Source organism: Canis lupus, chromosome 29 (assembly GCF_011100685.1).
Source record: "Canis lupus familiaris isolate Mischka breed German Shepherd chromosome 29, alternate assembly UU_Cfam_GSD_1.0, whole genome shotgun sequence".
Classification (NCBI taxonomy): Eukaryota; Metazoa; Chordata; class Mammalia; order Carnivora; family Canidae; genus Canis; species Canis lupus.
The window spans coordinates 11,151,089-11,276,985 of NC_049250.1; the positions used below are offsets into that span (position 1 = coordinate 11,151,089).

Here is a 125,897-nt window from a genome sequence, read left to right on the forward strand (position 1 = left end):
AATGCAAGCACCATGGGATTCACATATCCCTACCGCTATATCCCCAGCACCAGCATGTGGAACAGTGCCTGAGACACAGAGGCACTCAAATATTTGTTAAATAAATGGATACTAGTAGCTGTGGGGATTTTATTCCTGTCTTGTTAGTATAAATTATAAACATAATTCACTTGTAATAATGATAATACCTCTGAGCAGAAGACCAAGATCCATCTTAAGAACTGCTAATCTCACTAGAGTATCTGAGAGCTTCAGGATTAGCGGTCACTCCCTTACCTTTTCCATCTCAAGGCCGAGGCCTTTCCGAGTCCTTCACCTATGGTCAGTGATGCATACCATAGGTAATGTATATGTTTTGCTTTCACCTACCTTACCTCATTCAATTATCACAATGAATCTTTAAGAAGAAAAGCATCACTCCAATTTTACCAATGCAGAACCAAAATGTTCTTGTCAGGACTCAAACTAGTCTAATCAAAATGAAACACAAAAAGGTTAAAAGAAAATTGATTCCAAATAACTGAAACATCCAGAACTGGATCCAAGTGAAGTTTAGAGTCTGTGACTCAAAACATATCAGGGATCTCTCAGGTAAGCTCTCTCCAGCTCTGTGGGCTTCCTTCTCTGTGGGTTAAAGTTTATTCTTGGGTAAATTCATATCTGGAAACTAAGTTAATACCATCCATTATAGCTTATGATCCTGGGGAAGAATAACTCACTTATTCCTCTTTCCAGGAAACTCCAGGAACGTTCCCAGGTGGCCCACTTTGAGCCACGTGTCCTTCCATCCTATGCTAATCACTGTGGCAAGTAAATTGAGTGTTTAGATTGCCCCATCCCACATCATATTATGGAGGAGGTCAGATATTGGCAACCTCGTTAGGCATGCTACTTACGAGCTCATAATTAACTTGCATAGGTAGAACAGAGTTCCTACAGAAAACTGCTGGGAAGACTAAATGTGATAGACTATCCAACATACCAAAGCTTAAAAAATTGAGTTCCATACACAAAATTCCATAGCCACTATGAGGCTGAGCGCCTGAGTGCTTAACATGTATTTCCTGAGTAACGAAAATAAATATGAGCCTGTGTTCTAACCCCTAAACCCATAACCTTCCACTAACTACACAGGGAGTCTCCTGTATTTTTTTAATATTTTATTTAAATTCATTTTGCCAACATACAGTGGAACATCCAGTGCTTATCCCATCAAGTGCCCTCCTTAGTGTCCATGTCTCCTGTATTTTAAGCAAAATACAGAACTATCCCCAAATTCTCAAAGTGAATAGGATTCACCTTGTGGATTGACATAGAAAATCGAATTACTGTCATTCTTAGAAGAACAATGTTACATAATATTGCCCTATGGTCCAATGTTTTCTATTACTCTTGGTTTGTAAGGATTTGCTAATTGATCTAACACTTTGAAAATGTTTCATTTTCTGTGAACCTAGTCAGCCAACATCAGAGGTAGTTTAGCTCGATAGGAATGATAGACAGCCCTCCTTTAAGAGAGGAGGAACAGGACCATCGTGTCACTACTATTTCTTTCATCCATTATGTCTTATCTCTTCTCCTTTTCTGATTGATAAGACACTTGATTTGAATTAGTGAGAAAATGAGTGGCTGGTGTCTGTAAAATGTCTTTAAACCTCCCCTTTATCTTGCAAAAATCAAAATTATTTTTATTTTCACTTCAAGGAGAAAAAGAGAGACAAACTAAAAAGCATCAGGCACAGGTGGGAGACATTTGCATTTCTGTTCTGACACTAAAGTATTTTTCTAGTGTCAACAAATGGAGAGCTCTATTTTAAATATTGCTGAAATTCTTCCTAAACTCCATTATTCCATTCCACTCCACTACAAAAAGGACAGATCTTCTTTCTTTATACTCTAGGATTCCTGGGGAAAGATTGAGGCATCCTTTCTGGCTTTGAGGTAAATGTGTGACTTTTCATTAACATTAACGGGAGTGCTTCACGCTGAAAAGAACAGACTCCATGTTTTTAAATGCTTGAGTGATGATTCACACAAAGCTGGGAAAAGCCTTTTTGTCTTATGCAGCTATGCCCACTGTTGCAGGACCAGGATTACGAATCACGGTAGGCTGTCCTTTTAAGACAGTTCATCCATCCAGGGTCATTGCAGAATGCCCCTGCAGAGAAAGATGTCATGGCAAAGCAATGCAATGTGCCAGGCATGGCTCTTCACTGCAACATTTAGGTGACAAAGCTTTCAGGTAACAACACTCTTGTTAGACAATTGTGAAAACAAAAAACCTAAGTTAATTGAAAAACTGCTTAGGGCTCTATATTTTCTCTGGTAGGTTTAAAGTAAAAGAAAAATAATAGCATTGCTCCTGTAATTGCAAAGGCTGAAGAAAATCCACTGAAGGACACATGGACACAACAAGCTAATCCTGGTAATTTTTTTTTTATCCTGTATTTACCACATAAACAGAATGACGCTGTTTTTTTATGTTTCACTTCTAAATGAGGAAAGAAGCATAACTTTATAACCTTCTAAGTAAAATAATTATGGAAGAGGAAGAGATATTAATGGTTTTTTAAAGATCCAATAAATCATATAAACTAGTCTTTCCAGGGAATGTTTGCAAGTTGCTAAAGATATGAAGAGACGAAGAAATGACTGAAATTAATTCTGAAGACAAATCCCCATCAAAATGAGAAATAGTGCACTAGCTTACATTAAATGAAAAATCACTCGTGTGGCATAAAGTAGATAGAATAAATCTATTTTTAAAGGAATACAAATATGCAAAGGAGCCCTGTTCAAAAACAAGCAGAAAAGAGAGTAGAAGATCGGATGTTGACCAGGTAAAGGATGGGCCTATGAGACCACCACAGTGAGTTTACCCATCCTTTGGGTTTGCTTTCATCTCCCTATCCAGTACCCCTCAGCTTGGCACCACTCGGTTCAAGCAACCTGCCCATGGACCAGCAGAGGAACGCCCAGCACCCACCTCCTCTGCTTTGTCTGGTGGATGCCCACCTAAAGTCTTTTTGGATTTGTCCTCTATAGCAGGGATAAGTCTGCTGGGTCTGGAGAAAATGGGGAACCTACGGGGTTACAGGATGCTGAGGAGGAGCCAAGGGGGCCGGGCCTGTGCATCCTCTTAGAGAACACTTTTAGAAAATAGAAACAAGGTCAGAAGCTGATAGAACAACCACATGTCCATTAGCTTTTATCAAGAAGACACGCCCATCCTGAGTGTACGACCCTGAACAACTGTGTTGCCAGCAAGGCAAAAAGAAGAAGGGTGATGTGGTTTTAGGATAATGTGAAAGGCCAGGAAGCTGCTGGGTGTTTTCCAGATGGCAAATATTTTTACCATGAAATCATGGATTCAGCAAGGATTGCAGGGAAGAGATGGGGGGCGGGGAGGAACACACACACACACACAGAGGTTATGCTTTACATTTCCGAAAAGATAAGTAAGTTAAATAAGTTTGTATTTAGTTGTTACTGAGGTTTGTTTGCATCTGGTAGTAAGTTCAGAATCTTTACCTCATTGGAGAATCTGTCAGGAATCAAAGTGTCTGGTACAAAACACGCTGTGGGAACCCATCAAAGAGGTTGAAATAGTCCTTATTTTTGAGGACACGCTGCCTGAGAGGAGCAGACATAGACCCAATACAATGTTTTGGAGGGCAATTTACAAGTAAGACATTGAAAGCACATGAGAGAGCTAGGTTCTATTTCTCGGAGTCTAAGGAGTAATGTAAAATGTTTGCATGACTCGCCCCACAAAGTCAGCTGAGGGGTAGCAGCTCACTTACATCTGGACTCATCCGCTTGTTAGATGAGTGACTCATAAGGACATAAGCTTGTACATGTGAGGAGGCAGCCTCAGACCTCAGCTCGCAGGCCAGGAGGTGGAGCAGGCACCTGTCCTACCTCATCTGCTTCTCCATCTTGCCTCTTGGCTCTGATCTGTCTTGGCCTGCCCCCATCTCTAGGGCAGAGGCCTGCCAGTCCCCAGTTTCCCCCATTCCAGACCACCACGAATAATGTGGGGTCTAATCTCCAGAAACATCAAGCCAGTATTCGAAATTCTTCTGGGCCTTGTTGCTGGCTCTGGATCATTTATCCTCCATTGTCTCCAGTGCCTATTATAGTGCACGCTACTTACGAGCTCATAATTAACTTGCATAATGAGTCCATTATCTCCAGTAGATAGATAAAGGTCAAATTTCATAATCTAGCTCTCAAAGTACTCAGTGTGATTCCTTCACCTGCCTTTTATTGTAAAATTTCTCCACATTCTTGAATATATTTAGATACAGCCAAAATGGCCCATCACCAACTCTGCACCCGGCCACCTGTTCCACCCTCCTCACCCCTCTCTTCCTGCTGGTCTACGTCCCTGGATGCCTTCCCACCTGCCTCTCTAACCTTCCTCTCCAGCTTTCAAGTCCTGTGCCACCTTCCCCATGAAGCAGTCCCTGCTCACCTCAGAATGTTCTTTTTTTCTTTTTTGAACATACTCTTTGCATCATCCATCTAGCTTTAGAAGATGCTCCGAATTATATTTAGATTTGTTTTGGGCAAGAATTGAATTTCCCTTAGCACAGCACTCTAATTGACACAAGTAAGAACTCAGTAAGTATTCATTGAATAAATAAATGATATACTTGCATGCTGTCACTCTCAGTGCCAAGGGAGAAATGTCAGATGTTACCAATCATGTTTAATTACAACAATAGAAGAGGAGAAAGAAACAGAAGGAGGAGCCTAACCACTGCACTTGATGTTGCCCACGTTTCCATGCCATCCACAACCATCTTGTCTATTCCCTTCCTACCGTGCAACAGCCCTTGCCTTTGTGCATAGAGATGCCAGCTCACCAAAACACAAAATCTGCATCAGGACATGCATTATATTAAAGATAACTATAGACTATATGATAAGCATTAAATTAATCATCATTAATTAATCATCACCTCTCTGACCCCAACAACATGTAAACCTTATTTTATTCTACCTTCAGCTTCAAAGTGAGTCTGGCCCTCATCCCAGGAGGCATCTCAGTGAGCAGTACCACTTACCCCAATCAGTTAGGGGCCCCTCTCTAGAAAGCTCTACATCTCCAAAAGAGATAATGCATCATCTAAATGCCTCCACAAAAAATAACTTCCTTTAGGAATAGTTTTCACAGTATTACACAAGGCATTTGTTAAATATTTCTGATGAGTGAAAGTTGAGAAGAATATAATAATGTACTGTTACATAAATTTCACCAGTCCTGACTACAGAGTGGGCATGGAAAAAAATGGAATATGTACCTCAAGAAAACTTAACCAATGGTGATATCATAAATTGGGGTTTTGTGGTACAAATTTATAAAGGAATACAATAAGGTAGTGTTCTAATAGAGTGGGATAATTAGAAATATGGAAGAATGGAATTAAAAGGACTACTGTTAACTCACACTTATATTCTGGATCACCTCCCACAAACTGACATCCTGTCCAAGAAGGGACTTGTCTATTGTGTAAGTGAATGAGACTTTTAGTCCCAGGGTGACCCTCAAGTCTCCTTGTCACTTAATTCTGTACTCAATGTGCTACTGCAAGAGCCCTGCCCATTTCCTAACTGTGCAATTCAATAATTCAGTAATTGCTGATTTTTTTTAGAACCTTGTCTAAAACTGAGTTAAAACAAAGCTATTAAAATTGTAATGTACTAGAACTAGATCAAATTCAGTAGCTTCAAGTTCACAGGTATCAAATGACCATCTATTTTTATCTGCTTCAGATTCTCTTGCTAGACTGTTTTCAGGCAGAAACTTAAGAAAGTTCTGTTCGCATTTTACATTTCCTTGGTGGATGAAGAGCAACTGAAAATCTACGTCTGTGCAGGTTTGTTCACTTTTTTGCACACACAAAGATGAAGCAAACAGTCCAAGCATTGCAGCTGTTTGCCTTTGGTGCTCTATCATTATGAAGAAGTCTGATTTATCAATGTAGATGGGCAATCGAGGAGTTTACTTTCATTCAGGTATTTGGCCCCAAGAGAGGCCTCGTTTATGTGGGCAATGAACAGACCACAGACAAGACAAATGTTGACTCACCACTGGAAGGAAAAGCAATGAGTGTTGATATTTAGTGAATACAGGAAGTTCTTCAAATAACTATTTCACTTACCTTCACAGAATTTTCAATTCTCTCATGTAAGTGGCTCTTGGATATTAAAATTCTACTTCCATTTGAGATAAGACAAGCTAAAAATTCTTAACCTAACCTTTACCTAGCACACACCAACCTGCGAATTAAGGGATTAAAAAAATCCCCATGCTACCCAGACTTCATGTTACTGCATAGGAAGTCTGGTGTGCTGTGATGGAATGTGGGAGATGATTCCAGTCATATTCCAAGCAGAAAGTCACTTTTTCCAACCAGACTGGTGCTAGGTATGATATCTATCACGACATAGTGGAGAAAGATATCAAGAGAGAAAGAAGCTGCCATAGAGGACACGAAGAGCAACTGTGAGATGGGAGGAGCAGAGAGCTGTGGCTTCTAGTGGCCACATTCATTAACAAGTCTGGGTAGCAGCCATCATCTCACAGAACATTATGGCGGGAAGACAGCCTTCAAAAGAATCTGCTGAAAAAGACTCAGAACTTAACAACCGCACTTTGAGCAACTACATAAGCAAAACTCTAAGAATTGTCAGTGCTGAGGAAAAAATTATAATGAGGGAAAAGGGAGTTGGCTTGGAAGAGAACAATCTGCAACACAAGGGCAAGATCCAGAGAGGATGATGTCTGTTCTTTTTGCTACCCAGCTTAAGGACTAATAACACTTCCTTCACGAGGAGGAACTGCAGATTTGCATCTGAGTCCTCAGTATCTTTCTTTATAGTTTGTTGTGTATAAATACTGAGTAGGACTTCCTTTACCAGCGTGGGCATCAAAACTCATCACATAACTCGTTTTGTAATGTGGCACTTTCATCTCCATATATCCTAAGTACCCCCTTGAGGAACGCTGTCCCAGCAGCCAGCATTTGCATTCCAAGAGAACCAGTCTGGACACTTCATGTTTCTCCCATAGCCTTCAGGGTCACTCACATTCCGCATTGTTATCCAAGGCTGTGGAGAGTGGAGGGGTCCTGAGAAGATTCCAGCCTCAGCCCCCAAAATACTGCAACCAGTCCTAACCTCCAACCCTTAGGCTTTAGCTTTCATCCAGTGTCCGCAGATCAGCCTGGTCCTCCCCATGTGCTGCATTGCTCTGCTGGGCCTCGGGGTGCCCTTCCCAAACAGTGAACTCCCATAGGTTTCGCTAACTTTCACACTCACTTGAGACACTTAGCTTCTTCCCTTCCCAGAAGGACCGTAACTCTATGGAAATAGTGTCAACTCTACCCCTAAGCTCTCCTTACAGAAAGGAGCCTCCCCCTTGTCACACTTCCCCTGTGCCCTTCTGCCAAGTGATGGATGCCTAGGTGTCTATGTTTGCATCTCTGAGAGGGGGTTCCTCAGCAACTCTAAAACACAAAGAAGCTACCCTTGGGAGACTGAATCTCTACCTAACTATACAAGAAGAAGGCATGGCCAGCTCTTTAAATTATGTGTCTGTGTCAACAGACAAGGACCAACCGACCAAATTACACTTTTTAAACATATTCACTCTTCATTCCAGAGTATGGCTTCCCTCCACAAATTATTTCATCATCTCCCTTCAAGTATTTTGATATTCAGGCACCTATTTGAGGTTGATCCTTCCTAAGGACTATAGCTACTTTTAGTGCCCAGGATGTGTGAAGGTGAAAAATGATGAGAGGAACCTCAGGAGATTTTGCCTTAGGAAGTAAGAGGTCCATGACTGTCTGTGCGGAAGCCCAGGTAGAGCCAGCCGCCATGAAACTGGTGATCCTTCCAAAAAGGCAGAAGTGAGTGATAAAGAAGAGAAGGAAGGGGACTGCATTGGGCAGTCCTGTTCCAGTGTCCCAGGGTTCTTGGCCACTGGTGGTAGAGTGCCTCTTTCATCCATGGACACACAGACCTGCCAACCATCACTAGGAGAGCAGAACCATAAGGATGGTCCATTCCAATCTCATGACAGAGTTAATATATATCATAACAAGACAAGACAATGAAAACACTAGTTTCTTTAGCCTTTATATTGTACTCAGTGTCATGAAAAGTTTTTATTTGCTAGTTTGTCACAGGAATATTAAAGGTTAGAGAAAACCCACCTCTTCGTGTTCTGACTGAGAAATGAAAACCTGGAACTGGTTATCAATCATCTTGGATATGAAATGGGATCTGGAGAGATCTATGTAGTCTTGGTATGCAGAGAGGCTGAACACAGAGGTGTATACTCTGCAAAGTCTCCAGAAAGACTGAAGAATGGATTGGCAAGCTGAGGTTGCCAGGCAGCCTTTGCACTTAATGCCTGTCATTCTACAAACACAAGGATTGTTCTGACCCATTCATCACTATATCCCTATCACCTAGCACAATGCCTGGAACTTGTAAAATGGCATAATAAACAGTTATTGGACAAGTAGATACATCTTTTATATACTATCAAAACAACTATAGTGTAAAAGGGATTCTCTAATGTCTTAGACATTCCTGTAAGTGATGCGTAAGAACACCAAACGCCCATTCATATATTCCCAGGAGCACCGAAGTCTTAAAAACGAACAATTTAAGATTTAAATCTTGAGACCCAAAGACAAAGAAACTGATACCCAATGAGATTAAGTACATTGCCCAAGGTCACACATCACTGGCAGGCTCAGACTCAGAATTCAAATCAAGGAGCCTGGCTTTCGTCTATGCCTTGAACCTCTTGAATGCCTGACCATCTGACCACACGATATGATGTGAGCACATAACTTGGAGTCATTCCAAAACCCTGCCCGGAGAATGGTGTTATGAATACCACCTTGAATTATCTAAGGTACTGACCCGTATCTACTACAGCCATTACTGTGGGTCTAGCTTCACTGAAATTCTTTGTTCTTCTTGTGAAGTCTTCACAGCTCCTCTCATTCATGTACCTGCCCCAGGTGTGTTATCTTGTGAAATGTCACTTTCTACTTGAAGGCCCTGTTTTCCCTCCCTTTGGCTATGCTGGGGCTTCCTTTCCACTCATCAGCTGGAAGACATGTGCCACAGCTTCCTATTCCTGACTTTCCCATCTCATAGAGTAATGGTGGGAAATAATGCTGTTGAGGCAAGTCTGTCTTGTTAAGAGTATCGTGCAACACATTGGAAATATTCTAAAGGAAATCAAAAATACAAAAAAAAAAATCTGCATTAGATGCAGAGGTCTGACCATAGGTACTTGACATATTTTTTTTTCTTTCTGGTCAAAAACAGGAAAGAAAGTTTCTCTTGGCTAAATCAAAGGATAGAATCAAGAAACTCCAGAAATCAATTATGTCATCCTCTCTAAACAGTTTTTAAAAGGTGATTTATAAAGAGAGAAAAAAAAAGTTTCTTCTGGCTTCAACACTGTCTGCCTACTTTGAACTAACTCCTATAATAGAGGGATTACAATGTAAGATACATTTAATACAAATGTATGAGAATATAAAAATACAGACCAATTGTCAATAACCCAGAAGAAAGAAAACTTCTCCAAAAATAGTACTGAAAATATGTATCATCCTGCCAAAGATGTATAAGTTAGCAACTATGTATCCTATAGTCTCAAGGAGGCTCTGAGAACAGAGGGACGCAAGACTGGAACCCAAGGGTCAGACCTGCAGTGAGAAATATAATAGGAGTAATCAATTTCATAAAATACTCTCAAATATGTGGTTTTGTTCAAGGACTAGTAGTAATAATGGTCCTAACCTATGTGTGATGTACCATTCCTGGAGCTAACTGCTCACCTGCTACTTGTCTCACACAAGACAGTACCACTTAGGACATTTTCTCACACTTCCATAAATGAGAAAATCACCTCCTTGGTGCTCTGAAGTATTAATTTCTCTTCCTGGGAAGACCAATCTACTCACAAGAAGAACTATAGTTACATTTCCTTTGCGGGGACTTAGAAAATAAAAACCTCTGGAATTATAGGTTTCTTTGACCTGGTCTCTGCTTTTTCCAGACTGCCTTACATTTCTGGTTATGGGTGAAGGCTGAGCTTGGTCATCTTGACTATTGAGCCTAAGACCAGAGGCCACAAAGCCATCATAAAACCCTTCAGTAGACTTGCATATGAATTATTTTAAGTGCTTCAAATGTATTTATTGAATATTTGTAACTATTTCATATGAAAATAATTTCTAAGTATGAATAGAAAAAAGCAGAAGAAATCACGTATATTATAGGAGTTTTTTTGTACTAAGACCATTTCATTCAAATGAGATTCATTCAAAAAAGTATTCATAAGGAAATTTATTTAATATGACTAAAATTTGAAGGGATCAATTTTCATCTCTGTCTTGTGCTACAATAATACTGTAGTTCTCCTTTATGCCATAAAGAAGCATCTTTATGTTATAAAAGATAACATGTTTTTCATGCAATGTATAGACTTTAATCTGCATTTTAAGAAAATCCCTTTGGGCCAGATTCTAATACAATTTCACAGGAAAATTCCTATTGAGGCTGACTGAATTCCAATATAATTTGAAAGCAATTAAAGTTTATCAAAGGAATTATGCAGTAGAGTTATTCTGGAAATGAATCAGGCCCAAAGGCAGTAAAACAAGCATATTAGGTCTTTGGAGTAGCTGAGAAATTTCTTAAGTTCTATTCACTTACTAAAACTATAGTGTTCCAGTGGAAGGAGGGAGGACAAAGGCTTATAAGGCAGTTTTATACAGATTCATTTAGTTTCAGAAACTGAAAAGTTTCTTAAAACTCGATAATGTCATTTCCAAATGGGCATTCCTGTACAACATGAAGTAGAAAACTTCTAGTATGCTTTAATAAAACACAATCTAAGCCTGATACAACACAAAATTTCCAATTAAAATCCTTTATTCTGCGTTGTTTTTATCTTTCTCAAAAATGTCTGAAGGGTCATGTTTCACCACCTCACTACCTCAGTGAGTGCCAGTTAAGACTTTCACACACAAGTAACACCGGAAACAACTCTAAACAAAGGAAGGGAACATAGAAAAGAAGGAAAGAATGTTTCCGAGTGCATATCCTTAGGGGTCGCATTACATCATTGGTGTACAATACCTCATCTTTTCATAACGTTCTATATACTATTAATTAAATTTAATTAATTATAGGCTGCTTTTTATCATAGAAGTATTTGCTATATTAGTTATGTTCTAAAAGAAGAATAGATTCTAAGGAAAATGAGATTTATCAGGAATCTATGCACATCCACCCTAGGATTAAGTTTGTAGAGTTAAAACTTGAAAATCATCAGCACATGCTAGTTACCTGCTTTTAATTAGTCGGATAAATGGAGAAAGAAAATCTCAGAGTAATTAACTCAATAAGTTAATGACCAATATTATGTCCATCATTTCATTTTAAGAAATTTTACCAAAAACCACAAGTCGACCCTCAATCACAATGATGATATTTGACACAAAATTCTGAAAAATATGCTCCCTCAAGTGAAAATTCCAAAAGGGAACTGATAGCCAGACATTTCAAGCAATACACTATCTTAAGTGAGAGAAAATTATATACAGAATGACAACATGAGGAGCTCCACAGACCTGCTCTCCAGCAAAACAACCATAACTGATAGAATTGGGGGGAAAAAAAGAAAAGAAAAAAAAAGAGAAAGAAATTAAAAGTCTCAAAAATTTTCTAAGGACATACAGCAAAAAAAGAAGCATTTAATCAAGAAAATCTACATCTCAGTAAGAACAGTAAGAATATTTGGAATTTGAGCCATAAACCCATTCCTTCCCTTCCCTTACACCAGGCTTAGCATGATTAAATTTCCACTCATGGTGGAGATGAGCAGGAAGATGGGGCTCCCTCTCAATTCCCAATCAAGGAACACCAAAAAAGTTGCAGAGGCTAAGCCCTTGAAGACTCCAGCCAAGGGCTCACAGGCCCCTTTCTTCTACAGCCCCCACTAACAGAGCAGAGGTTCTACGCCAAGTAGAGCAAAGTGAGAATCCTGCAGCCTTTGTCATCTTTGTCCCAGCTCACACATACACTGGCAGTTCCATTCTGGGAGAGGCAAGCCACAAAGATCAGAGGCTACTGCCCCTACCCAGAGCCCTATTTGCAAAGCAGGAGTGTCACTCCAGAAGCAAGCCACTGACCCACCCACAGCTCAAGAGCTGAAACTTAAAGATTTTGCCTAGGGCAAGAGGCAGTTGGTAAGAGCAAAGAGCACCAAAACTTTCTCTCAAAGAACTAACTTGATTAGTAACAGAGTCTGGGGAAGTTCAAGCCTAAAGCTGTCTAGAAAACAATGGAGATTCTGATGGCAAGTAATTAAGAGGAGACTATTAATTGTATGAGGATTACAAGTTCAATCACTAGCTAGTTTATCAGAGAGAACCATGGAAAGTGACAGCCAAGAACCCTCCTAGGATGGGAACAAATCTCAAAGCTGACTCAAAACCATTCCAAATTTAATTGAACCAGATGTAAAGAAACTTATATCCCAGGGCATTGTCAAAAACAATGAAGTCAACTAGGAATTAGTGGACCTAACAGCTAGGTGTGTTTGTGAGGCAAAGAGCTTACTGGAGAGATCAAGGAAAGAGACCACCAGAGAGAGTCCTGTTACATCACTGTCATCCCAGGATCACTGTACATATGCCCAGAGTTGCGGTTCTCTGAGGAGCCACATCATAGGCTTCACAGTGCATGGAGTAATAGATGTGATAAAAAAAAAAAAATAGTCCAGTCAAGTCATTAAACAAATAAACAAAGCAAACAACAAAAACAAACAGGGGATGGAATGGATGGAAAGGGGAGAAAGTGAACATAGGATCAGAGAAATATGGGACACTATCAAGTGCACTAACATTTATAGAATGGGAGTATTAGAGAAAGAGAAGGGAGAGACACAGAAAAAAAAATTAAAGAAGCAATGAACAAAAACATCCAAATGTGATTAAATACTAATCTACATACCTAAGAAGCACAACAAACTCTAAGTAAGATAAACACAGACAGATCTACACTCAGACACATCATAGTAAGAATAATACGTAGGGGTACATGGTTGGGATCCTGGGGTCCGGAGATCAAGTCCCGCATTGGGTTCCCCACAGGGAGTCTGCTTCTCCCTCTGCCTATGTCTCTGCCTCTCTCTGTGTGTCTCACGAAGAAAGAAAGAAAAAAAAAAGAATAAAGAAAGAAAAGAAGAAAGAAGAAAGAAAGAAGAAAGAAAGAAAGAAAAAAAGAAAGAAAGAAAGAATGAAAGAAAGAAAGAAAGAAAGAAGAAAGAAGGAAGGAAGAGAAAGAAGAAAGAAAGAAGAAAGAAAAAGGAAAGAAAGAAAGAAAGAAAGAAAGAGAAAGAAAGAAAGAAAGAAAGAAAGAAAGAAAGAAAAAAAGAAAGAAAAAAAGAAAGAAAGATAGATGGGTAGGAGGAGAGGGCAGGTAACAGGAAAGGCAAAAAAAAGAATAATTTGACAGTAGCAACATAAAAATGACTTTTCATATAGAAGGGAACCCCATTAAATTTAATGGCTGACATCTCATGAGAAACAATGGAAACAGTGGAGGCCAAAAGGCAGAGATATCATATTCAAAGTTCTAAAGGAAAAAAAAATTGTCAATCAAGAATCTTATTTACAGCAAACTATATTTTACACAAAGGTAAAATAAATACATTCCTACATAAGCAAAAAGAATTTGTTGCTAGTAGGCTTGCCTTACATAAAATTCTTCAGTGTGAAACACAGTGACCCCAGACAGTAATATGAATCCACACCAAAAACCAAAGACCACTGGTAAAAGTAATTAGGTAACTATAAAAGACAGTGTAAGTGCATATTTCTTGTGTCTCTTATTTGAAAAGCAATTGTATAAAACCGTATTACATTTGACAATAACATAGCTGAAGACAAAGTAAGAAAATGACACATGGGGTCCCTGGGTGGCTCAGGGATTGAGCGTCTGCCTTTGGCTCAGATCATGATCCTGGGGTCCTGGGATCAAGTCCCATATCAGGCTTTCTGCGTGGAGCCTGCTTCTCCTTCTGCCTGTATCTCTGCCTCTCTCTGTGTGACTCTCATGAATAAATAAAAATTAAAAAAAAAAGAAAGAAAATGACACAGATGGAAATATGAACGCACAAGGCCAAATTAAAAGAACCAGAAATGATAAATAAGAAAGCTAATATAAGAAATTGTATGAATAAGAAATTCTACTTGTCCTTCCTTTGCCTAACTGCTTTAATAGACAATTCTATAAAATGATGATCATAACAATGTGTTGTTCGGCTTGTAGCATATATGTATGTAATATATAAAACAATAGTAGCACAAAAGGAAAGGAGAGAGAATAGAGAAATATAGAGGTGATATTTCTGACCTCACTGTAATCAAGTTAGTATAAATCTAAAGCAGATTCTGATGAATTACATGTATATGGTAAGCTCTATGGGGTGCCTCAGTGGCTCAGTTGGTTAAGTATGAGACTCTTGACTTTGGCTCAGTTTGTGATCACAGGGTCGTAGGATTGAGTTCTGCTTCAGGCTCTGAGTTCAGCATGTAGTCTGCTTGGGATTCTTACCTCCCTCTTCTTCTGCCCCTCCCTCTGCTCACACTCTTTAACAAACAAACAAACAAGCAAACCTTAAAAATATGTATATGGTAAGCTCTAGAGGAAGCACTAAGAAAATAAAATCCAAAGAAAGTAAAAGAAAAAAAAATCATTAAGGCAATTGAAATAGTACAATGGAAAATATTCACTTAATGCAAAAAAAAAAAAAAAAAAGAAAGAAAAGAGAAAAAAGACCATTAAGGAGGGCTAGAACAACAACACAGACATGAGACCTACAGGAAACAAAAAGTAAAATGGCATGGTGGGCACATATCTAACTATATCAACAATAACACTAAACGTAAATGGGTTAAACAATCCAATCAAATATCAGAGCTTGTTAGGCTGCGTGAAAAAAACAAGATCCAACTTTAAATGTCTACAGGAGACACACTTTAAATTCAAAAATACAAATAGACTGAAAGTATGAGAATGGAAAATACAAATCATGCAAATAGCAACCATAAGAAAACTGCAATGGCTATACTAATATCTTACAAGGTACTTTTTAAAGGAAAAAAAATGTTTTTAGAGATAAAGAAGAACATTTTATAATAATAAAAGGATAAGTCCTTCAGAAAGATATAAAAATTACAAACATGTATGCACCTAACAACAGAGTCCAAAATGCCTAAAGAAAAAGTTGACAAATGAAAGGAGAAGTAGATAATTCAATAATAATAGCTGGAGCCATCAATATCCTATTTTCAATAATAGAAATAGGAAGATCAACAAAATATAATACTTGAACATCACACACCAACTAGACTTGACAGACATCTATAGAACACACCAACAGCAGTATATTACACATTCTTGCCAAGTGCACATAGAACACATTCCAGGATAAACCATATGCTAGCCCATAAGACAAGCCTCAACAGATTTAAAAGAATTGAAAACATGCAGAGTAAGTTCTCTGACCACAATGGAGAGAAATTACAGATCAATAACAGCAATTTGGGAATTCATAAATATATGAGAATTAACCAACACAAACCTAAATAATCATTAAATCAAGAAATCACAAGGCAAATTAGGAAATACTTTGAGATAAAAGAAAGCAAAAACATAGCTAACAAAACTTATAAGATGCAACAGAAAGCAATGCTTAAAGAAAATTTTACAACTGTAACTGGCTTTATTAAAAAAAAAATCTCCAACCAATAACTTAATTTTCTACCTTAACATACTAGAAAAATCACAAACCAAACCCAAAGCAAGCAGGAAGGAAATTAAAGATTAAAGAAGAACTTATTGAAATAGAGAATAGAAACACAGTAGAGACAACCAAGAAAATCAAACGCTGGTCAGTCTTTGAAAGGATTGAAATTATTGGCAAGCCTTTCACTCAAATGACCAACAAGTGGAAAAAAAAGTCTCAAATCCTCTTTTTTTTTTTTTTTTTTTTTTTAAGATCAAATCATCTAAATTGACAAACCTTCTGAGGACAGTATTACTTTACACAGCATCAGGTACATTAATTACCATGAATTAGAGGCGCTTTTAGATGTGTAAGCTATGTGGAAAAGCACTTCAGTTTGTTGCTTTTTTTCCTGTTAGGTAAACAATTCCACCCTAAATTACATTTCAAGATTCGTGAAATGTGTCATTTATCCCTAGTTAACTCTTTCCCCCAACACAGACACACACACACACACACACACACACACACACACACTTTGGCCTCGGGAGGCTCCCTCCTCAATTTCAGGACCCATGACATACCTTTCACTATTCTTTCGCATGACACCATCAAAACAGAATAGATTGGAGACCAGTTATTTGCACTTGTGTTGATTTACAAATTACGCTTTCAGATTTATTCCTACATAAGCATCACTCTCACCAGCATTCATATTCTGAGCCTGAGGTACGTGTTTCCTAGATTAAAGCTTAGTAAATCTCCACACACACAACCTCACCAATAGACGCCACAAGCTGGATCAAGTAGTTCATTTCAGTCTTTTGACTCAAAAAATACATGGTAAATAAAATTGATTGCTTCAATTAAAAGACAATGGAAGGGAGAATATGGGCAACTAGGTATCTCCCTAACGGTCACTTTGAGTTGTTATGTTTATTCTGTGTTTTTCAGGGACAGCTGGTTGGAGACTCTAAGAAGCACCAGAAATCAAGTCCAAGAAGATCCCTTGGATGCTCAGTACCAACTGTATCAGAGCAGAGGCGGGGGTGCATACTGCTTTCAAGGACCGAATACAGGCTCTCCCAAAAGAATGCCAGGGCATCTTTTGACTGGCTTCTCATCCACAAGAAAATTAAATCTTCAGAGGTCATCTTTGGAGGTCAGCTACAACTGAGGCTAAAGCTACAACCCATGTTTGCATGTGTGTGGCATGCTTTAGTTTGGGAGATAGAAGTTTTTAAATATGCTTCAGTTTTTGCAACCATGCTTTGCCATTTCTTCATTTTTGTATACAAGAAACTATGGAAAGGATGAATCCAGGGCTTCTCTCCGCTTCTCAGGGGCTCTGCCCAATGCTGCCCTCGTGATCCAGGGCTAAGGGCAGACCCCAAACCTTTGCAAGCCCCTGCTTTTCCTCACTCTGCTACCATGCCAGTCCTTTCTCTCCCTGCTCAAGGCTCTACCAGGATCTTCCTTTGCTGCTATTTTCAGGGATACTTGGTGTCCTTTTTATTTGTGTTTAATGCTTTCATTATTACAGCCTCTACCCAACACATGTAAAATCTCACAACACATACTTATTGTACCTGTGTTATCTCTAACTTAAAACATTTTGCATCACAAAATCCCTCCAAATTAGGACTACGAAGTCTTTAGTTTTAGAACAATAAGTATAACAACAAATAACATTTATTAAGTACTTGCTTTGTGCCACTCTACTGCTTTACATAAATTATCTCATTCTGTCACATCTAACTGCTTCTAAGCATATGCTTACATTTGCCAGTAGCACTTAAAATTAATTAAACTAAAGATATTGTTATCTTAGAAAGCAAGGTCTCAATATACTAAAGTAAACTCCATAGAATAAAATATTTTAAGGTCTTACAAAATGTACAGCACTAAATTATTATAGGTTACTATTCAATTTATGTTACTATCATGGAAAATAAAGCATTTCTGGTATGTTGTACCCACATATTTTTTTTTCCAATTTTTATGCCTTTCTCAAACTCCTAGAAACCAGAGCTTCTAATATGTCAAATAAATACAATTAGATTCATACATTCAGTTTGATCCTTTGAGAAATATATAAAGTGATTTTGTTCTTGCATTAACTCCCAAATTCTTTTGCATAATAACCAGCCTGACATTAATTGTGGTATGAGGGCTGAAAAACAACATGAGATACGATTTTTACTAATCTTTCACATTCCATTTTCAAGTCATATGCTGTTCCTGATCAAAACTCTTATTTATTATCAAGAATTACATTATTCTCCAAATGAGTGAATTTTTCTCTTGGAGACAGGAAATGAAGGATCGCTAACACTGGGAATGTATTTTTCCTGTCTCAGTATTAATACATGATATATATTCATATTAATAACAACTCTGAAAACCAGTTTCTTTTCTTCTACACATAAGCAATAAACAGTATGTGCAAAATCTGAATCCTAGCAGTAGTGGTGTGGATATAGAATATTGGGTTTCCTTTGAATGTACAGCCATTTCTAATATTTCATTAGAGCAAGTGTACAGGCAACTGTCACAGATGTCCATCAAAGCTGGATTAGATGAAGACAAACAATGCAGGCTTTGAGGATAAACTGAAGCTGCAGCTCAAAAGTTTCCGTTTCTCATCGAAGGGCACTGTGGAATCATTGTCTTCCTCCTTGAGGCAAAGAGAATGAATCAATTATGTTACTGACATCCCTTCATAGCCAACTGAAAAGGCTTTCTTGCAGTCCAACAAGAGACAGTGAAAACCAAAGATTTCATAAGACAATGTGGAAATTTCAAAAATATCTTCACACTCAAGTTTGTAATCTCTGCGTTTTTTCCATAAACTCTGCCATCATTTTATTTCTGTGGCAGAAGCTACTAGGGCAAAATTTCACAGAACTGAGTGTTTTCAACTGAAGGCAATGCTTAAGCTGAACAAAAAATGTATGGAACATGTTTAAGGATAAAATTAAGTTTTAAATTATTGTCATTAATTTCATGTGTATTAATCACAGATGGTAACTGCTTGCACACAGACTTCTTCTTGCCCCCCCCCCAAATAACTTTGCAGTCCTACTAAATACATGGATAAATAATAAATACAAAATAATACATGAAACAATGAGCTTTTTTGAGATAGTGCATTTCCCATTTAGGAAAACAAAATCTGCTAAGATTTTAGTTCAAGAACATCTATTCATGTTGCCAACGATGGGAGTGGCAAATCCAACTTTCATACAGTTGCTGCATGGGAACTGTCCAATCCTTTGGACAATAAATACCTATTAAAATTCAGATGCATATATTCTCTGACCTGAAATTATATTCCTAGAAGCTTATCATACAGATAGAACCATCCATCATACAAAGATTTTATATGTAAGGATATTCACTGAAGCAATTAAATGACTTTTCCTGAATAAAGAGGGACATAACAGAGTACTTGAAAAATGGCCACATGTGGTGTGTGTGTGGATATATTTCACATACACATACATGTGTCTGCCCATGTATGCATGTGTACATATAGATACAGGCAACTTCTGGAACAATTTATTAGAAAGTATTTGTAATGCTGGGGTATATTTTTCCAAACTACATTTCAAAGATAGTTGAGTCATAATCAAATCTTTACAATCTCAGAACTTTAACGGTAAAAATAGGACTTTGTGTGTATATTTGACAATTACAACCAAGCAAATTGTAACTCAAGGTGACTCACATGAAACTGATGACCAAAATTGTGAGGCCACAGCATTTTGAAGCTAAAATAAACCTAAAGGTCATGATGTAAGCATTTTCTGCAAAAGAAAAATAACCTGGAGTCCCCCATTTTGTAAATGTGTTCTGCATAACTAAAAATCAGTTGGAAAAAAATGAAAGTATGTTAAAAAATCTGTGGAAACCGTGGTCAAATACAGTAATATATGGTTCTTCCATACAAGACCATCTCCGAGTCTTGACATGCTTATGTGCACTGTAAATCTCCAAGAGGAGACTAATAAATCTATGAATCCCCAACTCTGTTGACAATCAGCTCTTGACTTAACAGACACCTTAATGGCTATCTTATTGGCTCTGCAGAACACATTTGGAAAAGGCTAGTCTACAGGCACATATATTCCCAGTTTATGAAAGTAATGAAATTTCATTTTAAGAGTATATGAAATCATTCTAAAAATTTAACTACCGTGGTTCCAAACATCAATTAAACAAAAGATAGTTAATATGCAGTCTCCCTAATCATACAAATGCAAGTCTTAGCCCAATGCATTTTAACACTGTACATCCAAAATGCAACAGATGCACATGCTCATTGGTGTCTCATTCATTCTGAGGTTCTAAGGGTCTGATGTAAATGGTTCTCAACAGGTGCCAAGTGAATTCTAATCTATCAGAGTGTGGACTCTCCTGGTGAATTTAGTACTCACTCTGCTAAAATCTCCCTTAAGAAGAAAGTAAAGATAATAATGTCCCATGCTTACTGGACTTTTTCTCCTCTATAAGGCACTGTGAGGATGATCTTTCTATTAGCTCCCCCCAAAAATGGATGTTTGACCTTGTTCACTGCAGAGACTGAGTTACTTGGGGAAATATTTCAATCAATCACAACCTGGAATATGGATTTGGAATCAGAGAAATGGATGTTCAAATCCCAGCTGCCACAAACTTTCTGTCAGATTTTAGGTAACCTACTTGCCCCTTCTGAGCTTCAGATGATAGCTGAACCAGATACAATCTTCATAGGGTTCATATAGAGATTGTAGTGAGACAACAAATAAAACATGACAACAGTGAGTCCCAGGCACATAACTGAGCTACTAATGAGGATTTCAGCTGATTTACAACATTTTACTAGCTGAAAATTGAACTACACCATGGCCTATTATTTTCCATAGCATGTGTTCAAAATTTACTTTTCAGAATTTCAGAGAAAGTTTTTATGGGATGAAATTATATTTGATCTCATTTGCACTCTGTTCCCAAAGTCCAAAGCAGTATCTGACCATAGCAAACATTGCAAAAAATGTGTGTGTATGCACTTGCATGTAAATACATTAAAAAATATAACAAAAGGACAGTGGCAACTTTATTATATAATTTTATTTAATTTTTAAAATCCGTATCAAAATTACACATTCATATAATAGGTTAAAGAGCTCTAAAAGGTTTCTTATGAAAACTAGCAGGCCCCTGTCTCTTATGCCACCTATTTCCTCAACTCTTTTAAATGATCATTTTATTAACACCATAGAGCTAAATAATGTGATTCAATTTTTAGGATTGTTGACTTTCCCTATGGAGAATGAGGAGGAGTCCCTTCTTCCTTCTGTCAGACACCCTACACACATACACACACCACCTACATGCATATAAACCCTTCCTTCATTCTAACTTTCCAATATGGTTATATAGAATTTTGGCTGGATCAGTTTCTATTATTTCTATTATTGTGATAATGTAAATATTATTCAGAGATGAATTGTGTGTACTAATGTATCATTTTTTCTCTGTACTTTTTTTTTCTCTGGAGTGAATAATTATCTTGGGTTTTTTCCACTATAGTTTTCTATGTATTCAATCCAAAACTACTTCCCAACCATCTGACTCTCAAGACATTAAAGGCATATCATGCAGTCTATAAATTTCATCTTTCTGGAGGAAGTTCTAGAACCTTCTCATTGCTCACATCTGGACTCACAACCTCTATTCCTACAACTCTACTTCTCAGTCATTTCAGGCATCTCCTTTGCTGGATCTCAGTTTCTTGAATCCTCCACCCGTTCTCTCTACTTTGGTGAGGTATATTTTCTAGTACTCCCTAGGAAATAATTTTCAATGACCTTGATTTTAGAAATGACTACTTGAAGTTTGGGTAAAAAACTCTAGGTGAGGTATAATTTTCCCTCAGAATTCATGTTTGACATTCAGCTTCCAGTGTTGATGTTTATTTAGAAGTTCAAATTCCAGGTTCTTTGATTTTGATTTTTTTTTTTCTCCCTGTAATTCCTCCCTCAGTGTCTAGAAATTTCACAGTGACACCGGGTGTATTTTGATTAACCGTGCTGGAAATTCAACAGGTCTTTTCAAACTGTAAATGTATGTCCATGAGTCCTGAGAAAATGTTTACATGATTTTGTTGCTGCTACCTCTCCTCCATTGTCTCTGTTCTCTATACTGAGTTTTCCTATTATTCAGATAATGGACCTCTGGACTGCTTCTTTAATTTTCTTAATCTCTGTTTTTGTTTTTTTTTTTTTTTTTTGCTCTACTTTGAGATTTAAGTTCTGCCTTCTGATCCTACCATAAAAGTTTTCATTTTTGCTATCATGTTTTCGATTTCCAAAAGCTTTTTAGAATATTCCTTTTCTTCATAACATCCAATTCTCATTTCATGGTTGCTGTTTCTTCCTTTACCTCTCTAAAGATATTAATGATCACTTTTTTTAATGTTTTTCTTTTCCTAAATATTTATTTCTTATATCTTGTCTTCTTCAGTTTGTTTTGGGCTCTTACATGTTATCCACCTTCTTCAAATGTCCTTAACTGACTGTACCTAAGAATGGGAATGACCACATCAGTATCCTTGGGTAAATACCCAGTAGTGCAATTGCTTAGGAGGGCACTTGATGGGATTAGCACTGGGTGTTATACTATATGCTGGAAAATTGAATTTAAATTTTAAAAAGTAATAAAAAAAAAGAATGGGAATGGCCGCTATTAAAGCAACAACAAACAAAACCAGAGTGGAGGCTCTAAGCACAGAGCAGGCACTTATTCATCTGTCCTGCCTTCACCATAGAATGCACCAGCTGGGCCATTTCATTAAAGAAGTCCCTGGAGTTGCTCAGATTCTCCAGAAAGACCCTTCCATGCCCCTGTCTAAAGAGTAGAGGCCTTTCTGCCAGGGTCCTGAAGGCCAAGTGGGGGAGGAGAGAACATAAGATATAAGGATGTTATTTAATTACCTTATTTTTCAGTGAGGTATCTTGATATTCCATTGCTCCTATGTCCCCTAATAGGGAGACTCTCTCCTCATCAGCTTTTAGCCACTACATATGATTTCAGCCTCCTCTCATTCCAACTTCTAGAGATTATCCATTGCCACCAATTCCTGAGACTTTGACTTTGTCACGTAAACAGGCTTATTCCTCACATCTGCTAAATCTGTTACCTCACAACCATCTGCTTCCAGCTTCCAAAATGTTTTTGCTACTGTCTCTTTTGTTTCTTCTCTCCTTGTAAGTCTGTGCACTTAAAAAAAAAAACTTTCCTGTTATTTCAATGCAATTTGTGGTAGAAACAAAATTAATTGCCCATGTTCAATGGATTATCATTATTTGATACAAAAGTTCCTTTTTATACATTTGTGGACTTTCTCAAGCTTCTACCATAAACTGCATTACTTGATAATCAGAATATAAACTTAATCAGAAAAGAAATAAGACTTGCAATATACCAAGGTAATCAGGCTGACTCACTCCCCTTTGGGACTTCCTCCAAATACCCATTTATGTGTGTGTGTGTGTGTGTGTGTGTGTATACACAATAAGAAAGCTTAACTCTAAAAAAGAATGTTCTATTATACAATAATCACTGTTAATAATGAGAACCTGAAGTATGGCCATGTCCTACGCAGTCCTCTAAATCATCTGCTATTTCATTATAATTGTAACAGATGCTATCTTTCACATGTGACTTTTTCTGAACCTTAAATTACTTTCTGTGAAGAGACCCTTGGGAATGGGAATGAGTGCAAATCAAATCACTACTGGGAGAATTTCCTGAAAAGCTATCAAAAATAAACAAACATTTAAAATTAAAAGAAATGATAACAAATAATAAAATAATAAAAAGATACGTATGCACACATGCTCTACTTCTCAGAGGCCACAGCAGGTCCCAGGGCTGACCTAAGTTCTAGTGAGTCTGGCTCAGCTCACTGACAACCCATTAAAGTTTCCCTCTCTAACTAAGATAACTCAGGATAAAATGTCCAAAATAAGAATCTTGTAAGAGGTGATCTCTGGGTGGCTCAGTGGTTGAGCATCTGCCTTTAGCTGAGGGTGTGATCCCAGAGTCCTGGGATCGAGTCCTGCATCAGGCTCCCTACAGGGAGCCTGCTTCTCCCTCTGCCTGCGTCTCTGCCTCTCTCTCTCTCTCTCATGAATAAATAAATAAAATATTTAAAAAAAGAATCCTGTAAGAAATAGGGATATGGGGGTTCCTGGGTGGCTTAGTTGGTTGGGTGTCTGCCTTCAACTCCGGTCATGATCCCAGATCCTGGGATCCAGCCCTGCATCAGTCTCCCTGTTCAGTGGGTAGCCTGCTGCTCCTTCTTCTTCTGCTTCCCCTCCCTTGTGCTCTCCTTCCCTCTCTCAAATAATAAATAAATAAATAAATAAATAAATAAATCTTTAAAAAAAAAAGAAAGAAAGAAAGAAAGAGAAAGAAAGAAAGAAAAAAGAAAGAAAGAAAGAAAGAAAGAAAGAAAGAAGAAAGAAAGAAAGAAAGAAAGAAAGAAAGAAAGAAAAAGAAAGAAAGAAGGAAGGAAGGAAGGAAGGAAGGAAGGAAGGAAGGAAGGAAGGAAGGAAGGAAGGAAGGAAGGAAGAAAGAAAGAAAGAAACAGGGACATGTCAGACATGAGGATTCTCTTTCAGAATGGTCTCTTTGTCCTGTACATTAGAGGAACACCTTCTTGGGAAAGTTTTCACATGCTGCTTTAATTTGGAGTTAGCCATGTACCTGATTTACTCCCAACTCTAGGCTGGGAGAGTCTGTGTCTGATTATGTTTATATTTTCACACAGCCCCTAGAATAACACCATACACAGAACAGAAGGTTAAAAATAAATGTCCTTCTATGACAAGAAAGGGTGCATGGCCACCTTTTCTTCCCCCCCCCAACATACCCATTGATAACAACATCAGGTCATGAGGAAGGAAAGTAAAGGGAGAAAAGATGAAGAGAAAGGAAGAGGTCAGGAATGTCCAATGCATCTGAAGATTCAAAGAAAAGAGAGTGAGGAAAATGCCACTGTATTTGGAAAGAGAAGTCAAAGCATATCAGAAATAAGAAAAGGGTGCCAGATTCTTCGACATTATTCTGAAATTACTCTATGGTGCAATAAGTACTGAAATTAGAAAGGAGAAGATTGTCATTATTTACATATGTGATCATGGTCTGCTTAGGAAATTCAAAATAATCAGCTAAAATGTTACTGGAAACTATGTGAAAGGTTAGATAAGAAAGCCAAGGACAAGGGCAGCCTGGGTGGCTCAGCGGTTTGGCGCCACCTTCAGCCCAGGGTGTGATCCTGGAGACCTGGGATCGAGTCCCACGTCGGGCTCCCCTCGTGGAGCCTGCTTCTCCCTCTGCCTGTGTCTCTGCCTCTCTCTCTCTCTCTCTCTCTCTCTCATAATAAATAAATAAATAAATAAATAAATAAAGTCTTTAAAAAAAAAAGCCAAAGACAAACCTAAGCAATTATTTGATCAATGAAGGAATATTAACCCATAGAAAAATATAATGGAAAATAGCACTAGTCAATATTGATAATGACAGTAGTAGCAATAATAATAGTAAAAAAAAAGAAAAAATAATAATAGTAATAGTTCACATTTGTTGAACGCTAACCCTCTGCTAAGCACATGCTGCCCATCTACCTTATTTCATTTCACCTGCACATTTCTAGGAGGTATTACTCTTAGTATCTTTACTTCATAGATGAGGACACTGAGGCTGATAGAGTATCATAAATTTGCCCAAGTCGTGGAACAGGTGGCGCTGCTGTGCTCCCCACCCAAGGCTGATTCTAGAGCCCAAATGCACATCCCGTAGTAAGTCTAGTGATAAGAGAGAGCCATCCAATGAAAGAAGAACATAAAAATTTTAATAAATACTGACCTATGCATTGGTCCGTGATAGAAATATTCAATACTAAATACTGAATACTATATATTCAATGCAATCCAAATGAAATATTCTGGCAGGGTTTTTTTCTTTTCTTGAACTCTCTTTTTTGCACCCCCTCTTTCTTTTACTCTTTATTTCCATCCTTTTGATAGAATGATCCTCCAGTTTATCTGGAAGAATTAATTGTGTGCATAGCGAGAAAAATTCTGCTGAAGGGACTAGTAAGGGATATTGACCCACCAAATGCTGAAACATACACTAATGTCACCAACACTGTGGGTCATGAATAGGTGGACCCATGGAACAGGAAAGGGACTTCAGGAATAGAACCAAGTAGTCAAGGGATTTAATGCTGCAACATATTTTTTTCCTTTTAGTCAGACGGGTATGGATGAAAAATGTGAAAAGAGGTTATGTTGGTGAAGGTGAGGAGAACTATGGTTAGTGGAAGCATAAATGGACATAACTCCTGTGAAGAGCAATTTGCATATATACATATACATACTATATACTATATATATATACACACACACACGTACACTATAATTGAAACTCTCTGACGCAGTAATCTCATTACTAAGAATTTTAAGGAAATAGATTCATAAATCAACCACAGTAGCATTGATGATATCAAATACTGTAAGTAACCTAAATGTATAATAATAGAGGAACAGCTCAGTAAAATTTTGGTACATTCTTAAAGGTAACTTATTTAAAAGGTAATCATTTATAAGTATGGCATAGATCTACTCAATGGCATAAAAAGATACATTAGTAAGCAGATACAAAAACAGCCTGGGGCACCTGCCTGGCTCAATTGGTAGGGCATGCAACTCTTGATCTCAGGGTTGTGAGTTCAAACCCCGCACTGGATGTAGGCCTACTTAGGAACAACAACAACGATGACGATGACCAGATTCTCCAGGCTGCCTGCCTGGCTCAGTCGATAGAACATGTGACTCTTGATCTCAGGGTTCTAAGTTCAAGCCCCATGCTGGGTATAGAGATTACATAAAAATAAAATAAAATCTCTAAGAAAAAATAAAAGAAAAAGAAAAATAGCCTTAGTTCCTTATGGGAACTTTATATGTCTACATATCCATAGGAGATAAATGTATAAAGAGAGACCGAAAAGACAAAAAAAAAAAAAAGACTAAGTCTTCACTGAATACTTACAATGTAGACCAAAAACATGTTAAGCACATTATATCCTCTCATTTTACCTTCACAATCACACTATGAGGTACTTATGGACATCTTTTAATTGATGAAAAAAAATAACTTAGAGAAATTAGTAACTTTTCCAAGATCACACACTAATTTGGTGGAGTCAAAATGGAACCTGAAACATCCCCACTATGCAATGGGGCCTCCACATGCACCCCAGAGCTCGTGACAGCTGTCACTGACAGGAGGGTTTGAGAAATCGCTGCTGCTTCTTTATTTTGTTCTATATTGTTTGAAGTTTCTGTCATGAACGTGTATCATTAAGAAACATGGGAACAATGAACAGAAAAAGAAAGAAATCAAAGGTGAGTCTTGCCACAGCAATTTCAAGAGGTAGATGGAGATGAACACATTTCAAGAAATTGAGGAAGAAAAAGATGAGGAGGAGGTAGAAAGTATATGAGTGATTTAAAAAAAAATGGCAGAAAGACCTTCTATAAAATATTTAATCAGTGGTGCAAGCATACATACAGATATACATAAAGGGACCAAAAAAAACCTGCATTTTTTTTCTCTTGTCCTGCTTTTATTCTTACTAAGCCCTATACTTCCCCCTGCCCACTACACAGTTAATGTATGCTACCCTTGCAGAGGTCAAGGAGTTAGGGATTTCTTTGGAGTCTTCCAGCACAATAGATAACATCTTAGGAGTGACCAAGCAGGGTCATCATGAACGTTTTCCAAGACCACTGATTCACCAAGAGCCCTGGTTCCAGGGCATTCAGGACTAAAGGGGGACACCTGAACACTCATCTTTGTTCCTGGATGCCGGGGAAGACATGTGCACTGGACCACAATCCCCAGTAAAAACCCCAGGCCCCAAGCAAAGATGAGATTCACTCTCCTCTCTTCTCCTTTTCCAGTTTCCCAGATACTCCGTGTGAATCTGCACTTAATCTTTCTCCAATATACTCTGCTCTCACTTCTTCTTGGCTCGAGTTTGATTTCTATCCTGCGCTAAGCCAAAAACTAGGTTGGCTGGTCCTGCAGGAGCCACTCTGGGTCCTCAGGGATCCAGCCAGCCTCCATCATTAGCATAACCCTTATTATCATAACCCTGTATTTAGCAATATGTTGCCAAATATGAAAACATATGTGTCCTTTCTTCCCAGAAATCTCATTTCCAGGAAATTATCTGAAAAAGATAAGGAGGCAAATATATACAAGGACTACATGACTTTCTGCCCTTTGTTATTTGAAATGTGGTTGTAGTGACAAGAGCTCCGGGTTTGCAGTGAAACCTACCTGGGTCTGAATCCCTGCTCTGCACTTTACTATGACCTTGAGTATGTTACTCAACTTCTCTCAGCCTCAGTTTATCTCTAACATGTCAATCAAAACACAGGCCTCACAGGATCCTTGTGGGGATTAAATGACATAAAATACAGCATCGTGTCCAAACTATAACAAAGCACTCACTCTTTTTCTTCCCACTACTCACTATTATGTGTAACTTAGAATGAATACATAAACTTTAATCAGAACTCTAAGATAAATCATACAGCTTGGTAATTTCTACATTATTCTGCATCAGAGTATCATAAAATATTAAACTTAGCTTTTAAGGTTGTTCAGTAGTAAACCTATGTTATGATACTTTGACACTTTCTCAATCTCAATTAGCAGTAAACCAATTAACAAAACTTTTATACACTACAGTGAGTCACATTTTTCTTTCTTCTTCTCTAATCCCTGGTGTGTTGTAAGGGTGATTGAGTATCTAATTACTTCTTAATTGAATGCACATATTATACATTTTTCACTAGTTCAAGCTTAATGCTTTTAGTCTAGAAATCAAAGTCAATGAAATTAAGTTGAATTGGGATTTGGGCAACTATTATAATGAGAGAAGGTTTGTATTATGTCTAATTATAAGTAAATGTGGATTTTAGCATTATTTCCTATGGAAATATTTCAGGTACAGGAATGTGCCATAACTGACTAATTTAGATGATTAATAACATTGTTATTCTTATTTACAATCTTTTATTCCTCATTACAGTGATTTTATTGTTGGAACCCACTAAATATAATCATTCTTTAAAGAAAAGATACCATTAGAGAATCATTAGTTGTACCAAAATCAGAATGAACATTCACATCTGTAAAAAACGAGATGAGTTTCTCTGCAGCATAAAAGTTATAGGAATTCTCACACGCTGCCAAAAGAAGAGAAATACAAATCTTGGAATATAATTAGTTACATTAACAAAAAAATACTTATTTATGGCAAGCCATAAAAATTTTAGTATCAAAATGGCATTCCAAATTCAGTTAATACGTTATAGAGAGACTATTTCATAAGGAGTTTTTTTTCCCTTTTTGCATTATACAGAAGTAAAAAAAAAATCTGAAGTAGATATTCTCCAACAACAAAGGTTTGCTTGCTTCTTTATATAGATGAGGAGACCAACTATCTGAAATAACTGAGTTGAAGACTTCTTCCGGCAGTTGACTGACTGGATTAAGCAATTTATTAAGGTTCAGTTCAACTCCGTGTTTCCAAGATGTCCTAAAAAGATTTTCTGTAGACAAGCCCTAAAGACCTTTAGGAGTGTCTAACCACTGAAAGTACAAAAATGCAGAAATTTTGAAGGGGGTTAAAGAAACATTGTAATAGAAAATGGACTTATACAAAACCAATGTGGTTTTCTTGTTTTAACAACTAATTTATTTTGAGAATGTGTTACCAACCTAGTGGCAAATTTCTTGACTGGAGAAACTTCCCCATCACCTAAGAAAGACATCAGGTTCTGCCCAAGGTACTGGGTATTATCTAGATTATTTAGCTTTATATGTTACCAAAACAAGTTTTAACCGTACTGTTTGTCCAATTAAAACTGAAATAGCCAAAAAAAAAATAAGGCAAACTTAGACACACACACACACACACACACATCCAAGACCTTGCAGTTAAATGAATAACTTTTTATGGCAAATTTTTACTAGAAATATTTTAAAATATGTTGTTTCTCACATTTTTTAAAAAAGATTTTATTTATTTATTCATGAGAGACAGAGAGACAGAGAGGCAGAGACATAGGCAGAGGAAGAATCATGCTCCCTATGGGGAGCCTGATGTAGGACTCAATCCCAGGACTCTGGGATCATGCCCTCAGCCAAAGGCAGATACTCAATCACTGAGCCACCTGGGTATCCTTGTTTCTCACCCTTTGAGGGTCATGTCAATATCCAACTTTCTCTTGCATGGTTTCTTCTCTATTTTACCCTTTTCCCTTCTTCAAGAGATGGCTTTTATCCCTAATAAAGAGGTCTGGGGTAGATTCCTCCACATCATCATGCCATAATTCTTTCCTCACCCTCATGCCATTTCATTTCCATGCTGAGATTTCAGATTCCCTAGGTTTAGCTACAATGTAAGAAATTTGCTATATATAATCATCAGGACCATAACTATTGCATAAAGAAATGAAAATATTAAAAAGAAGACTTCAGGTATCCCTGGGTGGTGCAGCGGTTTAGCGCCTGCCTTTGGCCCGGGGCGCGATCCTGGAGACCCGGGATCGAATCCCACGTCGGGCTCCCGGTGCATGGAGCCTGCTTCTCCCTCTGCCTATGTCTCTGCCTCTCTCTCTCTCTCTCTGTGTGTGTGACTATCATAAATAAATAAAAATTTAAAAAAAAGAAGACTTCAGTCATTCTCTCATGCTTCTATATTAAGTATCAGTAGATCTAATGCAGATAGGTTTTCCAAACCCCATTTTCAGGAGACTCTGCACCTTAAGAGTGGACATTTCAATCAGATGCCAAGAAGAGTAACTTTCATTATGGATGGCAATAACAAACTACAATACCATCATCAAACTCCAATGGCAGATGCTGCCAATTAGTCATAGCACTCCATCCCCCTATACTCATAGGTGGATTCAGTATTCTTTTCAACCAAGCACAGCTAACAGACAAGTTTGACTTCACCACATCTTCCAGGTCTTTTATTTTTATAAATCTTTAAAAAATAATCCTATGTAGAAGAGAGGGGGGATGCTCTTGTGTCAGTCTATGTGAGAGACAGGGCTAACTTCATGGGATGTGATGTTGGGGATGGAGACACAGAGACAGATTTGGGAGTTATCAGAAGGCAAATCTCAAAACCAGATGATAAACTGGAAATGTGAGGTGAGGTGAGGAAAAGAGTTGTCAAGTATTACTTGTGTTTCTAAGAAAACTGGAAAAGAGCCAGTTCTGTGGAGCAAGATCATAAATTCACTCTTTTATATACTGAGTTTAAGATGTCTCTGACACATCCAAAGAAAAAGTCATATGTATTTAACACTAGAACTTAATACAGAGACCTAGTCTTGGCCTATAAATGCATGGGTCATCTGCATTTGGTGGGAATAGAAACTGTAGGTATGGATAAGACCTATAAAGAGAGCATGCCTCAGGCTGAGCTGTGAGGACTCTTAACAGTAAGTGGCCTCCATGAAGGTCCATTTGAGTGCTGAACTTTTATACTTCCCCAGGTTGAGGATGACTGCTTTCCTAAATCTCTGTAAACTTCATCATGAAAAAAAGAGAAACTTGAGAGAATAGACAGCAAATAAACGAGGAGGAAATGGAAATGAGTGCCTCTTTATGAATATGGTTTTCTTAAGAACTAGTTTTCTTAATAACTAGTCAAGCTAAAAAATTGATTTGAGGAAATTATCCAAAAATGAGCACCAAAGGCATGATGCCAAAGGCATAAGAGAAAATGTTTAAAGAAGATAACCTGCTCTTGGTAGTTTTCTTATGAAAAATATAGCCTCTAGGTTTAAAATCGTGAAACCTACCATATTTAAGATATCAGATATATGAATGTTGAACATACAGGTTGACCCATGACTACAAATAAAATGTTCTCTTTTCTTCTTCCCAAAAACAATTTTGTTTGAATTCAGAGGGAGAAAAAAACTAAATCATTCTGCAATTTTTATCCACAATAAATCATTAACATTTCTAAAACATTAAAAAAAAAAAAAGGAAAAATATAGAAGTGGTGATTATTTTCCTTGTTGAGTAATCTTGAAGAAATGCCTATATAACTTTGATGTTTTTCCTTCTTGGGTTAATAACAATTTTTATATCACATAATCAAAACATAATATAATACGTTGAGCACCCTTGATATTTTGGCCTTTTCCTGAAATCATTTTGAAATCCTTTAGGAAATCCATTCCATTTTCAAGAAATTCTATATGATACAGTAAATAGAAAACAGCTATATCCATCGAGTTTTCATTTCTCACCCTAATGCTGTGCATCAAGTTAAATTATTAGAGTGAGGGAAAGTCCAAGTTCTATTGACTGAAAATATGGCTTTGAGCTTTCCATTTGTTTGGGAAGGATAATAGCTTTTCCCTACTTGGTCATTCAGAGTTGACACTCTCCCCCCCTCCTTTTCTAGAATGCCTTATCCTTTTCTAACCTGTAACTCTTTAGGTTATAAAAGAGAACAGATAAGAAACTGATGCTTGCGATAGCGTTATTAAAGCTAAAAAAAGTTTTAATTGCAAAAGTATATTAGGGGGGTGGGGAGAGTTCAACACAGTCAAGGATGGCTTCAAAGACCCAAAAAGAAAAATGAGGGCAAGCCTAACAAAGGGATCTATCAGAGCTGTTTAGTTAATAACCCTCTTTTTTCTTCTTCCTTTACTGTTTTATTTTTTTCCCCAAATTTACTTGGGGGCATACTTAGATTTTTTCCCCCCTTTTAAGAGGGGAAGAAAGGAAACTATTTAAAGAGCCCCGTGGCATTGGTTTTACAGAAAATAAATAATTATAATCAAGTATAGTTACTGTACACATGTTCAGCTTAACAATATTTGAGTTACAGGGGAAACAGATAAGTCTTTGAACAGTCAGAAAAGCTTTAAATAATGGGCTAATACTTCATGAAACAAACAGGCAAGTAATCATGTCATCAGAACATAAGTACCAATATTCAGATACCGAGAGTAACAAATAAACTGGACCAAAATTTTGGACTTGTTTTTTGTTTGTTATTATTAAGATTTGGTTTTCACACAGAAAATTCAATGGGTAAAGGATCATTTCATGTCCATTAGCTCCCAGAAATCTGAACTAGTGCTGCCAAACTAAATAATTTCTAGCACCTGGATGGGTTATGTCCTAGTTCTTTAAACAAGTATAAAACCTTACTTCACACTTCTTAAATGGTAATATAAAAAGTCACAGATTATTCATGGAAATAATAAGTCTTGGTTATCAAAGTCCTCCAGATGTCTAGACATGTCATGCAAAAAAAGGGGAAAAAAAAGTCATTTTAAGTCCAAAAACTAAAGTTATTTTAGTAAGACATAGCTAAAATAAATCTGAATTATTTTAAACATTTTTTTAGAGAACCACCAGAATTTTTTTTTTCCTTTTGAGTTCCAAGAGCTTAAATGAAACATTCATGCATTAAACTCAAAGTCTGACTGTCAAATCATTTCACTTTAATAAAAATTTGAATTACCTGCCTTAGGGCATTATTAAATATCAAATAAAAAGCACACATCCATAAGTCTGATTTCCCAATATAATTTTTATGTAGAACTATGACTAGATTTGTATTACACATTTCAAGATAAAAGGGTCAAAAAATGTGTTCATAGAAGGATGAAGTCAGAACTGGAGTTGCCTTTGAAAGAATTCCTGCATCGTTCTTAGGAAATTTGGGGGAAAGTGACCCCTTTTAAGTTACCTCAGGCACCACGGTAAGGACACAAATCCTTCCTCCTTTTAAAAGACCTAGATCATAATTTAAAGCTTTGAAAAATTATACACTATCTTCCTATCATACAAAGAATATGAGGCATCTGAAATACACATCATCTCACCAACACAACATTTCAGTCTGTGTGCATGTGTGGGAGAGAAAGAAAAGAGTGATGGTTATTTAGATAGTTGGAGAAAGGCAACTCTGGTCTAGGACTAGATATAGATCAAAAATTCAAGATAATAATCTGATTTCATAAAAAGTGTCATTTACAGTTACTGATATTCACAGAGTACACTAAACCCAGACTGGAGGAATTAATAAATTCACATTCACCAAACCTCACTGCACCTCCCCGCCTGCCCCTCCTACTGGGTCTACTGGGTCACTACTGCAAGCCCACCCTCTCCCCCTTGTCTCCTCCTGTCACCTCTCCTAGCTGTAGCCCCATTCTTCCTGAAATAATAAAAGCAAGTAATGGAAATACTAAATCCATAAACCACCCCGTTTCCCTTCCTAGTACAGCCCAGAAGGTGACCATTCTCATAACAAAGGCAGTCTTAACATTTGCTCAGGATTTTGTTGCCTTTCTTTTTTAGTAATCTCTACACCCAATGTGGGGCTCATCTCAAGATCCCCAGATCAAGAGGTGCATGCTATTCCAACTGACCCAGCAAGATGTTTCAGATTGTCCCCTTCCAAGTCTTTAGAGACTTCACTGCTAGGATTAATCTCTCTGAGAAATGGCACCTTCATCACTTCCCATCTCTACTGGCTCATTACCCCAACATACAGACAAGTGCTAGTGGGGTTTTTTCAAAAAGAAGTGTCCTGGGATGCCTGGGTGGCTCAGTGGTTGAGCTTCTGTCTTTGGCTCAGGATCCTGGGATTGAGTCCCACATCAGGCTCCCTCGGGGAGCCTGATGTCTCTGAGGGAGCCTGATGTCTCTGCCTTCTCTCCCTCTGTCTCTGCCTCTGTCTTCTCCCTCTGCCTATGTCTCTGCCTCTCTCTCTCTCATGAATAAAATTTTTAAAATCTTTAAATTAAAAAAAGAAAGAAAAGTGTCCCTCAATTCCCTATCCCCCTCACTGCTGCAGCCTTCTGCTCTCCTACCACCCAGCTCATCAACAGCTGTCATCGCAGGGTTCTTCCCATCCTCCCTTCCCACTCAACTTCAGCCTGTTGCCAACACGCATGCCCCCGTATCACACCAACCTCACCGTCAGCATGCTGATGCTCTCTGGCCTGTGCCAGGCAGTGGATAAGAAAAAGGGCTCTACCAGTCAGGCTGCCTGGGTCCAATTTCCAGCTCTACTGCTCTATGACTGCATTATTTTGGCCAGTGATCTAACTTCTCCATGCTTCCATTAACTTATCTATAAAGTCTCACATTAAATTTTGTGAATGCTTAATGAGATGGTCCCATGCAGCATTAGAACATGACACATGTATATATAATCTCCATGCCAATGACTCCCAGATTCAGTTCAGACCTCCTTTCTGATCTCCACTTTTGAAATTCCAGCTGGCTGCATGATGGGTCCACTAATTGACAGACATCTCTCATTCAATAACCTCCAACTCAACTCTTTAACTTTCCAAAAGTCTCCTCCCACTTTCCTGCTGTCATTCAATGATGGCACTTCATCCACACAGTTTCTAAAGCCCCCAAATCCCAGAGGTTATCTCTGAGATTTCCATCCCTCTCTGCCATCATCCAATTTGTCAACTAGGTATCACTTTTTCTTTAAAAAAAAAAAAAAAAGAGAGAGAGATTTTATTTATTTGACAAAGAGAAAGAATACAAGCCGGGGGAGCTTGAGGTGGGGAGCTTACAGAGGGAGCTCAGCAGGGAGCCCAACACAGGGCTCAATCCGTGGACCCGGGGTCATGACCTGAGGCAGATGCTTAACTGACTGAGCCACCTAGGCACCCCTAAATATCACTTTCAATGTCTATTTAACATATTTTAACTTTTCCCCATCTCCACCACTCCTATTCTGACATCTGAGCTTCTCTGTCTTTCATCTTGGCTACCCAACAAACTTCTAAAATATCTCCCTACTCCTGCTCCTGGCCCATTATAATCCAATCTGTTCATTCCAAAGCTACTGTGATCTACTAAAAACGTACATGAGATCAGGCCACTCCCCAGAGCAGAAGTCTTTATAGGTTCTCAATGCACTAATGGCAAAATAAAGATGCCTTAATGTGGCTCACAGGGCCTCCAAGATAAGAGCCCGGGCTCTTTGATTACTACATCCCACACTCACAGGAGCTTCCCATTGACCTCAATGCATCAAATTCTTACCTCCTCTACAGGGCATAGCCCCTCAGGATCTTTGCAAAAGACATTCCCTCTAGCTGAAATCTCATTCACTGCATATTTTTGTTCTTCTCATTCTAAGTTGTAGCTGTAATGCTTTGGAAGTATTTATTTTTCCATGGTCAGGCTCCCCACATTAGATTCTACGTTTTCTGAGAGCAGAGACCTTAACTGTCCTTCTGACCGTTGGATACCCCGAACCAATCACACAACCAAGTAATGATTTTTGGTCAAATATAATTTTATTATTTGGTTCTTCCATTATAAGGCTTAGCTTAAAGTAGTCTTGGATTCTCTGTCGTTACCACATATGAATTACTAAAAGTCCCTTCTCATTCATACCAAAGCAACTTTGCCTGGCCCTCACCATCTCCAAAATCTTTTTTTTTTTTTTAAGATTTTATTTATTCATTCATGAGAGACATAGAGAGAGAGAGAGAGAGGCAGAGACACAGGTAGAGGGAGAAGCAGGCTCCATGCAGGGAGGCTGACATGGGACTCGATCCTGGGTCTCCCAGGATCACACCCTGGGCTGAAGGTGGCGCTAAACCGCCGAGCCACCAGGGCTGCCCACCATCTCCAAAATCTGAAGAGGAAGAACCATACTGGCTAGCTCAGAAATGGAGAGTCAGGGAATGACCAGCAGTGGCTGGCTGACAGACACTATGTGTAGCTCTGAAGAATTTCTAATTGACCAGCAGACACTCAAGACACAAAGTGTGATGTGTCATGACAGATTCAAAGTTACAGATTTCAACCCTTTAAAAGCTTGACCGTAACACAGAAAGAAATACACAAATAGCTAAATGGAAGAGACAGTGTGATTAGAGAGGTACAATTTAAGGGAGAAGAAGAGAATTCATGCTGAGAACTGTATTTGAGTTGGGCCTACAGGGTAGCAAAGATTTTAACAGGCAATAAAAGGGGTGGGAAGGACTGAATGAGCAAAGCACATTCATATGAAAAAAAAAAGACAGTTTGGATGGAGTACTGGGTATATATGGTATAGTAATAATAGAGAAGCAAGAAAAATGGATTGGGGAACACATGGACAAAATGGTCACCTTTTAAAATTCCCATGTCAACTGTCTAGCTCAAGAGACTGTGAGTCTCTCAAGGCCAGAGATTTCTATTCATCTGTGACTCCTAGTCTATACTGTTCCACTCATACAGTATGTGAGCTCATACTCACCAAGACCCATTAAACCAAGTCCAAGCTCTGTCCTGTATACCTATGTAACTTCCAACAGATGCTTTCCTCTAGTGGAAAGCAGTGGGTGGCCAGCTATGTGTGCTGACCTATATGCACTCTTAGGCAATTCACAAGGTAAAGAAATAATCCAGTATTTCATTTTCCAGTCATTTATTCGTATTTGATCTTTCCCATGTCTGTGGTGTTTTATTTTGTTAGCTCTTTAGGGAGAAGGTATACATATATTGAATTCAATATATTAAAATGCAGAGATCATATTTCAGTCAATAAAGAAACGTACCATACTCACATACCTAATAAGTGCTTCTTGATCAAATAAAAACACTTCCGTTGGACAAGGATTTTAATACATGTCAGATCTACCCTCACCTACCCTAATAAAGAAGATAGATCGAATCTGCATTAGACAGGGGTCAGCTCTGAGGCTCCAGTGGCTTTCTTTATGTTCCTTATGTTCCTCAATCATCAGGAGGTGACCGCTGCCATTTCAGGGGTGAGTACTAACAAAGACTTTACCTCTTTACCTTGAATAAAGAGGGGCTGCCTCTCTGCCTTGGGGCTCCCTACCATATAAAGGCCAGTATTAAAGCAAAATGAGAATTAAAGGCTGCTCTGGTAGGAAAACGTAAGGATTGTAGGTTCTTTATCAACACTGCATGAAACTTTTAAAGCCACCTGACTGGTAATTAATAGGGCTTGAGAATGTGTCATCACTTTTATCAAAATGAAGTACATTCATACTGCTAAATTATCAGGATCACTGTGAGAATAACTCTGGCATGACAGGTATATGTAATTGTGAGCCCCATTTCCTTACATAATCTGCACATACCCAGATGAAGACAGTCTTGTTCCTGTTCTCTTTGACTACTGAAAGGCAGCTCTAATGACTCTGTCACTAAGTGGCTGAGTAGGTCTAAAATTGTCTCCCAAAATCCCATCACAGCCTTCCACAAGTTCTGCCCCCTTAACATGTGTCCTCAGCCTTCGAAACTCTTCGATCTGAAAAGAAGAACAGAACAAAACAGAGTCATTATTTACTGGACATGAACAAGACTGGAGTTTCATAAGTGGCTTAAAATATGCATGAATTATAACAATTTGTAAAAAGAAAATTGAAATTAATCTTCAAGAAGAGTAAAACAGACTTAATTCTTCCAAACCCAAGACACTGGACAGAACTGTTGCTCAAGAAATGGAGACAGCAGAAGTAGAAATACCAAGATCTCCAGACAACTCAAACAGCCACAGAAACCTGCTGGATGTGGCTCATGCAAAAATGAAATACATCTCCCTCCAAAAGTTTGTATGCCTGTCTGTAACATAGAAAGAAGTGAACAAATGGGTAAGTGCTCCAAGCACAGCTTTAATTAATGAATTCTAGTCTAACTGTATGGTAACACTGATTAGATGTCAGATTTATCAGATGGAGGTGTCCTTCATCACAAGACCCTCTCCGCTGCTCCTCTAGACTTTTGGAGATCACAGGTCCAATGAATACTTCTGACTTTCCAAAAAATGTTAAGCGCAACTTCCTCCCTTAGCAGTATCAATTTTCAAGTTCATTTCCCTTTCTCAGGTGGCCTCCCCAGATCCCATGGATTCTCCTTACACGTGAACTTTTTCACCAAGGGTCAGTTTCTCTGACTTGCCAGGTCCGTGCCTCCTAAGAACCCATAAGCCTCTACGATCCTCCAAGCTGTAGTTGAGCAACAAGCAAACATGATGAACATTCGCCAGGCTCATTCCCATTCATCAGTTTATCTACAGGACTCATCGTCTGGCATTTTGCTTAAATGCCACATAGTCATATGACAGTCTTCATTCCTTTCACAAAAGAAGAAACTGAAAGATTTAAGAAAGTTTCCACATTAGCGAGGTCTGACAGGCCAAGTCCACTCTTCTCCCAGCTTCACTGCTGCCACTTCAGAAATTCTAATCAACTCAGTATAACCTGTCGCCTCCATATACCCCAGAATGTGGAACAAACGTGCTTTAAACAGCACCAATCCACCAAAAGTCCACCAAGTGTGTATCATAGAGTTTTTTTTTTTTTTTTAGGATTTTATTTATTTGTTCATTCATGAGAACACCGAGAGACAGAGAGAGAGGCAGAGACATAGGCAGAGGGAGAAGCAGGCTCCCTCTGGGGAGCCCGATGAGGGACTCAATCCCAGGACCTTAGGATCACCACCTGAGCCAAAGGCAGACACTCAGCCACTGAGCCACCCAGGTGCCCCTATCATAGGGTTTTAAATACAAAAGTGCTTCATACAGCACAGCCACAGAATTTTGCTGTTCATGAACTAAAATGAAATGCAAATCAATTCAGGGGGTTCTAATCAAAGTCTAGAAACCCCTAGAGACTTTAGGGGCTCATGAAACCCCCAAATGATATGCAAAATTTTACATGTGCATTTCCTAAGAAGGGGTTCCTGGATCACAAAAGAACTGAATCACACAGGATTCCAATATTCCAACCACTCATATATATGTGGGGAAACCAAGCTGAGGGGAAAGGAAGTCACTTGTTAGATCAGCACACAAGTTAGAAATCTAACATCTAAGGCCTTATTTTCTTGTGTCTCCACATGTTTTCCCTAAATGGGGTAAGACTGACCCTAACCTGGCGCTGTCCTGTTTGTTTGCTTTTTTATAATACCTACATTCTGTACTTGTAGCAAGTGCCAGTGACACAAGCAATTAGCTGTTTAAGCGACACAGTGGTTTTTCCCTAGACCTTCTTGGGATCTTAGGTTGGAAATATGGGCATCACCTATCGTTTGTTGCACCTGGAAAATTTCTATAGCCAAGGTTGCAAGAGAATCCCCTGTCATTATTTGTTGAATGTTTTTTTACTGACTTTTTCTCTAAGTCTGGAGTAGAAAGGAACCTAGTCAGGCTTTTTCAAACGGGAGACTTATGAAGGTGAAGGCAGCTGGGCTCTTCATCAAAAGTGTTCAGCCTCAGACACTTAAGACCCAAACTGGCCAGATTATGTCACCTCCTTAAGCCTCAGTTTTCACATGTGTAAAAGAGATGATAGTAACCATATTTGCAAGGACAGTTTAAGAAGTGAGATAATTAATGAGAATCATTCAGCGTCCTTGCAGCACACAGAAGTGTTCAGTAGGTACTAACACTTCTTTTGAAGTCAAACCTTCAGCACCTTGAGATAAATATTTAGCTACAATTTTCTACACAAAAAGTAGACTGGAAACAATAAACCAACTGACTGAGAAAACAGACAGTCCTCCCTCCTCGCACCCATTTTACATGTAATCACACGTAATGGCAGCAAGAAGAATCTACAAACCGTGCATGGGGTCACTGCTGAGCAATGCGGACTATAAAGTGTACTGCCTAAGCAGAACTTAAGAAATACTGCATTTTGGAATGACTTTGAAGCTTATTTTAAAGCCAGGTTAATTTTATATTTACATATTCTGAACTGACAGTAAATCTTTCAAGCCCCAGACCTCAGCCTGAAGCAAATTCTGTGAAAACTGCTTCTTCTAGAACAGACGATCTGAATCCACAGCCAGCCAGTCTCAAATCGCTGCATTCTTGGAGAGAACTATTTCACAAGAAATGTTTTTCTCTGATCATAGCAACACTTTGAAGACTTCAAACATCAACAGAGATCGAGGGAAGAACACGTCTTTCTGAAATGCCAATTTTTCTGAAGTAACCACCCCTCAAAACCTTTAGTCACTTCAAATGGTTTCAAGCGCGTCCTGCATTATCTCCCACTGAAAAGAGAGGTAGTGAGAAATGAGCAGAATAATATTTCAGGATAAAAGTCTGCAACGAAATTCAAATGTCAGGGCAGTATAGAGACTATTCACTATCACGCGGATTAGTAGGGATGATTTTGTCAATTTTTAATGCTACTCTACTTAAACATGGCTATTTGTTTTTAACCAATATAAAAAGAGAGAGAGAGAGAGAGAGAGAACAGAGACCCAAGATTCAGGGAGAAATGTTGGTCTTCTGAAAGGAGCAGAGTTGAATAGCTACTGTTCTCTGAACCAGGCATGCACTCTAGTTGGTCTAAGGCACTGACTCCAACCTTCACTGACTCAAGAATCAGGTTATTCACTCCAAGTTCAGCTTTAAAACCACTTTCTTTAGGAGTGCATTGAAAGTGCTAATTTAAAGGGCTTGGGGTTTGGCACTAATTAATTTTAAAAATTCCCAAGTTCCTATGCATATCCTTTTAACAGATTTTTTTTGACTTGCATCTCTGTTACCATGTTAAAAGAGAAAAAAGGACACATGAAAGTTAATGTTCTCATTTTATTTTCTTTTATCATCAGGCAATGACATTACATGAATTAGAGCAATATAATTCCTTATGGCAGCAATCAAGTAAGCATGAAAAGCAAGCTATGCTTAAATAGCCCATAAACACATGTATATACACTGAGATTATATGTCATTTATATGTCTCTCCACCTTTCATATATTTGGTCTTATCGTTTTTATTTCATCTTCTTCTTCAGCCCAGTATTTCACTTCTTTTCTAAAATCACTGCTTTTTTTTTTTTTTTTTTTTTAAGACTTTTCATCCATAAACCAACTCATCTGTCATTGACTCCTAGTCTGGTCTTTTCTAATTCTTCTGAGGAAGAGCTTGGAGAAGACAATACCCTCTACCCAGTAAGACTGATGTCAACCCTCCCTTATTCCAATCCCAAGTCCTGGTCTCTTCCCATCTTCACAAGAGAACAGTTACTGATGAGTTACACATAAGCAAACGTAGTCAAAAATTACAGTCCAGACTGGGTGACAGGCACTAAGAGGGCACTTGATGCAATGAGCACTGGGTGTTATACTACATGTTGGCAAACTTAATTTAAATAAAATATTTAAAAAAAAAAAGAATTACAGTCCAGAGTTCGTGACCACAGGGCAAGTGCTCTCTATCAGGGAAGTCACTGAGGAAATACATCCAAAATTCCCCACAGGAAAAAAAAAAAAATCCCCACAGGTGCCTAAAAACAACACATTTTAAGAAAGGGAAGAGGGAGCAGTCCCAGAAGAGAAAATCTAGAGTTGCACTATCCAGTGCAGTAATCACCAGTCTCCTGTGGCCACTGAGCATTTGAAATGTGGCTGGTCTGACTGGAGATGTGCTACAAGTGCAGGACACACACTGGAAGTCAGACTTAGCAAGAAGGAACAGTATAAAAATATCCCACCCAGGATTTTTTATATTCTTTACATGTTAAAATGGTGTTTGGGGTACATTAAGTTAAAATACAATCTTTAAATCAATTTCATGGGGTGCCGGCATGGCTCAGTTGGTTAAGCATCTGCCTTTGGCTCAGGTCATGATCCCATGCTCCTGGGATCAGGCCCCACATTGGGTTCCCTGCTCAGTGGGGAGCCTGCTTCTTCTTCTCCCTCTGCCCCTCCCCCTCGCTCATGCTCTCTCTCTCTGCACTCTCTCAAATAAATAAATAAAATATTTTAAAAATTAATTTCAGCTGTTTGTTTAGTTTTTTTTTTTTTTTTATTGTGGCTACTAGAAATGTTAATCTTATATATGTGGCTCACATCATTGTTTCCACTGGATCGCCAATGCTTACCTTGAGAAACTTGGCATTCTGGTGTTAGAGTGCTGCTCTAAATTATACATGGAGGGAAATACAAATGGACAAGAAATAAGGGTACTCAAAGTGTGCTTCCTGGAATAAATCCCTACCCAGTCCTACAGAATCAGCAACTAGGGGCAGGGGGGTGGGGAGTGGAGGGGTGGGGCAGCAATCTGTGTTCTAACAAGCCCACCCAAGTTTGAGATTCATGGATACAAAAGAAAATTCACAAGTGTTCCAAATCACTTGAAATCATTTTCAGACATGACCATGCCATGGTCCCACAACAACTTGGGTCTTTAGGGTTAACAGACCCTCAAAACTCATGTGGAGCACACAGACAAGAAAGGCCCTACTGCTGAGTCCTGGACCTAATGAGACCTCATTTGTCAGTCGCTCAGGACCAGGTGGGCTCCCAGGTCCCACCAGCCAAGCACACACCATGCCCTTACTGGGGCTTGGAGCTGTGAAGAGTCACACTTTTCAACCTCTAGGAAACATGGAATGGGGAAGGATGAAGAGGAGGCAAAACTGAGAAAAAAAAAATTAAAAGTGGTCTTCCAAGTTCTAACAGACATAGATCCACATGGCATAAAACAATAAACATAGTCCTTTGCTTCACTGGTGTTACTTACTGAAGTTGAAAGAGAAAGAAAAAAACAAAGACAGGCGCATCTAACCTGAGAAAGCAGGTAAATTAAGAAATAGGAATAGATGAGTAAGAGGGGAACAGAAAAAGAGAGAAAAAAGAAAAGGAGAGTAAAATTTAATCATTTCTCTGTATGTGTGCATACTTACACATGCCACAGTACCAAAATACCACATTTTATCAATTCTGAATATTGTTCACATTTTAATGTCTCCAGAAATTAGGATGTATCTTACAATCTGTTGACATATTTGCTGAAATTTGGTATTTTTCATTCTGTTCTTGGAATCTCATCTCCAAACATAACAATTCAACTGAGAAAGCTTTTTTCCTTCAGCTTCCTCATACTTGGACCACCGTTTAACGAAAAGTAATTTAACAGGGATGATAGCAAAATAAAAGAAAATTATACTCATTCAAATCTATCTGATCGCATGCTTTTTTTCTCTAGCAAATGGTATGCTAACCAAGAATAAGACGAAAAATTCAACTGAGCAGAGGCTTCCAGTTGCATACTCTAGAATTCTGAGTACCCAGGAAGATGTAAATGTTCCAGGATAGGCTTAATCATCAACACTACACGTCAACAGAAGACTCCTCCTGAAATTAAGTTGCTGTGCATTTCATTAAAATACTATGATGATTTAGAGCCTTTTCTTTAATGTGGCTACTGCCATTTCCTATGGCAGATGGTATATTTCAGGATACCAACTGTTTCCATAATAATGCCCAGCAGCTTAATTTACGTATGTTAACCTTGTGATCTAAAAGGAAATGTTTTTCCTTCAATATAAAGTTTTCTATTTCTCAATCTACTCAGCTATGCAAAGACTATCTACTGTTTGCCATACCTTTTGTTATTCTACATACAAGTAATATTTTATAATTGACAGACCGCCTCTGTCTGCTCCTCTTTAAGGGCAGTAATAGGAGATGTCTCAATTTTTCTTGGTCTAGATTCTAGAATCCCATCCCTCCCTGTGGTCCTTCTCATTTTTTACTGCCCTCTCTGGACCTTTTCTATTTTTGCTCTGCTTTCTCTGAAGTTATATGAGCAGCAACAGTGAAACATTCAAGGACAGACTAATTTATATTCTCCTAAAATTAGATTTTTTTCCAAGACCATTCTAAATTGCATTTTAATATGTGTGTGTGGGCATTTTACCACTGCTGCCCTCTGAACAGATGCTATAATGGAACTTTGTGCTAATAGTTCCTAAATATTTTTTTCTTAAAGTACCTAAACCTTTTTTTCTTAAAAAGCTGTAGCTAGTTGGAAAGTCATCTATTCTCAAGAGCAGTTGATGTTATTCCTTCCAATACACATTCCTTTGGTTTTGACTCCCAATTAGGAAGATATGGCTTTTCCCAACAACAATGAAGAAACATTACTTTTGGTGGGTCAGGGTTATTAGAGTTTGTCATTGGCTTTACTCAGAGGGATAACAGAAAGCAAGTTTCCCCTTGAAGACAGCCAAACAGACACAAAGGCAGGCACAGTGATTTGTCTCTGAATTTTAGCATAGTATGCTAGTCAACAGGGGAGTAAAAACATTATTTCTCACATTTACAGAATATCACTTAACATTCACGGTATAGTTCAACTGTGACATTCCCACGCTTTAACATGCTAGCAAGGGAATCCTTAATGGAATTCTAAGAGGAATTGAGAATCTTCTCTTCTGTGGCTCAACAAGGTTAATCCCAGCTAACTTTCAATAAACAGAAATTTATTGTGGTAATAAAGTTTTATTTTTCGCTAAAAGGTTTGATCTATTTTTAGAAAAATACTCCTAAACAAAGCAATGCTGAACAAATGGGACTGTAGACTCAGCTGCTCCTATTTCATCTCCATGTCTGAGATACCATGTCTCTTTGTGGCTCAATCCAATTAATACCTCTCCACCCTTCACTTACTGTGTGCAGAATCTGATACTTTTCATCTCTCCACTCCCTCCTCCTTAAAACCCATACTCCCCTTGGCTTCCAGACATTACATCCCATCAACCTCCTGACTACTCTTCCCACCCTTGAGTCAGTCCATGGAGACAACTCTCCCAATGCATGCACCTATCAGCTGCCACTCTCCATGCTCTGCATCCTTTCTTTTCTCTCCTTAAAGGACCTCCTCTTCTACCTGGATGGCTTCTACTATCACCTATGTATTATACTTCTTTCTTGGATGTCTTAGAAGCATTTCAAACTCTCAGTATTTAAAATCATAAACTCCTAATACTCTCCATAAAGCCTGCTCTTCCATTTTTATTCTGTCATGGTGAAGAGTGATATGTTATATGCACCAATCACTCAAGCCAAAATCCAGGGAATAATATGCAGGTGTGTCCTCTCTGGAACTCCTCCCATGTCGTCAGTCACCGATTGTACTGATTCTACTACTTTAGTATTTCTGAAGCCATTCCTCTCCTTTCATCTCACTGTCACAATCTTAACTCAGATTTACATCTTAATATTGTAGCTACAGAGAGGTTTCTCAAACTCAGACTTGGCCTTGTTTCTCTCTCACTCTTTCTCACAACATTCAGTAATACCTTGCTGCCTTCAAGAAACCTCCACAGCACAACATCAGGCTCCCTGATGAATGTCAGGCCCATGATTACCTCTCCAATTTTATTTCATGACACTGGCCCTTTACACTAACAGTGGGCATCTTCAAATGCCTCTGTACCCATGCAGACACTTCTTCCCCAGATGGTAATGCCCACTAACACTCACACCACACCCAAATTCTGGACTGGTGAAGGTCTACCAGTTGGCTAAATCTTATCAGGTGCCTGTCCTATGTGCTAGGACATATTCATGTTATACCAAGGCAGTGTTCACATGAAATTACTGTTCTTTAAATGTGAATATATTTGCCTTTCCCCTAGATGATGGATTCCTTGAGATGAGAACCATATTTTATTGGTCCTCCCACTTTCAGTGCCTACTACAGCCTCTGGAATATAGAAAATTTTTTTCTTACCGAATTAATTACCAAATCAATCAATAAATGCATTCATTAATGAATAAATTATCCAAATTATTCTCAAAGGAGAAATTCCACATACTAACATCTGCCTATGGCAAGGGTAAAGGAAGACAGGACTATGACAACATATTACCTTATCATTAATTGCTTGTGTTAATAGAATCAGTGACATATAAAGGCCAATGAATGAATCCTCAGCATCACAAAACATACTGCATATTAAGCCTCGTTGCTTTGAAACTTAATCATCTAAGATTCTGTGCTACACACAGCAACAATGAAGAAATATGCATAACGGTCCTAGAAGCAAGTTGTAAGAAAAGTAAATGCAAATGGATGTTTGATCTTTGATATAGGTAATTCCGAGAACAATCACAACTCTCCCACCCCAGCTCAGGGTGGCCAAGGTTGCAGCTTCTCTCAGTTTTGAGCTGGATGGGGCAGCCAACAATAAGCACAGCCTTCCCATGCCCACCTGCTAATCCCACACGTTTTTCCCTGCTTGGAAATGTGATGCCAGTGAAAGAAGGGATCTGGAGTAACCAGATGGCAAATGGGGAGTAGTAAGTCCTGTAGGACCCTACCAGCTTGGAAGAGTTCTCTTATAAAGGACAGGATGCCCTCAGGAAATCCTGGTTCCCAGAACAACTGCAGAGAGAGAAGCCTTCACTGTGAATCAGAAACCCACTTGCTGGATTCTGAATAAAAAATAAATTTCTTCTGGGGCACCTGGGTGGTGCAGTCAGGTAAGCATCTGATTCCTGGTTTCGGCTCAGGTCATGATCTCAGGGTAATAAGACTGAGCCCCACATTGGACTCTGGACTCAGCATGGAGTCTGCTTAAGACTCTCTCCCCCCCACCCCACCCCAAAAAAAGACTCTCTCTCCCTCTGCCTCTGCCCCCACCAACCCCCCCACACTGGTGCAATTGTACACTCACCCTCTCTAAAAAAAAAATAAATCTTTTTTAAAATAAATAAATAAATTTCTTCTGTGATAAGTCAGTGAAATGTTGAGATTTATCTGTAACAGCAGCTACCATCTTTGTGGTCAGAATCCAAACCCATAATCATTAGTCCAAACATCTATTCCTAACATTAAACTCAAATTTCTCGGGGATCCCTGGGTGGTTTGGCAGTTTAGCGCCTGCCTTTGGCCCAGGGTGTGATCCTGGAGACCCAGGATCGAGTCCCACATCGGGCTCCCTGCATGCAGCCTGCTTCTCCCTCTGTCTGTGTCTCTGCCTCTCTCTCTATCTGTGTCTCTCTCATGAATAAATAAATAAAATCTTAAAAAAATAAGTTGAAAACTCAAATTTCTCATTTCCTCCTTCTCCTTTACCAGACTTATTCCCACTATTTATCAGGAATTATTTCCTGTCCCTCCCAGGCCAAGTTGAGTTTCTTTCCTATGTGTTTACTGGAGCACCTTACTTCTCATAATTAACATAACCATATGATTGTTTGCCTCCTCAACTCTATGGTCAACATTTTGAGGGTAAAGACTGTGTTTTAATCTCTGTATCCTTTGTGTGTCTGCCTGGCACTCAGGAGGAGTCTCTTATAAGAACATAGGGATGAATGAATAAATAGGGATTTTTCATATTAAAAATATGAAGGCCTAAAGGTGATGTGATCCAAGTCTTTAAAAGGATGGAGAAGCTAAATTGGGAACTTTTAAAATTAATCCTTAGAAAAAGAAAAATAAGAAGAAACTGTTAAAGGTTGAAAGGGTTTTGAAGATTTAAGGACAAGCAAAAGAAGGCTTTACTGAGTAGTTTAATAAACTTAAAGTTCTTAGAAAGTGATAGGGGATATAAAAAAAATTGGTAAAAAGTCACTAAAGGTAACTTGGTTTGTTTAGAGTATAGCCTAAATCTGCTGAGGCTGATCATAAAGAAAAAAATTGAGCCTTTTAGAACACATCCCTTAGGAATGCCTGGGAAGCTCAGTAGTTGAGCATCTGCCTTTGGCTCAGGTCATGATCCCAGGGGTCCTAGGATTGAGTCTTGCATCAGGCTCCCCACATGGAGCCTGCTTCTCCCTCTTCCTATGTCTCTGCCTCTCTCTTTCTGTGTCTCTCATGAATAAATAAAATCTTAAAAAAAAAAAAAAAGAAAAGAATGTATCCTTTAGATCCCTGGAGGACAGGAGACATTTAAAGGACCTCTTTTGGGCAGCCTGGGTGGCTCAGCGGTTTAGCGCCGCCTTCAGCCCAGGGCGTGATCCTGGAGACCCGGGATCGAGTCCCACATCAGGCTCCCTGTATGGAGCCTGCTTCTCCCTCTGCCAGTCTCTCTCTCTCTCTCTCTCTCCCTCTCCCTCTCCCTCTCCCTCTCCTATCTCTCATGAATAAATAAATAAAATCTTTAAAAAAAATAAAGTACTTTTGTAATGATATCATATCATTACATAAACATATTATAATGATGATGTTGCTTCATATTCCACCAGTTAACGTCCCATGACAATTCAACTCAGTGCCCCCACCCACTGTGCATCAGCATTTAGAGCACCTATGCAAAGCCCGAAGTGGGAAGTAGGTGACCAAAAAGGGGGCTAGAGAGCCACCCAGCTCTTTGCAGAGCATTCTTTTTACCTACTTCACCTTCCTGCCTCCAGAACTTTCCTGGGCAAGCCAAAGAAGTATTACAAAGCCTACATGACTCACAGAAATAACCAACATTTTCACTTCCAAAACTCTCTCCTCTCCAATCCTGGGAAATCCCACATAAAGAAATAACTAGACTAATCAAAAGTCTGACTATTTCAGTGACTTCTATTTACTCTATAAAAACTTTTAAAATACAGATCATAAATGACAGCTGGGTTTTATTCATCCCTGACCTTTCCATTGCTTTCACTGGTTCAAAACATCTAACTTTCATCTGCAAAGACATGACTGATCTAAAGGAAACTAAAGCATACAACAGACGTTTCCCTTTTGCAGAAACAATATTTAACCTTTAACTCAGAACTTCTGAAAGATTTAAAGTGCCGTACTCACCTGCAGCTGGGATATAGTTAAAGGGTATCGGAATAATATCCAGGTAACACCTTCGCTGCAAGGTGGAATGGTAAGAGAACCTTCATACACCCAATAATCCCGCAGCAAAGGATCTGTGCAACCATGTGGACATGTCACAGAAAAGTTAGTTAATTAACAATAATTGTGAATATTTCAACAATAATTCTCAAAGTTACAAATTGTCTGAACAACACTTTTCAGGATGAGGTCATTTTAAATTACAGCCTCACACATGAATTCTTAAACTAATCATCACTGAGAAAATAACCAATGGGAAAATGTGATAAACCCTCTATTATTTATAGTGACTTCCATCTAGGTATCACTATGTAATCCAAAGGTGGCTATAAAACTTGATATACACATATATATGTGTAAGTATGTATCAAGTTTAGTCACTTTGGAAAAAGTGTATCTGTGATATGTTTTACTTTATTGAAGGATTTACTTGACTTATTCACACCTAACCCAATACTTACTACATGTGAGGCACCATTCTAAGCATTTTACATGAACTCATTTAACCCTCACAACAAACCCACAAGACAGGTACTATTATCAGCCCCATTTTTCAGATGGGGAAACTGAACGACAGAGGGTTACATAACTTACCCAAGGTCACTCAACTAATAACTGGCAGAGCCAGGATCCAAACCCAAGCAGTCTGACTTCAAAGTCTGTTTTTCTAACTATTCAGTTCTAGTTATCTCTGAGATAATTAAAACTAATTAAAATATTAAAATAATATTTTAAATATTATTAAAATATTAAAGTCCTAGTATGATAGGACAAAAGAAAGCATTCCTATGAAATCTTTTAGCTCTGCATTAGAGGCATTCACAATCCAGTACGATGGTTAAATGTTCAACACATGACAAAAACTGGTTTGTTCTAGAGCAATTAAACATAGGGCATAGAAGATACAATGCATCAGCACATTTGGTTTTGATCAAAAAACTAAGTAACAGCACATAATTTAGACAGAACAAAGTGAAGACCAAAATCTTGCACAAAACACCTTTAACTACAAACTATGTTTCGAATATTTTATACATAATTCTTATATGTTTAGGTATGCCGAGGTAATTAGACTAACACTTATATGATAGTATCACTGCAAAGGGTTTACCTTATAAAATGATATAAACTTTATTTCACTCTAGAGATTAGTAAGAACCTCACTGACCAATCCTAGAAGTATATCAAAGTATTGTTATTACGTTCATGCTCTACACAGAGGTAGCGATTTTTGCAAATGAAAATCCAAAGGAAACTCTTCAGAGAATAATGGCAAAAGTGACAAAACATTTATTACTTCAAAATGTTTACTCTCATGTTTAGACCAATCAGAAACTGATACTTACTACAGAGAAAGCGAATTGTAAAGAAACTTTATTAACTAATAATATATCATTACATGCATTTTGAGGGAAACAATGCAATCATATTCACCCAATTACAACTGATCTTATGCGATAAAGATAACACGTACCTGGTAATAAAGTGTTAGGATTAAAGCAGGGTATTGTTTTGGACTTCCCCTGAAAGAGAAAAAAAAAATCACCCTATGTTAACATAAAATTTCTTAATTTTAGAATAAAAAAAAATTACTAGCACTAAAAACCCAGATTGATGCCTTTTCTGAGTAACATCCTGGACCAGATGGGTCTGTAGGTATCTCACTCTGTCCTCTCACCAGAGCCAAAGCATCTGGTTCCAACAAGACACTCCTGAGTCTGTGGCTATTTCTTTGCTACTACAGTTTGATTTTCCCTATAATTCCTGGAGTAAAACTTCCAGTTGTCTGCCTAGTGTCTATCTGGCCCACGCCAGCTACTTTTCCTGCTCTGAGCACATCCACACCAGAAACTTGGGCTTTTGCTGTAAAATGCCTGAACCCTGGTTCAGAGAATTCTTTTGAAATAACCTTCCTCCTGCTACTCTGACCTCCACTCTTAACCTTCTTGGCATCACAACTTGTCTCCTAAATTTGCATTTTGTTTCATTTGCATTTGATAACTTGTCTCTATGTTCTAGATGTCCTGTCCTCCAGAGAGTGAAAACTAACACCTGAATGAAAACATTCCATTCTAAGGGCGCCTGGGTGGTGCAGTCGCTTAAGTGTCTGACTCTTGTATTTGGTTCAGCCCATGCTGCACTGTGCACTGGGCATGGAGTCAGCTTGAGATTCTCTCTCCCTCTCTCTGCGCCTCCAGCCTGCACTCTCTCTCTCACGTAAATAAATAAACCTTTAAAAAAAAAAAAAAAAGAAAATATTCAATTCTAATCAACTTTTATCAAAGCTGCTTTTAAACTTCAATAAAATTAAAATAAATAACTCCAGAGGCACCTGGGTGGCTCAGTTAAGCGTCTGCCTTCGGCTCAGGTCATGCCCCGGGATCCTGGGATTGGGCCCCACATCAGGCTCCCTGCTCCTCACAGGGCCTGCTTCGCCCTCTCCCTCTGCCTGCTACTCCTCCTGCTTGTGCTCTCTATGTCTCTCTTAGAGATAATATCTCTAGAAATAATATCTTAAAAAATAAAAATAACTTCAATAAAATATTTGTGCCATTACTCAACAGTTCACATTTGCAATCACTATTTTAAATAGTGCCACTTAAATTGCTCAGGCCCTTGAGACAAAAAGATTTGTCACGGTAGTTGGAGATCTCTTTTAAGATTACTCTATCAATGCAGACATAACAGGGCAAGTGAATGCGTAACCTCGTAGTCTCTTTCTCACTTCCACTTGACACATTAAAGAATCCAGCTCACTTGCTTCCCACCAGCCCCCTATATTCCATAAAAAAGAATGTCGTATGAGCTGAAGGAATAAAAGAACGTTTCTCAAGCCATTAAGACAAATGTCAGTCAAAATGTACCCTTCCGCCTCCTTACCAGGTTTTTGACTAGTCTGTGCCTTCTCTTGGTAGCTGGATTTATTCTAAGCCTGCCTGGGAAATCTATGGTGGATGTTCTTGCCTGGTCCAAGACGCCCTGGGCTTGTTCTGGCTTAGAGCTAATCAAACTTCATTCTCATTGATTTTTGGATCGGCCTTGGGTCCTTGGATCTCTGCACTGTATCTCTCGTAGCCATTCAGGATTAAACTACTGCCCTCCAAGGCCTCTCCGATTCAATCCATCCAATAAAAGCATAGAAAGTACTGGTTGTAACAGAACTGGGCTTCCAGGCAAAGCTGGGCTGAATCACGCCAGAGTCGCATCAAACCAAATCACTTTCTCTGAGATATAGGATCTTACAGCTTACATGTATTTGTCTTTTTTTCTTTTTTTAGCATAAATGCTTTGAAGTATAGTTGCCATAATTTTAATTTGTTTCACTTACACAACTTTCCTATAACCAGTGGGCAGGAAGGGTTAACTCAGCAGACTGAGCTGTTCAAAAAGATGTCTGTCTTGAGGACTGGCTCCGAGGTCTCACAACATTCTGTCTGACAAGAGTGTTTTTGTATCCTAAGGCCTTGGGCTATGCTTGGGCTATGTTGGACCAGATTGGTTTATCCTGACAATGTGACTTATGATGACAGCTTGGTTTTGCTGGGGCTGGGAGTAGGAGGGATGGCGTTGGAGCAGCTGAGGGTCATTACACAGACACTGCGTGCTCTTATAGCTGACCCCTAATAAAATCCCTGTACACGAAGCAAGGCTTCTCTGGTTGGTAACATTTCACACATATCATGGCATATCACTGCCAAAAGACTGAGGTTCATCCCCTTGTGATTCCACTGGGAGGAGACAGCTGGAAGCTCGTGCCTGGCTTCTCTTGGACTTTACCCCCACGTACTTTTGCACTGACCTCATTTTTACACGTGGGTCCTTCCTCTGGAATAAATTACAACCATGAGAATAGCTACCCTCTGAGTGAAGCATCATATCTGAGAGTGATCTTGGGGACCTCTTTCAAGACCAGTGTTTCTATTTGCTTTTAAACAATAACTTACCTTGTACTGAATATCCTGGAGGATTTCGGTCACAGCCTTCAAGCCTACGTGTTCTTTTCCTATCTGAAATGCATAAAGTATAAACCATACCACAACAATTTTTAAATACTTAGCTTTCATTCAAAATAACTAACAGAAAGTGAAGCTCAAGTCTCCCTGAATTGCCTTCTCAGGGAATAAGTAAATGACCATTTTATTAATAACCACATCAATAGCTACATAAGGCAATTGAAGGTGTAAGAGAGGCTAATATAAGAACGTATTAGTTCTTAGACAGCTTTAAGAATTCATTGTAAATACACCTTGCTGTGTATAGATTATCACCCACTGTGCTATAACAGTTAACTCCTGACCGATGAGGGAGTTAGGGGCACTGACTCCTGTGCCATTGAAAATCACATATATAGGGATGTCTGGGTGGCTCAGCGGTTGAGTGTCTGCCTTCAGCTCAGAGAGTGATCCCAGGATCCGGGATCAAGTCCCACATCAGGCTCCTTACAGGGAGCCTGCTTCTCCCTCTGCCTATGTCTCTGCCTCTCTCTCTGTGTCTCTCATAAATTAATAAATAAAACCTAAAAAAAAGAGAGACAGAAAGAAAATTACATATATATAATGTCTGATTCCCAAAAACTTAACTACTGATAGCTTATTGTTGACCAAATGCCTTACTGATAACACTAGTCAATTAACACATATTTTGAATATTATTATGTATCATATGCCACATTCTTACAAAAAAGTGAGATAGAAAAAAAATGTTATTAGGAAGTTCAGAAGAAGGAGAAAATACATTTACACTACTGTAAAAAAATTCATGTATAAGTGGATCCATGCAGTTCAAAGCCATGTTTGTTCAAGGGTCAATTGTGTATCCGATGATATAATACTGTGATATAAACATTTCAAGGCTATTTCTGAATTAAAATTGCTCATCACATTCCAAATCCTTTCATTTTTACCTTTGGCATTTCTAGACCATTGTTATAAAGACTGTATCTATGCTGAAATATTTAATATTCAGAAAAGTAAGATTGTGATTTCATATGTTAAAGTCAGCAACATCAGGACATCTCTTGATTACTACTGGATATAACTGTATAATTTTATTCTTAAATACATCAGAATATGCTGTTCATAGCCTTCTATTTTAAAATACTATATATCCTTACATATTTTTAGCGTATAAAATGCTCCAAAGTGTGTGAGACTTCAAAGAAATTTGACACTAAGTATTCTTGACTTTAACTGTGAAAATTCTAAAGGCCACCTGATTTCTATGTTTCAACCAGGTTTCAATGGTCCCTGACAATGGAGGACAATAATAAGAAATATTTTAAAATCTCAGATAAACAATGTTATCATTTGCTTTTTCTCTTCCATATAAATTTGTGCAGGATGACCTATAGGAGCTAGAAAAGCTGCCAACGTGTCCACACTCTCAGTTTCTCTCCACATGCACCAAATGTGAAATGTGCCAGCCGAAGGGGCAGCAGAGAGGAAGGAAGAGAGACAAGAAACTTACATAATCTAAGACAAGCAATTCAAAAACAGTCAAGACTTCTACTGTTTCTCAAGTGTCTGCAATTCCTCAGACTGGCGTGAAAGATGGAAAATGAATTCTCTGAAGTTAAAAAAGTAACATGTAAGGCAAACGTACTCTTGAGTGCAGAAGCCTAGGCATTAGCAGAAGCCTCTGCCAATCTGCAAGGGCAACGGACCTCTCTTCATTGTACTGCTTTAACCATGATGTGGCATTTGGAGGATGACGCCTCAGTTGGCATCTGTTTTCCTTTCATGTATCTTCTGTCAGATTACAGCTCTTTGAAGAATCCTTATCTGAATGTTGTAAGGCCACATACTGTAGTAGTTTGGGGGCAAGGCCACTTACACTGGATGCCCAGGGTTCTGATCTGGACTCAAGTTTTTAGCCTTAAGCAAGTTAACTTCTATGTCCTTCTGCTTCCTCATCTATACAGTGGGGGAGAGCAGGCAGGCGGGTAAAGTGACAGGGGTTGAAGGTAAGAGACTCTAACAAGGACCTTAGAAGAGGGCATGGACCTTCCTAATTCAATTAATATCATCCATTATTATCCTTACTTGGCATGCCAAACAGCATCAGGTACAGTTTTTACATAGAGTAACACTTAACTATCACTGGCTCGTCCTTCTATAAAGATTCCATACTTTGTGGGCAAGAGTTTTAAACCTGCAACAAACTCCAGCTATTGCTGCATCTCTTCTCTTTCCTTCTTTGCCAGATTGCTTGTAGGAAGAGGTTATAAACACCAAAGAGCAAGTACAGATGAAACTCTGTACAGCCCAGTCCCCAGAATTCTAGAGCAGTCCAGGTGATAACAGCCTGGAGCCAAGCGTGTGCCAACAACCATGAGACCAACACCTCCTTCCCTCTCACCTTGGCCATCCTTCGCTGCCATCCAAAACACAAACCATCAGCCCTGCCCAGCCCTGGCCCTGTGTTTTTCAACTTCTCACTCTATCTCACCTCATTCCGCTGTGCCCTCTGGAACAGGATGCTGCCCATCTCTGCCAAGCTCTACCACCACCTGTTGGTCTGCGCGAACCCCTCATGTCTGCTCAAGGCACAGCTCTCCCGGGCCTTAAGAGCGGACACTGGGCCATTTCCTCCAGGGACAGGGCTGAAGGCTGTGGTCAGTGGCCTGCTGTCACCCACTGGTGGATACTCTGCCCCACGGGCACAAGGCCGTCCTTCTCTGGGTGGACCATCCTCCTCAGATACCACCACGCTCTACTTGTTGCAAAATAATGCTGTCACCAAGTTTTTTAAAAATGACCTGCTGGCCACTCCCTGATAGTCATCACCTCCCGCTGCTACTATGGAGGACTTCAACACCCTGGAATGCAGCTTGACCGCCCCTCAGTTCGTAGGCTTTCAGCTCCATTCCACCTCAGCACCCAACCTGGGAACACACCCTGAATTTGTTTTCACTCTGAAAACTTCAGCTCCAAAGACCATTCCCTCTGAGCAAAGCTTCTCATGCATCAGCTCTTACCCTCTTTTCTCTCTCTCCACTCACTAATCTAAGGAGCCACGGTTCAGGAGCATCTGGGCTTTGTCTCCTTCCCTTCCCACCTACCTGAACGACACCTCTCCAACCACCCTCAAGTCTCTAACCCTGTGTCTTCCAAAATCATCTGCTCTACGAGAGATCAATGCAACAATCTGCTAGAATCTTCTACTCTTTAACTTGGATAGAGAACAATCTACAGTATCCTGTTCTGTATAGTCTATGATGTTCAGTCACAAGTGGGTCTCCCACACTGACTGTCAAGTCTATCATCGTTCCCTTCCTGGGCTATTTCAAAACCCAATCCTCCACCCATGCTTCCCCCTTACACTATAAATATTTTTGCTTTGTAGGTCTCACAGATAAGGCCATCAGGCATGAGCTCTTCTAATTTCCTGCCTTTCTTCACCTTTAAATTCATCCCATTTCTACCCATGTTTTCTTCCTGACCTTCTATTTTGGAGAAAGGGTGGGTGCCCCCTCCTATCCGGGGTTAGGCTAGCCACAAAACTCTCCATTCAGCATCCTCCTGTCTCCTCCAGGACTCTTTCACATCAACTATCCCTTCCCCCCCCCCCCCCCCCAGTATTTTTAAACTCTGAGTCTGCACTAGTGCTTTTTGCTCAGAATAAAAATACAGGCAGATCGCAGATTTTTAAAAAAAAACAAAGAGGACATTCCTGTACATCAGCACGAGCTATTACCCCATCTGTGTTTCTTTTCTTGAGCCACGCTTCTCAAAAGGGAAACCTGTGCACATTGCCTCTGCCTCCCCGCTCCCATTCCCCTGCTCCTGCCCAAGTGTGAGAGCCCCAGATGGACGTCAGACCCACTCCGCTCTGCTTCAGTGGACCCTCCTCATCAGTCCTCCTTTCCTTCATGAACTTCCACTCTCAGGTTTTCTGAAACCTTCCTCTCTCCTAGATCACTGGAACGTCTCCTCACAGCAAACCTGGGGCCAATTAGAACAAGTGTGCCTGCTCTCAGGCTTCCCCTTGCCTACAATGATGTGCTTCTTCCTGGACTAGTGATGCAAGTCCCCAGAATCCTGGCTTTCCAATCTAGAGCTCCTTCAGTCCCCACCTGTAATAGGCTAAGGATCACTAAGTGAAAATATTTTAATACTTAATTCCATCCACAAATATTTATTGAATACCAACTCCAGAGATGAAACTAACATGTTTGTGTTCCTTCTAGATATGACTGCTCAGTTATTTGTACTATTTTATTCTTATTTTATTATTTTTAAATAACAAGACATTGCCTTCTACTTCTATAGCCTCAACTTCTCAATTTTGGGTGCTTTATTAACTTCTTCAGGTCACAAAAATGGACTTCAGCAGTTACTACTTTTGTGCACTAAAGATTATCAAAATGTATGTGTATATTTAAAAACATTTTTACCAATATCTTGATACTGTGATTTCATTCTATTTATATAATGCAGTTATAAAATAGAAGGAATATAGGCCCTTGCTTAAAAAAAAAAAAAAAAGCCATGAAATGAACATTAAAAAGGCTCATTTAAAACTCTAAGAATTTGCTTTTAAATTCTATGACCTGTCATACTTTCAAGATACTGGTTGTAAAATATTAAAAGGCTAAAACCAGGTGACTGCTTCCAACCATCAACAGACAAATACCTGAGAAAGAAATTTATAATGGAAAATTGTTGTACTTAATAATACTATTGAAATATGTACCACACAAAAGAAAGCAGGTTTGCAAAGGCCCAATTCCCTTTGGAAAATTAAGTTACTAATGATCACTATGCTAATATTACTACTCCAGGCCCACGTTTTCCAGGAAGCAGCCTGGAACCAAACAGAGTTACAGAGTTACAGCAATGGTTTCTGACCCTTGACAGTGACTGTGTGTGACTGTGAACAGTGACTGACCTCTCTGGCCCTTGGTTTCTCTCCTGTAGGATAGGGAAGGCAGGGGGAAAGCAGGGTCTCTTCCATCTCTTCATCTTTTAGGACATCCAACAGATGATAAGACAAAGGTAAAGAGATTCACGATGGGCGGTGGGGGGTGGCGAGGAACTAGATTAAATTTTTACTTTTGAAAGTATGTGATCTGTTTTCGTATGTTTCACAAAATTTAATTAATATCCTCTGCCCAGCACAGAGCTCAAATCTAAACTTTAAATTGACTATATCCACCGAGATCTTTGCCAGTCTTATTTTATCAGTGTTTTCTATTGGACACTTCAAATCATCTTAAGAGTGAAAATTATTAATAACAAAGAGGCAAAAGAATCTGCTACATGATTACATTATTGATTTTTCTTCAATTTTGCAGTAAGCCAGAGTCCAAAAACATTTTCAAAAATTCTTTTTCATTAATAAAATGAACTCCTACCTTCAGGAGACATTTTCGACATCATTTCTCCAAAGACCCTAAAGGCCAGCATGAAGAAAATTTCTACTAACTAAATAAACCATTTTCTACCAATGAATATGGCTGCTCTCTCACCAGCCAGAAAAATCAAGTTTTCTGTTTTTAAATTATCTGTGTTCTCTGTACAGGAGTTTAAAAAGTAATAAAATGGAGAGAGAACAGAAAATATTCTGCAAAGGAATTAGAAATAAGCATCTCTGAACAATACAATAACCACAGGAGGAGACCATTTACCTGAACAAACAAAGCAATGATGGCAATGCCATGCGGCTTCCCCACGGCCTCATCAATACTGCCAAACAGGGTCGAGTTCCAGTGGATAAGATGGAGCTGAGTAAACAACAGACAGGTCACCTCATTATTAATGTATTTCCAGTTAGAAAAACAAAGATAGATTAATTCTCCTTAATTGTATCTATTACATCTCTATGGTATCACATACAACAAAAGTATCCCAAGTCAACACAAACAGACCACTGCTTTTTGTTTTTTTTAAGATTTTATTTATTTATTCATGAGAGACACAGATAGAGAGAGAGGCAGAGACACAGACAGAGGGAGAAGCAGGCTCCATGCAGGGAGCCCGATGCGGGACTAGATCCCGGGACCCCAGGATCACGCCCTGGGCCGAAAGCAGGTGCCAAACCGCTGAGCCACCCAGGGATCTCCCAGACCACTGCTTTAACACAGGTTCTCTGTATGAGTTTTTTTCCTTATTTCTGAACAGAGGTGATGCTCAGTGGATCGCTGCCTCTTGCTTTAGGGCCTAATCAGGAGCATAACTAACGCGACTGGCAGATTTCACATTGATTTAGTTGCCTTTCCTTAAATACTATCCCATCTGGCTCTCAATAGAACAAAACTCTGGGTTTGGGCATAAACACCAGCACTCATGCCAGGGATTAGTACCTGCAAAATTGAATACTGTGTCACCCAGTATTTCCATCAAAAATAAGACAAAGCCAGCCTCAAATTCTGGTAAATTATTTCAGTTCTCTAAGGATATACAGAGATAGCTCCCTATAATGCTGCATCTTCTTAAAGTCATGGTAATATAATGAATGTTGATGTAGAGCCCTAAAAGAAGGCCATTTCCTGCACCGGAGATAAAATTTTATCTGTGAAGGAATGACAAACAATGCTCTAGAGGACTCCCTCACTCCTAGCTTCATAAAGCTTTGTAGCTTTCAAGTTTATCTAGAATATGCACTTGCTCCTACAGCACTGATAAAACACTTGCAAGAAGGCAAATTCAATTCCCTGGTTAAAATCAAATGCCCACTGAGGTTCTTAGTAAAACAGTAGCTAGGTAAACCTTCTGCCTAGAATGCTATCTTCATCACTATAGCTTTTAATCAAGTTATAATTACTTACCACTCCAAAACACTGCCTCATTTAAAAATTAGTTCTAATCCAAAAGGACATAGCTAAAATTCAATCACCATGTCACTCCAAAACACTGCCTCATTTAAAAATTAGTTCTAATCCAAAAGGACATAGCTAAAATTCAATCACCATGTCATTTTAGCATCCGTATTAAAACGTGGAGGAAAATCATCATGAGAATAGTCACTAATTTGATTCTTCTACTACTGAATTTCTCCAATTAGAACTCAAAATAGCAAAGCTGACCGCTAGAGGGAGGTAATGAAGTCCTCTGCCTGTAATAGAAACCCTAACCTAGAAAAAGACCACATTCAAGGCCAAGCTAGGACAGGCTATGGAAAACCAACATGGACCGTGACCACCCACTAAATGTAACTGTCAAGGCACTGCCTTTGAGAAAACAATGCTCTATAACATTTCAATTAATAACGAAAGACAGACCAATTTTAATCTTTCCTCTTCTGGCTGCAACAATAGCACGGAGTCCTAGTGGTAGAGATAAGTGTACAGTGTACAGATAAGAACTGATTGCCTTAATTAAATAAACAAAGGAGGCCCAAGGTTGAAATCTATTTTTATTTGACAAATCACAAAGGTTCAAATCAACATTTTTCTTACTTCTCATAGCAACATTATGGGGTATTTTTTCTGAAACAAAACAACCCAAAAATACCCATGATTTGTTTTTGTGTTTTGCCTTGCCACTCCTTATAATTGAGCAGCATCATTACTCACACCCAATCTTCAAAACCTGCTTCATGATTCTTTTGTGTTTAAAAAACTGAGGGTCCTCACTCCTTAAGTGGATGCTGCACATGGCAACTTTGTCTGAGAGAGTAAATTCACAGTGGAAAAAAAACCAGACAAACACTCCCTGGGCCAGGTGTGCAAAGTCGGCATCAACAGCCCTAAGTCGTGTTGATCGACTGCACCCTTGACATGATGTGGTGAAAATGACATCTTATCCCTGTAGTCTTCCCCCCCAACAACCTATAACCCCAGCCTAATTATGAAAAAACATCACACAGATCTCAGTAGAGGGGCATTCTACAAAATACCTGACCAGTACTTCTCAAAACTGTCAAGGTCAACAAAAACCGAGAAAGCCTGAGAAAATGTCACTGACAAAAGGAGCCTAAGGAGACATAAGAACTAAATGTAACAGTATCATGGGGAGCTTTTGGAAAATAAGTTAGTTTAAAACCAAGGAAATTAAATAAAATTAAAGCTTAATGTATAATTTTTGGTCCACTAATTATAACAAATGTAACATGCTAAGGTAAGATATCAATAACAAGGGAACCAGGTATGGGTTATATGGGAACTTTCTGTACTATTTCCACGATCTTCCTATAAAGTTAAAAGTATTCTAAAGAAACACTCTATTTAAAAAAAAGGAAATGCTGGCACTCAGCTAAAAAAGGATAATTGGAAGATCGCTAAGACTCTTGTGTGACTAGCACATAACACGAAATGAAATAGAGGTCCTCTACCACCTGTTTTCCTTCTACCATCTGGGTCTTAAATGATCACCTGGGACTTGGCAGTTCAGTGGCAGAAGAGATCCCCCCCTCACAATCAACAAGGGACCCAAAATTTGGAAACACAGCTCTGTTCTCCTACTTACTGGAAACCCTCTTCGTGTGGAGGCTCTTGCTCTCACTTTAAAAAGGCCAAATATCATTAGAAATCCCCTTTCCACGTCATTAGAATGGGGTCTACTCAAGGACCAGGCAAATTTCCAACATGTTTGGAAATCAGCTGTAACCTAGTAGTAGTAACTGAGAGGCACAATCCACTAACCTTACACTCCACATTTCTGGGGCCTCTCCGCTCCAGTTCACTCTGTGCTCCCCAAGCCCCCACTCCATCTGTATTGGTTTGCTAGGGCCACAGTAACAAAGCACCACAGACCAGGCAGTGCAAACAACAGAAACTTATCTTCTCACAGTTCTGGAGGCTGTTAAGTCCAAGATCAAAGTGCAGCAGGTTTGGTTTCTTCTGAGGCCTCTTTCTTTAGCTTGTAGATGGCCACCTTCTCCCTGTGTCCTCACATCATCTTTCCCCTGTGTGTGACCATGTCCAAATTTCCTCCTCTTATATAAAGACACCGGCCATACTGGATGATGGCCCACCCGAACAACCTCATTTTAGACTAATTACCTTGATAAAGATCCTGTCTCCACAGAACATAAAGACTCCTAACTCTGGGAAACGAACTAGGGGTGGTGGAAGGGGAGGAGGGCAGGGGGTGGGGGTGACGGGCACTGAGGGGGGCACTTGACGGGATGAGCACTGGGTGTTATTCTGTATGTTGGTAAGTGGAACACCAATAAAACATTAATTTATTTAAAAAAAAGATCCTGTCTCCAAATATTACTTCCTGGTGTAGCAGGAGTGAAGACTTCAACATATACGGGGAAGGAGGGCATAATTCAGCCCATAACACCCTCTATCTCATTCTTTTCTCTCCCCTGACCTCAAAAAAGTTTTTTCAGATCTCAAAATTTTGAATTACTCATATTGATTCTCCCATACCCCCTCCTTATTCCTATCATCTTATATTTTGCCTCATATTAATCTTGATTCTATTTCATAAAGCAAAGCCATTGAGATGGGAAATTATCAGTGTATACAAAGAACTAAAAGTACCTCTTCCTCGGAGGGTAGCTAGAGTATATGGGTATCTGTGATGAGAAAGATGAAGCTAGAAGCTAGAGAGGTTCAGGTGGCACATTAACTTTAAATTTTTTCCTAACTATATTTTGGGGAATACTAAAGAATACATTAGCCCAGTGAATAGTATTATTATTTTTTCTGCTTAGAATCAAATTCACCCATGCCACTGTCTGTCCTTCTAAGGTCCTGTGGCAGTATGAGGGTGGAAAAGAAGTGGAAGACAGGCATAGGAGGCTGGAAGATAAGCTAGGAGGACATTACAAAAGCTCTAGCTGTAAAATCATGCCAGATGTACATGACGGTTAATTTTATGGGTCAACATGGCTAGGCTATGGTGCCCAGTTGTTTTGTCAAACACCAGTCTAGATGGCTGGGAAGGTAGTTTTTAAAGATATGATAACATTTAAGTCAGATTAATCCCCATAATGTGGGTGGGCCTCATCCAATGAGGTGAAGGCCTATGAGCAAAGATTGAGGTCCTCTGAAGAAGAAATACTACTTCCAGATTATGACACTTACAAACTCTACCTGAGTTTCCAAATTTTGGCCTGCCCTGCAGGTTTTGGACTGGCCAGTTCCTGTGATCACATGAGCCAGTTCCTTAAAACAAATCTTAGTTTCTCTGTCTCTTTCTCTCTGTGTGTGTCTCACATATGTATTCTCAATATATATTTTGTTTCACTAGAGAATCCTGACCAATAAACAGGTTGTACAAACAAATGAACAAACCAAAAGTGTGAAGACAAATGGAGGTTGAAATATGAACAAGACTAGTAGCAACAGGAATAAAGACAAGGAACTCTAACAAAGTGACAGTATTTGGAATTTACTCTCCTAAGCCTAAGCATGGTTCCTGTAGGGAAGGGGAATGGAGATACAAAACAATTCACAGGTGCTCAGAAAATACATAGCAGAACTTCTACTCTTTTTTTTTTTATCCTTTTTAAAATTTCAGTTTCCCTATGCTTCACAAAATAATTATATATACAGAAAAAGACAGAAGATAAAATACGTATTAGTGCATGATATACTATACATGCACAGGAGTAAAATTATATATTCCAAAATTTGCTGAGGGACAAATGAGTTTGAAGGGAAAGCCTTCTGACACTAAAGAACATGGTTTTAGAAAATGATGAAGCAACCCAACAAGTCAAAGGGAAGTTTTAGTAGAAGTCCAAGCAGATAATTGTTACCACTGAAGGGAACTCGGAAGCTAGTTTCAAAGTGTGACAGTCGAGACAGGCTCTGGGGGCTGTGTCTGGTCCACAGGACTTTACAGAGTGCAGAGGCAGGGACACAGGGCACTTTGGCAACCCTACTGATAAATTCTTAGAAGCAACATGCTTTCCTAAAAGGTCTCTGAGCCAGCAATCCCAAGTCTTATTAGACTCTTGGTTCAGTTCATAGCTCTTTAGCTCTGCAAACTTCACAAGTCACTAACTCGTCTGAGCATCAGGATCTGTAACATAAGGAGAGCTGGATCTTCCCAGCTTGGCTTCTTCACACCTCTCTCTGCCCGCCCCGAGTACTCTCACTATTCCTAGATTTCTAGCACGTTTTGTGCTCATTAGCATTAATTATATGCAGGCAGCAAATGCAGAGAAGCAGGGTGAGGAATTCTGAGAATGGAGAGCAGCTTACTTGATAGTGAAGCTCAAGTATATAAATGCCCCTCAGCGTTTCCAAGGAGTATAGTAGGGGTTGGGCAGCATTATCACTACATCTGCTGCCTCGACTCACGACAGGCCCACTCTGCACGGCTGCCTTGCTCCATCAGGGTCCATGGCACTGAAGGGGACTGCAGACCTCAGCCTCACTATGGCCTTCTGAGGCCTAAACACACAGCACGGCAGGTGTCAGACAGCCTGCCTCCTGCCCTTTGAACCCCAACTCCTGCTACGGTTCCTGAAGACAGTAGTTGAAAAAGAGAGGAGAATTCTTCAACCAAAACAACAGGGCAACAGGGCAGTTCTCAGCTCTCCCTTCAGAGACTCTCCCTCAAAGGACAAAAGGTGTTGGCTTTCTCCCAATTTGGGTATGTCCAAGTAGAAATGGCTTTCTCTATCAAAGCCGAGTCTTTCCTCACTTCTCACTGTTCTCCCCCCAGCCCTCACCACTGCCCAACCACGAGGCCTCCATGTATGTGGCCTCATGTGAGTTAACAATGTACATATTATAGAGAAATAAAAAAACAAAGAGCCGTTATTACTCTTATCAGCATCATGACTATCATTCCTTCCTATTAAAAAAAAAGAAACCTAACCATATGATAACTGTAAAGCATCCTTTTATAGTTTCAGAGAAAAATCTTTAAGCTTTTGCTATAGGGCTCACAAATTCAAATTTCCTGCAATTGATTATGCCACTATGCCATTAGTACCCGTGAAACGTTAATCTTAATGTACTTAACTCACAGCAACAGATAAATTTGTCCAAAGTTATGAAACTGTGACAAGCCATAGCCTTATAATCACTTATTTGTCACCGAGAAAAATAAGTTTGAAGATTTCATGGCAGCCTAACAGAAAGCTATCTTCAAGATAAATGAGGTTTATTATTAACATAAATAACACGACAGCATTAAAGTACAAAAGAATGAATCACAAGGAATGGAAAAAGCAGAAAAGGCACTTATGACTCACAAAGTTCGTTCTCCAGCCCTATGCACTGGCTCACCCAAGTTCTGTGAAATCTCCTACCCTCAGATGTTTGATGGACAATTCCTTTCAGATGGCTTCCTGTCAGCTCAAGCTAAGTATCTCTAAGAGCCGACATCAGCTCCCTTCTGAGGTGCCCTCTTACTGTCTTACCGCGGAGCCCCAACCTCCTGGGCTTGAGACCTTGAACCCCCCCACTCACCCCTTTATCTCCAACTCACCAACGCCTTTCCTGGCTCCTAATTGTTTGCATTATAAGCTCAACTGAGGTCTATTTCATGCAGCTTCCACCACATTTCCTCTGTTCCAAAATGTCTAATTTGCTTTATTTCCTGCCCACACAAAATTACATTTCTCTTACCCCATCCCTCCCCATCCTATCTCCAAAATACTCAAGTATGACTCCTGACCATTCACAACAGCCTCCCTACTTTATGTTCCATTCAATTGGAATGCCATTCCCTATCCTATCCTGAGACTTAGCCAAACTCTACCTATCCTCCTGGGCCTCCACATGCATTTGATAGGCTGAAGACACAGATGATGGAGATGGAAACAGATACAACTTGAACCAGCAGATACAAAGGGAAAGGAAGAACTGGGTTTCCATCTTGGACCACCTACCAAAAGAAAGAGGAGTTCAGTTGTAGAGAAGAGTTGAAAGTTACATCACAGTGGTCCAACTGGTTTCCCTTGAGTAAGTGATGCAGAATGAAGAACTGCCTTAAAAAAGAGGGGCTGCTGGTACTGAGTGCAGATAGCCTTAGATATCTAGAGAGCTAGACCTACAGAGTCTATTCACCCATGGATCCAGTCACAAAACAGAGTGACAAAAGTATGAAGACTGAGCTTTCAGAAATGGTGAGATGAGAAAAGGAGGAACATCAAATATGCAAGAGGAAACCCAGGAAATTTCAAAGTCCTGTTTGGACAAAAGAGAAAAAGCTTTCTAGAAGAAAGTGTGGTCCACAGTGTCAAAGCTCTGCTCCCAACAAAGCTACAAAGAAACAAAATAAAATGAGGGAAGGAAGAGATTTGGGATTTCTTTCTCTTTAAAGATTATTGAGAAGGCGGTGGAAATAGAGAAAAGAAGCAGAAAGAGAATATAAAGACATTAGGATAAAACCAGTCAGGCAAGGCCACTCATCCAAGAAGGTGAACAGGGAGTATCAGAAGACAAATCAAAATCAAAAGGTAGCTGAAGTGAGCGCTCAATGATTCCTTTATTTTAAATAAGGCGACACAGTGTGCTCAAATTTAAATCAAAGTCATATTGCGCCTTTAATATTCTTTTAATCCATTCTTGCAATGGGCAAAAGTAAACCTGAGAGAGAGAATCACAAGCTGCTGTAAGTTTTGACAAATCAGAGAGAATCACAAGCTGCTGTAAGTTTTGACAAATCAGTGCATCTATGAACTCAGATGCAATTGTACCTGAAAACCATTTTTCTGCCAAACCATAGTCATCAAGTCTGTCCTCTGAGCTGGGCCACTACCTATTGTAGATTCATCAAGAAAGGATCCTGGTTTCTGTGTCCTGATTTTGCTTAACTGCTTTCCTTGGTCCCAAAGAAATTTAACTGTGAAGAGTTGTAGCCCATTTCCCACTAGATGCTGAGTTTCAGAAGCCAAGAATGTCACCTCACCAGTGCTCTACTGCACTCTGAACATCCATTTCCAGAGCACTCAGGAAGAGCCATGAAATGAGAAAAAGTTAAAGAAAAGACAATGTTCCAGCTACACTTATACTGAGAGGGCTGAACCAAAGACTGACGTTAAGTACTCAAATTTTAAAAACAACAGGGAAATTGGAAGTGAAATGTTTTAAGTAACAAAACTGGAGCAGTAATTAACTGAAGAGCAAGAAAGCAGCCCCTCTCTCCAGATCCACTCCTCCTTATTTGAAGCGGCCATTCATCTGCAGATAAACTGAGATTTAATGTGTATTATTTTCAGGTGCTGCTGCACTTTAAGATGTCACTCTCAATATATTATGCAGCTATTATTCAGAGGACATCCAAGGTGCAGACAGATATAATAGTGACAAAGCGCTGTAAAGCATGAAATGGAAAATAAATTATTTCAAATTCCATCTCTGACTGTCACTTACTTGTTATGTTTGCCTAAACTTAATTATGTATCTTCTTACATAGGTAGAAGAAAAATAGGAGGGTCTGTTAAAACATTTCAGGGCAACTTCATCTATTAATATATTAATATCAAAAGCTATTTATAGTGTTCTTCATGTTCAGAATTCTCAATTCAAAAGGCACTGGAATTCTCTGTAGTTTCTAAAAAGATTTTTTTTTTTTTTTAAACAGAATGACCTCCTCTTTGAATGCTAATTTCCTTTTGTTTGCTTTGATACTGCTGTCCTCTTTGGAAGAGGGTATGTTGATGCTGTGAGGGCTCTTAAAAATGGAAGCTTCCTTCAGGAAAATCACTAGGAAAGGTTGGAAAAGGCTTGTTGGGGCAGTCATACAAATCAAAGAAAACAAACACATCATTTTGAAATAATTTCTATTTAACAAAAGATGAAAAGCAATTAAAATTGATTCTTTGACATTGGTCTCTTTGTTTTCCAAGAAATATCCCATCTTTTTTTTTTAATTTCCCTTTTATTTTACAAGGGAAAAAAATCTGAATTGTGGGTTATGGCTGCAATTAAATTGCTGTAACTAAACCTCTATATTTCATTTGTTATTCTATATAATAAAGAAGGCAAGGAGCTGTCAAAGGGTCTTGGTGTTACAGAACAGAAGTCATTTAATACTTGCATCTGTTCGCTCTGTATGGTGGATCAGAAAATAATGTCTGTGTTCTTTCCCCAGAGCCCCGAATAAAAAACACATTTGACAAAAGAGTTCTGAAGTCACGGCAGCATTCAACAAAACGTTTACTGAGCACCAGTAATACCTGGGTTTTAGCGTTCACTGCTTTCAACACTGGAAGCACAAAAGACCTCAAATCTTTTTATAATACATTAGGGTATGAATAAATAAAAATATAAAACTTCTAATTCAACAGAAGGAAAAGATGAGTGAAAAGGGGCAGCTGCAATATAAATTATGGAGGAGGCTTTGGGTATCCGTATTTACTTAATATGTACTACCGGGACATTCTGCACCAGGCGCTGTTCGTTACAAACATGACCTCACTCCAGTCCTTGCCATCATCTTTATCATGACAGATGCTATGACTGTCACCAACACCCCATCTTAATGAGAAGGGAATGGAGGCACAGAAGGTAAAGTAGCCTGCCCAAGGGCACACAGCTAACCAGTGACAGAGCCAGGATGTGGCCAGGGTGGCTGGGCTCCACGACCTCTAGGACAGCTCTGTGATCCAAAGAGGGAGGGTAGAACAAGACTGGTTAGGGTAGCTGTCACAGCATAAGTCCTCACACAGTGCGTGGAAGAATGACACACAACGTGCTCTCCTGAGACAAGGGAAACCAAGGAGAAAGAAGGAAGAGTGTACAAACCAAGAAATGGTTTGCCGGGCTGTGCCTGATGCCAACAGTGCACACAGTGCCAAGGTGCACACCCAATGTGAAGGAACACTCTTACTCACTCTGAGCTCCTGGGGAACTTATCTGAGCTCTTGGAGTCTCTGCTACAAAAGAGAGATCATACTATCTACCTCTTAAGGCCATTACAAGAACAAGAGATATTACCTGGAAAGCCCCTGGAAAATATCAAGTGCTGGCCAGAGCCAATGAGACTGGGGAGAAAGATGAGGGGCCAAGAGAAAGGTATTGTATTAAAATTGTATTAAAAGTCTTAGAAGGGGTGCCTGGGTGACTCAATCAATTGAGCATTTGCCTTTGGTTCAGGTCATGATCCCAGGATCCTGGATCGAGCCCATCGGGATATTTGCTCAGCGAGGAGCTGGCTTCTCCCTTCCCTGACACCCCACTCCCCCACTAATGCTCTCTCTCTCTCTCAAATAAATAAAATCTTTAAAAAAAAAAAAGTCTAGGAAAACAAAGGGATGCTCATCTACCTTCCTTTTGGTTATTTTCTCATTATACTGCTGAACTCATCTATTTATTTTCCATTATAGAAAGCTGGATCACTTCTATCAGAGTTACAAATTCAAATGCTTCCAGGAAGCAGGCTAATCAATGAGAGAAAGCATGTGATGAACAGGGAGAGAGAGCTAGAAAAAATATCCTCTTGTCTCTTCTCTCCCCATTGAGCATATTGTTGTTGGGTAATTCTATACACTCCCAGGTCTTCACTGGCCATCTAGATGCCCATGATTCCACAATCAACATCTTTCACCAAAATCTGTCCCAAGTCTAGATTCCTTTACTAAACGGCCTACTGAAATATTATAAAATTAGCATTTCATCATTGAAGTCCCTCCACCATTCCTTAGAGCTATGTCACCCTCTCTTTGCTTCTAGCTCTGTTAATGGATCCACGCCAGAAATCTCTTTCATCATCTTCTTCCCTTACAAATAACCAAGAGCTATGTCCTGCCATTTTCTACTTCCTTAAAATCCATCCACTTGACTTATTCCCAAGCTACTTTAGTTTAAGATATCCATAATCTATTGCTAGAATTATGGCCCAGGTCTCTTAATTAATCTCCATGCCTCCAAAGTTGGCATTTCAAATTCATTCCCCACCTTGCTGTTATAAGGTGCAAATGTGATGTCATCCTCCTTAGGAAAGCTCATCTAAGTTTTCTAACTGCCCCCAGCATACAGCCCACACTCTTTAAAACACAGTGCATTACAAGAAGGTCTTTCTATAATCTTCAAAGTGTGCCAACTTTGTTTATTATATATTAATCGTTCACGTATGTTGGTGGTAACAATTATAGTATTAAGCTCTTTTTAGTAATAAGAATGAACATAAAATGATTTTAATTAGGCTTAAAACTCACACTATTTCATTTCTCTGTAAAATACCTGTCAATTTCATATTCCAACTTTATATACCTACTACATTGCCTATTAACCTAATTTTCATGAAATATATTTTAAATCCAATTAAAATATTCCAATTCACAATAAAATGCATTTATCTGAAAATGTTAAAGAAAATCCACTCTAATCCTCAAAAGGTACTTGTCTATTAACACAGCATATTCAGAGGCTTTCACTTTTACTTTTGAATTGCAATTATCTAGGGCAAAAATCAGAACCATTCTATTAGAAATATGAGAAGGCATATATCGTAGAAGGTAAAGAATGCTACTTGGTCTGAGTCTTTAGCCATTACCGACATACCTGGGGCAACTTATTTAACGCCTCTTGACCAGATCATTCAGTTGAAAAATACACATAACATCTTCCTCTAAGGGATATTTTAATGATTAAATAAGACATAGCATATGCCTGACACATGGATGGTCTTCACAAGCCTTAATGCCATCTCCACAATTCCCTGAGGATTGCAGTAAAAACGAATCCTGCATTAACTCCATGGACGTGAGATGATGCAAGGGACATAAAACTTTCCAATAAAAACATCTGTGTCTTCGAAATACTTTGAGAAAAGTGAACTTCAACAGGCTGAAGAAATAAATGTATACATAGAAACGCATGTCACAGATTTTCAGCAAAACACTCCCCCCGATACAGGAATGTGGCTCTACAGCTAAATGAAAACTGAGGACTGCTGTCATCCTTAAGACAAAATGCTCTGCAAAAATCTGCACCTAGGCTTTTCCCACAAAGTACTTCCTTATTTATGTAAGTTTTTAATTCACTTTAATATTATAACAAACTAATCCAACTCACTTGTTGCTCAAGAGAGCAGCACAAAGAACCATTCTTCAAGAAACTCACTGTAAACCACATCACTTCTAGTGCTAATGAAAGGGGACCACGTTTCCCTGAAATGTGTTAAGACTCTCCAGTTAACACAGGAACAACGCTACAGGGAACCAAATGTGGATCAAATTATCTTAAAGGGCATTTCAAAAAGTGGGTTTTAGCCTACTGACCTAAACTATGGAGTCCAAGTTTCTTTTCAATGCTGTGACAAGGTAAAGTATCACTCTGTTTGAGATGGAACTTGTACCATCTCGGGTAAAAAATTAAAAATAAAAAAAAAATTTAAAAAAAGGTCAACTAGGAACAGGAAAGGCATGAATGGGTGTGAACCAGAAAAAGCACAACAATTCAGATAGGAAATTTAACCTACGTTTGTATGGCAGTGCACTTCAATTTTGTACAGCTCACACTGACTTAGGGGAAAAACATTTCTAAAACAAGATGATTACACTTTGTACATAATCCAAACTGAATAATCACCAATGACCACAGTGCTTTAAGTAGTCAGAAGGCAGATATGGCAGATAGGGGAACACCAATCAGAAAAGGAAAAACTGGGACACCTGGGTGGCTCAGTGGTTGAGAGCCTCCCTTCAGCCCAGGGCATGATCCTGGAGTCCCTGGATGGAGTCCCTCATCAGGCTCCCTACAGGGAGCCTGCCTCTCCCTCTTCTGCCTGTGTCTCTGCCTCTCTGTGTCTCTCATGAATAAATAAATAAATAAAATCTTTAAAAAAAAAAAAAAAAAAACCAGAAACCTTGCCTATGCCTGAATTTGCCTACCAGTGGGGCCTGTCTCTCCAGTACTAACCAGAGTCTCTGTTTTACACTTATTCCACTGATGTGCACAATCACAGTTGTCAAATTCCTACTTTTACTGGACTACTCAGTGCCTTTATCATCTTGGCCATACAAAACCATTCTCAGAAAAACCTATATAATTTCAAATAGAAACAAATTTTTTTGTTTCTATTTTTTTTTAATTTTTTCTAGAAGTCTTTATTATAGGTAGCGTATTTGTCTTAGACAACTGAAATATGTGAGTAAAACTATTTTGTGCGTATATGCAGTCATAGAGATGGGCCCCTTAGAAAAGCAAAGACCCTCCGTGCTCCACAGTAAAATATCTCAGAAGATAATTTTGCTATCTAAAACTATTTGACAGGTGTACAGGTACTTTATTATTTTTGCCTTTATATAATACCGTATGTGATATTTTTAATTAATTTGCAGTTAAGCCTTAAACTGTAATGAAAACTTAATGGCAATCCTGTTTCTGTGGGTTTACAGTGAGCACTTCCCAGCACATTTTCAGTAAGGCTCTGAGATGAAGATAAGAGGACTCACTACCCTGTGCAAAGGTCGACTTCAATTTATTATAGCAGGCCTAATGAAAATGTAATGTTAGAAAAATACAAATTAAAATGAGAAAAGCACAACCACTGTGGAAAATACTTATTGAGACTTGCTATACTGAGCTACCCTGAACCAAAAGGCCTGTTAAAATTTGAAAGTAATTCCAGAAGAGCTATCTTCTGGAGCAAAAAGCCACTTTACTGATGCATCTAATTGGTTTGACTAGATGTTCCTACTTTTGGCAGACACAGCTGACTTCCACTTGCCATCTGTTCCCCTCCCCTTGCCTCCATGAGGACAGAACTTCAATTGTATTTATGTTATCAGGAGGCCAAGGGCTTATGGGAAGGCTACATCCCTCCTCAGCCCCACAGGATGTACCTAATGAAACTTACAGCCTTGTCATTTCAAGGGAATGGAACCTGCATGTCCAGAAATTCTGGACAATGATACACGAGGTGAATTCGGCTGAATGGTAGGGGTGAGGATGACTTCTGGAAAAACATCTCCTGGTTATTAAAAAGAGATTCCTAAGACTGGTAATGATATTAAATAGGGCAAATATTTTGGTTAATTACTTGGCATCATCCACTATAGCCAAACTATGCCCTTCCTACTACTCATGCTACCCCTCTAACTATGCATAGCAAAAGGCTAGAATATTCACAGAAGCTCCATTCTAACAGACCAGATCTGAATGTGATCCAAATGTCTATCAACAGTAGAAAAATAAACTGTGGAGAATTAATATAATGAAATACTATGCACAAAGATAAAGTAGACAAACAAAAAGTACACAACATGGCATAATTATATAAAGTCCCCAAACAGGCAAAACTTCTCTATGATGCTAGAAGTCAAGAATATGGTTAACCTTGGAGGAACCATGAAGGGAGCCTTTGGGATACTGGTTATTTCTGTTTGTTAATCTCAGTGCCAGTTTTTCAGAAGTATGTTTACTTTCTGAAAATCCAATGAATTGTCTATTTGTAGTTCGGGTACCTTTCTCTGCAAGTTATTTACCTATAAAAATATTTTTGCTGTAAAAAAATAGAAATGGGACCAAAAGCACAAAGGTAAGAATAAAAATTGGTGAATCAGATTTCATCCAAATAAAAAAGTTTTGGACATCAAGCAACACCTTCAACAGAATGAAACATGATACATATTCATATTTGTATTTGTGGGCCAGCAACCACATGAAAAGATGCTCAACATCACTAATCATCAGGGAAATGCAAATCAAACCACAATGAGATGCCACTTCAAACCCACTGGAATGGCTATATAAAAAGGCAGACAATAATAAGTGTTGTCCAGGATGTGGAAAAACCGACACCTTCATACAGTGCCAGTGGGACTAGTAAAATGTTGCAGCTCCTTTGGAAAACAAGTTAGCAATCCTAAAATGTTAAACCCAGAGCTACCATATGACCCAGTAGCCTCACACCTAGGTTTATGCCCAAAAGAAATGAAAACATAAGTCTCCACATAACCTGTATGCAAATGTCCATAGCTACTTTACTCACAACAGCCAAAAAGTGGATACAAACGAAGGATCCATCAACTGGCAGCATGTGGTATATCCATACAATGGAACACTCTCCAGCAATAAAAGTTATAAAGTACTGATTCAGGTCACAACATGAATAGATGCACCTTGAAAACTTTGAGTGGTTCCATTTACATGAAATGTCTAGAATCAGAAAGTCTATAGACAGAAAGCCAATCAGTGGTGGCCTAGGGCGAGGGGCTGAGGGTAGGGGATGGGGAATAGTTTTTTCTTTTTGGGGTGATTGAAGTGTTGTGAAACTAGACCATGGTTAATGGCTATGCGACACAGTAAATATGCTCAAGCCATTGACCTGTACACTTTAGATGGGTAAATTTTATGGTATGCAAATTTTATCTCAGTAAAACTATTTTCTGATGCAAGAAAATACAACTTTAGATCATTAATTTGTGAGGATGTGACACTTAGAGGTGATACGGCCGTCTTGCAACCATGAATCAACAAAGGTGAAAAGCCAGACTCCTAAAATGACTTAGCAGAAAACAAAGCAACTGGCCCTTAGAAACATGGCTTAGCAATTCAATTACCAACCCTGGAACTGCCCTTTGGGACCTTCTGTAATGTGGAAGGAAAAGCATCTGATCATTTCTTAGTTATGTCTCCTATTACTTGCCTGAAACTAAGGCACTCATCTAAAAGAACTGCAGGATGCTAAATGAAAGCACTCTTGGTTTCTCACATCAAATCTCTTCGATGCATGCATAGCATAATAACTCAATAAATAAAAGAGAAATTTTATTACAATGCAAATTTGGTCTTCTGGTAGACAAAATGCAATATTCCCTGAAAATAAAGTTAGGTCTAAAAACGGACAAAAGTGGATTGAGCTTTTTGCTCTGACATAGAGCTTTTCACAAAAATATTCCAAGAGGCATTTTCTATACCATCATTTTTAATACCTTGCAAAATAAAGACATGAAAAATGTAAACCAGTTATCAGTGAGCAGAAAATGTATCATCAGCTGAAGCAATTTTAGGAGTATAAATCTAGTCTTAAATCTCTTATGCTTACATTAGTATTTCTTAATAAAAGCACTGGATTTTATCACTAGTTTATTATTGAGGTGAGTAGCTTAGTAAGTTTCAAGAATGGATTAATTATTGATGTGGATGAAGACAACATATGCTACTACGGCAGCTACAATCATAATATGTAAACTAAGGGCATAAATAGCCATTACCAGGATTAAGAATATTATTTCCCCTTGGTAAAGTATCATTAGGCTTACTCAGGAACATTACATACTCCTGTGATACCAATAAGCAGTAGTGATAGGATACCAAATTAAAATTGCAACTGTTTTCCCATGACTTTGCAAGAAGAAAAGATACAGTGTGTTCTTATATTAACTCATTTACCTAGAGCCAGATTCAAATAGGTACATAAAGTAAATAATATCAGCTGCTGCAATAAATCCTGGTTGGTGACCTCTCTCCTGAGTTTCAAATCTGCATTTCCAGCCCCTTCCTGGGCATCCCCACTTGGAGGAAAGGCAGTTATCAATTCAAGACCTATCAAAGTATACACCACGATTTTCCACCACAACAATCCCCCAGATGTCAAATTCAACACACAACAAAGTATGCACCACAACTGCCCACCAAAATAGTCCTCTTTTCTGACATTCCTTAAGATGCCCACCATTTTTCCAGTTACTGAGGCTCAAAACTTTTTTTTTTTTTTAAGATTTTATCCATTTATTCATGAGAGACACAGACAGAGAGGCAGAAACATAGGCACAGGGAGAATCCGGCTCCCCGCAGGGAGCCAGATGCGAGACTCATCCAAGGACCTCAGGATCACAACCTGAGCCAAAGACAGATGCTCAACCACTGAGCCACCCAGGTGCCCCGAGGCTCAAATCCTCAAGGAATCAGACTCCCCTCGTTTCAACTGATCTCCAGAAAAGCTATCAAAGCCATTGGTAAGCTCTGAATGTTCTTTCTCCACATTGTTCCTCACACTTCCTTCTTTTTCCTATCAAGGCCATCATCCCAGTTGTATCACATCTGGTGTTTAAAACGAGCTCCCCAAATCAACTTTCTGATCAATGAAAATGATTACATGTATAATTTTATCAGGGAAGCGATTTTTGCATACTTTGCCATTGGTGTGTTCCTACTCCCTAGGACAGCCTGCCCCATGCATAGTCGGTGCTCAATAAATATTTAGGGAGTACATGAAAAAAATGTATAACTGTGAAAATGTAGAACAGTGATCCTTTAGTGAACTGCTACATAGACATCATACACCTGACCAAAGAAGAGCTTATCAATATTAACCTGACATTCAAAATTTATCTCCAGAGACTTGATTTCTAGATCCCCTAAATTCCAGCCACAAGAGATGACTGCAAAATCACTGTAGTTATATGTTTATACATATGGCATACACACACACACACACACACACACACACAAATAATTATATATACTACTAAGTCACTGTGAAATACACTGGAGAAAAACACAGCAGGCTAAGGAAAGCTAAAGCTAGCCTCACTGATTACATGACATTGGAATAGAGAGGCCAAGGTGCTGAAGGAGCAAGCTACATGGCTCTGCAGTAGGAGAATATTCCAGACAGGGGGACTGCAAGGACAAAGTCCTCCAAGTGGGAGAAGGTCATAACTGTCCTATTTACATCCTCAGAACCTGGCCTAGAACTTTCCCATATATTCTTTCACACTCACTTGTCTATATTTATATACAGCCCTCACTAAACCAGGAACTGAATTAGATTTCTATTAGAAATCAAACTTCCCGGGATCCCTGGGTGGCGCAGTGGTTTGGTGCCTGCCTTTGGCCCGGGGCATGATCCTGGGGACCTGGGATCGAATCCCACGTCGGGCTCCCAGTGCATGGAGCCTGCTTCTCCCTCTGCCTGTGTCTCTGCCTCTCTCTCTCTCTCTCTGACTATCATAAATAAAAATTAAAAAAAAAAAAAAAAAAAAGAAATCAAACTTCCCAATGTGAAAATTCCTAGAATTTATCTTTGAGTTTAATTGTATACAAATCTCAACCAATCTCAGATTCAGCATGACATCAGTCGACCCTGACAACTTTCCTCCAAAATTCCCTCTTGCTCCAGGCATCCCTATGTCATCTCACAACGCACAGTGCTCCCAAGCCGCCCCCCTCCGCCCCGCTCAAAATGTCACTTTCTTTTTGACAAACATAATACTATGTACGTGCTTACTGAAGATTTTCCGCCCCCTCCCCAATTATAGTATTTGGGCAGCCAATTTTATACCATCTTCCCCAACTCCACCCCAAAAAAAGAATGCTGGGAAGAGAAAGGCAAAGCCATTATCTCAAATCTTTGTCCCTACAGGATTCAATATTTATTCAATGAGATGCAACCAAGATGTTTTTGGCATTAGACTCAAATAACCAAGGATAATTATTCCTGTAAAGGCAGTTCAAACTTGACCAGAATTTAGCAGCACAAAGTCTAGTTCTCTAGAGCCTTCTGACTCACCAGAGCAGTAATGCCAGCAACGCAAACCCTAATAACCAAAAACAAAATTCTGTGTTGTTTATGCAAATATGGTTTTCACACCGAATTCAAAATAGTCTCTAATAAAATTTAGACATACGGAAATGTAAATATCAGCGTAACTTGATGCACCTTCATTTATGCTATTCCCAGTCGCTATTCCCAATCACTATCCTTTCTTTATTTTTAATAATAAATTTATTTTTTATTGGTGTTCAATTTGCCAACATACAGAATAACACCCAGTGCTCATCCCGTCAAGTGCCCCCCTAAGTGCCGGCCACCCAGTCACACCCCCCCCCCCCCCGCCCTCCTTCCCTTCCACCACCCCTAGTTCATTTCCCAGAGTTAGGAGTCTCTCATGTTCTGTCTCCCTTTCTGATATTTCCCACTCATTTCTTCTCCCTTCCCCTCTATTCCCTTTCACTATTATTTATATTCCCCTAATGAATGAGACCCTATAATGTTTGTCCTTCTCCGATTGACTTATTTCACTCATCCTTTCTATTTCTACCACTTTAATTTTTAAAATACAGAAACTTCTAGAGCCATCAGGTGCACTGACAAGGCATGGATATCCATGTTAACAAATAACATGGCCAGAGGAAAGGTAGGATGAGGAGACACTCCAGAAACAGCAACTGAAAATGACAAGCTGTAGCAATTCCAAGGAGCACTGATATCAAGAGAGTCTTCAAAAACACCACCAGAAAGGAGAGGTTCTGCTAGGGTGTTGCCTAGGAAACCCAAGGCAGAAATACATGTTACCTTGCAAAGATCAATACATTCAGAGCATCAAACTAAAAAGAGGGGATGAAAATCCCAAAGCTGAAAATTATTTTCCTTAGAAAACAAATCACCTCCAATTAACAATAAACACAAACTAAAATCTGACAATCCTCCATTTAATGCACTTTCCTGTTGTGTGGAGAAAGATTAGCCCTGCTTTCACTAAGATTCTAATTGTACAAGGCTTAGGAGAACTTCAAACATTTTTCTCTCTTCACCTTACCTACAGCTGAGAGCATCTTTACAACATTTCAAGGTACGGCAACCCCAACTCATGCTGTTTTTTACCTAATTTGAGAGTGTTCTGGGATTTAAAACAGTATGGATGGAAGTAAAGTGACACTTCTTAAAATAGTATCATTCATTGGGCAGCCGGGGTGGCTCAGTGGTTTAGCGCTGCCTTCGGCCCAGAGTGTCATCCTGGGGACCCGGGATCAAGTCCTACATCCGGCTCCCTGCATGGAGCCTGCTTCTCCCTCTGCCTGTGTCTCGGCCTCTCTCTCTTTCCTCTCTGTGTTTCTCATGAATAAATAAATGGAATCTTTTAAAAAGAAAAAAAAAAGAGTATCATTTATTAACCCAAATTCATCAGCCTCTCCCCACCATGGTATCTCACTTTCTGACTCCCTCATTGTCCTACTAATCGTCCCATGACTAATTCAATTACTCACATTCCATTTCTCAGTATTGTATTGGCCTTTTAGAATCACTCATCAAGCCCTATCCCACTTGTCCTTTATGACAGGCCTTGCATCCACCTTTCTTTTTCTATATCACTTTTTCCTGCAAAATTCCTACCCAGTTGTCAAGTCCCAGCTCCAAAATCCATTCTTTCCACAGCTTTCTCCAAGCTTAGCAGAAATCCACTATTCTGTGATACGTGTTCCCTTTTTATATTTTATCCCCTAAAGCTTTTTTCATATTATAGCCAATTTTTAAAAGAATTTATTTATTTATTTGAGAGAGGAAGAGAAAGAAAGCTCGAGCACATGGTGGAAGGGGCAGAGGGAGAATCTCAAGCAGACTCCCCACTGAGTGTGGAACATGACGTGGGGCTCCATCTCACCACCCTGAGATCATGACCTGAGCCAAAATCCAGAGTCAGCCACCCAACCAAATGACCCACCCAGGCACCCCCTAATAGCCATTTTTAATAGGTCTGCCACCCTATTGGGAATACAAACTTCTTCTAGATCTGGATTATTTTTCATTTATTGTCATGTATCAGCACCACACACAACAGCAAACACACAGTAGTTGCTCCCTAAGTGTGGTTTGAATCATCTTACAACTAACCCTCCAATTGTTATCTCGTCACATGTTTCTACCTTAATCCCACTTCTTCCAACCACACTCCAGAGTCATTAAACACAAATACCATTGTCTTATGGGTTGTGTATCTCACAGGCTTGGGCTTTAAATACAAATACTTAACAAACGTTTGTTCACTGAACAGTATATACCCCTCCACCATCTTGCCTTCCTGAGAGACTCAAAATCCAGTTGTAGCTTTCTTTTCACTTGCTCATGGGGCAAACAGCCTCTAGAAGGGAAAGCCTCACAGGAGGTAACCCACTGGAGCTCAGCTAAGGAAAAGGTAGCACAGCACACATTACTACTGGTACAGCCAGCCTTTCTTCCACTAGACCCAAGCCACTGACCGACATAGGCAAGCTCTGGATCTTCTGGAAAACAGCAAGATTGGGAGTACAGTTACAGCATGTCAGGGCAAATAAGGTAATCAGAAACAATGCCTGCTGATAAAAATCTGTGATATTTGTTCTCCATGACAAGGTGGCTAAGTGACATTTGTTCTTAAAAATTATTGCAAAATAGTTTCAGCACAACCCCAGGATTAATCATTTAAGCCCTGGACTCAGCTCACAATTTTTGCAAAGTGCAACAGTTATTTATACATATAAACACAATTATATCTTCATTTTAAACAATGAGTGGCCCAAGCTGAGATGCTGCACTGGGCAAAAACACAGCCAAGTAAATTAGAAAGGAGAAAAAAAAATTAAAGCCTGCACATGCATCAGAATCCTTACTCACTCCATCACCTAGCTCCTTCTAGAAAGTGGGAAACTGTGTGACTATCTTCAGTACAAAGGAGCAGCAAGCAAAAAGAGATTTGGTCCCAGATGGTTAAAATGAGCAAACCTGCAATAAAAGGAAACAGAACTTCCTCCACTGATTCCCAAACATAGTTGGTCTCAGGCAAGCATGTAGTGCCATCAAATTTTTAAGGGTACGTGGGAGAATTTTTTGAAGAGTGTATCTTATTAACAGGAAATGGCCTCTTCCCTGTTCCCGGTTCCTATAAAGAGGGATTTTCCCTAAACAAGACTGGCCTTCCTCTATACTCTGTCAACTAACTCCTCTTTTTTTTTTTTTTTTTTCTCTCTTTTGAAATCTGAGCTACCCTTAGACAGCTGGCTAACCAACCCTACCTGGACCTCCCTACGGAGATCAGCTGGGTCCTCCCCCTTGCCCTACCCCCCTGCCTATAACTAAGTGGGCAGAGCCTTTTCTCTCTCCCACAAAGCTACTGCGTAGTTATAGTCACAATAGAGGTGATGTTTTTGTTCTCTATGTGATATGTAATGACTCCAATAATGCCCTATTTCCTCATTTGCTCAAAATTCAGGCTGGAGAAAGGGATCCTTTTATGGATCTCAGAGAACTCATCAATTTAGAGAACTTATCAAGGAATGTTCGGGAGAAATGCATTAACTCTAAGGCCCAATCAATTGGTTCCACTGAATAAGCTCTATCATCTGGAGCTCTAAGTGACTTGTTAAGCTGGGTTTAGAGAACGTACTGCTTCAGGGTCCCTGAGAGAAAACACTAATTGATGAAAAAAAGGTCCGTCTTTCATCCGTCAGGTCTTAGAAGCATAAATGTCTTCCTTCTATTTATAATGTTGATATTCAACAGTTTAAAATCAGGATTTCTTTTCTATTCAAGGCTTCTAAAAAAACAAAAACAAAACAACTACATGGCCATAAATTGCAAGATTTACACCCAATGCAGCTAATTATGCCCTTAAAATGCTTTTACAAAGTACTTTAAGTGAACACCAGATTGTGTTTAAACCACCATAGGAAACACTTAGTGCATGGTGTCTCCAATATTACACCATTAATTTTTACGGCCTCTCCCTAAGTTTCATAAGGGTAGGTACAAAAGTATTCTCCTTATGTACCAGCGAAGGAATTAAACTTAAATGGCTACATGTTAAGTCCCACAGCAAATACGACAGTGAAGTGAAATCAGAGTGGCTCCCCCTGACCAACCGTGCCTGCCTGTCACCAGGACAGGCTTCCTCCTGGAAAACCATGGCATGCCAAATTCCAGTTTCCCCTAGGGTTCCAGGCATGTGGTTCTCAGTTTCCACAGTAAGCACCTGCTGTGTGCAACCCTAAGAAGCTGAAAGAAAAAATGTATCCAAGCACAGCAAAGCTGTGACCAGGGCACAATTATCTTACCAACATCACTGTGCCATTTCAAGCTGTCATTCTTAATTAAAAAAAAAAAAAAAAAAAAAAAAAACAGAACAAGGGGCACCTGGGTGGCTCAGTGGTTGAGTGCCTTTGGCTCAGGTCATGATCCCAGTGTCCAGGGATCGAGTCCCACATCAGGCTCCCTGTGGGGAGCCTCTGCTTAGGTCTCCGCCTCTCTCATGTGTCTCTCATGAATAAATAAATAAGGGCAGCCTGGGTGGCTCAGTGGTTTAGCGCTGCCTTCAGCCCAGGGCCTGATCCAGGAGACCCGGGATCGAGTCCCATGTCAGGCTCCCTGCATGGAGCCTGTGTCTCTCATGAATAAATAAATAAATAAAGTCTTTTTTAAAAATTAAATAATCTTTAAAAAAAAACAGAATGAAACATGCTCACATAGTTTTTATACTAATCAAGATCTTACAGAGTTAAAAATCTCTTAATCCTCTTCTGTTTGATTAGAAGTTTTATCATGTCACTCAACTATCTTATACAGGATATATCTATTTGATTTTCACTGCAAAATAAGTATAAATTCTGCTGTGTATCCACACACCATAATCATAAAAATTTTCCTATCCTGTGTCTCACTGAGTCTGGTTTTAAGTTATTGAAGTTAAATTCACCCTGTAGCAGGGTTACACCTGACACAGAACCTTCTACATACTAGTTAATAAATATTTTTTTTTGGTTGACAATCATTTACATCTTAAATAATGTATTTGCTTTCTAGTAAGCATCTTCAAAACCTTACTCTAATTAGCTTCTGACAGCCAGAGTTTGAATACTACATAGACAGGATAGAGGGGATGAGGCCGTTAACTGCCATGGAAACACTCTATTTAAATGCTCATCAATTTAGGGGAAAAGCTGGGAGTTGACAACTTACAGTGCATTTGTACTCCCTCAATGTAATACGCCCCACTGGTTGTCTTTCCCACTCGTTGTTGTATCGCTATCACTTAGCTCAGAGTCTGAACAGTGGATTCCCCAAGAAATACTTGATCAGATGCATGGATACATGGATGGATGGACACATGGATGAACAAACAACAGATGGAAAAATGGATGAATAGATGAAAGTGAGTTATTTTAAAGATGACCACTTCAGGGCACTCAAGAGGGTTAAGTGTCTGCCTTCAGCTCAGGTCACAATCCCAAGGTCCTGGGATAGAGCTCCACATGGAGTCAGGCTCCCTGCTCAGCGGGAAGCCTGCTTCTCCCTCTCCCCACTACTCGTGTTCTTATTTGCACATGCTGTCTTTCAAATAAATAAATAAAATCTTTATGAATAAATAAATAAGTAAAGACAGCCTCTTGGTTATTGACTATATATTTAAATCAGAGTCTATCTTTTATCTGAAGACATATATTTTTTTTCTAGAGGGTAAGGAAGCAATAGAGGGAGAGAGAGAATCTTCAGCAGGTTCTATACCCAGCATGGAGCCTGACAAAGGGCTCATCTCACAAACCTGAGATCACGACCTCAGCCAAAATCAAGTCAGATGCCTAACCAACTAAGCCACCCAGGTGCCCCTATCTAAAGACATATTAAGAGGAGATATATTTTATTGTAGAATTTAGATCTGTTAGAACCCAATTTAAAATATTTTCTACCTGCAAGTCTATAATCACCTATAAATTTTTTTAATCACCGATAAATTAATTACACATCATGCACGTTTATAGAAACAATTTTTCATTTCATACAAATTTGCCTTAAACTATAAAAAAACATATAAATGATCCTTTCAAAATTTAGTTTGCCAAACACATTTTATACATCTTCAAACAACAAAGAATAATCAACAACAACAACAAAAAAACTTACAAATATAAAATCAAAGGTAGGTTCAAAGACTACTCAAAGGTCAAGTTGGCCTTATACACTTCTATTTCTAAGTGGGAATGGCAGATTGCCACATCATGTGGTACCAGCTAAAAGAACACTTCTGTTTGTTCAACACTGTAATTTATTTCCTACTCAGTAAACTGTGAAGTTTCTACACTAAATACATTTTCACAAATGAGAAAATAAACATGTTAATTCAAAGCAGGAACTGTGATTTTTATGAAGTAAAAATGCAAGTGTTCATCAGAACTCAGGAAACATAAAATTTGTTGTTGTTTTTTTTTACCCAGACGTGAGAGGGAGTTTCCGCAATTATGACCACAGCAAGGCCATAGCAAAGATTCTAATTCCTTCATCTGTTTATCTATGAGGCTCAATCTGCTAGCCCTGTGGAGGATTCCAGGATGCCAAACTGTAATCATAATAATCATTTTATTGACAATTTGTTCCTTTTTCTGATCAAAATAATAAAACCTCCCAGAGAAGCTGAACATTCAAATTTCAAATCATTTCCTTTAGTATCAGTCTTAACTCTTCTTCTTTTTCTCCTCAAGCTACCTCTATCCACAGTGGTAACCACCACTGCAAATAAAATCTCAACATTATCATTGATTTTCCTGCTAAGAATTAGCTTTGGAACGTGAAAAACAAAGCTCTCCTTGGAGAAGTCAGTTCACAGGTCTTGTATGGTCCCCGACACTTCCTAGGTGTACGACCCTCAGCTAGTCTCCAATTCCAGACCATGGTGAGCACCTCACTAAAGTGGGGGGAGACTACAGAATCCATTAAATCCACCCCACTTCCCAGGGGGCAGCAGGAATTCTACCTTCGTGACATCACACTCCTGTTATCTTCACAAAGCCACTGAGCTTTGTCTTCACAGCCTGTAAAGACAGGGCACTATGCCACAGCGTCCCTACCATCCTCCACAAAGGCTACAGCTTGCCCATCTCTGGATGGGGGTGCACGCAGACTGAAAAGCTCCTCACAGGGGTGTGGGGGTCGGGGGAGGTAGGGAGACAAAGACTGTTGTATTATCTCTTTCAATCTAACTCATTAGGGAAAAGACCAATATTAAAGGATAATTCTTGGGATCCCTGGGTGGCGCAGCGGTTTGGCGCCTGCCTTTGGCTCAGGGCGCGATCCTGGAGACCCAGGATCGAATCCCACATTGGGCTCCCGGTGCATGGAGCCTGCTTCTCCCTCTGCCTGTGTCTCTGCCTCTCTCTCTCTCTCTCTCTCTCTCTCTCTACTATCGTAAATAAATAAAAATTTAAAAAAATTAAATAAAGGATAATTCTTTCTTAAATGGAATATTTAATTAAGCAAAAAAAACCTTTCTCTACCCAGGCCATATACATTATGGCTTCCTTGAAGTTTCCCTGTGACCCTTAACCTTTTGGAGCTTCAGATTTCTCCTCTGTTAAACAGAAGTTTCTGCTGGGTGAGCTCTAAAGCTCCTTTTGAAAATAAATGATTTAATCATCTATCTTATAAAACATAATAATAATGATGATTATGTATCTTACAGATCTAATCTCATCACATTCTCACACCAAAGTCAAGGAAAGTCAAAGGAAGTCTCTACTTTGGGAGCCTTTCACAAACATGACACTCTACTTGAGATACCTGTGGAAATAAAGTAACTTGAAAAGATCCTCATTTCACTGTTAACCAGGCAAACTCTTCCTGGTATCTCCCCAGAGTAAAACAAATGAATACACAATAAATGTCCTTCAGTGAGTTAAATATGCAAATGACTTGGGAGGCAGTGAAACAAAAGGCCAGATCAATTTTACTAAAAGAAAATTTAAGTGGTAGACACTAGTATTTGCCTGAAAAGGAGAGAGAAATATAGCATAACTTGGAAGACCTGAGATTTGGAGTGTGGGGAATGGGATATTCGAAACTGGCACAGCATTATGAGATACATTCTTCACAAGTGTTCTGTTGGCCTATTTTGCAACCAAGGCCTAGATTCTTCACAACTGAAGAATCCTGCTCTGCACAATCAAACTTACTTTTTCTTTTTTTAAATATTTACCTAATGCACTCAACTTCCCACAAACAGCTGGTATGTGGCTCGGTTACCACTGAGCCCTTTCAGAGTACACAGAGCAATAGCTGCTCTTTCAATAACAATATAAAGATAAGAATGTGTCCTACGACAGGCTCCTTCTGGGTCATTCACTCGAAAATTATAAACTTTTAGCCCCAAAGGGCAAGAAAGCCAGATCCACCATGCATGATCTCCTGCTGGTCTGTGGGCAGGATCAGTGTCCATCCTGACAAGACTATCATTCATCTAAGAAAACAGAAGTAATGTAGTGAGTTTTTTAAATACTAAAATCTGTTCAACTTACAACTTTATGTTTATTCTCAGACTGTATCCTTCCTACATTTAGCTAGTAAAAGATGCTCTCTCTATAAAATGATGGGGTCAGCATAGTTAATGTGTTCTTATTGGAAAAAATAAAACTTGGCCACACTATTGGTTTCCTCATCCTCTAATTTTTTTTAAAGAGTTATTTATTTATTTGAGAGACAGAGAGTAGAGGGGTGGGCAGAGGGAGAGAAACTCAAACAGATTCAGCGCTGAGCATGGAGCCAGATGTGGAGCTCAATCCCATGACCTCAAGATCATGACCTGAGCTAAAATCAAGAGTCAGACATTTAACTGACCAAGCCACCCAGGCACCCTTCTAATTTTTTTTTAATTTTACTGCGCCAGCATAAAATCTGAATGCCTGGGAAGTACTCTACCATAGAAGTATGGAAGTAGCAATTCAAGTGTAGAGATTAATCATAATTTCTGAGAGTTATACAGACCACAGAGTAAGGCAAGGCTACCTCGAAGCAGCAAAGAAGCTGACAGTCTTCTGAGACAAGTGACAAAAACAAAATATACAGCCTGAAAGCTCAATGTGAACCTAAATACTTAGAAGTTCCTCTATCAGTTAGATTTGTAATAAAAATCAATATGAATGGAATAAATCCAGTGGGATGGCAGATGCATGCAGCACACTACTGTGAGCAAAATGGCAAAATTCAGAGAGCATTAAAGTTGGATGTCATGAGCTATGGTATCTAATGATGTCCAAAGAAAATATGAAGCTTCTGCAGCCCCCAGAAGGACCAAGACACAGGAATTAATTTGACTGGATCTCAGACTTATCTTAAATCAACAACCTTCTACTCCTCTTGCCATCTTGATTAAATAGCTCAATGCAAAATATCTGCATGTTAAATAAGAGAATTCCAGCTGGTAGACATGACTCAGACATTTGTAAGAATATAGTTAATACATGCAAACCCATTAGGTTTTCAGGTTAACAGGAAGAAAAATGCAGTACAATTTATTCTTCTCTTGCTAAGGCACTGTCATGTAAGCATAAACCCGGAATATTAATAATAGGATTCAGGTTTACAAGATGAAAGCACAGTGAGAATGTCAGATGCCGTGAAAGCTTGTGCGTTTCTCAAAACTAAAAATCGCAGGAAGAAAAAACAGAAATGGCACGTCTAATCCATCTTGCTTAGCAAAAGAGCAGCAGTTTAAACTGTTTAAAGTCATAAACTGTGTTAATTTTTTTTAATGATGTGGGTGCTGACTACTAGCAGTATCAAAATTATATTCAGGATTGCTTTTACTGTATTTACAGTTTTAAAAAGTTGAGGGAGGTTGATGAATTACTACCAATAGCCATTCCTGTGCCACATATAACAGACATGGTAATTATTTCTCTGCAGAGTTTAGTAAGCCATTCATTTAAGTTTAGGTGAAATCAGCAAGTGAAATACGTAGAGGCACCCGGGTGGCACAGTTAAAGCTTCTATCTTTTGGTTTTGGCTCAGGTCCTGATCTTAGGAACGTGCGATGGAGCCCCACGATGGGCTCCGCACTCTCCAGAGAGTCTGCTTAAGCCTTTCTCTCCTTCTGCCCATCTCCCACCAAAGGAATAAATAAATCTTTAAAAACAAAAAGGAAATATGTATACATATGAGATTGGAAATAGTAGAGTTAAAATGTAAATAAAATATGGAAACAGTCTTAAAAAAATTTTTTTAATCACATTCCCAAGGAGGTACCTACTTGATTCCCCTCACTCTCCACTATTCTGTTGGCAATGTCCCTGTGTTCAGTGTGACCCTCGAGGGCAGTTCAGACCAGGGGACCAGTGGCAAGTTACCTACTTAGCTCCATGTCAGCCATCTCATTCCCTCTTGGACTACTCTACGGAGAGTCTGTCTCTTCTCTGTCAGCACACCACGTGAACCATCTCCTCCCTAAAACCCAGCCCAGGGGCACCCAAGTGGCTCTGCCTTTGGCTCAGGCCTTGACCTCAGGATCCTGCAATCAATCCCCATGTGGGACTCCCTGCTCAGCCAAGAGTCTGCTTCTCCTTCTGTCTCTTCTCTAGCCACTCATGCTCTCCCTCTAGCCCTCTCTCTCAAATTAATAAATAAAATCTCTAAAATAAACTAAAATAAAACCCAATAAAACTCAGTATTCACAGCATCCATTAAAACAAAACAAAATAAACAGAAAACACGTGCCTATAGATCTCTCCCTGTACTTCTGCAAAGCCCCACATTTATGCACTCAGTACGGCACTAAACAAACCTGGGATGATGATACAAGCATTTTCTCTAGGACTGAATCGGGGATGATCTGGGATAACGAAGACCACAAATATGATTCATCACTTATTTTGGAAAAATTACAGCCAGTAATTCCATTATCCTAAATATAAATATTTCTGCAGAAACAAAGCCTATCAGAATCTAATCTTCACTCAAAACAAACCATTGCCTGTGTTTAATGGACCAGAGCAGTCAAAACGCCACCAAATAACAGGACCAGCCTGAGCATGTGGTCTGGAAACTCTATTCAACCACAGAGCAAAGAGCACACACCACTGACTCACGTAATCTAATTAAGCTTTCCCAAGGCTGTAAACTCTGTGTGTTGCAAGCAAAGCCACTAAATTCTCATCCGGAAGTTGTTGCCTACCCGATTACTCCCATCTCTCCGTAAATTTTTTTATATTATAGTAGGTCTTTGAAGACCGGTTTAGAGGAGATGAGATGATGAAAGAGTCTTTCAAATCCAAAGCAGCCCTGCCCACCCAGTGTCCTCCTCCCCCCACCCTGCCCTCCACTACCCTGCAAGTTGAACGGTTTGGGACTGTTTTGTGTCCTCTCTCCTTTCTGACACGTCCTGGTGTGCACTTTTCCTTCTCGTGTTGGTGGGGATGGCGCAGTCGCCAGAGGTGACACAGAGATGGGATAGAGCTGTTTTAAGTCAGTGCAAGTGAGACGATGCCTATAGGCACTGAGAAAGAACGCCCCCAGGGTGGTAACATGTGAAGGCCCAACCTTCCCCAACAAGACCTCAATCCCAATCACAAGGCCACAATCACATACTCGGGTGCTCTTCAACTTAATGCACTGTTTCCCCTCCTTCGCCCTCCTATAAGACTCCTATGTAAGACTCTAGTCTTGAGGCAGCCTGAGTGGCTCAGTCAGTTAAGCATCTACTTTCAGCTCAGGTCATGATCTCATGGTCCTGGGCTCCCTGCTCAGCAGGGAGTCTGCTTCTCTCTCTCTACCTCTGCCCTGGCCCCCCATTTGTGTTTGCACGTGCTCTCTCTCAAATAAATAAACAGAATCTTAAAAACAAAGACAAAAACAGACTCGAGTCTTTTTAATAAAAGGGATATCCTGAGATTTCAAAGGGACTTTCTTAAAGTGTAATTAAAGTAACATAGAGAAATACTTCCTCTATCTTCATTCTGTGAAGTATATGTATCACTCCTGTGAACTACACAGTGATTTCCAGTTCCTGAAATGGAACTGGGCATGGTACCTAGCCATGCTCAATCCCACGCTTCATTAAGGATATGGGTACTTGGGAACTGGGAAGGAAGACAGGCACTCCAGCATCCCCCCAAAATACACTGTCAAGTGTCACCAAAGTGCTGTTTCCTGGAGAGAACTGCAGGTCCTTACAGAAAGAGGTATCAACATAGCCTGGACCAACAGCAACATTGTCTGAAGTTCACCAACATGGATAGTCTCTGAGGTACCCAGCTATGGACTAAATGATGGGTGTAAAGAGAAGAACGGGAGGGAGACTCATCTTAAGGAGCTGTTTTAGTCAACGTCAACCACTATAATAAACTACCACAGATAGAGTGGCTTATACAGACATTTATTTCTCACAGTTCTGGAGGTTGGGTGACCCAAGATCTGATGCTGGCACAACTGATGTCTGGTGAGGACCCACTTCCTGGATGGTAGGGAGTCACCTTCTTGGTGAGTCCTCACATGCAACGAGCAGGGAGGAGCAAGCTCTATCTGGACTCTTATAAGGGCACTAATTCCATTCACAAGGATTCCACCCCTGTGACCTCATCTAACCCTAATTACATCCCAAAGGCCCCACCCTCTTAATACCATCATATTCAACATATTCATGGAGGGAGGGGTACTAACACTCTGGTCCATAACAGGAACCCAGAGGATCAGTGAGAAAGACACTGGAGACACTAAAAGTTACAATCCATGAGTGCCAAGGCAACAATCTGTCAAGCAGACTGGGCAAAAAGAAGAGAGAGAAATTAATTCTGCTTAGGGCAAGGACTCAGGAAAAGTCCCACAGAAGAAATGATACTTCAGGTAGGTATTGAAGAAAGAAAAGGAATTGACTAAGAAGGTAAGCAAGCAGTGAATTCTTAGACAAAAGAATGACTCTCTTAAAATTTCTGTTTCTTTCTCTCTCTCAAAATCAATCTCTCTCTCTCTCTCTCTCTCTCTCCTCCTCCTCCTCCTCCTCTCTCCCTCTCTTTCTCTCTCTTCTCTCCTCCCCTCTCCCTCTCTCCCTCTCCCTCTTCCTGTCCCTCTCCCTCTAATTGCCTGGGGTGATTCAAACCAATTTACCAATTTTAATCAGAGCTAAACTAGACTTTTCACTAATGTTGACATTTGTCTAAAAGTTACTGGTTTGCAGTTTATCATCTATTCATAGCATCTACAAAAATGACCTACTGAATTTGCAAAGGCAAATTTTTAGAACAGTAACAATATTGAAATGAAACTTAATAGTGTAGATTACCTTTATGACCAATCACCCTTGTGCATTCTCCAAACTCAACAAAGTCAATGGGAAGTGTCATCTGCTGCCCAAGCATACATTTCCTTAAGCATTTGTTATTTTAATATAAACTGGTAAAATTTAAATGCTGTGCTTCTACTTCTAAACTAAACCGTTCTCAGCAGATCGCTGAATACTGTACATGAACAATAAGATTTTCACAAGATGATTTGTTATTCTTACCTCCATGGGAAAAGCTTTGAAATTAACTGTGTGCTCAGAACCACGCTGGTTTTCTCTCCCCCAATGAAATCTAACTTCATACAGTTCAAATTCATGCCCTTGAGGCAATGGACCTCCTGATAGAACTGAAAAAAGAAAGTAAGTTCTGTTTAATTAAGAGAAAACATATTCAGCAGTACAGCATTCTCAACACGGAGGACATTTTCGGCCAGAAAGATCTCGTGAGCTCTATAGATTACATTTATGTGCCAAAATAAGAAACATATTCTAACTGTGGGATGCGTTTACACTGTCATATTGATACAGTAGAAGTTTAAAAGCTCTGAAATACTTGCTAATATTGCATACCATCAACCTCCTGTGTGTTACAGGTAAAGGAGTGGTCAGAAAACACACAGCACTTAATTCTCCCTGAGGCTTACACTTAGCACTGCTCAGGAGACAAGAACAGGGTCTGTGCCTCAGACTGACTGGTAATTTGCTATCAACCTATCATCGACCTATCAATAAATTAAATTTTGTTTATAGATCCCCCATGTGTACCATACTCTCAGTTTAGAGAATAAGTGTAAGCTAACAAAGTCACCCATGACAAGAATGCTTACACCAATACAATTTTTAGACAAAGAAATCACACTTAAAAAGCGATTTCCCACTTAGTACCCCAGAAATGCAAATGGAATAAAATTACAGTAAAATATTAACAATACTTAAAATGTTAACCTTTGGGGGAAAAAATGTTAACATTTTGTCCGACAGGGCCCTGTCTCGATTTCTTAATTCCGGATATGACCCAGAACTTTGTCCCAAACAAGAATAACTCTAAAGGATGATGAAAAATACATTTGTGTAAGAACCTGTCTTGAAGCAATAAAACACTTTCCTAAGTTAAACACTTGCCGATGTCAAGGAGAAAAACCTCCTTTATGACGGATGATCCACTTTGACACAAATAAACATTGTTTGTGTTCTTCCTACAAAAACTTCATTCCAAATGGCACCAGCTAAGAATTGTAAGTTCTTTTTAGCCAAGGAGCTGACAAAATTTATCTCCTCCCCCAAGAAGCAGTCTCTGAAAGAGATTAGCATTCGCACTTGGGCCACCAGTGTGGAGGAGGCAGTGGTACCCCAAGCCGAGCACTACCCAGAGGGACAGTCCGCCTGTCCATCCCTCTTCTAAACCTGAGAAGACTGGAAATTGGTGCAGCAATATTTATTTGATTGCCTGGTTCTTCATCTCATTCCTTGTTGCAAAAAGAATTTAAGGTTTCTTCTATCAAGTACCTGTCATACAGCCAGAAGACATAAATTAGAAGAGCAGAGGGAAAAGGCAGACAAGAGACAGAAACAGATGGAAAAGTGAAGTCCTTACAAAAAGTACCCTCCAAAAGTTTGGTTTGAAACTTTCTATCAACCCAAAGAAGAAAAATAGTACCAGCAGCAAAACACAATTAAAATTTTCCAAGGGTGTAAACCTCACATCTAAGCATAAAGGTAGTGAGACATGTGACTTTTAGGGTAATACTATCTCACACGATTTTTATGTTTTCTTAATGCTTGGTCTTATTTTAAGTTATACAACAAATCAGAGGGGTCAGGGGCACCTGGGTGGCACAGTCGGTTAAACACCCAACTCTTGGTTTCAGCTCAAGTAGTTGATCTCAGGGTCTTAACTTCGAGCTCTGCATCAGGCTTGGTGCTCAGTGCAGAGTCTGCTTGAGATTGTTCCTCTCCCTGCCCCTTCCGCTTGTATGCTCAGTCTCTCTCTAATAAATAAATAAATCTTAAAAAAAAATTGGAGGGGTCAGTCAGTCACCATCCCCACAGAACGGGGAGGAAATGTGGCTGGGATGGGCTAGGATGGACTTCAGGAGCCTGGAACTCCAATCTTCTGACTCACATCTCACACTTAGGACATGGAAGTTCAGATCTCCGTATCTGTGAGCAGATGAAAACCAGTGAGTTCTTTAAGCCTGGATTTCTAAATTACAGTCCCTCCTTTGAGTACTACACTTCATCCTATTTCCCAAAACAATAAAGGAAAAAAAAAGTAAATACATGGATCACACAGGTTTACAGATATCCCAAATTGCAGAGCAAAGGCATTGCATCTTCTCCAATAATCATCCATACGGTGGGTAAAATGCTTTTATTTCAACCAACATGCCACAGTTTGTGAATAACCTCAAAAATCACTCCTTTCCCCTGGCTGCCCAATGCTGGTCTTAAGAAAAACCAGGAAGGAAGTCTGGACTGTTCCCACTTCCAAAGGTGGAATGTACCCCACCTCCCAAACCAAAAAGAATAAATGGGAAAAAGCTTCTTATACATCCCATGCCACACCCCAGCCTGCATCATCAGAACTCGAAAACACACCCCTCCGCATGGCAGCCAGGCCTGACCTGGGGCTTGGGGGCCGGTTGTCCAACACTCTACTTTCAAAAGAAGTTGGAAACTGTCTTAGAGGAGGCTGAGCTCCACATTACTGAGGAAAGAGAAAGGAGAGCATTGTGAAATGAAGCACATGTTAAATGGGAAAGAGGATTTTAAAAATCTTTGCCCCAAACCTCTTTGTAGGGTGCACACACACACAAGCACACAGTATTTCTGAGCTGTTAGAGAGCTGTCTACCAACACCTTCCTATAGAGATGGAGGAAAATGACCTTAACAGTGATTTCAGGAAACCAAAATACAACCCCTATTTGACTGGTGCCCAATATTTCTTTCCCAGGAATGAAGCCTTCAGTATAGAACTTGAGGACCGAGCTGATATATTCACTGCCCTAGAAACTCAAACTGGACCGATCTGTGTGTTGACAGGAAGCAGTGCCAGGCCCATTGGGTTTCCTGTACTCATCCTTTCAACTAATATTTCTATACCAGGTACCGTATTAAATGTGTAAGATACACTGAATTTGATAAAACCAACAAAATTCACTAGCCTTATGGATCTTACATTCTATTAGAGTGAAATGAAAATTCGCACATTTATGAAGATCAAGGTTTTGCTGAGCTGTATTTGGTCACTACCTGGCAGATTTGTCAGCCATAATGCCATTATGTTTAATAAAATTATAATGAAATAAGATCCTCACGGGTCTTACCCTCTGTCGGGTTGAAAATAAACACAAAGAAGGCAAGCATTTTGCCTAGGCCTGGTCCGCAGGGAGAGGTGACAAAGATGCAGCCAGCAATCAAGGCTCTAGGTACCTTTCCCTTTGCTGCAGATGCACACTCCAAAGTTAAACCACACCGAAATCGCAAGGCTGTACAAAGCCATAAAAAATAACAAAATACTGAATTCAAAATTTTATGAGGTGCCAGCTAAAAGCATTACCTGTTCATCTCCCAAGAATGATTGCATTTATAGACCTAAAATAAATAGCAGCTCTGTTTTACCCTTTTGGCAACATCCTCTTAAAGTATTATTCTCCCTTTTCACAGCTTATTTTTTTATAGGGAAACAACTAATACTAAAAGGGGTACAACTTTTCCTACATTTATGAGTATCAAATTTTGCTGAGTGATATTTTGTCACCATGTGGCAGGTTTATTAATTGTGATGTCATTGTGTTCAATAAAATTACAATGAAACTCCCACTGATGACAACGCCACATTTCCTTAGAATAACACACTTGTGAAAAGAATATAAAATAAACTGATGCCACTGCCACTGCCTGCACTTTCTTTAATGTTCTTTAATAGGCATGGCTATTATGCTTGTACATATAAAAAGAGCTCCTTTCAAAAGCCTCTGAAAAATCTGAGAACCCCATAGACACAAAATACACGCATTACCTAAATCTAGCTAAGCTTCCACAAGCCTTTGCCGAAAACAAATTTGCCAGGTAGTTCGAAGGCTGCTGATCAAGGCTTATTCCCCTCATTTAATTTGAGTCCAACACACATTTTAAGATAGACTCCATGCCCAGCCCTGTGCTGTCCACCAAGGATTTTTGTAAAAAGAAGGACACAGTCTCTGTGTTGGCAGGGCATTCTCAGTGCTTAAGAAACTTAATACTGTAGTTTAAACAGATTACATTGGGAGCAGTAAGGGAAAGTGCCAAGGAACCAGGAGGGCACCCAGCAAGGGCCATGCCAAAACCAAGGGGGCATTGGAAAGTCAGAGAGGACTTTCTGGGAGGAGATAACTAAGCAGAGCTTGGAAAAGTAAGCTAAGAGAAGTGATTAAGTACAATCATCACAGAAAGAAGGGGCTGAGAAAGGCCTGAGTGTGCTTCAGGAAAATAAAGGTAGGCTTTGAGATGTGAGCACCAAGATAAAGGACTTGTAGGCTATGCCTAAAAGCTGGAGTTTATTACACAGGGAATCACCAATAGCTTTTAATCAGACAACTGATATTTTTTGCATTTTAAAATATTATTCCCATATCTTCATGGACAGTGGACCATCAAAGGGCAAGCCTAACTGGTTGGCTGTCATAACCCAGGCATGGATGGTAAGGCCAGGAGACAGAGTCCTCCAGAGCCATGTCTCCGACATGGAGGGAAACTGTTATTGGTCTGATGTGTCCCCTAAATGATCTAAAGACCCAAACAGGTCATTCTTGATGGATCTAAAGATTTTATAACCTCAGTTTAACTTTTAAGGAATCCAAAATGTATTCATAAAACATTCTAAAAGTAGTATAAATTAGTCCTTCTAAAAAAGCATTTGAGATCTTAAAAGCAGAAATCAATTGTTTTACTGTCTTTAGTTTTTAACATACAGTTTCATTTCATATTGAAGAACAAATATCATCAACTCCTCCCCAAGAGCATGGGGAGGAGGCCAGTTAGCCTGAGTCTATATACACAAAGTGAAGCAGATTAAGGCACTTGTCCAAGGAATGCAAGACCCCCAAAGTTAGCTAATAATAAGGACAATCATAAAGAAATTCAACCCTGATATCTCATATAAATAAGCAATACAGAGCTACTTCCTAAGTGAAAATAATTTTAAGATATTTTTTACTTCATCTTAAAATCAGCAAGGCTATTAAGAAGCACTATAAAAAGTTGTCACGTTTTGGAAAAAAAAAAGGTATGATTAATAATAAAAGTAATCTAGCCTAAATTTAATATTGAGAATTATAAAAGACCCAGAAGTAAAATTGTCTAATTAGGGTTTCTATAATAAGTCACAGTGAAGGGCACAAATGACCTATCCTGATTAGCAATTTCTCCCATTCTGATGGGTCCATTAAAAATGGCATTACCCTTAACACACTGATGGTAGTCATATGGAATGACATTCCATTGCAGAAGCTTGGCCAGTCTCACACTTTCTCGTGACTTAAGTATCGAAACCACTCAGACTAGAAATCTATAGTTATAGCTTTATATTTAAGCTATTCTTTATACCACTATTATTTATACCACTGTAATAATGTTTGATTTTTTTTAATGATAGTCACACAGAGAGAGAGAGAGAGGCAGAGACACAGGCAGAGGGAGAAGCAGGCTCCATGCACCGGGAGCCCGACGTGGGACTCGATCTCGGGTCTCCAGGATCGCGCCCTAGGCCAAAGGCAGGCGCCAAACCACTGTGCCACCCAGGGATCCCAATATGTTTGATTTTTATTTGAACACTTAATGTTGAGATTGCAGTGGTACAGCGATTCACATCTTGCAGAGAAAGCAAATAATTTGGCAGCCTTCATAACATTTCTCCATACTCAAGGAGACACCGGCACCTGGAATGTGATGCTTGGCTCAACTCCATGTTAAGAGGCATTCTTCACCTTGAAATATGTTCAGAGCAGAGGGTGAAGCACAGTGACAGGATGGTTCCGGTCACAGGGGCTCCACCCCAGTGCATCCCTCCAATGGTTTCCTCCTCTCCCCTGTTCCACATAACCAATCACTGACTTCCTGTGGATAGCATCTCAGAAGTCTCACTGTGTCATCCCTGCCTTTCCACAGCACTGCCAACACAACAGCTCCCACTCTCTCCCAGATCCCACCTTATTCAGTAAGGCCAGGTTAATTTTCCTAAAACAACATATTTTACAGGAGGAAAAAAAGAAAGGTTATACCTTTCAGACTTGATTCAAGATCCCTCATGAGTTTGCTCCAACACAACCTCTCCATTTAAACTTTGTGTAACATGAATCAATCTTTTCTTCCAGATATACCTCAGGATTCACTTTTCCTCATCCAATGTTTAGACCTTCCCATATTTGTGTCTTTCTTGCTTATTGCCCTCTCTTCCCATATATTCCAATATTTCCAATCCAAATACTCTTCACTCTTCGGTGATCACTGCAAATGCTACTTCCTCTGTCAATCCTCCCCTAATAATGTCACCCAAAAATAATCTCTTCCCGTACACTTATCTTTCATAGTACACCACTGTAACCTTCTTGAGGGCAGGTTGTGGGCCTGATTTCTATTTACCTGATTCCAAAGCCAGTAACACCTTACAGGAGGTAAAACAAAGATTGCCAACTGAATCTTGCAAGCCAAAGAAAACCAGTAAAAAGAGCCAATGAGCATTTCTAAGTGAAAGAAGTCAATGTATGCTTCCAACTATATGACATTCTGAAAAATATCAAACTATGGTGATAGTAAACAGATCAGTGATTGCCAGGAGATGGAGAGGAAAGAAGAACCGATGAGCACAGAGAATTTTTAAGATGATGAAACTATTCTGTAGGACAGTATAATGGTGAAGACATGTCATTACCCATTTGTTGAAGCCCATAGGATGTACAACACCAAGAGTGAACACTGATGTAAACTGTAAGTTTTAGGTGACAATGATGAGTCAACACAGGTTCATCAACTGTAACAAATGTACCACTCTGATTAGATTCTTTTGCCTGTGGCTCAACAATCAGAATGCTGAGAGCCAGGTGTGAGGCACCATATCTCTTTCTCCAGAAAAATGGATAAACCTACAAAAGTTCCTTCTACAACATGGCCAGATTACATAATCACGTTACTGTGACATCCACCAGACCTCAATCCCTGCCCAGGTGCACAGAGCCTCTAATCCAATTTTTAGACCCATTCCTAAATATGAACAAAGAGCCAAAGATAAGCAGACATTTGAAAAGAATAGAAGAAAAAACCAGAATAAACAGAGACATAAAGAGAAAAGAAAAAAAGCAATACAGAAAAGAATGGAGAAAGAGTCTGCATTTATGAAATAAATACCAGAAGCTGTACTTGAAAAACTAAAAAAAGAAAAAAAAAAAAAAAAAGAAAAACCATAGAATAAGCACAACTTTTTTAGAAGTTAAAAATGTAAAAGCAGAAAATAAAAGTTTAATAGAAAGAAGCTAAGGAAATCTACCAGGAAGTAGAACAAAAAGACAAAAATCGGAGCTATAAAAGAAGAAAAAAAAGGAAAAACAGAAAACTATCAATAAAATAATGCTAGAAAATTTCTAAGAAATGGAAGACACAATTTTCCTGAGGAAAAGGCCCACTAATCACCCAGCACAGAGCCATATTAGGTATCCAAACATTAGCCCTCACATGCCTTTCTTCTCAGTGAATTACTTCAAGATGGATTATAGAAGGGAATAAACCAAGAAATTCCCTGAAATGAGGGATTAACCTCAAGAGTGGCTGCACAGCATCCAGGAAACATGTGACTGGACTCGAGAGACAAGCAAAGGGACTTCCCAGGCATAAGGTCCAGGGAGCTGCAGGTGATAGGGCTATTGGGCAGGCCTAGAGATCAAAGGGAGAGGCCTCCAGAGGGAGGTGGGAAGGACCAAGCAAAGGAAGGGAAGGGCTTCTCCACGTAGCTCTGCCATCTGTCAGAGTCTGGAAATAAAATCATGATAGATAAATAAGAAATTAAATAAAAATGCATTCACTCCAGAGAAGAAAAACTCCATGTCATTTAATAAAGGCAGTAGAATATAGTCCCAGCTGGAAACAACAGCTATGTCATCATAATGATAAAAGTACTATTAATTTAAATAAAAATTGTCATTTAAGTATACAGGGACAAGAGAGGCAAAACCACAGTGGGGGAAGGTAATAAGAGAACCAGCCTAATTTTCCATAGCAAGGAGTTATGACATTTAGATACCCTATATGTCAGACATAACAGTATGAACATATCCATAAGGGATGGAGACAGGAGAAACAGCTCAGAGTTGAAAGTGGTTGTCACCAGTGCAAAAAGTTTTTTTTTGGGGGGGGTGGGTAGGAGATGGGGGTGGGGCCTAACCAGGATAGAAAGAAACATATAGATAGTACTTACCAGTCAACTATTTAAATTGTGTTTATATTCTATTTTGATAAAATTAACACTTGAATTAAATAAATGAAGGGCAGGATATTCAGGGCTTGCAGACTACTCCTTTGAGAAGCTTAAATATCCTAGGAAAATAAATGGTCCAGACACGGTATTTTTTGTTACTCATTTTTTAAGTTTGAGAAATACTGAAAAGGTGGAAACAACAAAGAAGAAATTATTCCAGCAGCATGAGGGAGACAGGACATCTAAAGGGGCAAGCTGTCTAAGGAGGCAGGAGTAAGGTGTCTGGAACATGTGTATCCAAGTTAGGCTGAGACAGACAAGAGACCTCTTCCCTACTGGTCAGGGGTGGAGGATAGAGGAGACTGCAAGGGAAAACCATATGATCAGAGAGTCGAGGCACTGCTAGATAGTCTGTTTTGGGGATGAGAGAGGGGGCCGAGGAAAATCATGAATGTTTGAGAAGGTACCAGAAGGAAATGTTAAATTCAAGTTGGTCGAGTTAATTGGATCCTAGTGCAGAGAGTATTTGTACTCAGTCATTCCTCCATGCTTCCATATTTCATAACATTTTCATAACATATTTACACTAGTATTTTAAAGGATTGTATTTTCACTAAACTATGACTCCTCAAGAATAGTCTTGTGCATTTGTATGCAACCAATACCCACTCACCATGGTGCCTGATGTGAAATGCATTTTTGTTTTATAGATACATAAATGTTTATTTCCAGAAATACAAAGGCATGTCAACACAACAGTACACATATATTACATCAATATGCTTTTTATAAGCCAAGACAGCCAATATTTAATAATTTAACTATATAGTTTAAAATAAAGCATAATGGTCCCTGACTGATAGCTCCCCCACAAAAAAAAAAAAAAAAAAAAAATCTTATTTGAGTTCAAATTTACAACTGAACGGGTCTCTCTCTCTCTTTGACTCCATAGAGTAACACCTAGAATCTGTTTTGGATGATGCTCATACTTTGACTAAACTCAGAACATCAGGGAAGACTACATGATTCTATGACTAGCTTCGTGGATTCTAAATTAAAGTTCAGGAACATTCACAATGAATTTTGTAAGAAAAATTCCATAGTTGGAAATCAATGACTACTCTGTTTCAAATAATAAACCTAAAGATTTTATGGTTTGAAATATCAAGTCATTGATTCAGAATTAATTTAAGCATAGGTGATCTCTGGTTCAATTAGTACTTTCTAGTATTTCAACATACTCTAATTTTATATTCTGTCCAAGAGAGAAATCCCACAATTCACTAAGTATAACATTAATTCTAATTTTTAAAAAATTCTTCTTTCTTCTCCTCTACATTTATGCCAATTTCCAACACCTTTTCCACAAAACATTTCAAATCCATCTCAAACAGGCTCAAAGGAGAGGAGAGCTAAAAATAAATAAATACTAATATGAGTTCTGTTGGCCATTTAAATCTTTAACCAAGTTTAGAGGAGATTTTTGATTGCTATTAGTTAAAATTCTTCTTGCCACGTTAATACAGTAAAGAAAATTAATTTGAGAAGTCTATCTGGAATGCCAGATTATGTCCGTAAATCCTGATCTTTAGTTTCACAAAGTAGTGAAACAGAACATTATCATTTTCTGAATGAATTAAACTAATCAACAGTTTAGGACAAAATACAGATTAGTACATTCGCATATACTTTTCCTCAAATCCCACAAAGTTTAAGTTGATCAACTAAGGTTGTTCCAGCAACATCATATAACACAGAACCACCAAACTACCACCGTCGTAATTTCATCCTTTTATCCTTTCAAAAATGTTTTAGAAATTAATTCCAAAAAATGCACCTTATAGTACATTAAGCTATCCTGATATTGGTACCATGTTTATTCTACCTTTAAAGTCATACAAGCCAAATCAATTCAACAGCTCCAGGAGGACTTCTAATTTACAAAGACATGCAAAAGCATCTTCTAATATACCTGATTTTGACTTCAGGATAACCTGAATGGTATGTCCATCGTTGGTGACTTCGCAGTCTCGGCACACCACATAATTTGGGGAAAGGCGGACATCCAGCAGTGAGGGGTCATATCTAGCTTCTCTTGAGTTTAAGTTAATGGGAGACTGGTATTCCCCATTAGCATCAGGAAACACCAAGCCCCACTCAACACCTAAGCACAAAATGAAGCAAATTTAGAACAGGTTTTAGAAAGTTCCAGTAAAGTTTAACATGTAGAAGCTAGTTTAGACACTGTTTATGATCCTTGACATTGTTAAAAGTTGTGACTATTGTCTGTTTATAGATGAAATGTGCCAAATGGGTATGAATTTCTGCATTCATATTTTCAGCGATCTAGTACCATATACAAAATCGTGTACTAACAAAATATTCCATTCGTATTTGTCCACGTGGACGTAATAATTTACGACCCTGGGAAATTTAGGTCATCTTTAAGGGCTCAAAAAAGAATTCATAGTTCCACAACAATTTCCTCTGCTCGTTCGTTCAACTACTGGGAAATAGCTGAAACTCTGAATTTGCTTGATAAGAGCCAAAAACCGTAAATCTGTGGCTAGTGCATAAACACCTCTTATCAGAGATGCAAATTTTGAAGCGGGTCTATGCATATGTACGCACACCGATATGTTCTTGAAGCGTGTACGTATATCCTCTTGCCATATTTTATGACTAAAGTCATAAATTCCACATTCGTGCCTGCAGCAGCACCAGGGGCCAAATCTCTCAGGAGTCCTACATCGCCCGGGGTAAATGGAGCCCAGAGAACTTTTTAAGAGTCACCCCCCTCGGGCCAACCCCACTGATGCAGCTTGCGATTCAGGACTCCTCTGGAAGCGGAGCGTCGCCAGCATCCTCGGCCCGGAGCCGCGGCCGCAGTCACCCCGGGCGCCCAAAGGTGCGGGCGAAACGCGACGCCGCCTCCGGGGCCCTCGGTGCGGGGCCGGCCCCGAGCTCGCGGCAAGGCCGGGCTCCCGGGGCGAACCGCCGCCTGCGATCCCCCACGGGCCGGGCGGGGCCGGGGGCGCACGTGGGGAGCAGGGGCGCGGCGGCGCACGGAGCGGGGGAGCCGCGGGGACCCCGCCACCCCGCCTGCCGCGGCCGGTTACCTTCCTCGTAGCCCCACTCCACCCCCTCCTCCTCCTCCTCTTCATCCTCCTCCTTCTCCGGGAAGGCGACGGAATCCTCGATGAAGCTCAGGTCAGCCATGGGCAGGCCGAGGGTCCCCGGGGCGCCCCCGCGGGGAAGCGTGCAGGGCTGGGGGTGCGCGCGGGCGGGGCGCGCCGAGCGGAGCCGCGGGACAGCGCGGGCGGGGCGGGGGGCCGGGGCCGGGGGGCTCGGGGCGGGGGCTCGGGGCGGGGGGCTCGGGGCGGGGGGCTCGGGGCGGGGGCGCGTCCCGACTCCCGGGGAGCGCGAGCCGAGCCGCGGCGCGGGCAGCGGCGGCCGCGGCTTATAAACCCGGCCGGGGCGTGTCTGGCGCGGGAGGACCCGCCCCTGCGCTCGGCGGCCCCCGCGCGGGGCTGCACCGGGGGGAGCGGCCCCGGGCTACCGGCTACCCCGGCCCGGGAGCGCCCCGCTGCCCGCTGCCCGCTGCCCGCTGCCCGCTCCCGGCTCACCTGCCCCGAGTCGCCCGCCGCCCGCCCCCAGGACCCCGGTGCGCGGGCCCTCGACCCGGGGCTTGCCACCTTATCTGCTTTCGGCTTTACTGCAGGAAATACAAAAAAAAAAAAAAAAAAAAGCCGACGGGCGAGTCCGCGGGGAGAGAGATTCATTGCCACGGGTAGGAGAAAAGAGAGGGCTGGAAGGACCCCGTAAGTTTTCCACTCTGGATTTTTATCACTGGCTACTTACTTTATAATTCGTCCTTAGAGGACAGTGGAAAGGAGCATGGAAAAATTTCCCAGAAACTTGTCCTTCCTAAAACATGTAAGACAAAATTGTTTTAGAGAAGTAGATACTATTTGGGTTTTGGCTTTTTGGATTTTTTTTTTCCGTAAAAAAAAATTTTGTTTTTTTTTTTACCTGAAAAGCAAGAGGAGTGGAAAGCAAAACAGAAAGGGCGTTTGGTTTTAGTTGCGGAGTCTGGGTGCTGCTGCAGGCACAGCTTGCTGTGTACACAGTTCCCAAAGGCCTAGTGAAATCGTGTAAATAATGAAATGCACACATTGCATAACAAACAGGAACTTTCCTGATCAAAGAGGTCGCATTGTTACCTCTTAAACATGTACCCAGTGACTTAATGCCTTCTGCCCCCTGTTTCAATGCGTTTTAAAAGCCCCAAGCTGAAAACCCCTGAGCAAGTTTACTCTGCATTTTTAGAAGGTGTATATATGTAATAAGCTCAGATTTGGACCTTAAGCGAAATTTGTTTTTATATGCTCCGTGCACGCACCAAAATGTCTGTTAGCAGTTCGAATAGCCAGTTCCTAAATCACACCATCTGTATGAATGCTTAAATCCTTATAGAAGGATGGAGATTCTCCTCCTGGGGATTTTTAGGTTCTGTGCTCCTAATCTTCACTGCCTGCTCAGCCCTCCACTTTTTAAAAAAGCCACCTAACAGGTTATTAGAAATTAGCCCAGAAAGAGAGTTGGGATTGAAGGGGGAGGGCGGGGGGCAGCTCAAATCACTCAATTCTGACACTTTCTGGAACATTCAGCAAAATAGATGAAAACTATTGGTCAGCTTTAGCTTTGAGGGTTCGAAGCATTCATTAAAAAAAAAATGTTTCCCCTTAAGATAGAGACTAGAAAGTCTACCATTATGAGGACTTGAGCCACAGTCTAAGGGAGATGAAATTCATTCTTCACTCACTGCCTTTTGGGTGTTGTTTAGTGGATACCCTCTCTCCTCTGCTCCCTAATAAGCCTGAGATTGACAGAAGGGTAAGTCTACCCTAAAGCTATCATTTTTAAAAGTAATAAGCACTACCCAAAGTATTAACCATTTTTATTGAAGTTCTTCTAAAAGGAACATTTCACTTTTCCCATTGTTGAAAACTTTTTCACAATCTTGAAATGTTCATTAAAGTCTCTTTCTAGAAGGATATTCACACATGAATCAAATGCTGCAGCTAATGGAATCTGTAGAAAATAATAAAATCATTTTGCCACCCTGAGCTCATAAGCGATGTCCATTCCGCTCTGCCCAAACATGCATAGATGCCAAACTGCAACCATTGTGTGACCACCAATTTCATTTAAAATATCACATGAATTATAGAGATGTTTACCAAACCAGAGGATAGCAAAATTACCCTGGCAAAAAAACTCACCGTTCCATGAGTAAATGGTGTGCCATGTTTATAGCAGACAGGCAGAAAGATTGAATTATCAATATTGAATTTTGCAGCTAATGGGCCATTTTGTATATAGCCAACAATATATCACTATTCATAAATTCAGTTAACTACTAGACAAACATATGTTTACCCATATTTGTTCTTTCTAAATTATTCACCATCATGTGTATAATGTAGCTCCCCACTGTAAGGCTAGGATATCCTACCCAGCAACATATGAACCATTCCACTATGCATCCAAGTATTCAATTAACAGCCTTAATTGCTTTGAGACTGTGTGCTTCAGATTTCTGCTAATTAACAGCACCTTAAGACCTTCTCTTCTCAGGTCCCTGTACTATATTATCACTAAAGATGGAATTTCTATTTCTAGTTATTATAAGGTATCTGTTGCTATAAAACCTAAACACACAGACCGAAGATATAGGCCAATTCTTTGATTTATAAACTAGAACAAGCACACCTAAATCTAATATCAGAGAATCTAAAAATATTCGTGCTCTATATTATGAACACAAGTACTCCACATATCCCTGTATGTAATTTTTAAGATATTTCAACCTAATATCATATTCAATTCCTTAAATTCACTTTATATTGCTCACTTTTAGTGTTTGCCTAACTGAGGTCAAACCACATCAGCAGAGGGATACTAAGAAAATAGAAATACCTAAAAGGGACAGACTGATCTAGATGTCACAGGGACAAAGAGACACTAAGATTGCTCCCCAGCACCCCTAACTTACACACCTCTCTCCTCCCGATCTTTTCCCAACCTTATGAAGGCTTTCTTGTGTTGGTGAGTTTCGGCCCTACAGTAGTCATGAACAATTATTATTTTCTTCTTGTGTGCATCTTATGCTCTGGGAGGACCTCAAGGACAGAGCTAATATATGTATGTCAAATGGCTTCTAACCAGATTGCAAATTTCTAAATTTCAACAATGAACTATATTCCTTCACATGCAGTGCTCTGCATTGTGCACTGTGGGAGACCCCCAAAATGAATAACACCCCTTCTGGCTGCAAGGAATTCACATTTCTCTTGGGATTGGGAAGGGGGGAGTCAATAAGTAACTATAATAAAGGCAATGTGGTTAATAGAGATGCAAGCACCATTACGTCTAAGGAAGATGCAGTTCATACAGATGGGAATGATCAAGAAAAGTTTCTTGGAAAAGATGACTTTTAAGGCAAATGCAAAAGGATGAGTAGGATTTAGAGGCCAGTGAATGAGCAAACAGCATTTCGAGCACAAGTAATGATGCCAAATCATGGAAGTGTGCTCACTGTGGATCCATTTCTCCACAAAGTACCTCCATGACCTGCCAAAACTAACCTAGATTATTCAAAAAACACATGGGCTTCAGTGGGATTATGTCTGAACTAAGACATTTCTTTGGTTTTGTTTGTTAGTCTGATTTTTGTTTTGTCAGTAAACACATTGTTAACCTTAAAAACAAAGCAGTCAGCAATTTTTACAGGAAAAATAGATTTACTCAGGAATATCAGAGAACTGCAATTCAGAACATGTAAACTACAGCAAACCATAGACAAATCCAACACATAAAGGAGAGGGATATTATTTTATGGAGAAGAAGGAGGTTGGCAGGGGTCGTTCATCAGAGAAAAGCAAGAGTTCAGGGTGATAATGGTTTCTCATTAGCAGAGTTGCAGGGGTGGCTTATTTTTTGTAGGAGGTACAATGGACATCATTCTCTATTGGGAGGGGATTAATTAATAATTATTTGCTGCTGACAATTCTTCCTATTACAGAGGTTTGAGAGATTAGGCTCCCTCTGCTGTCTCCCCCTCCGGCCTCCCAACTCCATCTGAGTGAGGTTTCCCTTTATTAAATTTCACAATGTCAAAATTTTCATTATGTACATTTTGATTTCTGAAGCTTTCAAGCTTTGCTTATAAGGCAAGACATTCTGATTCTTTTGTATTTTTTTTTCTTATCAGATGATCTGGTCTCATACTTTGCCTGCTTAAAGTTTTGTTTATGAATCTACTTTGGTTTGACCTCTTCTCGGGCTTTGTCTTCCGAACACCAGCTTTTAGTTTTCAGGCTTGGTACAGCTGTAACAGATTGGTTTTATGTTCCTGCCATTTGCTACCCCTCTCTTCGAGATCATACTTCACTGACTGACCATAGGACCCACTTTGATCAACTAAATATGGGTAGCTATGCACAAACCACTTCTTTAAAAAAAAAAAAAAAAAGATTTATTTATTTATACATAAGAGACAGAGAGAGAGAGACACAGAGAGAGAGGCAGAGACATAGGCAGAGGGAGAAGCAGGCTCCTTGCAGGAGCCAGATGCAGGACTCGATCCTGGACTCCAGGATCACGACCTGAGCCCAAGGCCCAACTGCTGAGCCACCCAGGCATCTCCCCCGCAACACAAGCCACTTATAATAGAAGCCTCAGGAGTTGTCATGTGGTTCTGCCATCATTATTTGTTCCTCTGTCCCCAGATTACACAGTCCAAGAAAAGCACTGCTTCTTCAGTCAGTGTGGATCCTGGCATGAAGAAGACTCCTTGATCCAGAGCCACAGGCAACCAGGAGTTGACATGTCAATGAGAAGTTTGGTTTTGTTTGTTTGTTTTAATTTATTTATTCATAGAGACACAGAGAGAGGCAGAGACACAGACAGAGGAGAAGCAGGCTCCATGCAGGGAGCCTGACTTGGGACTCGACCCCGGGACTCCAGGATCAAGCCCTGGGCCGAAGGCGGCGCTAAACCGCGGAGCCACCCGGGCTGCCCAGTAAGGCTTTGTTTTATAACCTGCTGAAATTTTGGGATCGTCTGTTAAAGCAGCATAACCTAGTACAACCTAGCTGTTACAGTAGCTCATCAGGTAAAGGCCAGTTCAAGGGTAATTTTCATTTCCTCAAGTGCTTTTTTCATCTGTCTTTTTCTTCAGCTTAAAAGTACCTCTCTGGCCTGCAAGGAAATGAACAGTCTTAGGCAAGGCCCTTATCCTACCTCGTGAAGTTTTTAGAAGCCCTTGTGCTAGGTAGGATCCTCACAGCCTTACCACAGGGCGAGAAAGCCCTTATCCATCAGAAATCCCCGTCTGCTCTAAGTAAACACGTGCCAAAACTCTCTTCACTTCTCTGAGATCATACCACTTATGCACGGGGCCCTACATCTAGCACCAAAATGACAAAGGCTGCCATTGGAACATGGGATCATTATAGTGAGGCTTCTTAAATCTACTTTTATTAGGAACCAAAACCTCTAGAGGACCTTCCTAGTATTCTGACAAATGAAACCCACTCTCAAGTGATTAAAGTGCTTCCACATACCAGGTACAGATCTCTAGTGCCAAAATTAAGACCGTGTTTGAAAAATGCATTTTATAGTCATCCCCTCCAATCGACAATGAGCAAAGGATTCCTCTTATCCCTCTTTGTATCCCCCACATAACACATGGTAGGCACTTAGGAATTAGTTTCCCTGTGCCAGCAGCCATATGGTGACCTGATTAGCCTTTATAAATATATTAGTGCAATAAAAATTATGATTACCAAGATAGAAGCTTTCAGGGTGCAGTGAGACCAACAAAAAAGAGGGAGTGATCAAGTTTACTTGGTGGCAGGTGTGTCAATAGGGGCTTCATTAAGGAAGTGACATATAAACGGTTTTGAAAGATAAGTGCTCTTTTGCCCACAGAAGGCAGGAGGCAAGGAGGGGAAAAGGACGTACTAGTCAAAAGGAAAAACAACAAAAACTCAACTACAGAAGCCAGTGTGGCTTCAACTTTTCTTCTTCTGTGGTGTTAGTAGTAGGTTTTCGGGAAGCCTGGGTGGCTCAGCAGTTGGTGCCTGGCTTGGGCTCAGGTCATGATCCCAAGATCTGGGGTCGAGTCCCACATCGGGCTTCCTGCGAGGAACCTGCTTCTCCCTCTGCCTGTGTCTCTTCCTCAATCTCTCAGTCTGTGTCTCTCAGAAATAAGTAAATAAATCTTGGGGGGAAAAAATAGTAGGTTTTCTATGGTATTACCAAAAATGTAAAATGTCACATTCAAATAATGTCTATGTTTGTGTTAGTGATCTCTTATTTAAAAAGCCTCAAAATAATCTCATGACAGAAAATGAAATACACAGTAGATAATATGCTTAAGTGAGGACATAGTATTGACAGAACAACACTAAAAATGTATTGAGCCCTCTTTGGCATAACAAGGAAATACAGTGGCCAAGTTAGAACAGTGCCTTGGCCACACCCATACTTTAGTTCCCACAGCAACTAGACTACCTCTCTCTGCCTTGCAGCATGCCATTTAGCTGTAGAAGATAGAAGGATGCCTGTTAGGCAAGATGACAAACAAATTCACAGGAAAGAAATAATTTGAGCACTGTGGTTGTCTCCAAAGATGGCAGCCACAATTCTTACTCACCTGTAGGCACAGGCCACTCTTCCATTCTAGGAGGAGGCTCTTTCCCCTCCCCTTAAATCAGAGCTGGCTTCGTGACCTGCTTTGTCCAACAGACTGTTGGTAGAGTGACCCTGTGCAATTTGGGACTTAGCCTTAAGGAGGGCTGGCCAATTCCTCTTTTGCTCTCAGAAACCAGTGGTCACAGATGAAAGCCTACTGCCTTGAGCCCACCATCCTGCGAGGAAGAGCAAGGTAGGCAGGTCATGATGGGTGGAGGAGCAGAGAGGCCCAGGCACATGCATAAAGCCCTTTGGGACCTTCCAACCAGCTTAGCTACCAGCTGAATGCAGCCAAGTGAGTGACCCCAACTGATACTATGTGTAGCAGAAAGACCCTGCCTGTATTTCTGACTCAGAGAACTGTGAGAAATCATAAATCATTGTTGTAATCCAGGAAGCTCTGTAGTGGTTTATTTAGCAGCATGGATAACCGAGACAAGCACTTGGCGATGTAGCAGATACTTTGTAAAGCATGCATGTCCCATGGTGTCCATTTGCTCACTTTCTCAGAAGAGTTTCAATATCATCTCATTTTCAGGTGAGAAAACAAAAGGCTCAGACTTGTCTGTAGCCACAGAGGTGGTGAGCGACCTGAGGTCTGTCTCAAAAACCTATGCTCTGAGCTGCCAAATTAACTCCTTTAGACTTGGTGAACTCAGCTAATTTGCCCCATCACCATTACTGAAAACATGAGTTGTAGGAACTGTTAAGAATCAAACACCAACTGAAGTGCACACTCCAGCCATGTTGCAGCCTGCCTCTGAGAAAACTGGGAGATATGCTGGACCAGTCTTGGCAGCTGGGGTCAGGAGGGTTCAAAACAAGAGCAAAGGGGATCCCTGGGTGGCTCAGCGGTTTCGCGCCTGCCTTTGGCCCAGGGCGCGATCCTGGAGTCTCGGGATCGAGTCCAGGCATCCAGCTCCCAGGCATGGAGCCTGCTTCTCCCTCTGTCCTGTGTCTCTGCCTCTCTCTCTCTCTCTATGTCTATCATAAATAAATAAATCTTTAAAAAAAAAAAGATCATTTCATCTATAACTAAAAAAAAAAAAAAAACAAGAGCAAAGGAAGTGAAAGAAGAAAGCTTGGAAAAAGAGACCTACTATAACTGAAACTTTTTTTAAATGTAATAGATTTTATTTTATGAACCCTTCTTTTTGTCCCAAAAGGATCAAGCAGAAAGTATAAACAATTGCCATCTACTGGCCTCCGCAGCCCAATTTCCCCTGTTCTTAGCATCTTGCATTCCCTATGGTACATTTGTTACATAGACCATGAGCTAATAATACTGATATGCTGTGATTAACTAAAGCTCATAGGTTACATTAAGGTTCACTGGTCCTATCCTACATGCCATGTATTCAAACTGTGCTTAGGTATAGAAAAGGGAATCAGGGGCTGGAATTCCAGGTTGAAGAGATTTGCTCCAAAACCAGCCCTTCTCTGCAGCCTTAGTCCTCTACTTGCTCCTCTGACCTCTCCCTTCTCTGTCCTTGTGACCTCTGTTTCTACCCCTTCCCTAGCTTTTTTGCCTTGTGGCACATGGTCCACAGCTTGGCTTCAACCTCAGGTTTGCCCTATTCAGACTAAAAGCCCAGGATCTGAGGTCTCTTGGTGGACTGCAGAGTCCTCCCTCCTTGGCTGGCAATTTATGAATCACCTATCATATATTGAGTATGCAATGTGATTTAGCTTACTAATTTGTAATATGACAAAGGTATTATTTTATGGATGAAGAAATTGAAACTCAGAGAATTAAGTGCTTTAGCCATGATCACACAGGTAACAAATGGAAGAATTAAAATCTGAACCAAGTCCAACCAGCAATACAGCCAAAGCTTATTATTCCATAACCCTCTCCCACCTTTCACTCAGAGCCAAGTTTTAGCCACTATTGTAGCAAAAAGCCCATTCAGAGTGTCATTAGTTATTCATCCTTTCACGTTTGCAACCAACTCTCAATGGGATATGAATTAAGTGCCTACTTAGCAACCTAAAATGCTACTCCTCAAAAACAGAAAGCGTTCAAGATGTTTTATATTAAATATTTCTACTTCATAAAGAGTTTGTGTAATGAGGAGGAACCAGGGACACTAGTGAAATACACAAAGCAATAAACATTTCTAACGCTAATGGAGCACAGCATGTTTACATTATGATTGGAACCCCATTGATTAGACTTCACTGAATATTACTTTTAGCATAATTATCAGTGATGAAAGAGAATGTGTAGCCTGGTGCTGAGTACATGCTAAGCACTAAACAAGATTGACTGCTCTAGTTTCCACTGGGCCTTAATTACTTAAGGGGCAGTAACATACAACACTATGACTTGGTATTCCCTACCCTGACAAAGGAGATAACAGAAAAATAGACTAAAACTACAACATGAGAGATTTTGGTGAGACACAATGATTATCAGACAGTAAGAATTATTTAAAATGATCCCCTCCAAAAGTCTGATGGAAACACTGCTCTCATTAAATGTATCATTAACATTTAATGTTGAAAGACAGTGTAGTATAGTACAACATAATGGCTTTGTCACTCAATAAGTTTTGATCTTGATCAGACTGCTCAACTCTCTGCCTCAGCCTCCTCATTAATGAAATGGGAACAATAATAGTACCAAACCGATGGGATGATTAAATAAGTTCATATAGATAATGCACTTAAACTAGAATAGTCAGTTCTACTGGAGTGCTTGTTTTGAAAATGCAAATTCGTGCTGATGCAATTGATATATGAGGAACAATTTGAGCACAAGACTTCCCTGCTGCTTATGCACTTTTGCCAGTGAGAAACACCAAACTAACACAGAAAACTGCACCTGGTTGAACTGAGTTGTGCAGGGAATACCCTAGATGCACACACATGCACACCTCAGACATCTAAAGTTATGTCAGTTCGCCACGTGTTAGCAGCCAATCCAGCTTCATCCGATGTGACAACTGTTCCTAAGATTTCAAGGAACCTTCCTCCTGCCCCTTCACAGTAACCCACAAGCTGCAGCCTTCTAATACCTGCTTCTACCAGCAAACGTCTTTTCCAAGTTAAAAGCCACACTTACTTTAGCATTTAATGCATCTTTGAAATGTGCAAAAAACTACCATTTTATTACATTCCCTTTTTTTCTTTAATGTGTCACTGATGAAGTTTTTGAGTGTTGGCCCCTAGACTCATTTTCTCCATGTGCCCTGTGATTTTTACTGCCAATTTTGCATAGCACATTGGTTGTTGTTGTTTTTTTTTAAGATTTCACTTATTTATTTGAGAGTGTGAGAGAAAGAGAGAACATGAGCAGGGCAGGGATGGACAGAGGGGCAGGGAGAAGCAGGCTCCTAGAGGGCTGGATCCCAGGAACCAGAGATCATGACCTGAACCCAAGGAAGATGTTTAACGGACTGAGCCATCCCGGAGCCCCTTGCACATTGGTTTTTAAGAACACATGTGTTGGTTTTTAAGAACACATTATAGCAAAACTGACTCTACCTTTCATGTAATAAACACTCAAATGATGTCATTATTATGGTTATAATTATAAGAAACTGACATTTTGTGTGTATGACCTGGATATTTTCTTAGGTCATTTTACATTTAAGTTAATTTGATAATTACCAGTATTAGTTTGATTACTGTCTATATTATCATCATTATTATTTTTATATTCATAGTCAGAAGTGGTCTTTAGGTTTTGCACATTTGTGAGATTGCACAAAGTATGTAAAACAATACAAGAACAGTCCATCACTTGAGGATTTCAAATGTATTAAAAGCCTTAGGAAATTAACCATATCCTTTTGAGACCACAGATTAAAAATAGGACCTGCTGACAATCAGTAGGTGACTCTAGGTATTTGACTTCAAGATAGTTTGGTTTTAGACAACTATATGTATTCTAGACTGGTTTTTCCATAATCCTCTTTAACCAATGATCACATAGATGGGGGAAGGAGTGTAATCTTTACGTTTCAGATACAGGGAAGTAATTGATAAGTCTACCAGAGGAACTGAGGTTATAGGAAGAAGGCAAGAAGATGATTTGAGATGTGAATTTTTGCACACTTTGTCCTACTTCTTATGCACTTTCAAAAGCCCAAGTCACATGTGAGCAACCCTCAAGGACATGATGAAGATACAAATACCAAGTGCTGACTTTCTTTCAGGAGGTCCATCAGTACTGCAACTAAACTGCTCTATCTAAGCTTTGATGACTTGAATGTGGCCTTTCATGCAACCATCCATTCATTCATGCAGCATTTATTGATTAAGTACTCTGTAGTAGATACTGTCTAAAGGCCTGGGGTACCGTGACAAATGGTGTACCCATACACAGAATGCCTCTGGTACTTTCCTTGAGAAACAGGCCTTACAAATCATGGTGTGACCATTAGGGAAAATTCCAGAGATGAGGAACTGGTAGATTTCCCAGAGAGCCATCACCAGGAAAGTCCAATTTACAGACACTCCCAACTACAAATCAAAGGACAACTGCATGTGCTTTCATTGTGAAAAGAACCACTGACACACAAATTACTTGATCCATATTCATGCATTCATGATGTTGATAAGAATAGCATTGTCCTCTATAAAAGACAAAAATATGATACTATGCAAGTATCATCTCACAATTATAAAAAACATATGAAGATTATTGAAGATTATAAATAATTATACAAATGTAAATTTGCTTCATAATCACTGGTAAGTTGCTAAGTTGCTACTTCAATCATGTCTGTAGCTAAATTCATTCCTTACTTACCCCACCTGTTTTCACAACTTACTTTTCTTACATTCTTTACCTCTGGTATGATATAGAAAGCTCATAATCAACCTGCACTATATTCCTTCTCACAAATGCAATATTCCTCTCTAATTCAATCCTGTTAATTCCATTTCAAAGCATAGCTCTCCACCTCTACCTTTCTTTTCATTTGCACAGCTACTTTCATTGTTCAAAACTCTGCCAGCTTTCACCTAGGTAGTCCTGTCTCCACTCTCTCGTCATTGGTCATCTTCCATATCAATAGTGAAGGTAACATCCTGTCTCTCTCCTGCTTAAAAATCCCTACAGATGCCCTGACACATATAGTATATAAGATTCACTTTCATCAGGCATAATGTTTCTTTAGTATGGAAAACAAAGCTCTTAAAAAAGCTGGTCAAATCTTACCATCTAGCTTCATTAAATTCCCTCAGTAATTGGTCCAAAAGCTTAACCACACACAACTTGTCATTAACTATAAAATACTCGCAATTGTTTTAATGCCCACCTTACCCTTTTGCATAATGTTTCTTTGTTGCCCTATTCTCTATTCCTGGGCAGATCTGAGGATGGGGAAGTTGGTAGGGGAACAGGTAAAGGATGACTGTACAGTGGGGGGTATGTGACTCTTCCTAGGCTAGGAACTGACTGGAAACCTATCTCATTTCTCTGTACTTGCCTTGCTAGGGTCTAGTGGTTTCCCAGCTACAGTTTCCCAGCAGCTCAATAAATTTATAAACTAATGACTTTAAGGCCCCATTTCTATTGCTACAGAGTTACAAAATACAGCAAAGACAATGGAAGACTTATGGCTCCAGAGAATCTGACTCTCTTGGGAAGGCCCCTGACACAATGGCCAGATTCCCACTAAAGGACATCCAGACATCTCCTTTGCCCATTTCAAATGTCTTTTCACAACTTTTCCTGATGGAAGAGCCCCTGCAAATCCCTTCATTTAGAAGGCAGAGTTCAGGGGCACCTGGGTGGCTCAGTCCTGACTGAGCCTCTTGATTTTGGCTCAGGTTATGATTTCAGGGTCATGAGATCAAGTCCCACGTTGGGCTCTGTGCTAGATGTGGAACCTGATTAAGATTCTCTCTGTCTCCCTCTGTCCCTCCTCTGCTCTCTGTCTCTCTCTCTCTCTCAAAAAAAAAAAAAAACAAAACAAAACAAAACAAAACAAAAAACACAAACACCTGCAAAAGGCAGAGTTCAGAGAGGTCATGTGATTCCCCCCAAGCTTACACCCTTAGTGGCTGTCTAAGATCTCCTGTTAATGCTTAACATTCTTTCCACTCTCCATAGTGAATTTGGCAGTTCTCTGTATCAAGAAATTCCCAACCTAGAACTCTAGTGATCTTCTCTTCTTTCTTCCCATTAATTCTCCCTAGCTTTTCAAGTTTCTCTGACAACACTTTCTTGGAATCTTTTCGCAGGGGCTCTGTAAGAGTTCCCTTTAATTGGTGGAGTTATCCCAGATGCTCACAACACAATGAAAGATCCAGATGCCTCCAGCAATGCCTCTAGTAGTTTCACCATCAATTTTTTGGATAGACTCATGTATTGCTAACATCTCCAGAGCTGAGTCATGTCCTACTATAAAGAAGAGTCTTCTAATCTGAGTCCTTAAAGTCATACCAAGTGAACAAAATTAAATAATCTTAGTATGTTATTTCTGCCAGGAAAAAAAAAAAACCTAGCTCATTTTGTGACCCAGAAAAGGAATCTTTTATGATAAAATGAACTTAGGAAAAAGGTACTGGAGAACAATCATGTGACAACTTAAATGCTATTCTAAACTATCAACATGATTTTGCAGATTGAGTATGAATTATGAAAAAACACCCTTGTGAACCTCATTCAGAATACTCAAAGCAGTGACTGTAGTCTGTGTGAAAAACTAAAATAACAGCTCCAGATCAGATGTATCTTCAGAAGAATTCTTTTAAATGAATTAACAGCAGTGGTTCTGAACTATGGGAGAGGTTCAGAGCCAAGAATCATAATTTTTAAAAGCTCCACCAATTAATATCAATATACAGCAGAACTAAAAATCACTGGGCTAGAGCAAACCTTCACTAAACCAATCCACAAGTGGCTCCAGTTTCTCCAGAGATGCTACAAATTTCAGTAAATTCAATGTTAAACCTATGGACAGACCTAAGAAAAAACACATTTCACGCCAAAGTAGGGGAAGGGATTAGGACAGGAGCAGCAATGAGGACATTCTGAGCACCAAATTCGAATCAAGTACTATTGATATGGGAGAGCAAAGTTCTTGTCCCATGGAGTCGAAGAATGAATCTTGTGGACCACGGAGGGTGAGTAAAGTGATAGAAGTTTATTAAACAGAGATACAGAGAAAGCTGTCAGAAGTGAGAGGGGTCCCAACAGGGTTGCCACAGAGGGCTTTTAGTGGCATGGCAGTGTTTTTCTGAGAACCTAGCCAGGGAACCCACCGCCTTGAGATTCTTGTGCAGTCCTGGTTTGAGCAGGGACTATTGGTAACGCCTTAATGACCTATTTCTTTCTGGCCTGGTGAGTTTCTGTGATTACTTAGTAATTATCAAAGTGAGATACTCCCTAACATTTTAGAGCAAGGGAGCCAGGTTTATTATTTTTCTCCATTTTTACTATCTCATCTCTGTTTTCTTGGGATGAGAAGGAGCCTGACTCTGGGCCTTTCAGTGTCCTTGGGGTTTATGGGAGCCCACAAATTTCTGGGAGCCTAACTCTGGGCCTTTCTCTTATCTTCCCCTGCCTAGCCCCATCTGCCCCTAACTCATTCCTACATCAAATTAGACTTATTGGCTCATTTAATCCTCATGACAACTCTGAGATGTATTATTATCTCTGTGATAAAGAGGAGGAAACTGAGGCTCAGAGAGTTCATGTAACTTATCCAACATGACAAGCAATAAGCAGTGAAATTAGAATATGCACGCACAACCTGCTAGCTTCAAAGATGGTATGGCTTTCATTAATCCTGTAAAAGAACATTGTAACTCCAGAAATATGTGGATAATGAATAAGTAGCTGCTGATTGTTGACAAGCTCAAATCTGTTTTTCAAAAATACGTTTGACATTCAAAATGTACAAGATGCTTACTGATAGACACAATTGAGTAGCAAGCAGGATGCTGGCTAATTAGACATGGTCATTTCTCATCCTGTCTACTGCAGTCACCTACTAGCTGTTCTCCCTCCTTCTCGATTATCTTCATCTCGAATGCCACATGCTCTCAAAACTCCCAGGCATGCCACCCAGGGTCTATCTCATTTGGGTTGAATCAACCTCTTTTATAACTCCTACAACACCAAATAATTTCTAGTCCCCAGATGTAATGCCATGTATTTCCTATTATGTATATTGCTTATGGTGCTCCCTCCATCTGAAGGGAGAACACCTCTTGCTCCTTCTTCTGTTCCCTACCTCCAAATCCCCCCTTACTCCCTCACTGCCTGCAAAACTCTACTCAAATTCTTTCTCCCTGTGAAACCTTCCCCAACTCCCACATTTTGCAAAAACAGGTGCTATTCCCAAAGCATTTGCACCATAATTATCACTCGCATGTCTTTCTCTAGCACTTGAGGATGAAGCTCTCAAAAGTCAATGGTCACATTTTATTCATCTTTGAATCTTGAGGTCCTACTAAGAATCAGGCTCCTAGTAGATGGTCAAAATAAATGCTAGCTGACCAATTCACATGACAATATTTTTATCTTTTTTTAATAACCTGTAACATGTTTTGGAAACTCCATAATTTAAAATGAAAATTCTGGGTCTGTTGAAAATAATTTAAACACTTCCAAGCAAAAATAGCAAATATATTGTTTCATGGTACATACTCTGAAGGTCAAAATCCTATTCTCACATGGCATCTCTGAGCCACAGCACACCTAAAGGAATTCTTTTTTATGAAAAGCTTCATAAATCTTTAATTTACATTTTAAAATTCTCTATATTTAATATTTTTAAGCCATTGATTTTGGTCCTCCCTGGGAATTGCTCCAGCTTGAATAAGCTTTTCCTCTATAACAAAAGCCTGATGGGAACCTGGTGTTCCTGACTAGCATGCACATCCAAGCCCATCTATATTTGGATTTGATGGAAACCTTGTGCATTCGTGAAGACCATGAAAAAATGGCCCCTGTTGTATTCCCAAACTTCCTAAGAAGGAGAAGAAACTTTTGTTTCTTGGCTACATGAAAATAAAGGTCTGTGTATCTGCTGAGAAGAAACTTTTGTCTTCTTGGCTACCAAGAATATCCAGGTCTGTCTCCTTTCCCAAAACACTGAGATGCAATTCCTCCTCCTTTTTTTTTTTTTTTTTTCCATTTCATAACTGCTTTGGTCCTAACTGATCATTTGAAGAGGCCAAACCAAAACACTCATGCAAGAAATGTGGGTTTTGATAGCATAAGTTGAAAATGGAATTCCTTATGGATATAGATGGAGATAGCCATTGGATAAGCATCATTGGATAAGACCCGAACTAAACTTCCCAAGGAGATACCTAGACACATTCTAGTTGGGAAATGATGTGGGATCAGTAAGTTAGATATAGATGTGATTGCCAAATCCTATAATAAGAAAATTTAAAAAGCTCCTCTTGGAAATCAAAAGATAAAATTCTAAGAAAAATAACTAGGCTTACTTTATATATTTACTAAGCTTCAAAATTTTGATATAAAATTATTATTATAAAATTATTATTATAAAATTATAATATAGTTTAGCAAATTTATAGTTTCAAGAAAGATTTAGATAAATTCAGTAGCCTACAGATATGTTACAAAAGAAAAACAAAGAGATTTATATCTCTGGGGTCTAACACATTGGGAAATCATACCCCATCATTAAATGCTCTTTATAAGAATATAAAAATCTTAAACTCCCCTTTCAAATCACTCTTATGTTAGTGTTTATCTAGTTGCAGTGAAATTTGTAAAAGTACCTCTGTTGAAAAATGAATGCTGAAAAACATTAGGAGCTCAAGATGATATGAGAGGCAACTTTCAATGAAGACTGAAAAAGTCAATCATTTTGGAGTCAAATTTGAGAAAAATCTCAATTTTATTGCACAAAGATCATCATTTAACAAAAATAGGTGACAGATGTCCAAAATGTATACCCATGTCAAGAGAAGCATTTCTCATCTTATAGTGTAAAGATTTTAGGTTTGTCTAAAACAAAAGTTTGTAGTGCACGGTCCCAGAAATCATTAGACATGCAAATTCATGGGCTCCACTCCAGACTGAAGAGTTGGGGTGGAGCCCAGCAATAATGTCTTAACAAATCATCCAGGGTAAAGTTTGAGAACCAGTGGTCTAGACCTGTGCTGTCCATTAAGATCACTAAGATCACTGATGTCCACATGCTGTTGGACATTTGAAATGTAGCTAGTCCAAACTGAGACATGTTGCCACCTGGAAAATACACACTGGATTTCAGAAACAGCCCAAAAAATAAACAAAACTTTTCATTCATGGTTTCTGTATTGATCGTATGCTTAACTAATAAGGATTTAGATGTATCCGGTTAAACAATGTATATTATTGAACTCAATGTAATCAGTATTTATTTTAAATCTGGCTACAAGAAAATTTAAAATTCCACAAGTTGCATTGTATTTCTAAGACAACACTGCTGTAGAACAAATTTCTGAAAAGTGTAACAATTAGATCTATGGGATGCCTGGGTGGCTCAGCAGTTGAGCATCTGCCTTGGGCTCAGGTCGTGATCCCGGGGTCCTGAGATAGAGCCCCACATCGGGTTTTCTGCAAGGAGCCTGCTTCTCCCTCTGCCTGTCTGTCTCCCTCTCTCTGTGTGTCTCAAATAAATAAATAAATAAATAAATAAATAAATAAATAATAAATAATAAAATCTTAAAAAAAAATAGGTCCATAAAATTCCTTAAAAAATATACATATATAACCTCTGCTTGAATATTTCCAATGGCAAGGAACCCAAAAATTAGCCCTTTCATTTCCGAACAGGAGTTTCATATATTGAATTAGGATCTGCTTTGCTGTAACTTCCTGGGGTTTTTTGTTTGTTTGTTTTCCTTTTATCCTGTTCTGACCTCTTAAACCATAGAGAAGGATAACCCTTTGCTTCATGACAATTCTGTAATACTGTATAACTTGAATCACTGTCAACAATGTATCTTATCTTTGCCAGGTAGAAAATATCCCCAGTATAATATACTTTGTCTTCCCTGGGCTGGAAATATCCCACAGTTCCCCCTGCCCACCCCCAACATCATTTGTCTATATGATGCCTGATGTCAGGAGTTTCTGCTTTCACAGTTACTCCACACTAAATATTCTCCTCCTCGGTAGTATCTTTCATATAGGAAAAATTGTCCAAATCCTTGGAAATGGGCCAAGGTGATTTCTGGTATTCTTTCAGTGGAGTTCAGAGCATTGGTAACAGACTCTCTAGAGTTATCTAATTCTATAAAGGTGTGCACTTCTGATTGCTTTTGATTGACTTGGCTATTTTACAAATCTGTAGAGAGAGACTTTAAGTCATAGAAATGGGTAACAATGCAAATGTTCACCCATAGCAAGGCAAATGATTCCTGTCCTTGGCAATGCAAATGGGTTTTGTCTGGTAGAGTACGCAAGTCTCAGTAAGTCGGAATCTCATTTTAAGTAGATTTTAATTAATGAGTTAAATAAAATACTTGACACCTGTTCATTTTATTTTTGATTTTATCTTTTAGAAAATTATGCTTTAACACTTCTGAGATAGGATTCCCAGAACACACTAGGACAGACATACTAAATGTGGTCTGAGTACAGTGCTTGCCTGGTTACTGCACATCCCATAACTCCAGAGCTTTCTAATAACCTCATTAGCACCTACTGACACACTGAGTTTGTAGTGAAACAGAACACTTAATTCTTCTCTTCACAGATGGCGCTCTAGCCAAGTTTCCCCTATCCTGTACTTTTCGTTTTAGAACTCAAATGCTAGATTATTTTTTTAACATTAAATCTTTTAAATTTTTTTTTAATTTTTTTTTAATTTTTATTTATTTACTCATGATAGTCACAGAGAGAGAGAGAGGCAGAGACACAGGCAGAGGGAGAAGCAGGCTCCATGCACCGGGAGCCCGATATGGGATTCGATCCCGGGTCTCCAGGATCGCGCCCTGGGCCAAAGGCAGGCGCCAAACCGCTGCGCCACCCAGGGATCCCAAATCTTTTAAATTTAATGTTGAGAAGTTGAGCACATTATTCCAGCCTGAGGATGCCACTGTCACTTCATAGATCTCTTTATCAAAATGCAAAACAGATGCCAAAACCTCTCAGAACTCAGGGAGGCTTTTGGTAATCAAGAGCTAACTCTATGGTTAGGATGGGAGAGATGGAGGGAAAAGTTCTCTCTCTAGAGACAAGTTTAAGCAGAGGCTGAGGCACGTTTTCTGGGGCCTGAAACCTACTCAATTTGGGAGTGTGGGATCCTCTTCAGGAAGAATAATGCAAAATTATCTACCCCTCTTTTACATGATGTCATACTTCAGTAAAATTATGTCTTTGAAAACAAAAAATTAAGAACATAAAACTACTAGAGCCTCTCCAAGGTCCTTGCAAGGGACCCCAGGAAAATGAGGGGTCCTGAGCCCAAGCTTCTCCTCTGAAGGTCAGCTAATTTACTGGCATAGAGAAAGTTCTCAGTAACCAGTACTGCTGATTTTATGCATATGTCACAAGTTTTATGTCATTCATTTCTGTGGCTCCCTACCTCTTTCAAAAGATATGTATAAGACTCCGTGCACCTATTTTTTTTAGAATCACTTAAAAACTATTCTAAGCTTCTTTTGTCTTCCCTTTTTTTTTAAGATTTATTTATTTATTTATTCATGAGAGACAGAGAGAGAGAGAGGCAGAGACACAGGCAGAGGGAGAAGCAGGCTCCATGCAGGGATCCTGACGTGGGACTTGATCCCAGGTCTCCAGGATCATACTCTGGGCTGAAGGCGGCACTAAACTGCTGAGCCAACTGAGCTGCCCTGCTTTCCCTTCTAAATGTGTCATAGACAGCTATTTCTTAGTACCTGAGGTTTACTTAGGTTTTTCCCCAGTGTAAAACCATAAGGAAAATGCTCTGAAATTGACAGGTAGGTGAAACTGAGGTAAAATGTATCAAAACAAGATTTTTATAATTAAGAACACTCAGGAATTTTCAAAAGACACAGATTCAGGGCCCTCCAGGGAGGCCAGTAGCAACACCCTAGTTCCTGTGGAGGTCACTCCCCATGCAACATTTGCTGGTGATGATGAGCCCAGCAAACCCGGATTTCTCACACTGTCCTGTTTTCAACTTCCAATTCAATATTTATAAACACATTAAAAGAAACATCCAAGGACCCTGAAGGTAAAGACAAGTCACAAAAGGGGCAGGCTAGAGGGGCGCCTGAGTGGCTCCGTCAGTTAAGTGTCCAACTTTCAGTTTTGGTTCAGGTCATGATCTCAAGGTCATGAGATCTGGCCTGTGCTGGGCATGGAGCCTGCTTGAGATCTTGAAAGTCTCTCTCTCCGTCTCCCTCTGCACCCCCTGCCCCAGCTCATGCATGTTCTCTCTCTCTCTCTCTCTCTCTCTCTCTCTCATTCTCTTTCTCAAAAAAGAAAAAAAGGGAGGCCAGAGAGAATCAATGAGGGTATAAGATTTCCACAGAAGAGAAGCTCCACGTGCCTCAGTGCTCACTGAGTCTCAACATCTTTTTAGCAACAGGAGGGAAATCTCCTCCTATAGCCCCTTTTCACCTGCTATTGTCCCATCCTAACTTCATGAATGTTTACTTTCCACAGGCTGGGTTGCTTTGTAAGAGCTAGGACGTGATGCTGAAGATCTCCCAGGAGCTGAAGGAAGAGCATGGTCTTACTCTTATGCCTGTGGTGCTGCCAAGGTTTTGGGTAGGATGCTATCATTGCCATCGGGTATGTGATCTCACCGTACCTGAATCTGTGTTTCAGCTCAGCTCACTTCTAGAACATTCTGTGACTCAGATGAGCCCCCCACCCATTCCAAGTCCAGTCCCAAACCTCATACCAAGGGAAGCGGCCTATAGAAGTCCACAGAATTATAATGGCATAAGGACTTAATAATCAAAGCATGTGTTCACTAACAGCAGAACTTGGATGGTCCTTCCCCTTTACTCCCACTGTACGTTGTGGCTTGATGGTATTCAGGACCAAATCCCACCTTTGCCACTTGTTAGTTGTATAACCTTGAAAGATCACTTAAACTTTCTAAGCCTCAGTTTCCCTATCTGTTGAATGCTGTAAAATAGGGCTAATAGCAACATTTCCTTTATATGCGATGATGGAAATATGTTTAAAGAGTTTAGTGCACTTGCCAGTATGCCCTGGGTGCTTAGGAAAAGGTTAATGCCTGTTACAACATTTGTCACTTGTCATTTTGTACTACAGTGACTATTTAACAGTTACACTGAAATATAATTTACATAACATAAAATACACTTGTTTAAACTGTACAAGTCAGTGGGGTTAGTGTACTTACAGAGTTGTGCAAACATCACAATAATCAAAGTAGGGAACATTTTTATCAATCTCAAAAAGAAATCTATTAGGAGTCACTACCATTTCCTTTGCCTGGAAGAATCTCTAGTACCATATTGAATACAAGTGGTGAGAGTGGGCGTCCTTGTCTTGTCCAGTCTTAAGGGGAAAACATTCCGTCTTTCACCTTTTAGTATGATCCTTGTTGACAGTTTTTCTCAGATTCTCTTTTTCAGTGGGAGGAAGTTGCCTTCTATTCCTAGTTTGCTCTGAGTGTCTATCATGAAAAGGTGGTGGATTTTGTCACATATTTTTCTGGGTCTATTAAGATGATCATGTACTTTTTCGTCTCTTATTCTATCAATAGAATGTATTACTAATTTAGTGTATTTTCTGATGTTAAACTAACCTTGTGCTTCTGCAATAAATCCTTCTTGCTCATGGTGTATAATCATTTTTATATGTTGCTGGATTTGGTTTGCAAGTTTTTTGCTGAGTATTCAAAGATAGAATGCCTTAATTAGGTCCAAATATCTAGGTGCATAACACGAGTTGTAATGTGTGTCCAGGGGAGCTAAAACTGAAAGAAGTCACATCCTATTGTTACTAAAGGATACAAGAGCCAAACTTTCTTAGAGCAAAAATTCTCCGTGGAATAACTGTGTTACAGAAATATGCTGGTTTTTACATTATCAGAACTAGCAGGCACCACTTTCAAACCTGATATAAATAATGCAAAAACGTATTTAGCAAACTTAAAAAATATATACAGCCATGTACAATGGGTTCTCTGTGAATATCAATTGATGGTGTTAAATAATATAAAGAGAAAAATGCATGAGAAGAAGGAAAGAAATGTGTAGGCCTTGAGAAAGATTAAGAAATAGAAATAGTGATGAACCAAACATCTATTCATTCATTTTAAAAGCATTTGTTGATCACCTACTTGTGCCATACTCAGAAAGGATAACAGAAAGACCAAGATAGAGACCTTGTTCCAAGGGCTCATAGTCTAGTGTGGAAGGCAGAGTGATAAACAAATAATTACATTACAGAGTAATAAGTCCAGAGTTGAATATGTACAAGGCTCAGAGGCAGCCCAGAAGAGGAAGTAAGAAAATAGTAGGGGGGCCGGCGGGGAGAGAGATGTGGAGAAATGAGTCAAGTAAGCCTTGCTAATCGTTCCATGAGTTTATTATTGAAAGAAATTCTAGAACTTCTTGACTATGTTATACTGAGCTTTATAAAAGCATATTGAACCAGTGCTTCTATGGTACTGAATTGCTAAGTGCCAGTTACTGTTCCAAGCATTCTGTAATTATTCATCCAATTACAATCCAATGGGGTAATACTATTATCATTCCCATTTAATACATGAGAAAATTGAGTCTCTGAGATGTTAGAAAGTTGCATGATTCGTGTTGTTCATTGGTGAACCTAGGCATTCTAGCTTTAGTTTTCATGATTTTACTGCTATGCTATGCTGTTATAAGAACTTGAGTTTTGGGCAGCCCCAGTGGTGCAGCGGTTTACCGCCGCCTGCAGCCCAGGGCGTGATTCTGGAGACCCAGGATCGAGTCCCACATCGGGCTCCCTACATGGGGCCTGCTTCTCCCTCTGCCTGTGTCTCTGCCTGCCTCTCTCTCTCTCTCTCTAAATGAATAAATAAATAAATCTTAAAAAAAAAAAAAAGAACTTGAGTTTTAATCTAATATGTTTCCTAGGAAGTACTTCTAAAATTAGATTGCTAACAATCTTGTTAAAAAGCACATTCAGATTTAATAGGTCCAGTTTGGGGTCTGATATTCTGCATTCCTTTTCTTCTTTTTTCTCTTTCTTTCTTTCTTTCTTTCTTTCTTTCTTTCTTTCTTTCTTTCTTTCTTTCTTTCTTTCTTTTTCTTTCTTTTAATATTCTGCATGTATAACAAGATCCCAGAGGATGCCATTGCTGGTCTTCCAAGAGACTAGGATCTGCTGTAGTTTTTTTTTTTTAAATATAATATACTCATTCATATATTTTTCCCCATGTACATTCCTGTGCTTGTGGGAAAAATATGTGCCAACTTCACATCACCAGCATGAATACTTGTGGCTGTAACCAACAGCCTCTGGCACCTGCATGTCCTGTGTTTAAGCACATAAACGGAGCAAGCTAGTCAACTGAGGGAAAGATCAGTTAACTAGGCATAACAGCAAACAGGTCAAGGACATGGGGACATAATCGGGGGAGCAGAAAGAAGGAAAGTCTGGGAGCA

At 39.5% G+C, this 125,897-nt stretch overlaps 1 protein-coding gene across 1 annotated transcript; it reads right to left on the reverse strand.

Moving 5' to 3' along the window:
• Positions 1–16,496: 16,496 nt before the first annotated feature.
• CA8 (carbonic anhydrase 8) lies at positions 16,497–102,856 on the reverse strand. The gene is made up of 9 exons (XM_038579375.1): positions 102,704–102,856; positions 101,557–101,748; positions 91,360–91,484; positions 59,168–59,263; positions 53,484–53,546; positions 51,014–51,062; positions 49,501–49,613; positions 38,089–38,258; positions 16,497–18,521 (listed from the first exon to the last, which is right to left on the reverse strand). The coding sequence occupies exons 1-8, from the start codon at positions 102,801–102,803 to the stop codon at positions 38,124–38,126; spliced, it is 873 nt and encodes a 290-aa protein (XP_038435303.1). The 5' UTR covers positions 102,804–102,856; the 3' UTR covers positions 16,497–18,521; positions 38,089–38,123.
• Between the last annotated feature and the right edge of the window lie 23,041 nt (positions 102,857–125,897).

What these genes read in the sequence shown, in the direction of transcription:
- CA8 (XM_038579375.1), bottom strand. Translation starts at nt 102,803, where the DNA reads ATGGCTGACCTGAGCTTCATCGAGGATTCCGTCGCCTTCCCGGAGAAG. An exon ending in GGAGTGGGGCTACGAGGAAG is followed by an intron (nt 101,749 to 102,703) that starts GTAACCGGCCGC and finishes TTTTGTGCTTAG; the next exon opens with GTGTTGAGTGGGGCTTGGTG. An exon ending in TATCCTGAAGTCAAAATCAG is followed by an intron (nt 91,485 to 101,556) that starts GTATATTAGAAG and finishes TTCTTTTTTCAG; the next exon opens with TTCTATCAGGAGGTCCATTG.